General features: G+C 37.4%; 2 long non-coding RNA genes across 4 annotated transcripts; one reads left to right on the plus strand and one right to left on the minus strand.

The window, feature by feature from the left end:
• Window positions 1-1828: 1828 nt before the first annotated feature.
• On the minus strand, window positions 1829-8604 carry LOC139035177 (uncharacterized). Of its 3 annotated transcripts, XR_011487763.1 has the most exons (4): window positions 8445-8604; window positions 7992-8186; window positions 3778-3910; window positions 1836-3682 (listed from the first exon to the last, which is right to left on the minus strand). It is a non-coding gene; the product is annotated as an uncharacterized lncRNA (long non-coding RNA). The 3 variants fall into 3 exon arrangements; XR_011487762.1 differs by having other exon boundaries at window positions 1829-3682; window positions 3778-8186; XR_011487764.1 differs by lacking the exon at window positions 7992-8186 and having other exon boundaries at window positions 1839-3682.
• A 20188-nt stretch (window positions 8605-28792) lies between these two features.
• On the plus strand, window positions 28793-84728 carry LOC139035178 (uncharacterized). Its single transcript, XR_011487765.1, has 3 exons — window positions 28793-29012; window positions 77970-78031; window positions 80104-84728. It is a non-coding gene; the product is annotated as an uncharacterized lncRNA (long non-coding RNA).
• The last annotated feature ends 59451 nt before the right edge of the window (window positions 84729-144179 follow it).

Consider the following 144179-nt stretch of genomic DNA (forward strand, 5'->3'; position numbering starts at 1 on the left):
AGAAACATAATGATGCCTAAGCTATTATTTACAAGATTATAACTAGGTTATTAAAAACACTATTTTTTTAACTTAAAGACGATTGATAAAAGTGTGAGATGGAGATTAATTCTTTAAAAATATTTCTGAAGCTAGAAATTTAAGGTATAGAAGGAAAAACTCCTTAGCACATCATTCAGTAAGTATTACCAATTTATAAAATAGGATTTATGTAAGTAGTAATATTTTCTGGATTAACCAAAATAAGTTTTAAATGTCAAAAATTTCAATTGTTTATATGAAAGATTTTCAGAGTGAAGTAAGCCAGAAAGAAAAACACCAATACAGTATACTAATGCATATATACAGAATTTAGAAAGATGATAATAACCCCGTATTTGAGACAGAAAAAGAGGCACAGATGTATAGAACAGTCTTTTGGACTCTGTGGGAGAGGGCAAGGGTGGGATGGTTTTGGAGAATGGCATTGAAACATGTATATCATCATATGTGAAATGAATCGCCAGTCCAGGTTGGATGCATGAGACAGGGTGCTCGGGGCTGGTGCACTGGGATGACTCAGAGGGATAGGATGGGGAGGGAGGTGGGAGTGGGGTTCAGGATGGGGAACACATGTACACCCATGGCAGATTCATGTCAATGTATGGCAAAACCAATACAATATTGTAAAGTAGTTAGCCTCCAATTAAAATAAATAAATTTATATTCAAAAAGTATTATTATTACATAAATAATGCATACCATTAATCTGGTTAAGAAAAAATGCTCTTGTAAAATCTATAATTCAAATTATCACTGTTCCAAATAAAACTTCAACCAAATAAATTTGAAGATCTAATTGGCTTTGTCAAGTGATTCATGAAGTAGTCAGCATACCATTTAGCAACTGGAAGAAAACTCTGAGGAATTGTACAAAATGAGAGAGTTTGGGGTTATTTTGCTTTTGTTTCTTTTTTAAGAAGAAGGGTCAGGGAAGCTTTCTATTAGCAAAATGAAAGAAAAAATTATTTTTAGGCCAGGGCATCTTTTGGGGGGGCGGGTGAGTTGGGGAAGGATGTTGTGGATTTTATCATGTAGATTACCTCCCTTTAGAATTCCCCAGATAGTTGATTAATATTATTATTTCTGGTTTCTCCAGTGGCACAGTGGTAAAGAATCTTGCAAGATATGCAAGAGAGAGTTTGTTCCCTGGATCAAGAAGATCTCCTGGAGAGGAAATGGCAACCTACTCTAATATTCTTGCTTGGGAAATCCCATGGACAGAGGAGCCTAGGGGGCTATAGTCCATGGGGTCACAAAGAGTCAGACATGACAGCTATTGGGCATGTATATACACAAATTATTTTTTCTAGACAAGGTCAAAACTGCAGCTAGGTTGGGTATTAAATCTAGATTTGGTATCATGAAATATAGAATGAGTGATGCATTCTGGGTCTGTGGTTTTTCTCTTTAACAGTATGCTATACAAAACAAAAAAATAACTATGTGGCCTTACAAATATTTTTTTCTATGATGATAGACAGGCATTCCCATCATTTTTCCACATGTAAATTATAATCGGGCATTTCTTGAAAATATAAAGTATAATTGTAAGCAAAAAGTACTTGCCTTAAGTATAATAACATACATGTCTATCAGTAAATATTGCTAAAAGGTTTTTTTGTTTGTTTGTTTTGTTTTTATGTTTCAATCTGCCCTAAGGTCTTTTTTCCTGGAGTTTGTGTAGTGGAGGTGATTTAGTCGCTAAGTCGTGTCTGACTCTTGCATCCCATTGCTGTAGTCTGCCAGGCTCCTTTGTCCATGGGATTCTCCAGGCAAGAATACTGAAGTGGGTTGCCATGCCCTCCTCCAGGGGATCTTCCTTACCCAGGGATTGAGTGCATTTCTCTTAGTCTCCTGCATTGGCTGGCAGGTTCTTTACCACGAGTGCCACCTGGGAAGCCCAATTGTGAGTTATATCATTTTATAATAAACTGGTAAACTAATAATAAAATGATTCTCTGAATTCGATAAGAGCTGTAGCAAGGTAATCAAATTCAAGGAAGAGGCCTTGGAGGTCTCTCATTTATAAGCCAGTCAATAATAAGCAAAGGCAACAACCTGAGCTTGTGATTGTCATTGAAGTAGGGGTAGGAGGAAGTAGGGGACAGCCTTGTAGGACTGAACCCTTAACCTGTGGAATGTGCTATGTGGGTAGATAGTGTTGACCTGAAATAAATAGACTGCCACATATTTCTTCAGCAAAGATGAGTTTATTTGGGATCAACAGAGAATTGCAATTCAGGGTCTACAACCATTGTGAGGTATGTGCAAATCCCCCTCATGACAAGGGAAAAAGAACCCTTTTTACAGAGATGAAAATGACGTTGGGAAGGTTGTAGTAAACAAAGAGCCCATGGCTTTTTATTGGCTGAGTCCTTGCTGGGAAAAAAGAGGAATCTTTCTTCTTCCTGTTGGGCTCAGCTATTGTCACAGAGTGTGAGAGCTCCCCATTCTGGTCTCCCAAATCTTCTTAATTAAGGTTTCTATTTGTTCATTTTTACATTTCCCTCTTTTGACCAAGCTCTTTCTCTGAAAGCATTCTTGTTAATCAAGGATGGAGTTTTCTAGTTTTAACAGCTTTTTCCCCTCCGTGTTAAGAAACTCCTTTCCTGGGTATTTGTTGTTGTTCAATCATTCAGTCGTGTCTGACTCTTTGCAACCCTGTGGACTACATCATGCCAGACTCCGTGTCCTTCACTATCTCCCAGAGTTTGCTCATCCTACCATCTCATCCTCTGCCATCCCCGTCTCCCCCTGACTTCAATCTTTCTCAGCATCAAGGTCTTTTCCAATCAGTTCGCTCTTCCCATCAGGTGGCCAAAGCATTGGAACTGGAGCTTCAGCTTCATCATCAGTCCTTCCAATGAATATTAAGGGTTGATTTCCTTTAGGATTGACTGGTTTGATCTCCTTGCTGTCCTGAGTATAATGTCTACATTGGAGGGGAAATGTACAGCTTGGAAACTTATTAGGGTCATATTTGAGTAACAAGGAGGAGTAGGAGGGAGAATTCTCAAGCATTTTTTTAAATGTGAAGTTTATATATTATCAAGATCATAAACACTGGAGATCATCTGAAGTGTCATATTATCATTGAAGGTTTGGTAACAAGTTTCTAACAGGCCTGGTTGGATATCTTAGGAAACCTATCTCATCTTTATATTGTCTGCTTCAGTTCTAGGTAGAAAGATTGTCAGTGAAATCTTTACTTTCAGGTCATCAGGTTGTGTGCAGGTGTAGTCAAGGTTCATCACTTTCTTTATGTATGTCAGATGAATCCAAGAGTCTATTCCTTGGAGTTGGCAACACAAATGTTGCTTAGTAGTACTTGATATGGATCTTTTCCATGAGAATGAAGGGAGTTCTTTTGGAGTTTTTCAGTAGGTGAAATATACAGTTTGCAAGGCTTGATGCTTAAGCTCTTTGTTCCTGAGGGCCCACTATAAAAGGACTAATCTACCAAAATGCGGTTATTTTTAATAGAAGCAATTACCAGCCTGTGCTGGGCATCTAGAGATCAAGGTCTCAGCCTGACTCTACCAGTGGCTGGCTCTGTGACAGCAGCAAGCCAGCTTCTCTCCATGGGCTGTGGTCATCTTCAAAGTTTCTTCTAGCTCTAGAATTCTGGTCTCTCTTTACCCTACAAATATAGTACACACTTGTTATGAACATGTTCAACAACAGAGAAATGTGATAAGTAAAACAAATAAAAAAATCAGCCCTTCATCTTCTTACCATTGTTAGATGCAGAAGTTGTTAATAGTCAGTATGTTTCCTTCCAAATGATTCTCTCTCTCTCTCTCTCTCAACATAAATAAGAACATGTAAGTTTTATTAACCTAATAAAAATTAAAAACTTGTTTTTGTACTGAAAAAAAGAAAAAGAAGCAATTAGGCTTTTGTTTATTTGAATCTCTCTCTCTCTTTTTATTTTTTTATTGGTTATGAGTCAAAAGAAGCAGAAGACAAGTGCACTGGGTATCTTTAACTATCTCAAATGGTGAGAGTTTGTGAGTTCCAAAAGGGGTGGGTCTGATATTTAGGAAGGAGCAAAGGCAATGCTTTTGGCCAAGCTATTTGGAGGACCTCTATAAATTTTGCAACTAAGTCTTAATAATGATGCTAGTGCATTCAACTAAACCAGAGGATTGAGGCTGGCAGGCACAGTGAAAGTGTTGTAAAAATTGTCAAAGAGTTCAGACTTGTTGAAGCACCTGGCCAGTAAAATGGGTTTCTCAATCACTGTGGAATTCAAGGGAAGTTGCCCAGGAATGGATAAAATTTTTTTTTAATTTTCTTTTAATTGAAAAATAATTGCTTTATAGAGTTTTGTTGTTTTCTGTCAAACATCAAGATGAATCAGCCATAGGAATATATATGTCTTCTCCATCTTGAACCTCCCTCCCACCTCCTTCCCCATCCCACCCCTCTGGATTATTACAGAGCCCCTGTTTGAGTTCCCTGGGTTATAACTTCAAAAGGACTTTGCCACATAAGAGGCAATTAGTAGACTGCCTATTAGGGAAGTCTTTAGGCCCAGTGAAAAGATACTAAGCATGACAAAAAGCACATTTATATTCCTTGGATGAAGGAAGATATATGAAACCCATTTGCCAGATTTCAAATGCCCCATCAGGCAGTTTAAAGTGTCCGGGAGCAGTACAGACAGGCTTCCCTGGGTTGTATTTTGGACAAGTGAAGTAAGCAATTTTTGCAGCCTTGTTAATGTTTTCCCCCCAATATTGATTCATGAAGGCTTTTATTTTGTCAGTAGACCAATGGCTTAATGCACCTATAGAAGTGAGAAATGGGAATTTTAGAGTCTCTGGTAGGGCCAGGATGTTATACGGTCCAAACTAGAGCTTCTCTTTTCTCAAACCAACTGTTGGAGTTCCAATTTTATTTTCTCTTTTCTGAGGCCCATTGTTGGACTTCTTTAGCTGGTTTTTCTAAATTATCATTTGAGGAATTATCTCTTTAGACCAAGACAGAGATTTGGCCTGCTGTTAGCACCTTTAAAGGCTGCAATCCTTCCAGAATTATCAGCAATGTGATTTCCCCTAACTTTCAAAGTTAAGCAGAATGCCATGGAATCTCAAATAATAGCTAGAGTGGCATATACAAGTATTGCATTCAATATTTCCTGAAATAGGACCATTTTAAACTTTATTTTTACTGAAAATATGGAGGCCAAGTCATTTCCACAACATTCCAAAATCAGAAACTAGTCCAAAATCATATCTGCTGTCGGTATAAATATTTTAAATTTTGTCTTTGACTAAAATACAAGCCCATGTAAGAGCAGACTCTCTAGGGAACTTTACATCATCCAGACCAGCCTTCAGGATTTATGAGAAATAAGAAGCCTTCAGGATTTATGTATAACCCTGAGGTGTTACAGTCCAGGTCAATTATTTTTCTTCCCAAGTTAAGGTAAAAATGTATTGGTAGCCTCACCAAGTGGAATACCAAAGAATGCACTGAAAAAATCAATTGCAGTGAAGAATTTACTTTCAATAGGAGTGGATGCTAACATTATATTAGGATTAGAATAACAGGATATCAATGTGATAGCCAATATTGTTTATTACTCAGAGAATCTGGACAAATTTCCACCCTCAGTCCTTAGGTTTTGTCATTGGTAAAATAGGAGCATCACAGGGGTTAAAAGGAACAATGACAGCCTGAGCTTTGTAATCTTCTATGATCAGCTTTATGTCTTGAAGGCCTTCTTTACTTACAAGGTATTGATAAATTCTTAGAAGAGGTTTTGTGGGGTCTATTTGAATTTTGATGATAAGTGTGCTGCAAAATTTGCCAACATCAGTTGATGATTTTTCTCATAGCGAAAGCAGTACCTGATTAGATAGGGACAAATGATCAGTGTTTCCAGAATCAGGTCTGGTACCATTAGAGCTGATTAAAAGATTTCAAAAGTTTCATCTAGAAGCCTTCAATTGCTGGAGTTGAAGATTAAGAATTTTGCTGATGTTTCTTAGAGGATGCTTACCTATATTACAAGAAGGCTGATTTGCCAGGTTAACTAAATCTGGTGTGGACATATTTTCACACTTCACCCTTTTAACTAGAGAGTAAAGGACCCGGTCCAGCCCATTAATAAACACAGAATTAAAAGCCACTTGAGTGGAATCAACAACTGAATCTGAAGTCAACTGTAATATTCATGAACAGGTTCATCAGACTATTATGTACAAGCCTGAATTCTGTTCCATTCAGTCTTTGGAGAAGCTTAGGTCTTGGTCTATGAAGCTACCTGGTGATTGCCCAAGCCCAATCATATAAAATGTAAGTGTGCTGGTCTCTCAGCTGTAATTCTCGAAAGTGTTGACAACTTTCCTAATTGGGAATTTTCATTCACTGTTTGGCCTGGCCTTCACCAAGAAGCATATGAATTATATAAGTCAGGAAACCAGGTTACGTTTGAATGATTAAATTCCTCAGCAAGTCTGTGAGGATCTTTTGTTCTTTTGGGAAAGTTTTTGACCATGGTTCATACCTCAGCTTTAGTCCACGCAGTATAAGAAATTAAGAGTTTACTTAGCCTCCGAATCCTCAGAAGTCCTAATTTTAAAGGGACAGATTCTGACAAGTTCAGAGGAAAATGGTGTGGTAAAAGTTTTGGAGGAAAGAGAAAGTTTGGTGAGGGAATAAGCATGGGGAATTTGACCGTAGAGTGGAGGTGTAGGCAGTAGATTAGGGAAGGGAGAAGATGACATTGGAGATAGAGTCTGGCCTCAAGGAGCCCAGGACAGAGACAAGATGGTGCCAAAGTTGGAGCCTGAGACAAAGAAGCCAGGTAGAAGAACCTGAGGCTTTGGAGCCATTTTATCTATCTTTAATCATCTGCTTGTTCCAGTTAATCTTGAAATCTTATTTTACAGAGGGGCAATTTTAGATTTCTGATTAGATTTGTTAGCCTCAAAATACCAATTGAAATAAGCATTCTACTCAGTCCTAGACATTTTTGAACTATTTCAATCTAATTCAGCTTTAAAGAAATTAAACTTGGAGACTTCAAAAAGTCCCCACAATGGCCATTGGTATTCTAAATTGCCTTTGGTCAGGTCAGTCCCTTTAGTTAGAAATACACAAAAGGAAGGTTGTGGTTTTAAAATACTATAAAGTTGGCTGAAGTCCCTGTAAAGCTGGGGCACCTTCAAAATACTTAGATATCTGGGATCCCATTTTCTAGAGACTTTTCCTCTAGAGTTAAGAACAACTTTTAGGCAGCTTATATAGTTTATTGTACTGATGAAAATTCAAATAGCTTGCAAACCAACCTCAGCCAGTCTTAAAGAGGCAGCTTGGTACCGGGGGAGATTTTTTTCTTTTTTAGCCAGTATTCCAAGAGACCCCTGGCACTGTTTCAGAGAAATAGCCCCATTTCTGAAAGAATGGGTTGAAACCTAGCCACCTTCATGAGAAGCAGCCCCTGTTCCAAAGAGAATAGGTGAAGGCTAGCCATTTCACTGAAACAGTGTGATCTCAAATCGGACAGAAGTGCCAAATCAGAAATTGCAAATGCATGCTAATCAGCTTCAGTTGTGTCTGACTCTTTTCTACTCTATGGACTGTAGCCTGCCAGGCCCCTCTGTCCATGGGATTCTCCAGGTGAGAATGCTGGAGTGGGTTGCCATGAGTTCCTCCAGAGGATCTTCCCGACCCAGGGATTGAACCCCCTTCTCTTATGTCCCCTGTATCTGGAGGCAGGTTCTTTACCACTGGCATCACCTGGGAAACCTACCTGTATATAAAACAAGGCTTGAACTGGAAAAACAAAACCTTTAAATAGATTCCAAATAAAGTCTGGAGAACTTCAAGTGGAAAAAGTTTGCAAAAGATAGGATCCAGGAGAATGACAAACCTTCAAACTTCAGCCTCCATGAGAAAACTAGTGAGTGACAAAGGGTTGGACTGTGGTACCTCACCTATTTGCTCAGCAGAGTTGGAGTCCTCAGGAGTCTTCTCTGGTCTGTGCATGGACCACCAAAATGTTGAGATGAAGCCAATAGACTGCTAGATATTTCTCCAGCAAAGATGGATTTATTTGAGATCAGTAGAGAATAGAAACTTGCAAGTTCCCTCAGAGACTTCCCTGGTGGCTCAGATGGTGAAGCGTCTGCCTACAATGCGGGAGACCCGGGTTCAAACCCTGGATTGGGAAGATCTCCTGGAGAAGGAAATAGCAACCCACTCCAGTATTCTTGCCTGGAAAATCCCATGGACAGAGGATCCTGGCAGGCTATAGTCTATGGGGTCTCAAAGAGTCAGACATGACCGAGTGACTTCACTTCACTTCAGGGAAAGAGAATGAGAACACTTTTCATGGAGGAGGAAATCAGGTATGGGGAAGCCTGGCAGCTAAGTGGTAAAGAACTCACCTGCCAATGCAGGAGACAGAGGTTCCATCCGTGGGTTGGGAAGATCCCCTGGAGGAAGAAATGGCAACCCACTCAAGTATTCTTGCCTGGGAAATTCCATGGAAAGAGGAGCCCAGCAGGCTACATTCCAAGGGGTTGCAAAAGAGTCAAACACGACTGAACCTGAGTGATTAACCAACAACAATAACAACAAAGGAGGTTGGGAGTGGACAGTGAACAGAGTCCATGACTTTTCATTCGCGGAGTCCTTGCCAGGAAGAAGAGGAGTTTTTCTTCTTCCTCTGTTCCAGGGCATGAGAACTTCCCCTTTCTGATCTCATTCTATATAATAGTGTCAGAATTGAGTTAAAGTGTAATATCCCCAGCTGCAGTCCTGAGAATTGTTTTTTTTTTTTTGGTATGAGGAAATCTCCCCCGTCAACTCCAACCCCACCCCTGACACACTGGAATTGATGCCAGAACCTATTTTAATTTTATTAAAATAATAAAATAATTATTATTTTGAATTATTATTTTGAATAAATTATGAATCTCTTTCATTTTAATACATTTTGCATAAATTCTCCTTAAATGCAATAATTATGCACCTGAATATGTATCTAATGGAAACTGAGCAATCAGAAATCACAATTTCATAAACTACACATAAATAGAAATTTTAAAGCAGATCTAAAGAAAGTTTGGGTGGGAAGTAACATACTGATAATGAACAGTTCTGATTTACTCCATTTGTACTTAATTACTTTGACTTTGGCTCATTACAACTGACATTCTAAATATTTTAGCACAGATGGGAATTCTGAAGCTCTGACTTTCCCTTGATTTTTCTTGCCTTCTTGCACATTTTATACATATGTAATAGAACTTAAGAAATAAGTCTGCAAAAGCAATGGCAGTATGTCAGTGAAAATTTTTCCTACTATATTTTTAATATGAAGAAACAAATACTTTCAATCTTGAAAATGTTACTTAAAGACAAAATTGATAAAATTAATATTGCCAATGAATGCTTTTCATAAAAAAGTTAAAATTAAATGATAAAAATTAACTGTAGAAAATCACATGAAAATACACAAAATTTTGAATAATTGGCTCATTACTTGTATCTGAGACTATATTTTGGGCAGAAATGACATCATTTAATGCAAATTGCCTGTTGTAAAGAAATGCAGAAACTCATCACAAAATGTGGGAAGTATCCCACTGTACAATGCTTTGTCCCATTTTTCTTCCTTTGTATTCTTTTGCCTTGATTGTTTCCTATAAGGAATTTTGGAGCTATTCTTCAATTGAAGTCTCCATATTTGAACCCTTTCCAAGAGTCTAAATGTATTAAAAACAAAGCAAAACAAAAAAATTAATAAATGAAGTTTCCTAGGGGTCTTTGTGAATCCTGTGGGAATAATGTGACATCACTAACCATTACTTTTGGAATGATGAAGAAAGATTACAAACTCTTAATAAAGACCTGTATTAACTGACCCTTTCAGTAAATTGTTTTCCTTCCCCGTGCAAAATTAACTATCCCAGGGATATCTTCAAAAGTGTTATACCACTACGGCATAGAGCTCAAACTTCTTGACCAAATCAAGTTGAGTTTATGATATCTCACAATTGTGGATGTCAGTTTATGATATCTCACAATTGTGGATGTCAGTGGACAGAGCTTAGCTAGGTGGTGTTCTATTTCATTTTAACTTTAAGGTCTAAGCTTAGGTCACGTGGTTGAATTCCACATTCAGATGGAGGGTCCAAGATAGCTTTAATAATATGTCTCAAGCCTGGGCTTCAGGAATATCAGGAAGTCTGGCTCAGTTGGAATTATTGAATGGAAAGCCTTCTCATGATCTGTTTGGAATGATGCTTGCAGGGTATTTTGGAATTTTTGTGTGTTAATCCATAACTCCCAAAGAGAGTCTTCAAAAGATAGAAAGTGGTTCCAGATATTGGTACAGCTCTGCTTCTGTCAAGTTCTGTTAGTCAAAGGAAAGCCCACTTATGTTAAAAATGATAGCCCAATAACTTTATGAACATTTTTAATCAGACACAACATACATATATGAAAGATAGAGTTTTGATAACATATTTAAAGCAATCTTCATATTGTAAGTAAGAAAACAAAGGCTGCAGATCCTTGAAGGTTTGAGAACTGAAAAGATAGGTTAACCAGAGAAGAGAATGCTTGATGAGGCTGTTAATGTTCCCTTTGTAGCTAGATGGGTCTATGTTTAATACCCTGGTATTGGGGAAGAATTTTCTTCTACACTTTTAGTTTTTCCTGGCTGGTCTAAGAATTAGATGGACATAAAACAGCCCAACAGGAGAAAAACCAAACAAAAGCTTAGTAATATGCATACCTGAGAGAGACCTAGGAAAACTCACCTAAATGACTGATATTCCTCACTTTAAATATTATCTACAGCTAAAGAAAAAAGAAGATATGAGGAGGGGGGTACAATCAACAGTGAGAAATCTAGCAAACATCATTTATTAAAATTCTTTTCTGTGTCAATTGCCTTCCTCTTCTGGAGGCTCCAAAAAATTGAAGGTGGTCCCAGAAACTATACAGCATTGCTTCTGCCATGTATTGGCCAAAAGAGAGCCCACTAAAGTTCAAAATGAGGCCCCCAAATTTTATGAACATTAATATGGAGATGGAAAAACAAATGTTTAGTAAGCAAATGTTTGCTGGGTCATGTAGAGATGATGGAACACAAGAAGAATTTTAATAAATGGTCTTTGCTAGGTTCCTCTCTCTCAGTTGCACCTTGCTTATACAATAGTTACCTATGGAGATGGCTCCCTTCCTTGAATGGGTCTTCTATCGACATTCTTTTGGCAGCTAGGGTTAAGATCAAAGGTTATTCCTGAGTCTTTAGGGCCTTGATTGTTTTTTTGATTTTGGCTCAAAATAATTCACTTGCCAAAGAGACATTTTGGTGGGGCAAATTTTTCCCCTACACTGGCTCTGCCATTTGCTAGGTCTTTGAGTTAGAAAAACTACTTAACATTTCACTCAGTTTCTCATTTGGAAAATAATGATGGCAAAACCTATTTAGAAGACTAAGTACTAGTTGTATTAATCTGTATTAAGAGATATCATAACACTTAGTTTTTTCAAGATTTTTTTTTTAATATGGACCATTTTAAAATTCTTAATTCAGTTTGTTACATTTCATTTGTTACATTTCATTTTTTGTTTTGGTTTTTTGGCCATGAGGCATGTGGGATCTTAACTCCCTGACCAGGGATCGAATCCACACCCCCTGCATTAGAAGGCAAAGTCTTAACCACTGGGCCACTAGAGAAATCCCTAGCATAATACTGTGAATATGGTAAACTTTCAATGTCTTGCACAGTTATTATAGTTGAACTTCTCGTAGGTTGGTAGTAAAAATTTCAGCAATTCAAAGCAGAGGTGTATGATGAGAAGAATGCACCATCAAGAACAAGTTTAGCTTTATCTTTTAATTGATTTGATGATCTTGTCAACTACAAATTGACACTTACCAAGAGCTTTGCCAATGACTGAACAACAAAAGTATTTGCATCTGCCTTTACTGAAGTTGAACCCCAATCTGCTATTGACCTTCAACAACCCCTGATGGAGTTCAGGGTGGAGTGAGGCACTCTGTGCTCCAGGGAATCTGGTGGGGCACATCTTTAAATAGTTGGATGTTTAGAGGAACAGATTTCATGATCTCAATCCCTGCATCTCCTCATATCTAAAGAAGGACTAAACCTCTTCATGGTAACATCAGACCCTCATGACTAACAAAAAACCTTTTGTAAAATGAGTGCTTCATGGTATTGTTGAGGGACTGTAATTTCTTCAATTCTGTCTTGCTGGACCAGTGTTACAGCTCAGTTACAGCTAAGTTTTATTTGGCGGACAAGTGTTACAGCTTGGTTACAGATCAGTTTTATTTGGCAAGCAAAGAAAATACATTCTGGAGGTATGAGGGTGGACAAACCCAAAAGAAGAGAGAGACTCAATCTTGGCTCTTCTTTTTATGTTTTTTTTTTTTTTTTCCCTCCTCCCATTGAGCCTGCCCTATGTGAATTGGGCTAGCCAGGAGGGATGTCTGTTTCACCCGAGGTTCTCACTCCAGTCTTCAGATTTTCTTTTGTTCCACTTTTGTGGGCTTCTCCTTTCTTTGTCTTTTAGCCACCACCATTTTGGACTCTTTTTTCCTATTCTAAATGCCTAACAGTATTGGACTCCCCCTTCACCAAAACCTTATATATTGACCTTCCCCTACTGCCACTTTGGAGCAATCTCTCAGAGTTATCTGAGATGCTGCCTTCCAGGCTGGAGTCCTCCCTCTGGCAAATAAAACGTAACTCGCAACTCTCAAGCTGTGCATCTTTTTTTAGTTGACAATCTTGGCAATCAGATCTACTATTCTACTTAATTGTGAACAATATGCTGGATTGTGTTATTCAGTGTAAAATTCTGTATGATTAATAAGTTTAAGAACCAGTAATATAAAATTGGGGGCATGTTAAATATTAAACCAATTGTAGAAGTTACTGTTTGGAGATGAAATAATACTTTAAAATTAGTTTGAGCACAATAGATGCTAAAAAGGATTTGTAAAAATGGAACTATTTTGAAAGTATCTTTTTCTATGAGGCAGATACTGAAGAAAAGCCTAAACCTTCCCTTAATACCAAGATAAAAAAAATCTTTAGGATTCTTCCCAGATGCATATATAATATTCTTTAAATAATACACATAAAACCAGATCAATATAATCCTCTTAAGCATTAATATTCTGGTGATAAACTTTTTCAGAAGTTTTAAAATACTTTCCAAACTTAATTTACATAGCAACATTATAAAATCCTAATTAACCCTAACCTAATGTTAATTCATTCCCTCAAGAGTAAACTTGGTGCAGCCCAAAGAAATTATGAGAAACCACTTACTCTGATTAAACTCTTAGTGTTTTCATAGAAATCTACTTTATTGGAAAACAATATTCCAAGAAATGGCCTAAATGTTCCTTTCATTAATGCCACTTGAAAGCTGTTGGTTTTAAGGAAAACCTTAAAGAGATATAAAAAGTTAATTAGATGTGGTACAGGCAAATGAATATGATATTTAGTTAGCAATATTCCTTAAATTGGCACAATATGTAACTGAATATGTAGCTTAATGGTTTTGTTATTAATCAATTCTTAATGTAAATAGTTTGAAGCTCTTGTTTTGTAATGTTCATTATAAATACTCCCTGTGGGAATCACAACTTTATTTTATTAAAACTCCTGCCTGCTGCTAATTGCTGCTGGGAAAACAAGCACAAATTAATTGTGTTTTAGGAGCCCATGATGTAAATTTAAAAGCATCTGCATTGATTGGGTGACTGCTATATTGTAGATAGTTCTTTGCCACTGTGATAAATGGCATACAGTAGTTGACAACACTGACCTGTTTTAAATCAATAACACTTGGTTAGTAAGTCTTACTACTATAGAGGTTAAAATATTTGTTTGAAACTGCTCTGTTTATTATTATGGAAGCTGAGACAAAATATGAATTTAAGTCATGGGCAATTAATTTGCAAGTTTTAATGACTTTTCTTGTGTGAAATTATCATTGGTCTCTAACAAGGATGATTGATGGATTAGTATTTGTATTTTAAAAAGAGATTCTGAAATTTAAAAAAAAAATCAGAAATATAGTCCTGCATATAGACAATACTTCCCTAATTCCTGTTGTAAAAACTGGCCTGTCCAAATTGCACCACAAGAGATGAATTTAAACCCCAAATATTAAGATGCTGGACTCAAAGGAACAAACCACATTGACTTTCAACTGCAGATTGATACCAATAAGAAGAAACCTTTTTTTTTTTTAATCAGAAATTGACTTCAGTTCCTTTCAGGTGCTTAGTCATGTCCAAATTTTTGTGACCTGATGGACTGCAGCATGTAGAGCTTCCCTGTCCTACACTATCTCTTGGAACTTGTTCAGACTCATGTCGATTGAGTCCGTGATGCCAACCAACCATCTCATCCTCTGTCGTCCCCTTCTCCTCCTGCCTTCAATATTTCCCAGCATTAAGATCTTTCAAATGAGTCAGTTCATTGCATCAGGTGGCCAAAGTATTGGAGTTTCAGCTTCATCATCAGTACTTCCAATGAATATTCAGGACTGATCTCCTTTAGGATGGACTGGTTGGATCTCCATGCAGTCCAAGGGACTCTCAAGAGTCTTCTCCAACACCACAGTTCAAAAGTATCAGTTCTTCAGTGCTCAGCTTTCTTCATAGTCCAACTCTCACATCCATACATGACTACTGGAAAAACCACAGCCTTGACTAGACAGAGGTTTGTTGGCAAAGTAATGTCTCTGCTTTTTAATATGCTGTCTAGGTTGGTCATAGCTCCTCTTCCAAGGACCAAGCATCTTTTAATTTCATGACTGCAGTCACCATCTTCAGTGATTTTGCTGCTGCTAAGTCTCTTCAGTCATGTCCGACTCTGTGCGACCCCATAGATGGCAGCCCACCAGGCTCCCCCATCCCTGGGATTCTCCAGGCAAGAACACTGGAGTGGGTTGCCATTTCCTTCTCCAATGCATGAAAGGGAAAAGTGATTTTGGAGCCCCCCAAAATAAAGTTTCTCATTGTTTCCATTGTTTCCTCATCTATTTTCCATGAAGTGATGGGACCATATGCCATGATCTTAGTTTTCTGAATGTTGAGTTTTAAGCCAGGTTTTTCACGCTCCTCTTTCATTTTAATTAATAGGCTTTAGTTCTTCTTCACTTTTTGCCACAAGGCTGGTGTCATCTGCATATTTGAGGTTATTGATATTTCTCCCGACAATCTTGATTCCAGCTTGTGCTTCATCCAACTTGGCATTTCACATGATTTATATAAGTTAAATAATCAGGGTGACAATATACAGCCTTGACATACGTCTTTCCCTATTTGGAACCAGTCTGTTGTTTCATATCTGGTTCTAACTGTTGCTTCTTGACCTGCATACAGATTTCTCAGGAGGCAGGTAAGGTGGTCTGGTATTCCCATCTCTTTAAGTACTTTCCACAGTTTGTTGTGATACACACAGTCAAAGGCTTTAGTGTAGTCAATGAAGCAGATTTTTTCTTTTTTTAAATTCTCTGCTTTTTTGATGATCCAGCAGACATTGCCAACTTGATCTCTGGTTTCTCTGCCTTATCTAAATCCACTTTGAACATATGGAAGTTCTTGGTTCACAACTGTTGAAGTCAAGTTTGGAGAATTTTCAGTATTACTTTGTTAGTATGTGAGATGAATGCAATTTTGCAGTAGTTTGAGCATTCTTTGTCATTGCCCTTCTTTAGGATTGGAATGAAAGCTGACCTTTTCCAGTCCTGTGGCCACTACTGAGTTTTCCAGATTTGCTGGCGTATTGAGTGCAGCACTTTCACAGCATCATCTTTTAAGATTTGAGATAGCTCAGCTGGAATTCCATCACCTCCACTAGCTTTGTTTATAGTCATGATTCCTAAAGCCCACTTGACTTCACAGTCCAGGATGTCTGGCTCTAGGTAAGTGATCACACCATTGTGGTTTTATGGGACACTAAGATCTTTTTTTGTTTAGTTCTTCTGTATAGTCTTCCAACCTCTTTTTAATATCTTCTGCTTCTTTAGGTCCATACAGTTTCTGTCCTTTATTGTGCCCATCTTTGCATGAAATGTTCCCTTGGTATCTCTAATTGACCTGAAGAGGTCTCTAGTTTTTCTCTTCCTATTGTTTTCCTCTATTTCTATGCATTGATCACTAAGGAAAGCTATCTTATCTCTCCTTTCTATTCGTTGGAAGTCTGCATTCAAATGGGTGTGTCTTTCTTTTCTCCTTTGCCTTTAGCTTCTCTTCTTTTCTCACAATTTGTAAGCCCTCCTCAGGCAAACATTTTGCCTTTTTGCATTTCTTTTTCTTGGGAATGGTTTTGATCACAGTCCCCTGTACAAAGCTATGAAACTCTACCTAGGAAATTGACTTACAGACCTAAGAAACAAACTTACAGTTACCAAAGGGGAAAGGTACAGGCAGAGATAAATTAGGAAGTTGGGATTAATGCATACAGACTACCATATATAAAATGTTGTTGTTCAGTCACCAAGTGGTGTGTGATTCTTTGCAGCCTCATGGTCTGCAGCATGCCAGGCTCTGCTGTCCTCTACTATCTCCCAGAGTTTGCTCAAATTCATGTCCACTGAGTCAGTGATGCTATATAACCATCCCATCCTCTGCTGATCCTTTCTCCTTTGCCTTCAATCTTTCCCAGCATGAGGATCCTTTCCAATGAATCAGCTCTTCACATCAGATGGCCAAAGTATTGGAGCTTCAGTTTCAGCATTAGTCCTCCCAATGAATGTTCAGGGTTGTATTCCTTTAGAATTGACTGATTTGATCTCCTTGCAGTCTAAAGGACTCTCAAGAGTCTTCTCCAGCACCATAGTTTGAAAGCATCATTTCTTTGTCACTCAGCATTCTTCACAGTCCAGCTCTCACATCTGTACATGACTACTGGAAAAACCAAAGCTTTGACCATATGGACATTTGTTGGCAAAGTGATGTCTCTGCTTTGTAATATGCTGTCTAGGTTTGTCATAGCTTTCCTTCCAAGGAGCAAGCATATTTTAATTTCATGTCTGCTCTCACCATCCACAGTGTCTTTGGAGCCCAAGAAAATAAAATCTGTCACTGCTTCCATATAAACCTACTATATATGATCTGTTTTACAGTAAAGGGAACTTTACTCAATACTCTGTATACTGTATCTAGTAGGTCCTATGTGTTCAGTCGTTCAGTCATGTCTGACTCTTTGTGGTCGCACAGACTGTAACCCTCCAGGCTTCTCTATGCATGGAATTTTCCTGGCAAGAATACTGGAGAGGGTTACCATCTCTTTCTCCAGGGCATCTTTCCAACCCAGGAATCAAACCGATGTCTTTTGCATCTCCTACATTGGCAGAGGGTTCTTTACCACTAGTGCACCTGGGAAGCCTAGTAGGTCCTATATAGTTGGTCTATTTTATATATAGTAGTTTGTATAATAGAAAAGAATTTGAAAAAGAATATATATATATAATCCCCTGAAGTGGGAAATGGAGACCCACTCTAGTATTCTTGCCTGGGAAATCCCATGGACAGAGTAGCCTGACTGGCTACAGTCCTTGGAGTTGAAAAGAGTCGGACATGACTGAGCAACTGAGCATGCAGACACGCAAGTGTGTATAATTAAGTCACTTTGCCGTACACCTGAGACACACAACATTGAAAGTCATCTGTTCTCCAATAAAAAATAACAATTTTATAACAAAGAAATCTATTTATATTGTCACCAAATTGCTGATGTCTTAGCTTGTGATCTCCACAATATTTTAGAATACTAAGACCAGCTGTCAGTAGGGGACATGAACAAGAATAATATAGGCAGATATATCTTCATACTTTGATGAAATAATATTTGTTTAATATGTTTTTATTGGTCTTGGATGCTAGTGTGTCTATAGCTTTTTGCTTTTCTTTTTTTTTTATTGTTTGATAATGAGATAAAGTTATACCTTTTTCACAAGCTTTGCCTTGCACTAATCCTTACAATATTTTTGTGAAATTGGCTACATACATTTCCTGAAGACTGCATTAAAAAATCCTTGCAGTCTATGAAAAAACAAAGCACACATAAACTGGATTCATAAATGTCAAATCTCAGTTAAATCAGGGGGATGAGCAAATCTTAATGACTCTCAAGCACATTATATAAATATTTTACTGAAGTAATATGTAAGATAAAATACAATTGATTTTGTCTATCTGTAAGAATAATCAATTCAGATAGAAAAATTATTCATTTTGAAAATTAATTGAAAGTTGAGGGTTTCTCAGGTGGCTCAGTAGTAAAAAGCCCACCTATTAATATGGAAGACATGGTTTTGATCTTTTTTTTCCCCCCATTTGTTTTTATTAGTTGGAGGCTAATTACTTTATAATATTGTAGTGGGTTTTCCCATACATTGACATGAATCAGCCATGGATTTACATGTGTTCCTCATCCCGATTCCCCCTCCCACCTCCCTCTCCACCCGATTCCTCTGGGTCTTCCCAGTGCACCAGCCCTGAGCACTTGTCTCATGCATCCAACCTGGGCCAGTGATCTGTTTCACCCTTGATAGTATACTTGTTTCAGTGCTGTTCTCTCAGAACATCCCACCCTCGCCTTTTCCCACAGAGTCTAAAAGTCTGTTCTGTACATCTATGTCTCTTTTTCTGTTTTGCATATAGGTTTTGATCTTTTATCTGGGAAGATCCTACATGGCGCAGAGCAACTAAGCCTGCATGCCACAACCATTGAGGCCGTACCCTAGAGCTGGGGAGCCGTAACCCATGAGCCCACATGCTACTGAAGCCCATGCTCCCTAGAGCTGGTGCTTTGCAACAAGAGACACCACTGCAGTGAGAAGCCAGTGCAGTGAAACTAGAGAGTGACCCCTATTCTCTGCAACTGGAGAAAAGTCCATGAAGATCCAGCATAGCCAAAAATGAATAAATAAAGAAATAAAATTTTAAAAATAAAGATAAAGTTAATATGCTTAATTTATAGTGGTTTAACATATCAATGGATCCAAAAATTAAAAGCATGAGGAAGTTATACTGAGAACAAGATTCCTCTGTCTCTCATCTTCCCAGGATTTTCTTTCTATCTGACTAGGACAGGGATACTAAACATATTGTAATACAGCTTTCTTTCGTTCCTGCCAGTATATATTTCCAATTCTGATGCAGTCTAAGGGTCTCCTGGTTTTTCTTTGAATATTTTATAGATGTCCCAAAATTTATATTAGTACTCTGTTGATTAATTTTAATGTCCTATGTTATTACAATTAATGTTAATAATAATCTTGTACATATTATTTTGCATGAATGTGAACCCATCACTTCATGACAAATAGATGGGAACCGGTGGAAACAGTGTCAGACTTTATTTTTGGGGGCTCCAAAATCACTGCAGATGGTGATTGCAGCCATGAAATTAAAAGACGGTTCCTCTTTGGAAGGAAAGTTATGACCAACCTAGATAGCATATTAAAAAGCAGAGACATTATTTGCCAACAAACATCTGTCTAGTCAAGGCTGGTTTTTCCAGTGGTCATGTATGAATGTGAGAGTTGGACTGTGAAGAAAGCTGAGCACCAAAGAATTGATGCTTTTGAACTGTGATGTGGGAGAAGACTCTTGAGAGCCCCTTAGACTGCAAGGAGATCCAACCAGTCAATCCTAAAGGAAATCAGTCCTGAATATTCATTGGAAGGACTGATGCTGAAGCTGAAGCTCCAAGACTTTGGCCACTTGATGTGAAAAGCCAACTCATTGGAAAAGACCCTGATGCTAGGAAAGATTGAAAGCAGCAGAAGGGGATGGCAGAGGATTAGATAGTTGGGTGGCATCACTGACAATGGACATGAGTTTGAGAAAGCTCTGGGAGATGGTGAAGGACAGGGAAGCCTGGCGAGCTGCAGTCCATCAGGTCACAAAGAGGCAGACCTGACTGAGTGACTGAACAATGATCTATAGATAGATAGATCGATAGATCGATAGATATAGATATAGATATAGTCTTTCCATTGGATTATGTCGCCTCAGAGTAAATTTATTTTCATTTGATGCTTAACTGAGAAATATTTGCCCTACAGAATTTGTGATACATTGTGCTTCTATTAAAATATTATTAACACATACACTGGAGAAGGCAATGGCACCCACTCCAGGACTCTTGCCTGGAAAATCCCACGGACGGAGGAGCCTGGTAGGCTGCAGTCCATGGGGTCTTGAAGAGTCCGACAGAACTGAGCGACTTCACTTTCACTTTTCACTTTCATGCATTGGAGAAGGAAATGGCAACCCACTCCATTGTTCTTGCCTGGAGAATCCCAGGGACGCGGAGCCTGGTGGAATGCCATCTATGGGGTCGCACAGAGTCAGACACAACTGAAGTGACTTAGCAGCAACAGCAACACATACACATTTATCATAAATATGCAGAGACAGTGAATAAGAAAAAAAAACTTGTGACTCTGGGTCTCAAATTTCTATAATAGGCAATGGATAATGATACAAAATGATTCAATCCATTTCCAGGCTACTGTCACAAAGAAGAGATAATTCTGTGAAATAATTGCCCTGTTGGAATTTTAACAAGATCTTGGAAGCAAAGGGAATTTGTTTTGAAATTAAAAAGAGTATTGCCTGTCTATCATCTATAGCAAGGTGTTTCATTGTAGCAATTTACTTTGTTACACCATGTTCAACACAGTACAAACCACTACTACAGATATAGTATATAGATTATAGAAGGTTCCATACTCCAGGAAGTGTACATTCTTGAGCCCATGCATGTAGTTGTCTTCTTTATATATTTACATGTTATGTAGTATATGTAAGGGTGATTACACAGCTGGTAGCAGTTTGATTTATGTTTAGCATAACTTCATATTCATTTTGTAAATTTCTTTCCACATTGGTAATTAAAACGTCAATGGCTAGCCTAAAAGGTATTAAATCAGTGAGAAGTGTTCAAATATCTTATTAGACACTCAAAATATTCAATTGTGCTAATGGAGGTGATTCATGTAGTACTATATTTTTTCTTATGAGTCTTAAAAAATCTTGATTGAATATGTACTAAACCACATATATTTCCTAAACCTTTGCAGATTTTCATCTTCCTGGCAGCATTTCTTCCTGCACAAAGTGAAATGTCATTTAATTTTAAAGTGCAAAATAAAGACCCCCAAATAACTTCCTCTTAATAATAAAGGAGGAAAAGTTGGTAATATTTTCTCCAGTATTGTTTTACCACTTGGTTAATAAATGTAACCATGATAGCTAACTGCTTTCTAGAATGTAGAAAAATTATTAGCAAGCTTTTGTCTTTGTCTTTTCTAAGGTTAGGGCTTCCTGGGTGGCTCAGCGGTAAAGAATCTGTGTGCAATAGAGGAGAGGTAGAAAGCTGGGTTCTATTTCTGGGTCAGGAAGAGCCCCTGGAGGAGGAAATGACAACCTGCTCCAGTGTTCTTGCCTGAAAAATCCTGTGGACAGAGGAGGACTCTAATACTCGTAGACTATAGTCCCTGGGGTTGCAAAGGCTCAGACTTGACTGATGGACTGAGCGCTCATTTCCTAAAGAGAGATCAGTTCAACTCACCAGTTTCAGACATGAACTGCAGGATAATTAAGTGGTGGTTGAACTTGATAGACCTTTTTTGAAAAATAATTAAATCCCATTTAGAACAATCATTGAGATGCAGGAAATTTGTTAATTTTGATCATCTCCAACTAGTCGGATTGGCACTATATGAGACGTGAAGAACGGACTCTAATTTAACTTATTATTGGGTTAAACACTGGGTAATAATTCTAAAAGTATCTTGAGCAGGGTGTGAGAGTTTGAATAATGTCTGTCCCCCCATTATATTGAAATCCTAATATCTAACATACGTACATATAACCTTATATGGTAAAAAAGAGACTTATCAGGTGTGACTAAGTTAAGGGTCTTAAAAGGAGATTATCCTGTATTACCTGAGGGTGCACTATATGAAGTCAAATATCTCTTTATATGGGGAGAGAGAGAGATGAGAAACAGAGAAGAAGACCACTTGACCAAAGTAGATGAAGGGGCAGATAGAGATGGTTCTCTTCTTGCTTTGACACTGGAAGAACAGGCCATGATTTATGTCCCCATTCTTTGCATGCCTGTGTCACAACATCTAGTTACTGTCACCCCTGAAGTGGTACTTTTGTTTTCTACTATGATAGGGAGAAATTGCAAGGACTATCCTTTCTTGTGGAAAGCCTGTTTTTACTACCAAAAATATCTAGAATGATTTTAATTCTAGACTTCTCTGGAGTCCCCCCCCCCCCCAGTTCTGAATATTTGACAGTGATGTAGTTCAGGACATGCTGCCTCGAAATATGACACTGGCATTTTGAATATTTTAAAGCTCAAAGAGTTTGAGAAAACAGTAGAAGCAGGAAGGTCGCCAGCCTCCTCTTTCTTCTCCCTTCTTTCCTGAAACAGGTCATTAAACCTTTTTTGAGGGGCATCCGCTATATTTAGAAGGAAGGAGCATCCATATCTCAGAAGACCAAAGGATGCCAGAAAGAATCCTAACAAGTAGGCTTGCTTAGTTTCTCCAAGATTACTGTAATTCCTCCACTCCATACTACTCAACCTATCTCATTCCTCTACCACTGCCCAAGCTCATCAAACTTAGCATAAAAATACACAAATCTGTTTCTTTGGGTCTTTATCTCCCTATTCATTTTCATATGTTATATAAAATTTATCTTATATAAACTTATATGCTTTTCTCCTGATCCAGCTTTGTCAGTTTAACTCTTAGACCCAGTCAGAAACACTAAGAGGGTCAAGGAAAACTTTTTTCTCTCCTACAAGAGTAAAGAGGTCAGCTCATCTTCAGATAGTTCCTTAACCTGTGGTACATATACACAATGGAATATTACTCAACCATTAAAAAGGACACGTTTGAAACAGTTCTAATGAGGTGGATGAAACTGGAACCTATTATACAGAGTGAAGTAAGCCAGAAAGAAAAACACCAATACAGTATACTAACGCATATATATGGAATTTAGAAAGATGGTAATGATAACCCTGTATGCGAGACAGCAAGAGAGACACAGATGTATTGAACAGTCTTTTGGACTCTGTGGGAGAGGGCGAGGGCAGGATAATGTGGGAGAATGACATTGAAACATGTAAATTATCATATGTGAAATGAATCGCCAGTCCACGTTTGATGCATGATACAGAATGCTCGGGGATGGTGCACTGGGATGACCCAGAGGAATGGAATGGGTAGGGAGTTGGGAGGGGGGTTCAGGATGGGGAACACATGTACACCCATGGCGGATTCATGTCAATGTATGGCAAAACCAATACAATGTTGTAAAGTAAAATAAATAAATAATTTTTTAAAAAAGAGGGTGTTTGCTATGACCAGTGTGTTCTCTTGGCAGAACTCTATTAGCCTTTACCCTGCCTCATTCTGTACTCCAAGGCCAAATTTGCCTGCTGCTCCAGGTGTTTCTTGACTTCCTACTTTTGCGTTCCAGTCCCCTATAATGAGAAGGACATCTTTTTGGGGTGTTATTTCTAGAAGGTCTTGTAAGTCTTCATAGAACTGTTCAACTTCAGCTTCTTCAGTGTTACTGGTCAGGGCATAGACCTGGATTACCATGATATTGAATGGTTTGCCTTGGAAACGAACAGAGGTCATTCTGTAGTTTTTGAGATTGCATCCAAGTACTGCCTTTTGGGCTCTTTTGTTGACCATGCTGGCTACTCCAATTCTTCTAAGGGATTTCTACCCACAGTAGTAGATATAACGTTCATCTGAATTAAATTCACCCATCCCAGTCCATCTTAGTTCTCTGATTCCTAGAATGTCGATGTTCACTCTTGTCGTCTCCTGTTTGACCACTGCCAATTTGCCTTGATTCATGGACCTAATATTCCAGGTTCCTATGCAATATTGCTCTTTACAGCATTGGACCTTGTTTCTATCACCAGTCACATCCACAACTGGGTGTTGTTTTTGCTTTGCCTCCATCTCTTCATTCTTTCTGGAGTTATTTCTCCACTGATCTTCAGTAGCATATTGGGCACCTACTGATCTGGGGAGTATATCTTTCAATGTCCCATCTTTTTGCCTTTTCATACTGTTCATGGGGTTCTCAAGGCAAGAATACTGAAGTGGTTTGCCGTTCCCTTCTCCAGTGGACCACATTCTGTCAGCCCTCTCCACCATGACCTGTCTGTCATCTATTTTTGCTTTATTGACTATGCCAAAGCCTTTGATTGTGTGGATCACAATAAACTGTGGAAAATTCTGGAAGAGATGGGAATGCCAGACCTTCTGACCTGTCTCTTAAGAAAACTATATGCAGGTCAGGAAGCAACAGTTATAACTGGACATGGAACAACAGACTGGTTCCAAATAGGAAAAGGAGTATGTCAAGGCTGTATATTGTCACCCGTTTATTTACTTATATGCAGAGTACATCATGAGAAATGCTGGACTGGAGGAAGCACAAGATGGAATCAAGATTGCCGGGAGAAATATCAATAACCTCAGATATGCAGATTACACTACCCTTTTGGCAGAAAGTGAAGAAGAACTAAAGAGCCTCTTGATGAAGATGAAAGAGGAGAGTGAAAAACTTGGCTTAAAGCTCAACATTCAGAAAACTAAGATCATGGCATCTGGTCCCATCACTTCATGGCAAATAGATGGGGAAACAGTGGCTGACTATTTTTCTGGGCTTCAAAATCACTGCAGATGGTGATTGCAGCCATGAAACTAAAAGATGCTTACTTCTTGGAAGGAAAGTTATGACCAACCTAGACAGCATATTAAGAAGCAGAGACATTACTTTGTCAATAAAGGTTCATCTAGTCAAAGTTATGGTTTTTCCAGTGGTCATGTATGGATGTGAGAGTTTGGCTATAAAGAAAGCTGAGCGCTGAAGAATTGATACTTTTGAACTGTGGTGTTGGAGAAGACTCTTGAGAGTCCCTTGGACTGCAAGGAGATCCAACTAGTCCATCCTGGGTGTTCACTGGCAGGACTGATCTTGAAGCTGAAACTCCAATACTTTGGCCACCTGATGAGAAGAGCTGACTCATTTGAAAAGACCCTGATGCTGGGAAGGATTGAGGGCAGGAGAAGAGGATGACAGAGGATGAGGTGGTTGGATAGCATCACCGACTCAATGGACTTGGGTTTGGGTGGACTCCGGGAGCTGGTGATGGACAGGGAGGCTTGGCATGCTGCGTTTCATGGGGTCACAAAGAGTTGGACTTGACTGAAAGACTGAACTGAACAAAAGTAAAAAGCAAGAAGTATATGTAAATGTCTCACACTGGGTAAAGTGCTATGACTCTTACTATGTACACGTATTCATAAGAAATAAGAATGAAAGAATATACCTTATGTGCCTCAAAATTAAGAACAATTTCATCATTCACCTTCTGTTTCCCAAGAAGATTCTAATAGATCTTTAGTGTTGCTATTTATTTATACTTCCATTTACTATCTCCATAATTTCATTATAAAAGTTTAATATTCAAACAGTATGCAAATAATGAGGCATTTATCATCATTTCTCAGCAGAAGTGGGAAATACCCAAAGTACCTGTTCTCAGGACACTTCCATTTTATTCAGGCTAGGCAGACAAGAAGAAAACAAATCGAGGCCACTGTGGAAGAGGCTTGTAAATACTATAAGGAAAAATAAGGCATAGTTTAATAGAGACTTCTCATTTTTCACCAAAATAAACATTGTACTCTTTCTACCTAAGACAGTCTATGTACTGCACCAGGCAGCCCCCAGTTGAGGTCAAGTGTAATTATATGATGGAGTTTCACTCACTGAAATGTGGTCAGAAGTTGCATGTATAGCATAAACATACAAATTGAAATAAAAAACTGCTATACTCCCCCTTTTTTTTTTCATGCTTATCATCTTCTGACTAGCATGGATGGTGATGACCCCAGTAAGCTTGGACGCTATGTGAAAATCATAGCCTGGATCCACTCAGCCTGAGATTGTGAGCAAAGATGTGAAGGAGAGTCATACCACTGCCACATCTCCATGCTCCCTGTTAAGTGAGCAAAATATCAACTTCTATTGTGTTCAAGTTATTACGGAAATTAAAATATGGAGGAAGTCTTGTTCAGGCTTCAGAAGCAGGAGAGCAGGCCTCTGACCAGCTTCTGACCTGCCTGGAAAGCCTGGACACTGCCTGGATTCCATGCCTAACTTTGCAGGCAAGCGCAGCAAGTCAAGCAGCACTTGAGATAAGAAAGGGAGTGGGTCTTGGAATTCTTGAGCCCCTGAAGGCCTGGCCAACCACTGGGGTCTAAGAAGTCTTATGATTCACATGTGAAACAAATAGCAATGTAAAAGTTAAACCATAGCTGCATTTTTGTGCCCAGACTGATGATGATATTGGTTTGTGGCCTGGTATTACAAGCAGGAACACCCCAAACCACAGTTTAAAGTCTCACCCATAGGATGGATGCACCACCCGAGGCCCTTTCTTAGTTGGGACTTCAGGTTGCTCTTAACAAGGGACTTCCCACTGCTGTTCATACCTGCATGTAGGTTGTCTGCTCAATTTGGTCATGTATATACTGTTACTTCTTTCTATTGTTCCTTTTTCTTTTCTTTTAATGATTGTATATTGCAATTAAGTCAAATAATCTTCTATTTAAAAACATCAAAATTGTTGATTTGTGTGTAACAAGTGGTTTATTTTGTTAACGAATCCTTTGAACTTGAAAGTAAAACTTTTGGCAAAACTTAAGTCTATGGGGCATAAACATATATACATGGTATTTCACACAGGATGGCTAAGGAAGCCTCCCTAGAGAAGAAAGCCTTACAGCCCTAATGAATAGAGAGACTAAGTCATGTGTTCATCAAAAGCAAAGTATGAGTGCCAAATCAAAATATAATTGCAAAAAACTGGAAGCAGAAGTATTTTTGATTTTGAGAAAGAACAAGAATATTTGTGCTAGAGCACAAGCCCCAGGTGGGAGCAGATGAGTTCAGAGAGGCATGTATTATGGTGCCATGTTATATAGAGCCTTGAAGACTAGGATTAACTTTATAAATTTTACTCTGTGTGAGATGGAGAGCCAGCTATGTAACACGATCTAATTACATGTAAAAATCCTATCTTTTGTGTTGATAATTGAATATACAAGGCAATGATTAAGTAGAAGATTATTCTATTGAATAATATAAGCATTTAATAACATATTTTCCCTGATAACCTCCACTTTAGCCACATTCAATAAGCTTTGATGTGTCTTTTTCCTTTTCATTCAGTAGAAACATTTAAAAAATTTCCCAGACATTTCTTCTCCTCTCTGGCTTGTGCCTACATAGACGTGTGTTGATCATTTGCTAAATATTTGATGGAATTTCCAGATAGCTTTCTGTTATTGATTTTAGTTTCATACATTGTTATCTGAGAAAATCCTTTGTATGACTTCTATTTCTAAAAATCTAAGAGTTGTTCTACAGCTCAGAAAATGACCTACCTTAGTGCAAGTTTCATATGTACCTGTTAAGAATTTCTTCTGTTTTTATGTGGACTGTATAAATTTGGTGAAGTTTGTAGATAGGTTTTTTTAGGTGTCATATCCCTTATTGATTTTCCATCTACTCTTTTGATTGATTCCTGAAAGAAGACTGTTAAATTCAATTATGACTGCAGATTCTTCAATTGTGATTGTAGATTGTAGAGTCTTCAATTATGATTGTAGTTATTTCTTTCATTTTTCCTTTTTATTATGTCAGATTTCTTTCATGTATTTTGAAGCTCAGCTTTTGCATGCATGCACAGTGAGGATTTTCAAATGATCTTAGATAACTGACTACTTTTTCATAGTGTAATGTCCCTCTTTATCCTTGACAATGTTCCTTGTTCTGAATTCTGTTTCATCTTATATTAATAGGGGTATTTCAGCTTTAATTAACATGCACAGGCATATTAATAGAAAATTTGATGAATTTGGGGGCTGATCAAGGAAAAAGGTACAACCATGAGGTGACATTTGACAGGTTTGCATTTTGTGGGGACAGGAAGGCCCTTCACAGCAGGAGTCTGTCCAGAGGCTCTTGTGAGGTTGTTCCTCAGAAAGGGAAGAGAACAAGAGAAGTCTCAGGAGAGGCAGGGGACTTATATGTCTAGTGATGGCATGTCAGAGTGCTGCAGGAGGGCAACAGTGGTTTGGGGTTTTCATGGTTTGGTCTTATCCTGTGTGTTGCTAGATGTGAGGTTTTATGAGTATGCAAAGCGGGCAAGCTACAAATGGCTAAAAATTTGCTTGTTTGGGCTCTCTTAAAAGTAATTGGATGTGCAAATATTTTAGTTTGGCACTAGATGACTTTTGAGCAAGTGGGTCACAGCCTGCAGTAAAGAAATGAATAACCTAGGAGTCAATATACTGAAGCCATCTTTTTGTCTCATTTATAAAACAACTCATCCCTGGTCCCAAGTTGTTTTATCATCCAAAGTGTATGTTGCTTTATAGTGTTTGAATATGGAGCCAGTGATAAATCATTCCCAACACTCAGAATCCTATAAGAGCACAAACTAGGATTTTCAAGCCCAGTCACAGTCAGTCTGCCCTTTTTAGTGGGGAAATCTTGGAGGATCGATCAGAAAAGGGAAGGACTTTGATTTGTTCCATCTGTTCAGTCAGCAGAGTGATGTTGTGTCCCCTTTGGTGCATGGTGTTAACCACCTGTAAAATCGATGATTGTTTTCTGCCCACATGAGACCAGATGTGTCAAAGGTGCAGAGACCGATTTCTCATCTGGTTCTTGCACAGATCCTTCAGGGCAGACTGGAACTCAGGGTGAGACGGAAGACATGTTTTCTCTTCAAGGGAGAATTGGCCTCTCCTTCTTGGCCTTTCTGCCTTTTCTCTTTTTATTACTTTGTGTGTGGTAACCAACAAGGAAGGTAAGTGATCCCAGTCCCTCTGTAATGATGTGTGTTAGTCACAGCCATGTCCAACTCTTTGTAACCCCATGGGCTATAGCCAGTCCTCCATGGAATTCTCCAGGCAAGGATACTGGAGTGGGTTGCCATTCCCTTCTCCAGGGGATCTTCCTGACCCAGGGATCAAACCCAGGTCTCCTGCATTGCAGGCAGATTCATTACTGTCTGAGCCTCCAGGGAAGCCCTGTAGTGATATCATGCTGCTTTTTTTCTTTAAATGGCATCAGGGCTCTACTCCAAGGTTCTCTTTCTGTCTCCTCTCACTGACTTTTCCATCTCACCTCCCCAGGAGTTTGGACTCCATCCTCCTCTGCGGGAGGCACTCTCATGAGGAGCTGCTGTGAGCATCATACACTACAAGGCTGCTGGTTTGCAGTGATGCTGAAGGATGATAGCCATCTCCTCCGGAGTCTGGGAAGAGGCAGGAATATAAGCATGCCTGCTTTTAATCCCTTTTGTTGTTCAGTCACTGAGTCATATCTGACTCTTTGTGACTCCATGGACTCCAGCACACCAGGCCTCCCTGTCCTTCACCATCTCCCGGAGTTTGCTCAAACTCATGTCCATTGATTCAGTGATGACTTCCAACCACCTTGTCCTCTGTCAACCCCTTCTCCTCCTGCCTTTAATCTTTCCCAGCATCAGGGTCGTTTCCAATGAGTCAGCTCTTCACATCAGGTGGCCAAAGTATTCGAGCTTCAGCATCAGTCCTTCCAATGAATATTCTGGGTTGATTTCCTTTAGGATTGAATGGTTTGATCTCCTTTAAATAAGGCTTTACCTGGCTCAGCCCAAGGATGTGGGCCTTGATATTTCTCTGGAGAAGAGCTCTGTCCCTAACAGTAGATCCAAGAAAGACAGTAGCAAAACCATATTAGCTGTTTACAAAGACGTCTCTCCTAGCTGTGGTTAGCAGATGACCTTGACCATGCTGTCTCTGCCTTAGAGGCTCCTTAATCTGCCACTGCAGTTCTTAGGGCCGTGACATCCTCACCTCAGAGAACTGCCTCAAACTGCCGAAAGGAACTTGTCCTGCCATAGCCTATTAGGAGGTCAGGGACAGCCGGCCCTTGGTCCAGAAGCTTGCACTCCTTCTTTATTTAGACAGCTCTTATGACATCCAGTAGCTGCCTAGTGGCAATCCATAAAGCAAAGTCCACTGTGGGCAGTTTGAAATTGCTTCAAAAGGCAAAGGTAAAAACAATCTGGGAAAGTTAAATGTTAATAAAATCAGGAATGTGTGAAATAACATTCTAACAGCAATAATGATTAAAATATGTGGTGAGTTTTCTTTGCAGGAAACTTGTCGGGAAGTTGTAGAGAGGTTCTCTATTCTGCTAGAAGCTTAATCAAAGCTACCTGAAAAAAAGTTCTTTACAATACCAACTCTAGACATTTACATAGTATAATTTATATCAGAATTCAAATTATGCCATTATTTAACATCTGTGTAAAGGACAATTGCAACACACTCACAAAAAGAAAAGATTGTTCCTTATATTGTTTTTCTTTAATGTTGGCTTTATAGTGTTTTTGCTGTTTTTTCTTCTATTTTTACTACTTAATCATTTTATAGTAAATAACACTTCTTTTATAAATAGCGAGTCCAGAAAGATACAAAATGTGAGGTTATCCTGTCTTACTGACTCAACAGTCATTTGTAACATGTTATACATATATTAATAAATAAATATGTTTATTCTGCTTGCTTTGAATATTATACCAAAAGAATGTACTTATATATAATGGGTTTAATGAAATAAATTATACATGTTATAAATTCTCTTGAAGTTAAGAAATACTTTGCAAATGTGAATCTGTGGCCAAAGTAACTAATACTTACAATTGTATTTACTAAGTACTGAGTCTAATCCAAGTATTTCATTTTCACAGCATCCCTGTGATGTAGGTACTATTTTCTTTCCTTTGACACAGATGATGAAACTGAAGAATTTAGAGAAACAGAGAATTTAGATGAAACAGAGAATTAGAGTAACTTGCTCAAGATCATATGACTACAGAACAGTGGATCTGTTTTCAGAGTTAGTCTTTTTTGCGTATCTGTGATTTTAATCATTGTTCCAAATTATCTCCCTATAACAAACATAATGACTGTGAACATTGGTATTGCTGTTAATAGACTTATAAATACTTTCATATAAATAATCTCTTTTAATTCTTACTATTACTTCATTTATTGAAAGTTTAAAATCAAAATATACTTTTGAGTTACTTGTTATGTCTACTCCATGTACTGTTACTTGAGAATATCAACATCTACTATTGATAGCCACATATTTTGCAAATCTTTGAGGTATTTATAATTGTGGGGGAGAAATGAACTTTACCCTATGCTTTTAAGTTCTTTTGGCAGGTCCAAGGATTAGATTGACATGAGACATATTAACAGAAGAAAATCAAACAAAAGTTGAAAAGCATATTCACATGGCAGAGACCCAAGAAAACTGAATAACTTGCCAAAATGATTGAAATACTCACTTTCAAAGCTATCTTCAGCTAAAGACAAAAGAGGATGTTGAGGGTAATGGTTTAGGGACTTCAGAGGGGAAAGTGATTGTGAATCTGAAAGCTGTTTAGTCGTGTCCGGCTCTTTGAGACCCCACGGACTATACAGCCCATGGAATTCTCCAGGCTAGAATACTGGAGTGGGTGGCCTTTCCCTTCTCCAGGGGATATTCCCAACCCAGGGATCGAACCCACGTCTCCCTCATTGCAGCCAGATTCTTTACCAGTTGAGCCAAGAGGGGAGGAAGGCAATTTACCTAGAGATGGAAAAGCAAATGATTGGTAAATAAGTGTTTGCAGGGCCATGCCAAGACTATGGGGCCCAGAGTACACTCTGATCTCTAGGCTTTGACTAGAGATTCCCCACCACATATAGCCTGTGTTCTTTGCAGATGTCTCTAGTATAGCTCTATTTATCTATAGCAAGCCTTCCACCCAAATTATTTTAGGCAGTGAGGGGGAAGGTCAAAGTTACTTCCTGAGTCCTTTGGACTTCGGTTTTTTAAGCTCAAAATAATTCATGTGACAAAGAAACATTTTGGGGTGGCAAATTTTGTTCCCCTATACAATATTGTAAATCATAATCACAGTATTCTGAAGGCCAAAAAGCAATGTCCTCACTTTACAGATAAACCTGAGACTCAGAAGGTTAAGGAAACTTTTCCAAAAGCTCACAGCTAACTAAGTGGAATCGCTGAGACACGAACTCAGTAATTGTGAATCTGGCTTCAGTCTTTCCACTGTATCTCAAAACTATCCAGGTTTTCATCCTTTAAAAAGAAAAAAGTATTCAATTGAGATTATCTTTGATCAACAGATCTCTGAACTGGTTCAGGGGAAACATAACCATTATCATCAAATGTAAATTCCAAGAATAATTCTCTCCTTTTACCAGCCTCTTCTTGCCTTCCACCATGAAGTTGTAGTCCAGAAAATATGATGCATATGCCAAAACAAATTTTTTAAAATATCTCTACATTTCCTCACTCTTATTACAATTGCCCTTTTAAGGTAATGTTCATACACTCTCTAGAGACCATATTAGGTATTTCTTCTGATGTTTAGTATTGAGTAGCAATCTCTACTGCAGTTCAGTCCTTGAGAAATTGTCAATAATCTGTGTTTTTAAATACTATCATGTTTTCATGTTTATGCTGAGTATGTGAATATTGAACATTTTAGAATTCACTTGGACTTTAGTGTTTCCATTTATTTATTTTTTAAATCATAAACCATTCTCATGTGAAGGAATGATTAAACACCAATTTGAGTGAGTTCTAGCAAGCCATTTATTCTCTCATTAAAGTGTGCAGTCATGTGCGACCATAACTTTTAGGTTCAAGCTCCCAGAGAACACTTGATAATTGAATTCATGCTTGTCAAATTGATGTTTGAAAAATTTAGTGCTATGAGATTGATTTTTTTTAAAGGAGTACATACAGATATATTAAAGTCCCAGGTGGAACCAAACATGTTAAAAAAACAGCTCTGGTGTCAAAACTTAACTTACTATACATGGGTGTGAAGCTTCTGGATTTGAAAAATCTACATTAAATACTGGGTCAAGATATATATGACATTTCTATAAGTAGAATATATATATATATATATATATATATATATATATATATATATATACAATTTTTCTTAAAAAAAAATTCCCTGTACTGTTTCACCTTGCTAACAAGAAAAAGGAAAAGAGAAAAAAAACAAAAAACAGGAAAACAGCTACATGTCTACAAAATAAAGTCCAGGACATCTTTATAAATTTAATCTTTGTAGATAATCAAGAGATGGATTCTATATTACCTTTTAATACAGCATAACATAGTTTTAAGCATATGGATTTGAGAGACAAACTATCCAATTTTTAAGCCCTGTTCAACCACTTATTAGCTATATGATTAGAATAACATTCTTGGTGCTGTTTCCATCTCCTATAAAGTAGGATTAATCAAAGTATCTCATATTTTTCAATAAGATTAATGAAAAATATGCAAAACACTTAAAACCTTTCATGGCATATAATTAACACTATATAGTTATTTGCTTTCTTAACTCTTTCTCGCTAAGTTGTTTGAAGTCACAAATTATACCCTAAATTTACATAAATAATTGATTCACAATTATATTAGTGAGAAAGGAAAACTTGTGCCATTTTTAAAAATCAAAGACAAGTCAGCAATATATACTACCATTTCTTCTATTCCACACATAGGTGGAATAGCACACATAGGTGCTTCCCATTAAAGTAAGAAAAACTTTCTTTTTTATTAAAATATATAAGAATTAGAAAGAAATAAACTATAGTTTTTCACAGATAATACAGACTTAAAGTAAATATTGCATTGTCAACTCCATTTATATGTCCATAAGCAGCATAAATAGAAATTTAATTTATTTTAAAAATATCATCTATAATGAATAAGAAAATTCAAGGTAACCAGGAATCAGTTCAGTTCAGTCACTCAGTTGTGTCCGACTCTTTGCGACTCCATGAATTGCAGTACGCCAGGCCTCCCTGTCCATCACAAACTCCTAGAGTCCACCCAAACTCCTGTCCATTGAGCCGGTGATGCCATCCAGCCATCTCATACTCTGTCGTCCCCTTTTCCTCCTGCCCCCAATCCCTCCCAGCATCAGGGTCTTTTCCAATGAGTCAACTCTGCACATGAGGTGGCCAAAGTATTGGAGTTTCAGCTTCAGCATCAGTCCTTCCAATGAACACCCAGGACTGATCTCCTTTAGGATGGACTGGTTGGATCTCCTTGCAGTCCAAGGGACTGTCAAGAGTCTTCTCCAACACCACAGTTCAAAAGCATCAATTTTCGGCACTCAGCTTTCTTCACAGTCCAACTCTCACATCCATACATGACCACTGGAAAAACCATAGCCTTGACTAGACGGATCTTTGTTAATAAATCTAACATATTTTCAAGACCTATATTTGCACAATTAGAAAAATTGTTGACTTTTATGAGAACATAAATATTTGTGGGTGTGAAGGTTAAATATTAACAAGATGTCCGTTCTCTTTATGAGTATTTCAACATGGAGCCACTATCAATCAAAACTCCAAAGAATTTTGTGAAGAACTTTTCAACTTGATTTTAATGATTACATTTTGTAGAAAAGGCCTCAAAATAGTCAACACGTTCTTAACGGAGAAAGATTATATAGTGGTATTACTAAAATGTTCAATTTATTTTAAAAAACCATTAATCATGAGAGAAGATTAAAAATATTTTGCTGTTATCATGTGAAGAACAGGGGTAGGAATGGGCATTCATTCACTTTCTTACCCTGTGGCTTTGACCAGCTCTCGCAGTGTTCTACAGGACACTGAATCACTCTAGTAATGTCAGTACGTTGATTGGACTTGGTGAACAGAGAGTGATAGTCACCTTAGATGCCTGTAACTGTGCCAAACAACAAATTGTTTGAAATTTTTAGGGGTGTCTGGTCCAGGGCATGCAAGTGGCCATGAGTGGCACTGCCTATCATAAAGAAAATTCTTGGTGAACTTCTTTAGATTTTGGAAGCAGTTTATACCACGCTAGGAGATACTATTGCAACCTACTTATCATGTACTGAAAAGTCTGACAGTTTCAAGTCACAGAGAAAAAGAGAACCTTGTACCAGGCTCAAGTTGCAGTGCATGATGCCTTCTATTTGAGCCATGCGTGTGTGTTCAGTCACTTCAGTCATGTCCAACTCTTTGCAACCCTATGGATTGTAGCATGCCAGGCTCCTCTGTCCATGGGATTCTTCAGACAAGAATACTGGAGTGAGTTGTCATGCCCTCCTCCAGGGGATCTTCCCAACCCAGTGATCAAACCTCTGTCTCCTGCAGCGCAAGCAGATTCTTTACTGCTGAGCCACCAGGGAAACCCCCATTTGTGCCATATGTCCCAGGAAACCGGTGGTATTAGAGACATTATGAATAAAGATGAGGTGTGGTGTCTCTGGTAGACCCAATAGCAGATTTCCAGTAAGGTTATGGAGAAAGGCAATGCCATTTGTGACAAAACAACAAAAGAAAAAGAAAACAGCAAAACAAAACTATTCTCTTTGGTAGAAAAACCCCTGGCATGGTCTGGGTTTCTGACCATGGACTCTGCATTCTCCATTTGGAGTTGGGCATTATTAGATCTATTGAATATAAAATCACCAGAACAAATAAGCAAGCAATTGTACAGTGAAGATGGTATAGTGAGAATTGAACTTGATCAGATCCAGAAGGCATAAGTAAAATTACATTATTTTTGTGGCCCAGATTTTCATAATACTTATCCATATTATATTGATATTCTCTTTCAACTCACAACTATGGCTCATGGGGTTTTTCTACACCTGGACTCTTTCCAAGATAGATTAGCACAACATGCTGATACTAGCTGAAAAGAGACTGCTGCCACACACTGAGCAAGACTGGCTCTTCAGTACATGATAAAAGGAATGCCTCTCAGCATAGCTGTGAGTAATAATCTTGTTATTAAATTCATATGGGTTGATATGTGGTTTGGAGTATGGAATGACTCGAATAGATTTTCAGGGGTCTGGGAAAAGTATTAGAAGAACGGAGACAAGGAAAGCTGAGAAAGAAGAACCTTGATTGATCTATAGGTGTTGCATGAGTTATCCATCAAATTGCATACATCTCGGAGGAAGCACTATGCAATTAGGTGAAAAGAATGACTCGACCTCTTTCCTGGTGACATAAATAACGGCATGATGGGCCTATGAAAGGGGTAGCCATGGAGCTGAGTGTGCTTCTGAAACTCTCTTAGCTGATTTTCTGCCCTGTAATAGTTGTGACAAAACAATTGCAGCCACCACATTACAAAGCCAAAGAACAAAGGCTTAGAATCCCTGAGGAGAGGTGTTGGTTACCCTACAGACTCTGTAACATGAAAGATAGGTTGTTGCTTCCCCCCCACCACCCCGCAATGAACACTCTTGTGTCTTTGCAAAAAATGTGCTTTGGCACCACTTGTGACAGATAGGGTTTTATGCAGTTCAGTTCAGTTCACTCACTCAGTTGTGTCTGACTCTTTGTGACCTCATGGACTGCAGCATGCCAGGCTTCCCTATCCCTCACCAGCTCCTGGAGCTTACTCAAACTCATGTCCATCGCGTTGGTGATGCCATCCAACCATCTCATCCTCTGGTATGAGTAAATCTGAATGGTGTAAGAAGTGGGCTGAATTGGATACTTCTTGGGTGCTGTTTGAGATTCCCTTACCTTTCATCACTACTGTGACAAACAGCTCGGGGCAGTCCTCAACCAGTTTTGCTCAGATGTAACCTGATAGCGCTCTGCTAATTGTTGCTTCAGGTATGTTTGGCTTTCCTACCATAGGGCTCATCTATGGGTGACCCATGGAAATGCTTTTGGCATCTTTCATGTACAACTCATGGAGCATGATTAATCTCTAGAGGGCAACCCTTGACCAATAACTATGGAAGCTAAGAGTTAAATGCTTCCTTTCTTCCCCCCATAGCCACAAATATATTAGATGCTTTTTAATAAAGCTTCTCACAAACTGCTGGAAGATGAAACAGCAGTTATGTATGGATGGCAATCTCAGTAACTCATCCCTCTTATGTTACCTTCTTTGCTTCACTTTCTCTATCCTTCATTTCCACAATCTGGCATCATATTATAGTCTCAAGTAAAGTTCTTGTTCATAAACCTTATCCTTAGGTTCTATTATTACAGACAAGGCAACAATGTACTAAAATAACATTTGTAAAGCCATCAGTTGAACACAGAGGAAAAAAAATTATTTTTCTAGTTTATTGAGCTTAACATTTACTTGGTCACTCAAAAATCATTTATTAATCAAATATATATGTGTGTGCTGTTGCTTCGGTTATGTCTGACTCTATGCGACCCTATGGACTGTAGCCTGCCAGGCGCCTCTGTCCACGGGGATTCCCCAGGCAAGAATATTGGAGTGGGCTTCCATGCCCTTTTCCAGGGGATCTTCTTGACCCAGGGATCAAACCCATGCCTCATATCTCCTGAATTGGCAGGTGTGTTCTTTACCACTAGTACCTCCTGGGAAACCCAATCAAATGTATGCATGTGTGTAAATATGAATGTGTGTACATACATATGGGCTTCCCTGGTGGTTCAGGGGTAAAGAATCACTCTGCGAACTCAGAAGACGTGGGTTCGATCCCTTGGTTAGGAAAATCCTCTGAAGAAGGAAACGGCAACACCCTCCAGTATTCTTGCCTGGAAAATTCCATGTACAGAGGAGCTTGGAAGACTATAATCCTTGGGGTCGCAAAGAATTTGACATGACTTAGCAACTAAACAAAAACATACACACACACACATGGACATGCACACTTTGTCTGATTCACTGGTTTAGGGGAACAATTTTGAAAAAAGAAGGAGAGTGTGTGTTCTCAGAAGCTTAATAGAGGTCTGATTCAATACATGAAACTTTAATTCAAGAACAAGAAAATGAGAGTTGCAGACATTTTCTTTATGATTTTTTGCTTATATGCTCTTTTTATTTTCCTTTAGATGAGGAGTTCACCTGCAGTCTGTAGACTACTTAATAACTAGTTTTAAAAAATACTAGCATATATTTGTGGTAGATTTAGTACAAATTTTGTCCAACTTAAAATCAGATATATTCTTAGCATTCCTTTTGTTCTTCTTTACTATGTCTTGGTTATTTGTTCATTATATTGAGGCACATTTAAGGTCCAAAAATTAATTTAAGTGTGTTACCACTAAAGATGATTGCTAAAGTTTTGTAGTTATTACTGTTTTACTATGTCAAAAGCAATTTTATTATTAAGGAAGTTGAATTTTGAGTGTATACATTTTGTATTTTCTAAACACCTTACTCTTTGAGAGATCGCATATCCAAGAAGCTTCATTGTCCAAAATGACAAAAATAAAATCAAATGAAGAAAGAAAGAAACAAAAAACACTTAATAGCCAAAGCTAATATTGTAACATGAAAATAGAGCTAAGATTATTTTATCATATGAGAGCTAAAATGATTACATTAATATATTGATTCTGAAATTATAAGTAAATGTAAATACAATTTTCATTCCTAATACATACATTTGTAATATACAATTTGAGAGTTTAATACATGAGAAAATGAAAAGGAATCTCACTTATTCAATATCATGGGAGATTCATAAGGTTTACATAATCTTTCCAGATAACAAAATTTATTCATTTTAAGTGTGGAATAATCTCAATATAAAAATTAAAATATTATTTAAAAACATATCCCTTATATTTCAATATTTATTGAAGGAAGTATGTCAAACATACTTTGAACTTTTGTTTTTCTTCTGAGGCATCAATTTTTTTAGCCACTGTCTTTCTCATTGTGCATGCACATTCATTCTCATTGCCATCATTTAATTCATACTCTAAATTACTAACTGCAATATCATGTATAATTTTTCTTGTTCATCTCTCTGTGCTCACCTTCATTAATATTTACCATCCTCAAAGCCATATAGCATATGCAGCAGTTTTTATGTTTAACTCAATGATATTTTGTATTGCTTATAGCATTTTAATTTTTTATGCATATTAATTTTGACTCTTACATCATAAACTCCTTAAAAGAAAAGGTAATAGCAGCTTTTTTAAAATCAGCACTCTATTTTTTTTTCATTTATTTTTATTAGTTGGAGGCTAATTACTTTACATCATCGCAGTGGTTTTTGTCATACATTGAAATGAATTAGCCATGGATTTACATGTATTCCCCATCCCGGTCCCCCCTCCCACCTCCCTCTCCACTCGATCCCTCTGGGTCTTCCCAGTGCACCAGGCCAGAGCACTTGTCTCATGCACCCAACCTGGGCTGGTGATCTGTTTCATCCTAGATAATATACATGTTTCAATGCTGTTCTCTTGAAACATCCCACCCTCGCCTTCTCCCAGAGTCCACAAGTCTGTTCTATGCATCTGAGTCTCTTTTTCTGTTTTGCATATAGGGTTATGGTTACCATCTTTCTAAATTCCATATATATGTGTTCGCATACTGTAATGGTCTTTATCTTTCTGGCTTACTTTGCTCTGTATAATGGGCTCCAGTTTCATCCATCTCATTAGAACTGATTCAAATGAATTCTTTTTAATGGCTGAATAATATTCCATGGTCTATATGTACCACAGCTTCCTCATCCATTCGTCTGCTGATGGGCATCTAGGTTGCTTCCATGTCCCGGCTATTATAAACAGCAGCGCTCTATTTTTAAATCTTAGAAAAATATTGAGCATATGCCTTCTGTAAAAAAAAAAAAGCTATTTTTGCATTTAACTTCAATGATAGTTATTTGAAAAGTTGTATACTAGTTTCACTTGAATGGTTTCAAACTTTGTAAAACCACAAAGTCCCTGATATAATGAAATTTACCTTAAATAAGAAAAATGTAAGAATAGTTTCTATAGTTAGAATATATTGGAGGTAGCAAACTCACACAAATTTTCTTTGCTTCCAACTAGATGACCTTTGCTGTATGTGATTTTTAAAATGTCTTTCTATAATATGTCATCTTGTCAAATTCTTATATTTACTGATCAATTGTTTCATAATATAAAAATGTCAAAATATAAAAATATTTTCCTATAATTAATATTTTAATAATTTACCACTTATATAAGCTGTGTGTTTCAACTATATTTAAAGATATGCTTTGGGTAGTTTAAGAGATCAGAAATAACATAGTCATTCATTCAGAAAATATTTATTAAACACTTTCTATGTATTATATAGCCACTGGAAATAAAATGATAAAAAGAACAAAACAAAAACAAAACAAAACATCACAAAAAATGATAAAAAGAACAAAAAATCCCCGCTCTCAGGCATTTTGAGTTTTGGTGGTAAAGCAAATACAAACACACACTTAGGTCAAGTATCATTAGGAGTATGAAGAAAATATGAAGTGAGGTAAGACTGAGAGAGATGAAGAAGATTGAGTGGCACTATATTTTAGTAGTATGGTTAAGTGCAATTCCTCTGTAAAGGTGAACTGAGCAAATACAGGAAGATGGCAAGGTGAAACGTAGTCTGTATTTCAGAAGCTGATTTATTTATTTCTCTGTTCTTGAGCAGTGTTGTCTGCTAAGTTATATATTTAGTAGAGGCCATTTTATTACAATCATATCTTTGATAAGTCTAAGATTTTCCTCAATTCCAGTCTGCTCTCCAAGTTCAAGTGGAAAAATACTTAGGACTCATGAGTATCCACTTATGTGGCTGTGGAGAGATATGAGAAAGCTATTTCTGTGTAAAGCACCATAGTTATTACAGACAAGTGACTGTGTGAAGCTCCAGGATTGAAATATAGCATATTATGGTTTGTTCATTGTTTCTGCTGTTCAGTTGCTCAGTCCTGTCCAACTCATTGAAATCCCATGAACTGCAGCATGCCAGGTTTTCCTGTCCTCTGCTATTCCCGGAGTGTGCTCAAATTCATGTCAATTGGGTCAGTGATACCATCCAACTATCTCATCCTCTGTTGTCATCTTTTCTCCTTGCCTTCAATTTTTCCCAGCATCATGGCCTTTTCTAATGTCAGCACTTTGCATCAGGTGGCCAAAGTATTGGAGCTTCAGCTTCAGCATCAGTCCTTCCAATAAATATTCAGGGTTGATTTCCTTGAGGATTGACTGGTTTGATCTCTTGCTGTCCAAGGGACTCTCAAGAGTCTTCTCCAGCACCACAATTCAAAGATATCAATTGTTCGGTGCCCAGTCTTTTTTAGTCCAGCTCTCACATCCATACATGACTACTGGAAAAGTCATAGCTTTGACTATATGGACTTTTGCTGGCAAAGTAATATTTCTGCTTTTTAATATGCTGTCTAGATTTGTCATAGCTTTTCTTTCAAGGAGCAAGCATCTTTTAGTTTCATGGCTACAGTTATTGTCCACAGTGATTTAGGAGCCTAAGAAAATAAAGTCTGCCACTGTTTCCATTTTTCCCCCAGTCTATTTGCCATGAAGTGATGGGATCAGATGCCATGATCTTCATTTATTGAATGTTGAGTTTTAAGTCAGTTTTTTTTACTCAAAATTGAAGAACAATATTAACTAGGTTTGATGAGTATACAACAAACCTTTTTCTTGTGTTATTACAGTAAGAACTTAAGGGCTTCCCGGGTGGCTCAGTTGTAAAGAATCTGCCTGCAAATGCGGAAGACACAGGTTCGATCCCTGGTCTGGGAAGGCCCCTTATGCCACAGAGCAACTAAACCCATGGACCACAACTATTGAGCCTGTACTCTAGAGCCCAGGGACCACAACTACTGAGGCCGTGTGCCACAACTACTGAAGTCTGCACCCCCTAGATTCTGTGCTCCACAACAACAGAAGCTGGGCTCAGCAACTAGAGAACAGCTCTGGCTTGCCCCAACTTGAGAAAATTCCATGAAGCAACAATCTCCCAGCACAACCATAAATAAATAAATAAATAAATAAAATTGTTAAAAAAAAAAAACAAAACTAGAATGAGAACTTAAGCATCTATATTAGTTTATATTCACCTCTCAAGGGTGCCATAATGATTCAATGTCATCATGGATGAAGCTTTGAATAAACTGAGCATTGAAGAGTTTGAAGTCTGGCTCAAACATAATAACAGTAGCTTACATTTATAAGTAATCATTCTCTAAGCAACTCAAAGTTTTTATGAATCTTTGTCCTTTATCCATACACTTTGAGAAAAATTTAAAACACCATGACCACAGTCTCTCCTTAGGGACTAAAAGTAAGACAGCCAGATTAGCTGCCTTGCTGCGGATCAGTCAACCTCAGAGCAGAGCCGAGAAAAGAATGAACCTACTGACTTTTTCCGAGGAGCTGGTTTCAAAATCTTGCTCCACTGAAAGGAGAGTGTGCTTTTGTCATTACCAGAGGCAGAAAGGTAAAACTAAAAAATTGCTTATGTCAAAATCTCGCCACCTTTTAGAAAGGTTAACTTTCTCATGGTTCACAAAGTAGGCTTTTGTTTTGTTTTTATAAAGGAATCCAGAAATTATAGTAAAGCTTTGGGAAACCATTGATTTTTCTTTTTATTGCTAGTATATCAATGTCAATATTTTCTGTAGAGTAGATGCAGAATTAAACTGGATGTTATTTATTAAAAATAAATTGCCACTCCAGTCTGTAAAGTGGCCATTAGATTAATTTAACAAAAGTCATTGAAACCTACTAAGTAGGTGTGGAATATGAATATGTATCAGCGTGATAATGATTTTATAAAAGACTTTGCTCCTTGTTCTACTTAAAAGGGACTTCTAGCATAGTCAGAGTAATCACCACATCTATACAGCACATTGTTAATGGCATATTAATACCATATGCAAAGTACTGTCCTACCTCAGTAGAGGGAAAATCACTCATTAATTGGTTTTAACAAACGTTTCATGAAATGTTAGTTGAAACTTGGATTTTGATAGGCAGATATAAGGGATAGTAGAGATGCAAGAGCAAAAGCATATTGTGTAGTCACACATGGATAGAGCCTGAACCCTAACAGTTTGTGCTGTGAGCAGGACGTCTAGGTGATGACCACCATTACTGAACATCTTTCTTCTCAAGCTTGCTTTGTTAACCAGCTCTACTTTCTGCCTTCTAGGGAACATGCATTTCCAACTGAAACTTGTTGGCTGCAGCGCTCATTCAGCTGTGTTGTTGCCTGTCGGTGCGCTTGCACTTTGACCGGTGCTCCCTAGTGCCGCATCTGCCAAACCTACCCAACCTTTGTTACAGATTTAACTGATCAAGTCAGAAATTTCAGCAATTGGTGTTTAGAAAGAGGAATATATGCTTGGAACCCTGGGTTGCTTGACTCTAACTGTGCCCATCTGTGTGGTCAGATTAAATTGTACATCTCAACTTCAGCATAAGGAACAACTGACTCTAGGCTTAGAGGAATGAAACTTATTCTGTGACCACTGGATGTGTGTCTCATTCAGGCATAGGGTCTTGTTCTGCAGAACATTCAGGAAAAAGTAGCGATGTAATATACAGGCACATCAGGTGTAAGAACAAATAAGTATTTAGTTACCATATGGTATGACATCCATACTCCTAAAAGCAGATGTCTCACTAGGACTCTACAAAATGTCTTTGCTGATGCTGCTGCCTATGCCTCTGTTGCTAAAACACAGCATATAGTATATAAAATTCTTGAGATTTTCCAGATATACACATATCCAAAGGATAACTGGGACATAGGTGTACATATGAGCACAGAATAGAAAATAAGAGTAATAATAATGATGGCAGTGACAGATATAGAAACTGATATCAGAGGTGAACAGTGTGCCAAGGACCAGAAAACTACTATAAAATATCAGTGATCCTTCAAGACTAGACTTAGGCCTTAAGATATTAGCAAGGATCATTGAGCTACTGAAATTTCTGAGCAGAGCTGTTTTAGAAACATTAATATGATTGTACTGTAATACTATCACAGACCTTGTAGTCAATCAATTGATCCATTATTTTTAGTAATATTTGTTAAAAATAATTATATATCAAGTTTTACAGTCACTGTTTTTGGTTACTTGATATAATAGTTATGAAAAGTGGAAGTGAAAGTCACTCAGTCATGTCTGACTCTTTGTGACCCAATAGACTATACAGTCCATGGAGATTCTCCAGGCATGAATACTGGAGTATTCTTTCAGGAGACCTTCCCAACCCATGGATCCTTTCCCTTCTCCAGGGGATCTTCCCAACCCAAGGATCAAACCCAGGTCTCCTGCATTGCAGGTGGATTCTTTAACAGTTGAGCCACAAGAAAAGCCCAGGAATACTGGAGTAGGTAGCCTATCCCTTCTCCAGTAGATCTTCCCAATCCAGACATGGAACCAGGGTCTCTTGTATTGCAGGCGGATTTTTACCTACTGAGCTAAGAGGGAGGCAATAGTTATATATGTATGTTAATCATTTGCAAGAATTAAAATTCAGGCTTTGCTACTCACTATTTTGTGACTTTGGGGAAATTATCTCCCTACATCCAGGTTTTACAATCTTGACTGGGATAGTAAATGAGCCTACCTCATAAGACTATGGGCTTTCCAGGTGGCACTGGTGGTAAAGAACCCACCTGCCAATGCAGGAAACATAAGAGACAAGGGTTCCATCCCTGGGTCAGAAAGATCCCTTGGGGGAGGGAATGACAACTCACTCCAATATTCTTGCCTGAAGAATCCCACGGACAGAGGAGCCTGGTGGGCTATGGTCCATAGGGTCGCAAAGAGTCAGAGACAACTGAAGCGACTTAGCACATACACATAGGACTATGGGGAGAATTAATTAATTTAGTATATTTAAAGTAATTACAGCAGTGTCTCAGCCATAGTAAATACCTATATAGAGGCTTTAATTTTCTAAATATTTATTTAGTAATTAGTCATTCAACAAATATTTATTGAGTGCTTAAATTCCAGGTACTGTTTTAATTTCCAGCAATATGACTGAATAAACTCATGGAAAAAACCAACTATCCTCATGTATCATAACAAAATAAATTGTTATCCTCATGTAACAAAATTGATGTATTTTGGGTGTTTGAGAAAACTTTGAAATAAAGATTAGTATATATTGCGCTCATATATTGAGCTGTCCAACATCTAGACCCCCTTCCTCTCTGGGAAGAGTGCCCAGAAGAGCCTGGGTAGAGGCAAGGCACTCCCCCACCCCAGGGAATCTGGAGTTTCTGTGTTTCTTCTTTCTGTCCTCTAGCATTTGAAGCACAGGAGTGTGACTGAGGTTCTCCCAGTCAGACGCCTTCAACAGCAATAATAAAGCAGTAACAGCCAAGCATCACTCACCCCATACGCAGTGGAGTTAAGTGTCCAGTGATGCCAGCAGCAGTGGGAGCTCAGAGTTGGCAGGGCCAGTGGGAACATTCTGTGCCTGACAAAGACAGATGTTGGCTGTTTTATTTGCCAGTAGCAGCTTCCTTTCCCAGTCTTCAGACTTCCAAGACATTTTTCAATAAGATCTTAGCTAAAGTCAGAGTCAGTTTCATTGTTTCCAATGAAACCTATTAACTTGCATATTTGATGATAGCCATAGATAGCACTGCGGAGAAGGCAATGGCAACCCACTCCGGTACTCTTGCCTGGAAAATCCCATGGATGGAGGAGCCTGGTAGGATGCAGTCCATGGCGGTTGCAAAGAGTCGGACACACCTGAGCGACTTCATTTTCAATTTTCACTTTCATGCATTGGAGAAGGAAATGGCAACCCACTCCAGTGCTTTTGCCTGGAGAATCCCAGGGATGGAGGAGCCTGGTAGGCTGCTGTCTATGGGATTGCACAGAGTCGGACATGACTGAAGTGACTTAGCAGCAACAGCATGTCACTGTTAATAAAACAGTGAAGTGAAAGAGCAAAAGTGAAATTAAAAGACTTTAATTCATTCAACAAAAATATAGAAGCACCTTCACTAAGCTAATCAGCATAACTGAGTAAAAACAGATATTATCTCAGCCCTCTTTAATCAAATATCATACATATACATGTAAAATTGCAGCTATAATAAATCTTTTGAAGGAGGGGTGTCTTATGCATGATTACTTAAAGTCAGAGGATTTGACCTGGTCAAGAATGTCATGGAAGGCTTTTCTGAGGTTTGGAAAACTGATTTGAAATATATAATGTTTTCATGGTTAACCAAAAAAAAAAAAAAAAAAAAAAGATAAAAGAAAATAGAACTCCATGATCAAGGAACTGCTTATTCAAATGCCCTGAAGTGGAAAGAAGAATTGGGGGGGGGGGCATTTAAATTTTTTTAAAGGTCAATATTGTCATATTATTGCACACTACATACAGGGTCTAGATAAGAGTGAGTCTACATAAGTGTGCAGAATAAGCAGGAACCATTTCGTTTGCTGCAGAATTTTTTAGCCAAAATAATCATTTTCATTTAAAGGCAGGTTAAAGTCTAATCTAAAAGCAGAAGGAAAGCCAATAAAATGTTTTCAATTGTGTGTGTGCGAGTGTGTGTGTGTGTGTAAGTGTATGTGTGTGTGAGTGTGTATTGGGGGTTGGGGGACTCAGGGTTTATTTAAATATTATTTAAAAATTTAACTTTGTGTCCAATGTGACTAATTAATTAGATGAGGTGTAAAACAGATTCAGAACATTTAAATGAAGTGAAATCCAACAGAAATTTCTTCAATGAGGTAAATATTCTACAGCCTTGTTGTTCACTTGAAATGTGATTAGCTTGAGGTTTTGGATTTTAATTAAATTTAAATGTAAATAAACTTGTGTGGCTTGAGTCTACCGCATAACAGTACAGAAATGTTACTGCAATAATTCAAGTAAGAGGTAACCGTAGCTCAGATAATACTTGTGACAGTGGGCAGAGAAAGAAACAGATCTGAGAAAAAATTTTTAATTAAAATTTTAAAGGATTTGCTTATAGCTTATATATGAGAATGAAGAGGGAAGAATTAGGGTGACTTGGTTTCTGGCATAAGTAGTTGGGTTCATAGTGATGCCATTCACTGAAGTGAGGAATGTGGAAAGTACCATCTTTTGGGTAGTGTTCATGATTTCAATAAGGTGCTTTTTGAGTCTCAGATAGCTTGGAGATATCTAATTGAGGTTACCATGTAAGCACCTGTATTCATTAAACTGGTGGTCAGAAGAGAGCTCTGGGTTAATGATTTAATTTTATGAATTTAATTTTTTTTAGTTGTAGGAGGAATGAGTATATTTTAGACAAATGGTCACCAACCAACATTTTTGACACCAGGGCCTGGTTTTGAGGAAAAATAATTTTTCCAGGGCTTGGGGGTTATAATGGTGAGAGATGGGGGGATGGTTTCAAGTGTGTTACATTTATTGTGCACTTTATTTCTACTATTACTACATCAGCTCCACCTCAGATCATCAGACATTAGATCCCAGAGGTTGGGGATCCCTGTGTTAGACAGTCTAGAAGTGAAGTGAAGTGAAGTGAAAGTCACTCAGCCAGGACACTGGAGTGGGTAGCCTTTCCTTCTCCAGGGGATCTTCCCAACCCAGGGATTGAATCCAGATCTCCCACATTGCAGGCGGAATCTTTACCAGCTAAGCCACAAGACAGTCTAGGGGAAAGATTTAAGAGGAAAAATAAAAGAGTGTATAACGCTCTTTAAGAAACATTAACTGTTAATTGTGAGGACAGAATAATGAATAATCCCATGATGAAGACTGGGGGAATGTAATTTTTTTTTTTCTATTTGTGACTCAAATAGAAACATTGTTTATAAAATGAATAGATACTTGAAGATATCTGATAAGACCCTATCATCAGTTTATCATTTAGAGAAAAAAGTGTTATTCTTTTTCATTTCAGATATTGGTCATTATATAGAGAATATGCTTTCAAAGTTTCTGGTTGTTTAGGGCTTTAGCAGTACATTTTATTGGAATTTGAGTTAATAGACAGGCTCGGATATTATTTTCTTGGACTCTAAAATCACTGTGGATGGTGACTGCAGCCATGAATCTAAATGACTCCTGCTCCTTAGAAGGAAAGCCATGACAAACCCTAGACAGCATATTAAAAAGTAGAGACATCACTTTGCCGATAAATGTCCATATAGTCAAAGCTATGGCTTTTCCAGTGGTCACGTATGGATGTAAGAGTTGGACGATAAAGAAGGCTGATGCTTTCAAATTGTGGTGCTGGAGAAGACTCTTGATAGCCCCTTGGACTGCAAGGCAATCAAACCAGTCAATTCTAAGGGAAATCAACCCTGAATATTCATTGGAAGGACAGTTGCTGAAGTTGAAGCTCCAATACTTTGGCCATCAGATGTGAAGAGCTGACTCCCTGGAAAAGACCCTGATGCTGGGAAAGACTAAAGACAAAGAGAAAAGGAGGCGGCAGAGGATGAGATAGCTACATAGCATCAACTGACCCAACTGACGTGAATCTGAGCAAATTCTGGGAGATAGTGGAGGACAGAGGAGCCTAGCACGCTGCGGTAAATGGGCGTCACAAAGAGTCAAATGTGACTTAGAGACTGAACAACAAGAGACTTTGTCTAATCTTAAATGTGTAGACAATAATTTTCATTTCAAAGGGTAAGAACCTAGGCGTCTTCCCCACCTCTTGGCAAGAGAATTTGTTTATAACAGGGAGATATGTCCTTCTCTGAGATGTAGAAATGTGCAACATATATAAGCTGCCACATTCATATTTTGTGGTTTCTCTCCTATAATGCAGATGCTTTGTATGCACAGAGCTACTCATGTGGCTGTTATTGGATAGACCCGAAAGAAAAGAAGATTTGGGCAAGAGGAACAGTTGAAGTTATTGCAGGAAAACAATTTTCTTTGATTGAGAAACCTCATGTTTACTTTCAGGAAAATATGAAAATACGCTTTAAAACTTATAAATATCCCTAACATTTGTTGCCCTTTAGGCAATACTTTAATATAAATATAATATAATATAAATATAAATTCTAAGCTCCCAGCTTGCAATTAACTAGAGATGCAACTGATCTTTAGAAAGATATCACATAAAAAAAACCCTTAAAACTTTCTATCTAGACAAACTTATATTGCCTTGAACCATCATAATAATTCTTCATATTTATAGTTCTTCACTTATTTTCCTTAATATTATGCTCTTTTGTATACTCATAATAGTCTCCATTAAAATCATACTAAAAGAAAACAAAGGTAAATCCCTTTTCTTTTTTAACTTTTACCCTCAAACAGCAGTCTACTATAGTATAGTATAATAGCATTATGTGAATTATAGTATTATGTCTAAAACTATACATACCTTAATTAAAAAAATACTTTATTGCCAAAAAAAGAAATCTCAGCCATGATCTGAGTCTTTAGTGAGTTGTAATCTTTTTGCTGATGGAAGTCTTGCCTTGATATTGTTGGTTGTTGACTAATCAGGGTAGTGGTTGCTAAAAGTTGAGGTGGCTGTAGAAATTTCTTAAAGTAAGACAACAGTGAGGTTTGCTATGATTAATTCTCCTTTTCGTGAAATGCTCTGTAGCATGCAATGCTGTTTGCCCTTAATAGAACTTCTTTCAAAACTGGAATCAATCCTCTCAAACCCTGCCACTGCTTTATTAACTCAATTTCTAGAATACTCTAAATCTTTTTTTGCCATTTCAATAATCTTCACAGCTATGGGATCAAGCTGTGACTTGATGACAACGATGACTGTTACTTCCTTTCTGTCCATCCCGTTTGACCAAGACTGACCTTCCTCCTTAATCACAGAGCCTAATCAGAAATAACTACAGACTATCCCCCACCCTAGTGATCATTCTTATCTTTAGATCAGAATGGCTGCCCTTTCAATTTAGCAAAGGGAAGACCTCGGGCCCCAAGAAGATACTTAGCTTGAGGGGCTAAGAAGACTATTCCTTTCTGCTGGTTTCCCTACTAAAGGATGGGCCAATCTGATGTCAATTCCCCCTATAACTGGTAGTCTCCCTATTTCCCTGGAAGCAAAGACAGTCACTACCAAGTCCTGCCCACCATATGCTGTCCAGGGTGGGCTGTCACTTCAGGACCCTTTTGTTTCAAACATGTAAGATTTTTTAATCTATGTACCACTGATGTCTCTGTTGCTGACTCCAAACTCTTCAGTCTTGAGGCTGGACAAGTACAAGGCTTGCAAGCCTTGGGGGAGTAGCCCAACAATAGTATCTTCATCAGGAGTAGATCCATCTTAAGAATTTCTTTACTCATCACAAGAAGAAACTCCGCAGTTGCTAAATTTTTACCATGAGCTTACAGCAATTCAAGTCACATCTTGAGGTTCCATTTCTAATTCTAGTTCTCTTGATATTATTTCCAACCCATCTGCACTTACTTCCTCTATTGAAGACTCGAAATTCTAAAAGTCAACCATGTGTTCCCACCAACAGTGTAAGAGGGTTGCCTTTTCTCCACACCCTCTCCAGCATTTATTGCTTGTAGACTTTTGGATAGCAGCCATCCTGACTGGCATGTAATGGTACCTCATTGTGGTTTTGATTTGCATTTCTCTGATAATGAGTGATGTTGAGCATCTTTTCATGTGTTTGTTAGTCATCTGTATGTCTTCTTTGGAGAAATGTCTGTTGAGTTCTTCCCCCATTTTTTGATTGGGTCATTTATTTTTCTGGAATTGAGCTGCAGGAGTTGCTTGTATATGGCTGATCCATGTCAATGTATGGCAAAAATCACTACAATATTGTAAATTAATTAGCCTCCAACTAATAAAAATAAATGAAAAAAATAAAAAATAAAAAAAATAAAAGTCATTCATGTGGGTTGAAATCCACTTCTTCCAAACTCCTACTAACATTGGTAATTTGACCTCTTCTCATAAATCATGAATGCTCTTTAATAGCATCTAAATTGGTGAATTCTTTCCAGAGGTTTTCAATTTACTTGCCCAGATCCAATTTCATCAGAGGCATAACTATCCATGCCAACTATAGTCTTAAGAAATGTATTTCTCCAACAATAAGACTTGAAACTCAAAATTGCTCTTTGATACATGGGCTGCAGGGTGGATTATGTGTTAGGAGGCATAAAAACAGCATTAATCTTATTACACATCTCCATTAGTGCTCTTGGGTGACAAGGTCAATGAGCAGTGATACTTTGAAAGGCATCTTTTTTTTTTTTTCCCTGAGAAGTAGGTCTCAATAGTAGTCTTAATATATCCAGTAAAACATGTTGCAAAGAGAAATGCTATCATCCAGGCTTTGTTGTTCCAGTTACAGAACACAGACAGAGTAGATTTAGCATAATTTTTAAGGGCCTTAGGACTTTCAGAATTATAAATGAGCATTGGCTTCAATTTAAAGTCATCAGCTATATTAGACTCTAATAAGAAAGTCAGTGTGTGCTTTGAAGCTTTGAAGCCAGTCATTGACTACTTTCTAGTTATGAAAATACTTGACTGAATCTTATGGGGCTTTTTCATCTACAATGAAATTCTGTTGTTTAGTGTAACCAGCTTTATTAATGATCTTAGCTAGATCTTCTGGATAACTTTCTGCAACACTTTCACCTTGCACTTTTATGTTATGAAGATGGCTTCTTTCCTTAAACCTCATGCATCAGCCTCTGTTAGCTTCAAACTTTTCTTCTGCAGCTTCCTCACCTCTCTCAACTGTCATAGGATTGAAGAGAGTTAGGGTCTTGCTCCAGATTAGACTTTGGTTTAAGAGAATATTGTGGTTGGTTTGGCCATCCATCCAGAACACTGAAACTTTCTTCATAGTAGCAATAAGTCTCTGTTGCTTTCTTGAAATTCATGTGTTCACTAGAGCAGCACTTTTAATCCTTGAAGAACTTTTCCTTTGCATTTACAACTTGGTTGTTTGGCACAGGAGACCTAGTTTTCAACCCATCTTGGCTTTCAACATGCCTTCCTCACTAAGCTTGATCATTTCTATCTTTTTCTTTGAAGTGAAAATCTGGAGAGTCTTCCTTTCACTTGAACACTTAGGCATCATTGCAGGTTTATTAAATAGCCTCATTTCAATATAGTTGAGTCTTAGGGAATAGGGAAGCTGGAGGGAAGGGAGAGAGATGCGGGAAGAGCTGGTTGGTGGAGCAGGCAGAACACACACAACACATATTGATTAAGTTAGCCCTCTTATACAGGCACAGTTCCTGGTACCTCCACAATTACAATATAACATCAAAGGTTGCTGATCAGTGTAACAAGTATAAAAAAAGCTTGAAATATTGTGAGAATTATCAAAATGTGACACAGAGACACAAAGTGAGAAAATGCTTTTAGAAAAACAGCACTAACAGACTCACTCAAAGTAGGGTTACCACAGAACTCTAATTTGTGAAAAAAAAATGCAGTAACTGCAAAACACAATAAAGCCAAGTACAGTAAAATAAGGTATGGCTGCCATTTAAAGTGAATTGGCCAGTTTAGACATGATTTGAAAACTTACACATGTAGTCCTAACATTAGTGAAGAAAGACTCACCTTATCCTTCTCCATCCACTTCTCTCCTATTTCTGTGTTACTTGAGTCTATCCAAACTATTCACTTGGGGATATTTAGCAGACAATTCTGCTTCATGTATAGATGAATAGAGCTTGGATTTATAAAATACACTTACTATTTGGGAAAAGATCATCACCAAAAAAAGACTAAAGTGTTACATTAGTAATACATATTATTCTAAGAATATTTAGAACTTCTGAGAAGCAATTTTATTGTGTCTTTCCCAAAATATAAGTAACTTCATCTTATAAGGAACCAGTTTTCTATAGAATAGGAAAAAGGAAAGAACATCATTTTTTTTTTCCCAAGACTCCTTTTATGCTTTCCATAACACTTCAGATGAAGACATGTAGGTGGATTAATTGTAAAAAGTTGTTTCTTTTGGTTTATAATTTCCTCAGGTGGCATTTCTTCACTGATGGTTTCCCCCAGAGCTATTCTATTTTTATAAAATTGAATTTAGATCTTGGTTGCTTCATTGAATTCTTGTGGTATCATCAAAGAAATCTTATTACTGAGTCAGTCAAAATTTGCTGGGATTGCATCTCATGTGTTATGTGGTTAAATGAAAGTAATTTCAATTATAGAACATTTTAGCTTCCTTAAGCCTGTGGTTAAATGACAGAAGCAGTGAAAATGGAAGTGAGTTAATGGCCCAGTGTAAATACTAAGAGTAGAGATTAGAGCTACTGATTTCTTTTCTCTCTTTCAAACTATTTTAGAAACAGTACCTCTTTGCTTTTTCAATTGAAAGAAAACAATACTCAAGTTTCTTGTAGGCCTAACTTGAAATGTAGGTTGCTGATAATGTACATTTTTGAAGTCAAATTAAATATACCTTTACTATCAATATCAATTATTTATATAATAAAAAACTGTTTTAGACTTTAATACACTTTCAGGAGTCCAATATTTTGTTGAAAATAATAAATTGACAAAAATCTCTTCACACTTTTTCTTCATAGATTATCTATCTCTAGAACAGTTTATGATGGTATATACTTTTAGTGAATGGTAAAAATCTTAAAAAAGTTTTAAAACCTTGGAAAGAAATGATTCATATATTAAATAAATATAAGTATCTACTACATGCTAGACACTGAACTTACCTTTTGATGGGAAGAAAAAATTAAAAATAAATGAATGAATAATACAATGGTTAATAAATGTTATGGAGGAAAATTAAGCAAAGAAGGATGGGGGTAGGTTGCTTGTGAAAGAGAGTATCACCTTAGATAGTAGACAGGAAAAGCCTAATTGAGAAAGTTCCACTTTAGAAGCAACTTCAATGGACTAAGGGTATAGAAAATTCTGTGGAACAGCAAGGGAAAAGGCTGTGATACGGGAATATGATGGATTTGCTCAAGAAATAGCAAGGAAGTCAATGTGGCTACAATTGACAAGGGGAAGGCCCAGGTGAGGTCAGTCCATAGATATGCCAAGAACCTAATTACACAGAATAGTTTTGGTCACATTAAGCATTGAGGATTTACCGTGCGTGAGACTGGGGTCCATTGGAGGGTTTTTGATCCAAGGGAAAATATATTACTACATGTTAAAATGCTCCATGGAGAAAAAGAAACTGTAGAAATAAGTATGGAAGAAGGACTCTTCCATGGAAGAGATGATAGTGGTTTGGAAAACATAGTATCAGTGAGATGGTGAGAGCTGGGCAGACTTAGGATTTATTTTAAAAGAAGACAGTTACACTGCTGAAAGTTTAGATATGCACTTTAAACTACATGCTGCTGCTGCTAAGTCACTTCAGTCGTGTCCGACTCTGTGCGACCCCACACACGGCAGCCCATCAGGCTCCCCCGTCCCTGGGATTCTCCAAGCAAGAACACTGGAGTGGGTTGCCATTGCCTTCTCCATTGCATGAAAGTGAAAAGTGAAAGTGAAGTCACCCAGTCGTGTCCGACTCGTAGCGACCCCGTGGACTGCAGCCCACCAGGCTCCTCCGACCATGGGATTTTCCAGTCAACAGTACTGGAGTGGGGTGCCATTAAATTACATAGATAAAGAAAAATATAGAGCGTGTAGATTTGGGGAAAATAAATTGTTCAGTTTTGGGATATGCTACATTTGAGGGGATTTAGAAGGGAAATTTAAAATAACTGATTGGATAGACAAGTATAGACAAGTATAGACTTCAGTTAAGAGATCAGAAAATGATAAAATTGGGGTGGCCAGATATTTATAGATAATATGTAAATCTCATGAGTTAAAGTGAGAGCATCTGGGGAGTAAAAAATAGAATTAAAAGAGAAGACGACTAAGGACAGAGCCCTGTGTCTCTCCAATTTTTAGATACCAAAATGCTGATAAGTGAGCAGCAAAGAAGCTTGAAAATGAGGATCTAGTAAAATAAGAGGAAGACCAGGACAATGAGCTCAAATAAAGAGTAATTTTCCAGGGCCGAATGGGGGATGGGTGTGGAAGAGAGGGAAGAGAGGGAGGGGATATGTGTATATTGTAGCTGATTCATGTGGTTGTATAGCAGAAGCCAACACAACATTGTAAAGCAATTATACTCCTATTAAAAAGCAGATTTAAAAAAGTAACTTTTTAGAGGGGAGTCATTGTCTCTGTCAAATGTTTCTAAAAAACCAAACAAGAAAAAGACTATACTTGATAAGTTTTAACAGTGTGTAGGACATTGAAGGAGTAATTCTTCCATGTGTTTAGGTATGAAGTTAACTGCATATTTGGTAGCTTAGGTACAATTCTATTATAATATCTGAAGCATCAGCCCATAGGCAGATGCTAGGTCATTAAATTCTGAAGTAAAAAATAAATTCTCTTTCTTGCTAGTTAGTAGCAGTGTAGTCGAGGAAATATTGGATTAGACAGATGTAGTATTAAAGCTAAATTTGGAGAGGAAACTGGAGAAAATTGCATTATTCTATAGAATAGAACAGGAAGAATTTCCTTTAAGAAAATTTTTCTGAGGACTTCCCTGGTGGTCCAGTGGTTAAGAGTCCATCTATCAATGCACGTGACACAAGTTTGATCCTTGGTCCAGGAAATAAGATCCCCTATGTCTCAGGGCAACTAGGCCCCAACTACTAAAGCCCCACATCCTAGAGCCCTTGCTGAGAGTATGAAGTACTCTAGAGAGTAGACCCTGCTCACTGCAATTAGAGAAAGCCCATGTACAGCAACAAAGACAGTACATCAAAAAAAAAAAAAAAAGCAGAAGGAAAATATTTCTGGCTTTGCATTTTGTGTTTCATCTACATATATACAGACCAGAAAAGTGACACAGAAGTGAAGAGGAAATGAAGATTATGGAGACATGGAACATGACAGAATGAAGCTGCAGAATGAGCAAATAAATGCTTTTATACCAAAGATACTTAGCATTTAATTTTCTATTTGCTAACTTATAAACCCCTTCATCATACCAAACTTTCTGTAAAATCTACTACATCCATAAAGAGCTTTTGTGAGTATCTTGGGTTTTTTTTGAATTGCAGGAGTGGAATTGAGTTGCAAATTTATATAAATCTCTGGACATGTAAAAATTTGCATGTAGAAACAGGTTGCAAAGTGGAGCATGAGAATTCAGTGGGGAGAAAAGCTAGTGTCAGATGCAATCATCTAGCTAAAAGCAGCATCACAGGAATTTCACAAATAAGTGGCAAATCATGGTCAGTCTAACGTGAGACAGAACTTCAAAGCAAACTTACCTCAATGTTTAAAGACCGCGTGACCCAAGTTATCGCCTGGATAATATAAGATGTTAATAAAAATGCATGTGCTTTTTAAAGAGAAAAATCAATATAACACTTTCATTAATAGAAATTCCTTGGTTGATTATTAAGTTCCTCTAAAGAGTCAATTATTTTAAAAAAATGTATGGCTAGTGATATGAGAGAGAAGAGGGGAAAATCATTTAGGCATGTCTTAAATAGATCACTGTTATCGATGATAGAATTAGGCCTGATAGCCCAGAGATGTAGTTAGGGTTAAGATTTAAAAGAATAAATAATGAGTAGTCATTTCTGTCAAGTCTTAACTGTCCCTTTCTGTGGCATTCTAGTATCTTTAGACTTTCAAATACTCTCTAAAAATTTCTAGACATTTTCACACAGCTCAGAGAATGAAGGTATTGTAAGTGTTAGAGGTTGTAGCAGAATAAGTTTGTGGATGGTTTGTTTTTTAAAGGTTTGGAATCATGAATTTGTAAGGATTTGCTGCCTATTTAAAACAAAAACAATTCTTCCTGCTCCCAGATCCAATGTTACAGGAATGTGGATGGTTGCCCACAGGTAAGATTTCAATTAGGTGCTTATTTTAAGCAGTCGCTACTTAATTTTTCTGTGTCTAAAAGCTTCCAGTGATATTTCTGGTATGTGTAGATTTTAAGTGTTTGTCTCTGTGCTCAGTCATGCAGAACTCTCTGCAGCCCATGGACTGTAGCCCACCAGGCTCCTCTGTCCATGGAAATGTTCAAGCAAGAATACTGGAGTGGGTTGCCATTTCCTTCTCCAGAGGATCTTCCTGACCCAGGGATTGAACCTGTGTCTCTTGTCTCTCTCTCTCAAATTGGCAGGCAGATTCTTTACCACTACACATCTGTAAAGTCTCTGACTGTTTATACAGTCACCAAGATTCTTTTTTTCCTACTGGCTTCTCAGTTCAGCTGAGTCGCTTGGCTGTGTCCGACTCTTTGCGATCCCATGGAGGGTAGCACACCAGGCTTCCCTGCCCATCACCAATTCCTGGAGCTTACTCAAACTCATGTCCATTGAGTTGGTGATGCCATCAAACCATCTCATCTTCTATCGTCCCCTTCTCCTCCCAACTTCAATGTTTCCCAACAGCAGGGCCTTTTCCAGTGAGTCAGTTCTTTGCATCAGGTGGCCAAAGTATTGGAGTTTCAGTTTCAGCACCAGTCTTTCCAATGAATATTCAGGACTGGTTGCCTTTAGGATGGACTGGATGGATCTCCTTGCTGTCCAAGGGACTCTCAAGAATCTTCTCCAACACCACAGTTCAAAAGCATAAATTCTTCAGTGTTCAGCTTTCTTTATAGTCCAACTCTCACATCCATACATGACTGCTGGAAAAACCATAGCTTTGACTAGACGAACCTTTGCTGGCAAACTGATGTCTTTGCTTTTTAATATTCTGCTTAAGTTGATCATAGCTTTTCTTCCAAGGAACCAGCATCTTTTAATTTCATGTCTGCAGTCACCATCTTCAGTGATTTTGGTGATTTTGGAGACCAAATAAATAAACTCTCTCACTGTTTCCATTCTTTCCCCATATGACTGGCTATAGTGGTTTTAAATTTCCCTACAAGGAGAAGCTATGCAGTTCCACAAGAAAGTGAAAGTGAAGGCTCTCTTTCGTGTCCGACTTTTTGCGACCCCATGGACTGTAGCCTACCAGGATAATCAATCCATGGGATTTTCCAGGCAAGAATACTGGAGTGGGTTGCCATTTCCTTCTCCAGGGGATCTTTCTGACCCAGGGATCGAACCCAGGTCTCCCACATTGTAGGCAGATGCTTTACCATCTGAGCTACCAGGGAAGATACAAGAAAAGTGACTCAATAAGTATCTGCTGATTGATAATTTGCATGCAGCACATTAAAATTTTAGATAAATTTTTAGAATAGTTTTAGAATTACTAGAAAATTCAAACTCTATTTCCGGTAAAGAACATTTGTCACAATTAGTGAACAATAATGATATATTATTATTAAAGTCCATACCTCATTCAAATTTCCTTAATTTTTCCTAATGTTGTTTCTCTATTACAAACTCTCATTCAATATAGCACATTAATTTTAGTTGTAATGTTCCTTCAGACTCCACTTGGCTGAAGATGTTTTCTCAGACTTTCTTTGCCTTAATAACCTTGACACTTTTAAAGAGGGCTGATCAGCTACTTTTTGGAATGCCTGTCAGCTGGGATTTGTCTGATATCCAGTATGATGGAGTTACATATTTTTGGCAAGAAGACCCCAGAGGTGAAGTGCCATTTTTATTATATCATATTAAGGTTACATTCGATCAACAGGACTTAAACTATTGATTCTGATCTTGATCTCTAGGCTGAGATAGTGTTTTTCAGGTTTCTCTGCTGTGAAGTTAGTCTTTTTCCACTTTCCACACTTTATGTTTTGGAAGGAGTCATTAGGTGTAGCCCTTTCTTAAGGAATGGAGAGTTTTACTTCTCTGATTTAAGGGGTGGATATATACTCATGGATCGTCTGTTCTCCCCCATTTATTTGTTTATTCAATAATTTATCTATATCAGTCAGTTCAGTTCAGTCGCTCAGCCGTGTCTGACTCTTTGTGACCCCATGGACCGCAGCACATCAGGCCTCCTGTCCATCATTAACACCTGAAGTCGACCCAAACCCATATTCATTGAGCCAGTGATGCCATCCAATCATCTCATCCTCTGTCATCCCCTTCTCCTCCTGCCCTCAATCTTTCCCAGCATCAGGGTCTTTTCAAATGAGAGCTCTTTGCATCAGGTGGCCAAAGTATTGGTGTTTCATCTTCAACATCAGTCCTTCCTATGAACACCCAGGACTGATCTCCTTTAGGATGGACTGGTTGGATCTCCTTGCAGTCCAAGGGACTCTCAAGAGTCTTCTCCAACACCACCACTCAAAAGCAGCAATGCTTCAGTGCTCAGCTTTCTTTATGGTCCAACTCTCACATCCATATATGACCACTGGAAAAACCATAGCCTTGACTAGACAGACCTTTGTTGACAAAGTAATGTCTCTGCTTTTTAATATGCTGTCTAGGTTGGTCATAACTTTCCTTCCAAAGAGGAACCGTCTTTTAATTTCATGGCTGCAATCACCATCTGCAGTGCTTTTGGAGCCCTGAAAAATAAAGTCAGCCACTGTTTCCACTGTTTCCCCATCTATTTGCCATGAAATGATGGGACCAGATGCTATGATCTTAGTTTTCTGAATGTTGAGCTTTAAGCCAACAGTTTCACTCTCCTCTTTCACTTTCATCAAGAGGTTCTTTAATTCTTCACTTTCTGCCATAAGGGTGGTGTCATCTGCATATCTGAGGTTATTAATATTTCTCCCAGCAATCTTGATTCCAGCTTGTGCTTCCCCCAGTCCAGCATTTCTCATGATGTACTCTGCGTATAAGTTAAATAAGTAGGGTGACAATATACAGCCTTGACTTACTCCTTTTCCTATTTGGAACTAGTCTATTGTTCCATGTCCGGTTCTAACTGTTGCTTCCTGACCTGCATACAGGTTTCTCAAGAGGCAGGTCAGGTAGTCTGGTATTCCCATCTCTTTCAGAATTTTCCACAGTTTATTGTGATCCACACAGTCAAAGTCTTTAGCATAGTCAATATAGCAGAGATAGATTTTTTTTTTTTCTGGAACTCTTGCTTTTTCAATGATCCAGCGAATATTGGCAATTTGATCTCTGTTTCCCCTGCCTTTTCTAAAACCAGCTTGAACATCTGGAAGTTCACAGTTCACATATTGCTGAAGCCTGGCTTGGAGAATTTTGAATATTACTTTACTAGCATGTGAGATGAGTGCAATTGTGTGGTAGTTTGAGCATTCTTCAGCATTGCCTTTCTGTGGGATTAGAATAAAAATTGACCTTTTCCAGTTTTGTGGTCTCTGATGAATTTTCCAGATTTGCTGGCATACTGAGTGTAGCACTTTCACAGCATTATCTTTTAGGATTTCAAATAGTTCAACTGGAATTCCATCACCTCCACTAGCTTTGTAGTGATGGTTTCTAAGGCCCACTTGACTTCACATTCCAGGATGTCTGGCTCTAGGTCAGTGGTCACACCATCGTGATTATCTGGGTCATGAAGATCTTTTTAATACAGTTCTTCTGTGTATTCTTGCCACCTCTTCTATGTCTTCTGCTTCTGTTAGGTCCATACCTTTTCTGTCCTTTATTGAGCCCATCTTTGTATGAAATGTTCCCTTGGTTCTCTAATATTCTTGAAATGATCTAGTCTTTACCATTCTATTGTTTTCCTCTATTTCTTTGCTTTGATCACTGAGGAAGGCTTTCTTATCTCTCCTTGCTATTCTTTGGAACTCTGCATTCAGATGCCTGTATCTTTCCTTTTCTCCTTTGCTTTTCACTTCTCTTCTTTCACAGCTATTTGTAAGGCCTCCTCAGACAGCCATTTTGACTTTTTGCATTTCTTTTACTTGGGGATGGTCTTGATCCCTGTCTCCTATACAATGTCAGGAACCTCCATCCATAGTTCATCAGGCACTCTATCAGATTTGGTCCCTTAAATCTATTTCTCACTTCCACTGTATAATCATAAGGCTCAGATCATGAACTCGTTATTGCCAAATTCAAACATATGCCTTTATCCACTCATTAAATACTTTTCTCAGCCAAATCAGTTACCACTTGTCAACCTACTTGCAAATAATTAATTGAAACCTGCAGTCAAGTAGTGAACCTTAACCCTTTCTTCTTGTGCTTACAACTTTATTACATTTTTATTTTTTAATAATTTAATTGGAGCCTGAATATGAGAAGACAGAAATATAAAATTTAAGCTAGAAATTTCTGCTATCCTTTACTGAACACCTAGCATAGTATTTTAGTTGTACTAAAGAAAAATACAGATATTTCAGATAATCAAGTGTGTTAAAAAAAAATCCTATTTCAGATAATTACAGACATGTTCAGTCATGTCCGACTCTTTGGGACCCCATAGACTGTAGCCTGCCAGTCTCCTCTGTCCAGTGAATTCTCCAGGCAATAATGGGTTGGGAGTAGGTCTCCCCTGGAGAAGGCAGAAATGGATTGGATTGCTCTTTCCTTCTCCAGGGGATCTTCTGACCCAGGGATCAAACTCAGGTCTCCTGCACTGCAGGCAGATTCTGTACCATCTGAGCCATCAGGGAAGCCCTTACATATTGCAAATAATTGCATATATTTATCAAATATGTACATATATTTGTACATGTGGGTATATATATATCTGAAAGTGCTTTTTTCCCCTTATTTTCTGAGTTTGAATACTTAAGCAGTGTATAAACATCACAAGTCTGGTAAATGGATACTATATCACACCTGCTTTATAGAAATGATAACTGAGGATCACTGATACTAGAAAAATGTGAAGAATTGCAAACTAATCATCAGTTTGCTTTTCTCTAACCACACCTGTCCTCTACCTTTTTTCCCCCTATGTAGCTCAGCTGGTAAAGAATCTCCCTGCAATGCAGGAGACCCTGGTTCAATTTCTGGGTCGGGAAGATCCCTTGGAGGCAGGCATGGCAACTCACTCCAGTATTCTTGCCTGGAGAATCCCCATGGTCAGAGGAGCCTGGTGGGCTACAGTCCATGGGGTCACATATGACTGAAGTGACTAAGCACAGCATATCTCTCCATGAAGATCACTATTGCCGGGTGGGCTTTCCCCCACACCCTCTTTCTCCAACTTCTCTTCTTCCTCCTCTCCCTTTTCCGATTCAGTCCCCAAGGAAATCAATGGTTTATGGCCAGTCCCAGTCTAGGATCCCTTGCTGTCCTCCCTAAATTTGCCTCCTCTATAAGTAATCTCTTCCTTAACTCCCCTTTATTTGAAACATCTAAGTTGAATTTTGTTTGATTGAAGCTTAACTCTTAAAGAAGTAGAGTATGAAACATACTATGTTCTTTCTTACTCTGTAATCCAAATACTTATACACAGAACTATATGGCTTATACCTTATGCTATAGGCACACAGAGTTCATTAAAGACTGTTACTGATATATGAAGGAGTTAAAGATGTGTGTTTGGGTGCAGAAAATCATAACACATTCAGGTGAAAAAAAATGTATAATGTATCTTCACTAAACTTTTCAGAATCAAATGGGAACATGATATCAAACAAAACAACTCTAATATACAAAGCAACTAAAATTTTTATCTAAACTGATAAAAAATATATTATGTGCACTGATTAAAGGACCTGAAATTACAGTCTTGATAGATTGTACAATTCCTGTGTAGGGACTCTGCATAATATGAAGGCTCAGAAAAGACCCAGTGGAAATGATTTCTCTGCTAATCAAAATCTCTACCATGTACTCTCCTGCCTGCTCCTTCTCCAGTCACAGTTATTTGTGAGGAAACCAGAATAGGCAGTTTAGCTGGAAAACCTGTTGTCTTCATCATTTACAGAATTTGGATTTCCTTTTCCATGTTAGTCTCTCAAAATCCTATGAGGAGAGACTTCCCTAGTGGTCTAGTGGCTAAGGCTCCACACTCCCAATGCATAGCATCGGGGTTTGATCTCCGGTTGGAAAATTAGATCCCACATGCCACAACTGAGTTTGCATATCACAACTAAAGATTCAGTATGCTGCAATGAAGATTGAAGATCCCATATGCTGTAGCTAAGACCTGGCACAGCCAAATAAATAAATAAAATTATTTTAAAAAATTATTAAAAAATTCTATGGAAGGTTTATGTATAGGACAGGTCATTTAGCAACTTCTAATATTTATAACAGAGTAATTTTCTCTACATCAATTCCTATCCTCCCAAGTACACTTTATATGATCAGGTTCTCCATCTGGGTAAGACAATAAGGCCCTTCTCTTTTATTAAGATATACTATTAAGCTCAGACTACATTAGTCTCTGTAATACTGCATTTTATTCCTCATTAAGAGTAAAAATATTTATCTATGAGAAAGGAATCTGACTAGAAACCATCCCCAATAAATCAGACTGGTTTGGAAGTTGAAAGTTATGCAGTATACCTTCTAGAGTAGCAAATTCTCTCAGTGTGAGAATAAAATAGAAATAATTGGGGCTAAAATAATTTTGGTGAATAAAAAAAATTGCATGGCAGTGACATTTTGTAACTAAACTAGAAACTCTTAGAAGACAGGGCCTGAACCTGGCATGTGTTGCTGTTGAGTCACTCAGTTGTGCCCAACTCTTTGCCACGCCATGAACTGCAGCATGCCAGGCTTCCCTGTCCTTCACCATCTCCGGGAGTTTATTCAAACTCATGACCATTGAGTCAATGCTGCCATGGCGTTTTTTTTTTTTTTTAATTTCACTGAAGTTATTTCAGCCCCAATATGTTTTGTTTTGTTTACTTAGCCTAGATTATTACAAAATATATTGTTATTCTCCCAATCTACAGCCCTTAATATTTCTATTTTATTCACACTGAAAGAATTTGCTACTCTAGCAGACATACTACATGGCTTTCAATTTTCAAGCCAGTTCTAGTTTATTGGGAATGGTTTCTAGTGTGCTGACTTAAGCGGCCTGAGGTTGAGCAGGAAGGTCTGCTAATACTGATCACTGAAACCTATAAATAGTACCCCATTGGAGAGTGACAGCTTCTAACTACATGCTTTCCATTGTTACCCAAGGGTCTGAGCCTGCCGTATGGAGGTGGAATATCATAATAATTAAGAATATAGATTTGGTGTCAATCTTCTTGTTAGTTCACAATCTTGGAAATTCCTGGGATGAAATTCAAAACTACCCTTTTCATGTGGAGGGCAAGGAGAGACCCAAGACAGAGGCAGGCCATTCTTGTTTAGCAGATGGCAGGCTTAGTAAACAAAAGAACTTACATATGAGGTTTGTCTTGGATGGCCACAAGACAAATGTATCTCCACAACTGCCTGCAAGAATCTTAAAAAGTTTATATAGAGTCCTTAAAGAGATTTAGTCACAAATACCATCCAGATGGTCTCAGTAACACATTGCTCTTTCAAGGTTACAACACTGAAAGAGCTCTGGCTGTGAGAACCATGAACAGAACATATATTCCACGTGCAAGGGAGAGAATTAGGAACCTCCGATTGCCCAGATCCAGCTCACATCAACTGGAGATCATGACCTCTCAAGAACTCCTCTAACGCTTCCTGAATCCAAAATCTGGCTCCATCACTTACAAGTTCTGTTGTTAGCCCTATTACTCATTATCTCTGCCTCATGTTCCTCATCTTAAAAATGACAATAATACTGGTATCAATTGGAGAAGGCTGTTATAAAGATTAAATTCGTTAATATGTATACAGTATTTAGAATGTAGTAGGTGCTTTGTTACATGTTTGCTGTTATCATTCAGGTTACTTGTCTGCAATTTTCTTTCTTGTTGAAACCATCAGGAAATCAGGAGTGATTTTTCTTTTTTTTTTTTTTTCCAAATTCTCTACTCAGCAGAGCCTTGCCTATTTTCTAAAACTCATCTTCAGTGTTAACTTCTCAGATCACACAGTCACAATCAAACATCTATTCTTTGGGTATCTTGGAGAGTTTATTTCCAATTCCATTTCAAGTAGCTATTATGTTCTCTTTTATGCTTTTATAGCACTGCTTATTCAGAGCTTTTTTCCCCCTCCCACAGTAACTTTGGTTTCAATTATGTTGCTATATTCCATGTTATTATCATGCCTTTTCCTTAATAATCATGTTACTTACTACTGTCTCTGTGGCATGACATTGTTGCTCAGTTTTTTTATATCATTAGTCTTAATCTTGTCAATGTGAAGGTAATAGTAAGGAATATGTTTCAAAGAGATCGGTATGTCTCTTACAATTTTATGCAAAACTATGTGTTTATAATCATGTCTGTATTTTTATTTTTTTGGTCAGAAAGAGTATGTGTATATCTTAATCTCAAATGTTCTGTGTGCCCAGGTAAAGAATCACTAGTATTTATACTGAGTGATATCAAAATGTTATTATGCTTGGTTTGTGTGCAATATCTCTCATCTTTCTTTATATACATTTACCTATATATGCCATTTTAATTGAGCTGATTTTGCAACTAAGTCAAAGGAAAAACGAACTTCATCTTATTAATAAATTAAGAATAAAGAGAGGAAAGAGACAGGCATTTCAAAGAAAACAAAGAAATAAAGAATACTGTACTAAAGGAGTAATTACATTGTGATGGACTGTCCAGCTAGATCTAAACTTCATTTATGACTTAAGAAAAATCTTACTTATGTGTCAAAGAAACAAAGACTGGTGCACTTAGAAGCTGAGATGAACAGATACTGTCAAATAGTCAGAAAAGTATGTGATGTTGTAAGCAGAAGTTTTCAAAGAGAGACTGAAAGGAAACAGATTACAGTAAAGCAAGGATAGGGTATTAAATTCAAGATAAATAAATAGTTTTCTTTTAGATTTGTATCTATTTGAAAAAGTACAATACTCAATACAAAAAAGTCAGTAATCAAAGAATTGTGAGAAGGAAAAGAAATGGATAGAAACAAAAAGAGGGAAAATAAACGAGGTAAATACCATTCAACCACAAATGGATGTGCAGAACATATTGTTCCAAAGCACTATGTCATTCGACAATAACAGTGTAAATGAGAAACTCCAAGTTTTTGTTTTTATTATATCTAGGCTTTTTTCACATGGCAATTTCTGCTGAGATTTCACTTTTTTTTTGGTCCTGAAAGTCTGTCAAGTTCCTAATAACCTATCAAAGTAAAAGGAGCAAGATGAGTCTCAAGCTAGTTGTTAATTGCTTTTTTCAGCAGGAAACTAGAAAGCCAATATTCCTGACATTTTGCCAAGGATCAGGTACCATTCATACACATTATCTCATGGTACCCTCAAGAATTTTCTGAGTCAAAGTATCTATGCCTTTCAGTGGCTACATACTTTGCCTTGATATATAATTTTCATGTTAACTTTTTTCATAAGACAACTCCAAACACTCCAAAATGTTAAAGTACATGCTTGCAGATTTTGTATCCTTCCAGTACTCAGCTAAGTTTCTATGTTTAATTTACAGCAAACTCTCAAACTGTCTTTCAAAGTGGTACCACTGACATTTCCATTAGTAACTAATGAGAATTTCCGCCGTTTTACATCATTGTCAGCATTTGTTATTGTTAGATTTTTAAAAATTATTTTGATGTTTTTAATAGTTATACAGTGGAATCTCACTGCAGTTTTTAATTTGCTTTCTCCTAATTACAAATGGGCTTCACTGGTGGCTCAGAGGTTAAAGCGTCTGCCCGCCATGTGGGAGACCTGGGTTCGATCCCTGGGTCGGGAAGATCCCCTGGAGAAGGAAATGGTAATCCACTCCAGTATTCTTGCCTGGAGCATCTCATGGATGGAGGAGCCTGGTGGTCTACGGTCCACGGGGTCGCAAAGGGTCGGACACGACTGCGCGACTTCACTTTCACTTTCAATTACAAATGATGTTAAGCATCATTTCATGAGTTTATTTGTCATCCATATATTTCCTTTGGTTTGAAATCTGTAGCTTATTTGAACATTGTAAATCTGTTTGCTTGCTGCTGAGTTTTATAAGATGATTATATATTTTCCATACAAGTGTTTTAATCAGACGTGATTTGCAAACATTTCCTCTGAGTCTGTGGCTTTTTCTTCTTAAGGAGCAAAACACTTTAATTTGATAAAGTCCAGTTTATCACTCTTTTCTTTCATGGATTATGCTATAAGTTGTTATAAATAATTTTTTTCTCAGAAAATTTTGTGACTAATTTTTTTTTAAGCATCTAATATTGCTTTTGTGAAATTTTGTTCCATTTTTGTTTCTGACCTTTTATACTATCGTTTTTCCTCTTAGAAATATTTTATTAATAATATCTTTCCTTTACCTCTGATATTTTGATTTCCAGTGGTGTACCTCAGTGAGATTTTTAAGCTCATGAATTTGGGCTGTTTCATGCTCTTCAACAATAAAGTTTTTATTATTATTTCGCTAGTTTTTTTCTCCCAATGTTTTCTCTTGCTTGAATTCCTAATGGGCAGATGTAAAACCTCCTCCTAATTTTTGGTTTGCTTCTGAATAATTCTTCCGTGCTCAGCTTTCTTTCTAGTCCAACTCTCACATCCATACATGACTATTGGAAAAACTGTAGCTTTGACTAGACAGACCTTCATTAACAAAGTAGTGTCTCTGCCTTTTAATATTCTGCCTAAGTTGATCATAGCTTTTGTTACAAGGAGCCAGCGTCTTTTAATTTCATGGCTGCAATCACCATCTGCAGTGATTTTGGAACCCCAGATAATCAAGTCAGCCACTGTTTCCCCACCTATTTGCCATGAAGTAATGGGACCAGATGCCATGATCTTAGTTTTCTGAATGTTAAGCTTTAAGCCAATGTTTTCACTCTCCTCTTTCACCTTCATCAAGAGACTCTTTAGTTCTTATTCATTTTCTGCCATAAGGGTAGCATCATCTGCGTGTCTGACGTTATTGATATTTCTCCTGGCAATCTTGATTCCAGCTTGTGTTTCCTCCAGCCCAGCGTTTCTCAAGATATACTCTGCATACAACTTAAATAAGCAGGGTGACAATATACAGCCTTGACATACTCCTTTTCCTACTTGGAACCAGTCTGTTGTTCTATGTCCAGTTCTAACTGTTGCTTCTTGACCTGCATACAGATTTCAGAGTAGGCAGGTCGGGTGGTCTGGTCTTCCCATCTCTTTCAGAATTTTCCAGTTTATTGTGATCCACACAGTCAAAGGCTTTGGCATAGTCAATAAAGCAGAAATAGATGTTTTTTTTGAACTCTCTTGCTTTTTTGATGATCCAGCGTATGTTGGCAATTTGATCTCTGGCTCCTCTGCCTTTTCTAAATCCAGGTTGAACGTCTGGAAGTTCTCGGTTCATATACTGTTGACATCTGGCTTGGAGAATTTTGAGAATTACTTTGCTAGTGTGTGAGATGAGTGCAATTGTGTGGTAGTCTGAGCATTCTTTGGCATTGCCTTCTGTGGGATTAGAAAGAAAACTGACCTTTTCCAGTCCTGTGGCCCCTGCTGAGTTTTTCAAATTTGCTGGCATATTGAGTGCAGCACTTTCACAGCATCATCTTTTAGGATTTGAAATAGCTCAACTGAAATTCCATCACCTCCAGTAGTTTGTTCATTGTGATGCTTTCTAAGGCCCACTTGACTTTGCATTCCAGGATGTCTGGCTCTAGATGAGTGATCATATCATCGTGATTATCTGGGTCGTGAAGTTTTTTTTTTTTTTTTGTATAGTTCTTCTGTGTATTGTATTCTTGCTACCTCTTCTTAATATCTTCTTCTTCTGTTAGGTCCATACCATTTCTGTCCTTTATTGTGCTCATCTTTGCATTAAAATTTCCCTTGGTAGCTCTAATTTTCTGGAAGAGATCTCTAGTCTTTCCCATTCTGTTGTTTTCCTCTGTTTCTTTGCATTGATCACTGAGGAAGGCTTTCTTATCTTTCCTTGCTCTTCTTTGGAACTCTGCATTCAAACAGGTATATCTTTCTCTTCTCCTTTGATTTTCACTTCTCTTCTTTTCATTGTTGTTTGTAAGGCCTCCTCAGACAACCGTTTTGCCTTTTTTGCACTTTTTTTTCTTTGGGATAGTCTTGATCATATGCTCAGTCATGTCTGACTCTTACAACTATATGGACTGTAGGCCCTCAGATGCTGTACATGGAATTTCCCAGGCAAAAATACTGGAGTGGGTTGCCATATCCTCCTCCAGGGGATCTTCCTGACCCAGGGATGAAACCCATGTTTCTTTCACCTTCTGCATTGGCAAGAGGATTCCTTATTACTGCACCATCTGGAAAACCTTAAAATGAGAGTCCAAACCAATTTTGTCCAATTTTTCTTATTGTAATCCCTTTTGGAATAATCTTCTCTCTGGCTAATTTTCCCCTGTACTTTCTTTAGTTCTCCTTCATCAAATGTTTCTTTAATTGTAACAAACTGATATTTCTGAGCCTATAAGAGAATGTTCCTGGTGTACATAGAGCCTTCTCTCTGATAAACACTGAACAATTTCCAGGAGTATATATTTTACTGCAATTGACTAGGAAAGGTAGAATGCTGCTTTATCATTAAATAAACATATATAACAGATTTAAAATTTTACCTATATTTTCTGATAAAACACAAAACCTTCAAAGCCCTCTTATTGCAGTCTGCGTTCCTAGTATCTCCTGGTATGTGAATTCTCATTTCTCTGTCCTCAGGCATGTGAAGATAAAGATTTGAGAAACTGCCAGAGGAGCTAAAATGGTTGTTAAAATTGGTCCTTCCCAGGAGTCACAAAATCTTTCACTGCAAGTAATAATCTTTGAAGAAATTAACCTTTCAGGGCATTGTTTACAAGAGAATAAGCAGGGTTCAACACTACTCCAAAACTTGTACAAAATCAATGGTTTACATGTTAATAACTGCAGGGTATTTGTAAGTTTAACTTTTCATCTGAATCAAATGCTACTCTTCACTATCTATAAAATGTCACAAAATAACAATTCTAATACATTAATTGCAGGCTGTGTTATTAGGATATGGTTTGTCATGTGCAATAGCCAACAACACAGTAAAAATCATCACATAGTAAATCAAACTCCCTTATTTTGTAATTTCAATCTTTCCACTCTTTCCTTTGTACTCACTGCCTCTAAGTTTTGTTTAGGTTTAAATTCATGCAGTGCAAAGAAATACTAAGAGGCTGAATAAAAATAAAAAGCATTAATGAGAACAACTGAAAAGTTTGAGTGGATGGGTATAAGAGACAGAAAATTAAAGTGGGTATTTTGGTAAAACCAGACAGTGCACTCGAGTTATTATCATGGCTGGATTGAGAATGTAGACCAGAGTTAGCTGGTTGAGAAGAGACAGTATTTCTGAGCAAAGAGTGACAAACAGGTAATAACGAGGCCATAAAACATTCAGTAGGGCCCTATTGTAATGTAATTTCTGAGTCTCGGAATAAAAAGGAGTTGAAAATTTAGTTAACTCTTAATGCTATTCTTTTAAGACTCTTGACTTCCATAACAGTATGTCTTCTGGTTTTCTTTCTATATCTTCAGCAGCTGCTTCCTCTGTACAATTTTTGCTGGTAATTTCATATCTTTTTGACATCTTGAGTTCTTAACCTTTCACCTCATCTCATCTCTTTCTTCATCATCTTGGCTTTATGAATTATCTATATATCACAGACTGACAAATTTTTATCTCCAGTTCAACACTTACTTCTGAATTCTTGACACTATGACTCAGCTGCTTTTTTCATATCCTCACTTAGATGCCTCATAAGTATCTCAAACTTAAGACATCCAGAATAAAATGAATTTTCCACACCAAATTTATCCATATCTCAGTCTTCAATTGATGAACGAATCACACCATCATCAATACAGTTTCCAAAACCAGAAAAATTGGCTTCTTGAGGAGTCCCCATCTCTTTTACTCCATATGTAGTCATTTTTATTATACCTTCAAATGTATTAAATGTTTTTCTACTTCTCTCAATATATACTTTTTCAATTGAAACCCATAATTTTCATTTGAACTACCCTAACAATTTTTCAACTTATCTTCCTGCTTCATTCATGACCTTCTGTAATCCCCAGTTACCCAGTAGCCATAAAAATTTACTTCCAAATATCTTACTATACTTTCCTTCACAAAACTTTTCAATGACTTTGAAATACTTCTAAAAATGTTCACTTTGAAACTTGTTTCAATTATTTCATAACCAATATAAAGTCAACAAATTCTTATGAATTATCTACAATGAAAAGGTCAAGTTCTAAATATTGCTGAGTAAATCAAACATTAAAATAATTACTACTGTATTTAAGGTTGAATTCTGGTGAAAATACCACTATATTTTGAGTGATTATTGTCAACTTTAAAATACAGTCATTTAACTCACTCAATACACCCAATGAGAGAATTAGAACTTTTCAAATGTATGTTCAATATCAATGTCTTTATGCCAGCAAAGTCATATTTTTAGCAGTCTAAGACAGAGGATGAGATGGTTGGATGGCATCACCGACTCGATGGGCATGAGTTTGAGTAAACTCCGGGAGTTGCTGATAGACAGGGAGGCCTGGCGTGCTGCAATTCATGGGGTCACAAAGAGTCGGACATGACGGAGCGATTGAACTGAACTGAACTGAATACAGTTTAATAAAATAATTGATTTATTCAACAAATACCCATTGAGAAACTACTATGTAGCAAGCATCTAATCAGCAACAACAAAAAATGTCTTGTATTCAGTCAGATTGCACTCTAGATATGAAAATGGACAAATTACAAGACAAGTAGATGAAATTTATAGTATGTTAGCCGCAAATGATTCAGAAAAGGTTAGCAGGGAGATGGGGAAATTAGAGATGGGGGTTGTATTTAGCTGGTCAAGTAAAACTTCAGTGAGAATAGGATATTTAGAAAAGACCTGGAATGGTGAGGGAATAAGCCATTTGTAGATTTGTGGAAAGAACAGGGTGAACAGAGGCTTTTCAAATGCAAATACTCTGAGGCAGAAACATGCTTTATGTGTTCTTAAAGTGACAGGAAGTTTTAACAAAGTGAATTAAATAGAGGCTAGTATGAATATAAGTAAAAAATGTGACAAACACTTACTGCATCATAGTTCTGGAAGCTGAAATTAAGCTGAAATTAAGGTGCTATCTATCAGGTCCGTGCCCTCTCTGATCTCCCCTGGGCTTTTCTTGTCTCACTCTCTTCCGGTGGTTGCCAGCAGTCTTTGGCATCCTCGGTCTAGGGCAGCGTGGCTCCAATCTCTTTCTCCATCTTCACATATCTTCCCTCTGTGTAGGTCTCTGTATCTCTGTTTTATCTTCTTGCAGGGACATCAATCATGGATTGCTGCTGCTGCTGCTAAGTTGCTTCAGTCATGTCTGACTCTGTGCGGCCCCATAGACGGCAGCCCACCAGGATCCCCCGTCCCTGGGATTTTCCAAGCAATACTGGAGTGGGTTGCCATTTCCTTCTCCAGTGCATGAAAGTGAAAAGTGAAAATTGAAAAGCTCAGTTGTGTCCGATTCTTTGCAACCCCATGGACTACAAACTACCAGGCCCCTCCGTTCATGGCATTCTCCAGGCAAGGGTACTGGAATGCCATTGCCTTCTTCAGTCATAGATTAGGGCCACCATAACTAAGTATGATCTTTTCTTAACTATTAACATCTGCAAAGAACCTATCTCCAAATAAGATCACATTTGTGGGTACAGGGGCTAACTTTAACATACCTTCTAAGAAAAACAATTCAATCCACAATAATCACATTCCAAGACTTCATGTGGGCCTGACTTTTAGAGAGATAATATTCAACTCACAACAGCCCACTATTTGATCTCCAATAATTCACATCTATTATGTAAAAAAACAATGCATTCATCTCATCTCAGCACTTCTAAAAACCTTAGCCACTTCAGCATCAAATCTCAAATTTAAAGGTTAAACTCAAAAAATCTCAAATCTCATCATCTAAATAAGTATTGCTTAGATTCTGCATATGGTCCAACTGGGGCAAAATTCTTCTCCATTCATAGGCTTTTGAAATAGAAAAACACTTATCTTCTTCCAAAATATAATAGTGGGCCAACCATTGGGTATATATTCCTATTCTAAAAGGAATAAAATGGAATAAATAAAGGGGTTTTAGCCTAAATCAAGTTTGCAGTTAATCAGGGCAATTCCATGAGCTTTCAATGCCTGACAGTAACCCTCTGTGGCTCAGTGGTCTGCCCTTTCTACTCTCCAAGGCCATGAGCCTACTCTCTCTGGTCTCTACCCTTTTAATTCTGTCCTTAGATTCCCTCTTCCTTTCCTTCTTCCTCTCTCTGTCCTTCTGCTCAGGCTGTCAGTGTTTCTGCAAGTAAAAAGAAAACTTAAAACAACAACAACAAAAAAAAACCCCAAACACCTTGTTTCCATCAATATTAAGGGGATATACACTATTAGTCATGAGGATTTTCCACTGGTCCTCCTGCATAACCCCACTTCTCTCCCTTGCTTCTTCTATTAAGATGGTTGATTGGATCGATCAGTCACTCATCCAATGTCTTTACCAAAAGGTTGTCCAGTTATACCATTGGCTGTGACTCCACAGAACATTATCTGGTTAAGCTGAGGATTTTCCAAATTATCATGTTCTGCTTTATATTTGCTTGTCAGTTCTTTCCCAAATTTACCTCCTTTTTCTTATATTTTACCATAAGCAGCAAGGAGAAACCAGATTTTACCTTCTACATTTGCCTGGATATCTCCTCAGTTAAATATCCAAGTTTATTGTTTGTAAGTTCTATTTTCCATTCAGTGATAGAAGGTACTTCAGTCAAGTTTTCTGTGACCTTATAACAAATTAGTTTTTAACAAAGATCACTTTCTCTCCAGAGTCCATTAACATCATCCTCATTTTTGTCTGCGACTTTACCAGGAGTACCGTTAATGCCCATTTTTCTACTAATAATAGCTACAAGATAGGTAGACATTTTTCTATCATATGCTTCAAAACTTTTCCAGCTTCTATTCAATATCCAATTCCAAAGCCAATTCCACATTTGTGTATTTGTTACAACCATACTCTACTTCAGGTACTAAAATCTGTATTAGCATTCTGTTTGAGGAAGTAATCAAGACAAAGAGACTACAAGTTGATCCATAAGCTTGTCCTGGACAACTGGGCCCTCCTCAGGCTCCCTTATTTTTAGAAAGTACATTCTTCCCACTGTTGCCAAAGCTAGAATAGTTTCCAAAGACAAAACTTTGAAAGAATAAGGAGCTATTTTTTTACAATGATATAACTTTCTATATTTGTCTTTGAAGTTTAAATCATCATTTCATTAAATAGCACATGTCTTAAGTTGCTTCGGTCCTGTTCAACTCTTTGTGACCCTATGAACTTTAGCCTGCCAGGCTCTTCTGTCCATGGGATTCTCCAGGCAAAAATACGAGTGGGCTGCCATGCCCTCCTCTAAGGGATCTTCCTGACCCAGGGATTGAACATGCATCTCTTGCATCTCCTGAATTAGCAAGTGGTCTCTTTACCACAAGCATCACCTGGGAAGCCCTGATCAAATAGACAACTAAGTATTATTATTTCCCAATGGGCTATGATCTATTAAATCAAGTGTTTTAAACCTTTTGATGCTTTTGGTAGACTTTCTTAAAATCAAATTCTAAATTATCTTATTGATCTTGAACTAACTTTGTTTTCAGGGTATTTTCCAAGACCCTTGAATGCCTCAAAAGATGTGTCTTATCTCCTTATAAAAGAGAAATATTAAAATAACTAGGCTTATCTGATCATTGAAAATACTTGGGAAGCATTGTCAGATAAGAAGAGATGCTAAATTTTCTTTAGGGTATAAAGAAATTCTGGGTATAATGTCATAATTTTAAAATATGTCAAAGAAAAAAAAAGAAACCAAATTTTCTTGTCAGCTGCATTATAATGAACTCTAACCATGGTTTTTAAGCCTTTTGTTAGTTATGGTTATTGTTTTACACTGAGGCTTTTGCAAAAATGTTCTTGCAAAAGTGCTTCTTCAAGATTCATGAAAGACTGAACAACACAGGTTTCTGATCATTAAAATCAATTTCCTTTCACGTAGGAGGGGCAGCAATGGGAATTTCAAGCACTTTCCCAAGGCCACCTGCACAGCCCCACAAGATGTCATGTGATGGGAGCCCTAAACCTGCTCCTGTTCTCTGTCCCCACATCAGTAAAATGGGCCCACTCCATTGATGACATAATGCTAAATGTGAAGATTATTGCTAAATGTGAAGACTTGTCTCTGCTCTAGGACACTCTGCAGACTTTGCTTGAACCTCTACAAGGGAGTGGATGAGCAGTGAACACACAGAAACTTCAAGGCCCAAATCCTACCACAAAGTTTTGGAAGCTGTTAGGTTGCATAAGATTCAAGCAGTGAATGACCAGAAGCAAATCTTCTTGTTTAGTTGCAAAGTCCTATCCAACTCTTTGCGACCCTATGGACTATAGTCCTCCAAGCACTTCTGTCCATGGGAATTTTCCAGGCAAGAATATTGGAGTGGGTTGTCATTTCCTTTTCCGGGGGATCTTCCTGACCTAGGAACTGCCCATGTCTCCTGCACAAGAGGCATCTCCTGCATTGCAAGTGGATTCTTTTACCACTGAGCTATCTGAGCAATACACAAGTCTATCCAACCCCTAAAAATGGTCAAAGGATATAAGCATTTGTAGGTGTTTGGGGGCTTTGGAGGAATTTTATTCCCTATCTGGCACGGCACTTCCATTCCTTATATATCACTTGGTAAAGAAAGGGCATGTATGTGATGGGAGATCAGAGTAACAAGTGACCTTTGAGAAAGCAAAAAGACTGGTAAGGCAGATTAAAGCTCTAGGCATCTTCTAAGAATGGATGCCGTTTGAATTAAGTTAGATGTGTCTATGGGCTTCCCTGGTGGCTCAGACTGTTAAGAATTTGCCTACAATGAGGGAGACCTGGGTTTGATCCCAGAGTTGGTACATTCCCTGGAGGAGGGAATGGCAACCCATTCCGGTATTCTTGCCTGGAGAATCCCCACGGACAGAGGAGCCTGGTAGGCTGCAGTCCATGGGGTGCAAAGACTAAGCACAGCACACAGCACAGACATGTCTATAACTTTGGAAGCTGTGGGTTGGGCACTATGGCAGAGACAACAGAAGGAGAAAGTACCGCTAGGTTTTGGCTCCAGCTCTGGAAAGGGGCAGAAACCTGATAGCCCCCACAGAGCAATAGCTCCTAGCAGTTATACACAGTGTTCCTTCATGTAGAGCTTCCCACAGGGTAATAGCATCTCACAGTGAGAACTCTCCTTTCTATCAAGAGGCGAATTGAGAATATACTCCATTGACCCACTTCTGCCATGGCTAAAACTCCCTCTTTAACAACAAGTCATACCTATTTGTAGCAGAGAAGCACCATAACCACCAGCTTGCTTTCTCTAGAAATGCATGTGCTGCTAGGCTGGGTAGAGTATGTAGATTCTCCAACCCCATGCTTATTTCTGTGGCAGGTAAGAAGGCAATGGGAGAAACTTCCACTGATGCCTAGAAACAGGAACAAACTGCAGCAGTCAGTGAGCTAAATTCACAGTAGTTTGGCTGGTGATCACATATGAGCCCTGGCTATTAATCCTTTGTACTGAAATCTGGGCTGCTTTAAAGGGGTTGACCTTATGGATTGGACAATGGGAAATTGGGAGATGGGTGATCATGAGTAAGCCCTTGTAGGATCAAGGATTGAAACATTCAGGTTTGCCTGCAAAAGCGAGGCAAGTCTTCACTGTTTTCCATGCCCTAGCTTATAAGGTACTGGCAGTTAGGAAGCTGATGACCTAGTCCAGGTACAAACTCTTATGACTGGCTCTTCAGTAGATACAGAGCTTGGATGTATCACTGGGGAAGATGGCTTATTGCCCAGGATGCCAGATTATCCTTCAAATACAGTGAATTTGTTAATGCAGCAATTGCATGTCTGATGTTTTATAAACAACATCCAAGGTGACTGCCACAGGAGTCTGGGGCCATCCACTAGAGTACCAACTGGACTGGGAAATTGACTATTTTAGCTCCTGCTGTCTAAGTAAATATTCTAAATATGCCCTGGGTTGTGTGGACACTGCATCTGGTCTAGCCTAAGCTATCACCCTGTCACCAGACAAACCAAGCTGCCATTACTTAGAGATTAGAGAAATTGAGTATCATATACAGATACCATCCTCAACTAGACAGTGATTGAGGGTCAGGCTACAAAGGTCTTGATTGGAAGGACTGATGTTGAAGCTGAAACTCCAATACTTTGGCCACCTGATGCAAAGAGCTGACTCATTGGAAAAGACTCTGATGCTGGGAAAGATTGGGGGCAGGAGGAGAAGGGGGCGACAGAGGGTGAGATGGTTGGATGGCATCACCAACTCGATGGACGTGGGTTTGGGTAGACTCTGGGAGTTGGTGATGGACAGGGAGGTTCATGGGGTCGCAAAGAGTCAGACACCACTGAGCGACTGAACTGAACTACACTGAGAGAAACTGAGTGTCATATACAGATACCATCGTCAACTAGACAGTGATTGAGGGTCAGACTACAAAGTCTTGATATACTAAATTGGGAAAAGAACTGATGTTGAATGTAAGTTCCATCTTTCCTATAACTTACAAGCAGCAGGGTAAATGAAAAGGAAAAATGTACTATTAAAGAAGCAGATTAAATTACTAACAGGTAAAATCATCTCCACTTGGGCTTCCCAGGTGGCTCAATAGTAAAGAATCTGCTTGCCAAAGCAAGAAATGCAGGAGACTCAGGTTTGATCTCTGTGTGGGGAAGATTTCCTGGACGAGGAAATGGCAACCCACTCCAGTATTCTTGCCTGGAGAATTCTACAGACAGAGGACACTGGTGGGCTATATAGTCCATGGAGTCACAAAGGTTGGCCCACTGAGCAACAGCACACACACAAGGACCTCTTACCCCATGCACTAGATTGGGGATCCTTGCCAAAACACTCAATGCCATAAAGCCATGAAAGTCACGGAGAATAGCTATTCCCCAACTCTCACTGTGGATCCATGTGTTATGCTTCAGATTCTCATGTCTGGGGAATGAGTTATCTACTGGAATTTGCAACAAGACATCCACCAGCTTGGGTAAGTTACTCTGCACTATGGGTTAAGGGGGACCACTCAGTCTCTACTGGGATCCTATGGCCCTGCCCCAAGCTGGACCCGTTGAAATGTACTGTACTTGGGATGGAACATATACCATCAAGAGAGAGGAGCAAGTGAGTGTCCTCACCTGGTGCATTCTGTCCCCAGTCCAGCTCCTTATGCCTGACAGTGTTGCCTCTCTTGGACAACATGTACGTACAGTATGCACAGCCAGGTCAAGCCCCTAAAGCTACCATCCTTCCTCTCCTCAAGGCCAGATGGATGCACTCTCTTCTCCACTGGTATGATCATTCAGCCACTGTCTTTTCCCCTGCCATTTGGCCTGAAAGATATTACAGCACCTACAGAAGCCCTTACTAAATTCACCCAGCAAGCCTTATATAATAAGCCAACAAAGCCTGTAGTTACTGAACACTGAAATATTTTTAATGAGAAAAGCTGTTCTCCTAAATAGGATGATTTGGGGCATTGTCCCTGCCTCACAAGGGTGCACCTGTCCCATTTGCTAAACAATGTGTTGTGTGCTCATACTTGTCTGCTAAAGTGTCATCTTTATTAAATCACATGGGGACACGTGTGAACTCACTGAGTGGTCTGACCTCCAGCTAAAGGGACTTAATAAATGCAATCATGGGACTCTTGGAAAAAAATATTGCTTACTTTGAGAATCATTATCTTAATTTGAGTTTTCTCCTGCATGTGCCTATACTGTTGCTGTGTTGTCTGCATCCAAACAGCCAGACAGCCATCAAAGAAGCCACCTCCATGCCAGTGAAATTTCTTGCTGACAGCTCAGAGATCACTGAGGAAGACTGGGCATGTGATGAATGTTAGTTTTGCCCACTGTTCCCATAACTAGAACCATTACAAGGATGTAGCCTTGAGAGAAAATTCTATTTCCAAATTAGGCCATATAGACAGGTCTCACAAATTAGAACTTCCACATAACTTTTGTGGGGCATGCAGTTGAACCCAAACTATATGATGTCCTATGTATCAGCTTCATTTGTACCATATTTGTAATCCTCTTAGTTCAGTCCAGTTCAATTCAGTCTCTTAGTCATGTCTGACTCTTTGTAACCCCATAGATTGTAGTACGCCAGGCTTCTCTGTCCATCACCAACTCCTGGAGCTTACTCAAACTCATGCCCATTAAGTCGGTGATGTAATGTTATAGTATTCAAAATAAAGTCTCTGATTTCCTGCAGTTGGCAGCATAAGAGGGTTTACTTTGCTCATGTTCAATTGCTGTTGTGTCCGACTCCTTTGCAACCCTACAGTCTATAGCTTGCCAGGCTCCTCTGTCCATGGAATTTTCCAAACAAGAATACTGGAGTGGGTTGCCATTTCCTCATCCAGGGGATCTTCCTGATCCAGAGATCAAACCCACATCTCTTTGTCTCTGGCATTTGATGGCAGATTCTTTACCACTGAACCACCTGAGAAGTCCTAAGAGGGTTTATAGACACAAATAAATATATCATGTCTGCCCAAATGCAAGATAAGTGCTTTTTTCTTCTGGAAAGATTATTTAATATAGCCAGTCAGTGATAATATTGTTTAAAACACTGTCTGGATTTGTAAAATGATCATTGGGAAGATGTAGTGAGATTCTGAATATGAGCCATTAGGTGAATAGGAGGGTCATTTTTCACATGATAGAAGGTAGGGGAGAGGAAGCTTTAGGGCATGGTAACCCACTCCAGTATTCTTGCCTGGAGTATCCCATGGACAGAGCAGTCTGGTAAGCTACAGTCCATAGGATCACAGAGTCGGACACAACTAAAGCAATTTAACACATCATGTGCATGCACAAACACACACACACACGTAAGACAAGTTGGGCAAGTTAAATTTGAGATACATACTAGGCATTGTATTAATGAGGAATACACAAGTGAAAGTCATTCAGCTGTGTCCAACTCTTTGCCATCCCATGGACTATACTGTTAATAGAATTCTCTAGGCCAGAAAGCTAGAGTGGGTAGACTTTCCCTTCCCTAGGAGATCTTCCCAACCCAGGGATCAAACCCAGATCTCTCTCATTGCAGGCAGATTCTTTACCAGCGGAGCCACAAGGGAAGCCTTGAAGAATTGATGCTTTTGAACTGTGGTGTTGGAGAAGACTCTTGAGAGTCCCTTGGACTGCAAGGAGATCCAACCAGTCCATCCTAAAGGAGATCAGTCCTGAGTATTCATTGGAAGGACTGATGCTGAAGCTGAAACTCCTATACTTTGGCCACATGATGCGAAGAACCAATTCATTGGAAAAGACCCTGATGTTGGGAAAGATTGAAGGCAGGAGGAGAAGGGGATGACAGAGGATGAATGGTTGGATGGCATGGTATTGGACATGAGTTCAAGTAGGCTCCAGGAGTTGGTGATGGGCAGGGAAGCCTGGAATGCTGCAGTCCATGGAGTCTCAAAGAGTCAGACATGACTGAGTGACTGAACTGAACTGAGGCATTATATTGAGTTGGTACATATATAGAGGAGAATTGAGTTCAGAGTGAAGGTGTTATCTAGAGATACAAACATGCAGTCACCACCACATAATTAAATATGTATACACATGACTGTGGTGCTGCAGTCATAAGAAACATATTGTTGCTCTGTATCACCAGTTCTTGGCATAGAACTGTTAAAACTCTTGGAGTTTCCTGAGTGATAGTGGTGAGAGGAGTATATTTTATAAATTTAAAATAATTCTGTTTTAACTACACTTGAGCAGAGAATAGAGGCTAGTTGCCAGAGGAACAATCAGACAATGTGACTAGGGAGTGTGAAATGTTATCTTTCATCCAATTTCCTCTGGGAAAGGGAGAGGGGGGCTGAATATTGACTTAATCACCAATAACTAATAATTTAATAATCCATGCCTATGTAATGGGCCTCCATAAATCCCCTCAACAGTGGGTTTTGAAAAGCTTCTGTGTTGATGACCACATTGAGGTGCTGGTAGGGCGACATACCCACAGGGCCATGGAAGCTCTGTGTCCCTTCTCTGTACCTGTGCTATGCACCTCTTCATTTGATTATTTCTCTGTACTTTTTAGTATATCTTTTATAATAAACAAATCTAAGTAAATCTTACTCTGACTTCTAAGAGCTTAGAAAATTATCAAAGCCAAGGAAGAAGTCACGGGAAATGTAAATTTATAACTGGTTCTCAAAGGTACAGAAATAGCAGACTTGCCAGCAACATCTGAAATGGGGAGTCTCGTGGGACTGAGCCTTTAACCTGTGGCTTCTGCACTAATTCTGAACATTTAGTTTTAGAATGAATTAAATTTTAGGACAATAAATTGGTATCCACAGAGAATTGGAGAGAATTTCTTGATGTGGAAAACCCAAACATTTGGTGTCAAAAGTGTCCTGTGAGTAGAGGGGACCCATTTTATCTTTTAACGAAGCTTCAAGTGATCATCAAGAGAGTGAGTGTAGACAGAAGACTGGGATAGGGTAAGGAGCAAACCCTGAAATACTTTGAAGTCCAGTTGGGGAGATGATTAAAAATGAAGCAACAAGAAAATGTCCATCAAAAAAAAAAAAGAAAATAAAATGTCCATCATCTTCAGTTCTCAGGTCAATTCAGTTATAGAATTTTTTGTCAAGTTATGATTCTATTACTCAAAAATTTATCTCAAACCCCAAATACCAACTTATATAATACTCAGAACATTGTTGCATTCTTCAGTCTGTGGATTTTGTGTCTATCTTTACTGTTATAGTGCTTGCACAAAACAGTATAGTATAGCTCTCCCTTCCTGCCTTATATCTTGATGTTCCCTTCTCTTCCTTACTAATAAATATTTTACATAGTATTTGCTACCTCTTGGCCAGCAAAAGTTTCTTCTCTTGCTATCTTGACATTTCTTTTAAAGCCAAATCTCTTTCTAAAATTATCAAACCATCCTTTGTTGGCCTTAAATCCCCCAACTTTAGATACTTCACTTTCTTTTTGCTTTAAGTTGCCATTTAATAAGTTCATTTTTTTTCCTCAAATTATAGTAGGATCTACAGGTAGGCCTTTTCTATCCTGTATCCACACAGAAACTGCATTTTCAATATATGATTAAAAGTTATTTCGCAAAAAAATATACAAGGTTTTCACACATGCATCATCTACTGGTATAGCTATAGGGGGCTTCTCAAATTTCCTTTTCTTCATTTTTATCCATGGTTCTTAGGCTGGACTCTTGTCTTAAACTGGTGGATAACCACAGTTATAGATCTCAATCTACAGTACAAATCAATTAGCTTTTCTTGTAACATTGTGACTTTTCTCAGCTTATTGGGAGGATTTCCAGCATCACTCGTGGTACTTCATGAAGGGCCCATGGTATGACTCAAGGTCATATTTTCTCTTGACAGAGAATAGCACCCTGTATAGTCTATAGGTGTGTGTGTAATTCTGACAAATTGTAAAGTTTTGTAATAGGTGTGTATATATCTTATGGTAGCAAATAATAAAATAGACACTACCTACCACAAATTTTATGCATTAATGACACATCCAACTTTTACTTATTGCCTTTATATTTCTAGATTATGCAGTTTATCTGCAAGTCTTTTCAAACTGTCACAAATCTCTAAAAATTTTCTAACATATTTATAGAAAAATATCCACAAATAAGTGGATCCATGCAGGTTCAAATCCATGTTTTTCAAAGGTCAACTGTACTCAAAAATTATTTTTTCCATCCGAAGTGTTATTTTGACAGACAACAGGGATCAGATACTCTAAATCTTTTATTATTTTGAAAATGAATCCTACAATATTGCTGACTTATTTTTAATCTTATCCAGAAGTCCATGGCAAGATATTCTAGACTATTCAAATGTACAGTGATATATCTATTAAAAAAAAAAAAAAAGCTTGCTGAAGCATGAAAGAGGTGATTAGGATACATGAAAAGGCACTAGGGTTGTGCGGACACAGAAGAAAGAGCATGTGAAGGTACAGAGAAATAGCAGTCATCTGCAAGTCAAATAGGGAGACCTCAGGATAAAGTCTTGGACATTTAGCCTCCCTCCAGAACCGTTGAGATATAAATTTCTGTTTTTTAAGCCACTCAGTCTTTGGTATTTTGTTATGGCAGCCCTAGAAAACTAATACACTAATAAAGATTTTTTTGAGTATGTAATCACAAGTTCTCAAGAATTACAGAGAAAAAAGATGTGCTTAACATTAAAATCATATCAAATATAATTCAATTTGTGATGATTTAGAAGCAATTTTAGACTTTGAAAAATCTAATGTTATCATAAGGATGAATTGTTATTATATTTCAGAAGTAGATGCTTTATGGGAGTGTTCCCCGACAGAATAATAAAATATAAGAGATTTTTAAATTTTTACTTTATTTTAAAATATTGAGTCTGAAAGAAAGCAATTAAAATAACCACCTTGCCATGAATGATTTAGCAATAAATTCTAATGATAAATTGCATTTACTATTAGATAAGAAAAATGCAGTATAAATTTTTGAAAATTTTGATAAACTATATACATTTTTCCTTATTAAATATTTTAGATATAAAGAAATTATATATTTGATAACATCATAGAAGGCATACTGTATGATTATTATTTTCCTAATTTCATCTGTGGATAATAGCAGAGACTGTAAACATGAAAATTTTAACTTTGTATAAAACTTTGTGCACAGTTTTTGGAATATAAAAAAAACTAATACAGCTGCTCCTGTCTCTCACCTCTATTTCATTTCTTTTTCTTTCTTGGTACTTCCTTGGAAAGTTCCTCAAGGAATTCCTTATTTTTTTTTAGGGGTCAATTTAATATGTCATGGTTTCTAAAAATGTTTAAAGTGAAACATTTTTTCAAGGATTTTGTTTAACTTATTGTATTTGCCCAAGCAAAGTTTATTATTTTATCTTTTCTGTGATGATTTTATATAATATCTTTATAGCACTTATCACATCCTGAAAAATAAGTATTTGCATTGTTGGCTTTCCTGTTCAATGTGATTGCCTCAGTTCTTAGCTCTGTGCATGGTTACTATAGTAAGACCTTACTGAATTAAAGACTTGTTCAAAGAGAAAAAAAGCAGATTTTAATAAGGTAAATACAGATGTTTACAATACTGTGCTATGTTTTGACTAACTTTTACCAAATATTTGTAAAATAGAACAGTGTTTCAGATATAACCACATAGATGTATACAAAGAATGGCAAACTAGGATGGGGCAGAAGTGATGGAGGCAAGAGAGCTGGAGAATGCTTTGTATGATCAGATAAGAGACAAAAGTATTATAAAAATTAAATAAAATGAGTTATCTCTTACTATCTAATCACAAGCTAACACTATGTATTGTATGCATGCAAAATATATCTGCGTATATAAATGTACTATATTTACATAGACACATACATATGCATTTATACAAATTATATATGTATATACAATTTCTAGATAAATGCTCAGTTTTAAGCAACCTGTTAGAGAAGAATTGGGAAAATGATTAATATTCCAGAAAAAAAATATCTTGTAAAGGTACGAAAGTTGCATGTAGCTCATACTGTGGCTGTTTCTTTCTTTAGCTTCCAAGAGAAACGTAATGTCAGAGAGAGATGGTGCAAAGTCTTAATTTGCAGTGATTATCAGAATCACAGAGACAATGAGCCAACTTAATAAACCTTCTTTAAAGAGCATTCATGTGTGAATTTGAGAATGTAAAGGCTAATTTACTGAAAAGAAAATGTAACAGTTAAATGGAAGAAAGTGCACAATGAGTGGGTACACATTGTGTCACAGAGGAACATATTACACTGTTAACCTAAGGAGAATTATACCCACCAAATGAAGTCTGTTTAGTTAGATATGAAGATAAATTCTTTCTTTCTCTGTCTAGTTGATTTCATGGGTATAAGCCCTGGGGTAGAATAATATTTACAGTAGACAGACATTACAGTTAAGGGTGGGAAGAACTGGGCTAAAAAGTGCAGGTGAAATCCATATCTTCTTTTCTTTTATTGCATCTAGACCTTCACATGTGAGATTATCTGTTACGCAGTGGTTTCTATGTAGAAACCACTTGCAAATGAATGAAAATATACCTTAAGTGACAATTTTGTTCATATCTTTCTTATTTGTGTTGCTATTACTTATTTTCTTCTGAATAATTTTTTCACCATCTCAGATTTAACCTAGTCCAAACCCAGAACTAGATGTAACCTAGTAACATAGATCTGAAAAGGAGTACTAAAGTTAATGCAAGTCTAAATTCATCATTATTCAACCAGTGGAGTCAGGGATACTAAAGGACCAACTAGAGTCATTCATAAGGTACACACACATTTGCTGACTTTTACTCCAGTACTTTCCCCATCAAAACATGCCATTTATGGCAACACACTTAGGGAAAGAATATCAGGGAATTATTAGAGGAAAATGGCCTGAGCTGGACACAGTATATTCTACTATACACATATCAGGGAATTATCAGAGGAAAACAGCATGAGGTGGACACAGTATATTGGATTATACACGTGCATACATATGTACTACATTGTGTTTGTATATATACATATACACATATAGTAATGCAATATAATGATATATGTACTAATATATCATATGTAATGCTATATATGTGTATGCATATATACATATATGTAAAACATATTAAATACATTTAATATATTAAATTATATAATTTTAAATTTATATAATATGTAAAATATATAATAGATTTAAAAATACATAATGAAATAATTCTATTGAAAATACTTCTTATATTTATATGAGAACAGGCCAGGCACATATAAACTATCCCATCATAATAAACATCCCCTAAGTTGCTTAAAATAATTTATGAAATTTGCTTTAAAAACTCTCCAAAATTGCTTAAATCAAAGTTTCCTTCTTATAATATGCTCCAAATTTCAATTATTTACACCACAGACTATTAGTCTCCTTATAAGAGTAAGAAGACCTCTGCACTAAAAAAATAGATCTAGCATTCCCATTAAAGATAAGTCTTCTTTTGGAAGCACATCAGAAAAACAGATTCCAAACAAGGCTGTCCATGTCAGGCAAAACAACTACACTGCACCCTTAATAGATACCTCTTGCTAAAGCTATCATCTTATAAACTTTAAAGGCAGTGGCATAAAAAGCAGAGGTTTGTGATCTAGGTCCATTAGATAAACTGTTGAAACAGGAACATCAGTCTCTCAGTGTTTGATGTAGACCAAAATACAGGTTTGGTTTCTTCCAGCAAATTAAAGCTGTCTTCTTTTTTTTTTTTTTAACTTTCAACCACCAGATAATCCATTTTTGGACTTTCTTAGACAACGTAGAGCAAACTCCATGTTGTGATTACAACTTCCCCCATAATGCTCCTCAAACATGAACTGCTATTCTATTTAAATGTCTTTCATAAGACAGACCTAAGTGAATCTTGTTGGTGTGTTGTGCTGTGTGATGACTTCACTGAGGATACTCTGGAGGTCACCTAATGGTGAATGTAGATATACCAAGGTAATCTACCTCTTGGCCTTTCAGATTTAGTATAAAGAAAATTTAAGAGAAATTTCAGCCTGAAGTCAACAAAAGTTATGCATTTTCTTAGCAGGGAGAATTAGCCAGGATGGCATTATCATAATGACACTATTTAGCTTTGTTTCAATTCCACTTAACCAGCTCTCATAAGAAAATTCGCCTTATTATACTATTTAACAAATATATCCTAAGGAAATAATGGAAATAGATGATTACTATTTGCATTTATATAACAAAATGATTTAAACTTAAAATGCAGCAGAATAAAACTTTTTAATAAGATTTGCAGACATTAATAAGTGAATGCTTTCAAAATCTACTGAATTATGCTTATTCTTCAAAAATTATTAAGTTTAAGTAGATGCTTAAATAGAGCCATATACAAATGTACAGCTTTAATGATGTATGAGAAAAATGAAGTAGATAGAAAGTGTACCCTGTTTAGCAATTATTCTTCATTACGAGGGTCACGTTCAAATTAAAACTCCATCTGTCTTTTGTTCCTGTCAGTTTTCTCTTTCCTTCCTCCTTCTGTTCCTCATGCTTTTCCTTTCTAATTTTCTCCATCTTGTCCCTTTTCTGTTCTTTTGGGAACATATTGAAAAGAAACTAGGTGCTGAACAGGGCATTTTGCTAGAAAATGTAAACAAACTTTCTGCCATCCAGAGATTTAGAGCTTCTATTAATGCACTGTGATACTTGAAGCACATGCAGCTGTCCTTAAAAATCAAAGAAAACACTTTTAAAAAAAGACATTAATGCTATTCTTTACTGTCCAATAATGTCTAATAAGACTTGACAAGTACTTTTCTTATTTAGCATATGTATGCCTCTAATGGCAGGATACTAAAAAAACAGAGGGGAATCATTATATTAGGGAATTAAAGATTCAGCTATAGTTTGATTATAAAAATATTTTCTTGCTTAAATAGCACATTTTAATTCTCATTGTGGAAATCAGTATCCAAAATCTTTGAACAGAGTTCTGACTTTCCCTTCTTTCCATTTTCTCTTTTTCTTTTGATCCTAGGCAATGGCATCCATCTATCACAGCAAAATGGAAAATTTTAGGTAACATAAAACTATGAAACTCCCTAACTTCCCAGAAATGAATCAAATTGATTTATAAATTTGTTTGTAAAATGCCTCCCCAATCCTTCTCCTCATCAGCCCCTGAGACTATCAACATCACTCACCTAGGATTATTGTCGATACTTTTTATTTGGCCCCATTCCTCTCTATTCTCTTCTTTAGTCAGTCCACTTTCCATATATCCAGAGTTTTATTTCTAAAGCAAAGACTACATTTTGTAGCCACCTAGCTTAAAATATCCAACAACTTTCAGGTGGATGAATCTAGTCTAAATCTGATAGTTTCAGTTCAGTCATACAGTCATGTCCAACTCTTTGTGATCCCATGGACTGCAGCACACCAGGCTTCTCTGTCCATCACCAACTCCTGTGGCTTACTCAAACTCATGTCCATTGAGTCGATGATGCCATCCAACCATCTCATCCTCTGTCATCCCCTTCTCTTTCTGCCTTCAATCTTTCCTAGCATAGGGTCTTCTCCAATGAGTCAGTTCTCATCTGGTGGCCAAAGTATTGGAGTTTTAGCTTCAGCATCAGTCCTTTCAATGAATATTCAGGACTGATTTCCTTTAGGATTGACTGGTTGGATCTCCTTGCAGTCCAAGAGAATCTCAAGAGTCTTCTTCAACACCAAGTTGAAAAGTGTCAATTCTTCAGTGCTCAGCTTTCTTTCTAGTCCAACTTTCACATCCATACATGACTACTGGATAAATCAGAGCTTTGACCAGATGGACCTTTACTGGCAAAGTAATTCTGTCTATTTTGTCATAGCTTTTCTTCAGAGGGCTTCCCTGGTGGCTCAGAGGGTAAAGCATCTGCCCTCAATACAGGAAACCTGGGTTCGATCCCTGGGTCAGGAAGATGCCCTGGAGAAGGAAATGGCAACCCACTCCAGTACACTTGCCTGGACAATCCCATGGATGGGAAAGCCTGATAGGCTTCATGGGGTCACAAAGAGTTGGACACGATTGAGCAACTTCATTTTCACTTTCTTCCAAGGAGCAAGCATCTTTTAATTTCATGGCTGCAGTCACCATCTGTAGTGATTTTGGAGCCCAGAAAATAAAGTCTCTCACTATTTCCATTCTTTCCTCATCTATTTGCCATGAAGTGATGGGACCGGATGGCATGATTTTAGTTTTCTAAATTTTGAGCTTTAAGCCAACTTTTTCACTCTCCTCTTTCACTTTCATCAAGGGGCTCTTTAGTTCTTCTTTGGTTTCTGCCATAAGGGTGGTGTCATCTGCATATCTGAGGTTGTTGATATTTCTCCTGGCAATCTTGATTCCAGCTTGTGCTTCATCCATCCCAGCATTTTGCATTAATGTACTCTGTATAGAAGTTGAATAGTAAAGTGAAAGTCACTCAGTCATGTCCAATTCTTTGCAACCTTATAGACTATACAATCCATGAAATTCTCCAGGCCAGAATACTGGAGTGGGTAGCCTTTCCCTTCTCCAGGGGATCTTCCCAACCCAGGGATCGAACCCAGGTCTCCTGCATTGCAGGCAGATTATTTACCAGCTGAGCCACAAGGGAAGCCACATATGCAGGTGAAAATATGTAGCCTTGACATCCTCCTTTCCCTATTTGGAAACAGTCTGTTGTTTCATGTCCAATTCTAACCATTGCTTCTTGACCTGCATACAGATTTCTCAGGAGGCAGGTAAGGTGGTCTGGTATTCCCCATCTCTTTAAGAATTTTCCACAGTTTGTTTGATCCACACAAATACTTTGATGTAGTCAATAAAGCAGAAGTATATGTTTTTTTGGAACTCTCTTAATCTGATGGTTTAGACCAGTTATATTCTCATCCTAGCTAAATTTACCACCTGGATGCTTATATTCATTATTTTAAACATAGGCAAAAAGCAGTGCTCTGAAGTATCCTGCTATTGGATCCCATTATGCCTTTGGATATTTCTATTTCTTTTTTTTTTTTTAGAATAGCCTTCTTCCACACTTTCTCCTAAAGAAGATGTGATAATACCATGCTTTTAGTTCAGCTGCTAACCCTACAGGGAATCCTTCTTCATGTCAGTTCATTTCTTACCACACCCCTTAGACAGCATTGATGACTTTGTATTACAAGTACCTGTTCCTATGCATGTGTTTGACAAAAGCTTAACTGCCCTGACTTTTATTCTCTACACAAAATTTTCATGGTCCTGTATTTAACTCAAACCCCACCAGTTAAATAATTAAATAAAGTCTCAGGAGAAATATGTTATCAATGTATTTTGTTGAAATCTGTGTTATTTAAAATTAATAAACAGTTCATTAACTAAATAACCAATTAAATCAAATTCAGCCTGAAATGGGCACTGAATTCTTATAGTGCAAATGGAATCACTAGGTAATAAAAAAGAATAATAATTTTCCATCTAGTTACTAATACATTTTGAAAAAAAAATGTTGTTTAGAAAGCTATCTTACTCAATAATAAAAATCCTAAAAGCTTGAATCTTTTTTAAAAAAACTCTCATTCATTTCAAGAATTAGCATTTTATTCTTATCTTAGTAGTTTAGGTCTTTAAATTACCTTGTCTCTGATTTGTTTTCCTTTAAGTGCAGTCAAGGAATAAAAATAGCACAGACCCTGGAAGGGTTGTGGGGACACTGAGAGAAGGTTGGGAGGAAGGAGGTGAAAGTGGAACATGAAAGGGATATCATGAAATAGGATACATGATAATATGCCTCTCCCACCAGGTTCCTCTTTGCTGCTCCTGCGACTAGTTGTCCTGGGTCTGGAAGCTAAAGAGAGAACCATACTGGAGAACAGAGACCGTAAGAATGTTTTTCACAGAGATAGCCAGTATTTTTGTATCAGTATTTAACAAAATACTTTATAGTATGAGGATTTTATGGCATCTTTCTTTTTTTTTTTTATAAAACTAAGGGGAAAGAGCTAAAATGTTCTCATGGTGTTTGGAGGAAATATGCATCTAATTTAACTTTTGGACATCCACGATCATTATGAATTTGTTCAGATGAGTTAGCAAATAGTACCGTCAATTAATCCAAACTTACAATGCAGGAAATTTCAAAGGCTTATGTAGTAAGAACATATATTTGTTTCACAGAATCTGATATTATTGCTAGAAGGAAGTTCAGACATAAATCAAGTGCCACCTCTTTATTTAACACAAAAGATATCAGGAAACTGAGTTCTGCAACGAATATACACATACTGAAAGTCACATAGTCAATTAGTTGTGGAACCAGTCCTTGGATCTTGATCTCATTTATTATTTGCTTGTATTTTCCCACATTGGTCTATTTTTAATAGATAAGTGATGAATTATTTTTCCTTGTGTGTTTGTGTATGTGTGTGTGTGTGTATGCATGCATGCACACATGCTCAGTTTTACCTGACTCTTTGCAACCCCTTGAACTATAACCCACCAGGCTCCTCTGTCTGTGGGGTTTCCCAGGCAAGAATACTGGAGAGGGAGGTTGGAGGGGGGATCAGGATGGGGAATACATGTAAATCCATGGCTGATTCATGTCAATGTATGACAAAAACCACTAGAATATTGTAAAGTAATTAGCCTTCAACTAATAAAAATAAATGGAAAAAAAAATCACAAAGTAACCAAGGTCAGAAAAAAAAAAAAAAAAAAAGAATACTGGAGTGGGTTGCTATTTCCTACTCCAGGAGATCTTCACAACCCAGGTATTGAACCCCAGTCTCTTGTATCTCCTGTACTGGCAGGCAGGTTCTTTACCATTAGGGCCATCAAACTTGCAAAACATGTCCCCCAGTTTCCTTTCCCCTTTCCTCCTAAGATCTGTCTAGGATGTGGTTCATTAACCAACAGGCTTCCTTTCCAATCTTTCAAATTAAATTTGTAGTATCCTTCTCTAGTGCCTTATAAATTTCCAAGAAGTTTATCCTCCAGAATATGAAGCCCGATGACTTAAATCACATGTACAGATTTAAAAAGCAATTTAACTTGTATTAATATTTTTAGACAGGTTGCAAATATTTCCCTTCAAGAGGAGATAGCTCCATATTTTCAAACTTACTGGTTCTCTAGAAAGTTGTTTTTGTCATTTTTTCTTTTCAGTTTGAAAAATTCAGCCCCTGACCTTTTGTCTGCAATAAGAAAGTGAAGAGATATAGGCTGACAAAGATTGTTCATGAATTCTCAGTTAGTCTCTCTCCAAAAGATGGTTGCATATTTAGTTAGGCTTTCATAACTTATAAAACCACTGATAAGGTTTACTTTCAAGTCATATCATATCTATTTGTATGGATTAATGCACTAATTGTCCAGCTGGAAATACTGTGCTCCAACCATACTTGAAACTCTTCCACAAAAAAACTAAAAGTTTACCCTCGACAGATCAAATTTAAGCTTACTTTAAACTGTTGTTAGAATTAGTGATATTTCATTTCAGAAGACCAAAAAATTATATATCCATTAATTTAAATATTAACTGAAGCAAACAATTCACATTCTGGGCTTCCCTTGTAGTTCAGTTGGTAAAGAATCTCCCTGTAATGCAGGAGACCTGGGTTCAATTCCTGGGTCAGGAAGATCCCTTGGAGAAGGAAATGGCAACCCACTCCAGTATTCTTGCTGGAGAATTCCATGGACAGAGGAGTCTCACAAGCTACAGGTGTGGGGTCGCAAGAGTGTCGGACATGACTTAGAGCCTAAACCACCACCATTCACATTATCAGTTCTAATCTGACAAATATATATAATTAGACTGTCACTATATGTGCAACTCAGATATTGAATTACAGAGATAATTTACCTAATCTTTATAAAAGTATGGTTAAGAAGTACTTGCATTCATTTTTCTTTTAATTTTAGAGAAGGAGAAAATAAAATTCAGTATGTTACACATTATTAAATAATTATTGACTGCCCAGGAAAAAATGCTGATGGCTACATGAAAATACTGCTTGCAGAGAAAACACACTTATTCAAACTAAAGCAAACATGAGCAGTTAAATGCAGAACATTAAATAATAGCATTTAGTTCAAGAGAAGAGGCTGTAAATCTTCAAAGATTATACACCAAATAACCATTGAGAATATATATATTGTTTAAATGGCAGATTAAATTTCAGTTTCTAAGGAAAAATATTCTCAAGTTTCATCCCTCAAAGAATATAATATTTTGTAACTTAGCAGTTGAGTAAAAAATAATATGTGAACTATAGATAAAATAATATTTTGATGGTGAACTTTTATTAAATGTTTATAGAATTGCAATTTATAGTATTAAATTAGTATTAATACTGCCCTTTAACCAGTTTAATGTCTTATCCGTATCTTATCCCCAGAGAGTGAATGAATATTTATCCCTAATGTAATGCCAATGTATTCGAATTACCTTTTCTAGGGAGTTTTATGCTTTTGGAATTTATGACAAGGTATATTAGAAATAGGTTTTTAAGAATAAATCAATCAGTTTTATATTTTAAGGCATTTCCTCTATTCTACCAATACTGTTGCTAGAAATTGATTTTTAAAAATGTTTTAACCCTCATGTACCTTGGTCATATATAAAAATGTGCCTGGAATAGCCCTAGCAGAGAGCTTCTTTTTCCCTAGTAAACTATCTAGTTAAGTTTTGATTCCAGCTTTATCACTTATTATCATTAGAATTAGTAATAGTAGAAGTAGTAAAGTAAGCCAAAAGGTTTTGTTTTGGTTTTGTTTTGTTTTTGGTTCTGGGATCAGAAGAATTTAATAAGGTAGGACTTAGACAAATGTTGGGTCACAGAGGTAGCTACCTGCATAGGAAGACCTGTCTCACAGTGTGGCTCCAGGATGGCCTCTACCCCCTCCTTCTTCACAGTCCCACCCCTGGAGCCCCCTGGATCATGGCTGAAATCCTTTGGCTAGACTACAGGTAGAACAGGCAGGATTTGTTTATTGAAGGCCACAGCCCAACCCGGCTCAGAGTCTATACCAAGGACAGTTGTCAGGACATGTCTGCCTGCTGTGGTCAAGCCAGGTCACACTTACAAATGAGCTTGTTGCCCGAGCAGCCTCCTAAATTTCTAATTGGTGCTTTCAGCTTTAACCATGGTTTCATCTATTGGTGTGTGTAACAAATGTGCAGAAAATATAGCTCTCAACTTTACATGTGGTTGAATGACAATTAATAGATGGCTTTGTCTTTTCTCCATCCTTTCCAAATTCAAGGTAGGTTCCACCATCGTTTCGAGGATAGCATATAGGTCCTTGATGAAGTCTGCTAGGTCTCAAGTAGCAGGGAGAGCTAAGTCCTCCAGGACTCTAGTATAATAGAGAAGTATTAAATGTTTTGCTCTTGATATGTTTGTCAATTATACCTTAACATGCTTTAACCCATGAGATTCATGCTAGGCCATAAATCAGCAGGATTGGGGAAAATAATAGCCTACTTGCATGTGAAATGTGTAGGGGAAAACAGAAGATAAGCAGTCCTGCCATGTAGCATATAGAGAACTCCTTGAGTATTTATTCTACATGTGGTATCATGAGAAGCTGTCATGAAACTTCCTGGATTGTAGCAGTAGCTCAATAAATATAAATGTATTCTTCCATTTTAAGTCTTCACAGTTTAGATTACAGGTTACTGAATTTCATAATAGTCATTTAACAAATATTTATCATAATTCACTTTGTGTCAGGCACAAGAATTAATATATATGGCCCCAGTCCTTAAGGAACTACAATCTAACTGTAGATTCTAATCTTCAAAAATAATTATAATGCATTGTGTTAACATGAAAATAGACCAATGTGATATGTGAGAAGTGATAAGGAGCATATCACCTAATTTTATATCTCAAGGAAGACATTTCAGATGAAATAACAGGAGTCTAAAGAATGTGTGACATTCAGCTACTGAATAAAGGAAGGAAAATTAAAGGAAATGGCAAAAGGTATATAAATATCTTGCTATATTACAAGCCATATGATATTCAGTTCATTCAGTTCAGTTCAGTCACTCAGTCGTGTCTGACTCTGTGACCCCATGAATCGCACCATGTTAGGCCTTCCTGTCCATCACCAACTCTTGGAGTCTACCCAAACCCTTTGTCTATCGAGTCGGTGATGCCATCCAGCCATCTCATCCTCTGTCATCCCCTTCTCCTCCTGCCCCCAATCCCTCCCAGCATCAGGGTCTTTTCCAATGAGTCAACTCTTTGCATGAGGTGGCCAAAATACTGGAGTTTCAGCTTCAGCATCAGTCCTTCCAATGAACACCCAAGACTGATCTCCTTTAGGATGGACTGGTTGGATCTCCTTGCAGTCCAAGGGACTCTCAAGAGTCTTCTCCAACACCATAGTTCAAAAGCATCAATTTTTTGGTGCTCACCTTTCTTCACAGTCCAACTCTCACATCCATACATGACCACTGGAAAAACCATAGCCTTGACTAGATGGACATTTGTTGGCAAAGTAATGTCTCTGCTTTTTAATATGCTATCTAGGTTGGTCCTAACTTTCCTTCCAAGAAATAAGCGTCTTTTAATTTCATGGCCACAGTTACCATCTGCAGTGATTTTGGAGCCCCCCCAAATATACTATGACACTGTTTCCACAGTCTCCCCATCTATTTCCCATGAAGTGATGGGACCAAATGCCATAATCTTAGTTTCCTGAATGTTAGGCTTTAAGCCAACTTTTTCACTCTCATCTTTCACTTTCATCAAGAGGCTTTTTAGTTCTTCTTCACTTTCTGCCACAAGGGTGGCGTCATCTGCATATCTAAGGTTATTGATATTTCTCCCGGCAATCTTGATTCCAGCTTGTGCTTCTTCCAGCCCAGCGTTTCTCATGATGTACTCTGCATATGTTAAATAAGCAGGGTGACAATATACAGCCTTGACATACTCCTTTTCCTATTTGGAACCAGTCTGTTTTTCCATGCCCAGTCCTAACTCTTGCTTCCTGACATGCATACTGGTTTCTCAAGAGGCAGGTCAGGTGGTCTGGTATTCCCATCTCTTTCAGAATTTTCCACAGTTTATTGTGATCCACATAGTCGAAGGCTTTGGCGTAGTCAATGAAGCAGAAATAGATGATGTTCTGGAACTCTTTTGCTTTTTTGATGATCCAGCTGACATTTGCAATTTGATATGGCTAGGAAATAAATATCAATCAAGGAGATCCAACCAGTCCATCCTAAAGGATATCAGTCCCAAGTGTCCATTGGAAGGACTGATGTTGAAGCTGAAACTCCAATATTTTGGCCACCTGATATGAAGAGCTGACTCATTGGAAAAAACCCTGATGCTAGGAAAGATTGAAGGCGATAGGAGAAGGGGATGACAGAGCATGAGATGGTTGGATGGCATCACTGACTCAATGGGCATGAGTTTGAGTAAACTCTGGGAGCTGGTGATAGACAGGGAGGCCTGGTGTGCTGCAGCCCATGGGCTCGCAAAGAGTCAGACACGACTCAGCAACTGAACTGAACTGAAACATCAAGCAATATTGTGCAATAGAGTTTTAAATCTCAGAAGGCAAATAATAGGTAATTTTCACTTTATATTAAAAACTTAAACTTTTATCACTGTATATGATGTATATATATTGGCCCACTGTCATCTCTTGGTCAAAACAAGTCCCAATGACAGACAAACCATGGCTCCAGGGGTGCAAAGACAGACACACTTGTTGAAGAGACAGCTGTAAAGATTTGCATCCATTGTTAAAGTCAATCATAAGCAGTGAGTGATACGATTAGAATCATATTGTGGTTTGTATTTCACAGCCTCAGGTGCATGTTAGAATAATAGTATCAGTTCATTTCAGTCACTCAGTCATGTCTGACTCTTTGCTACGCCATGCAGCATGCCAGGCTTCCCTGTTCATCACCAACTCCCAAAGCTTGCTCTAACTCATGTTCATTGAGTTGGTGATGCCATCCAACCATCTCATCCTCTGTCGTCCTCTTCTCCTCCCGCCTTCAATCTTTCCTAGTATCAGGGTTTTTTTCCAATGAGTCAGCTCTTCACATCAGGTGGCCAAAGTATTGGAGCTTTAGCTTCAGCATCAGTCCTTCCAATGAATATTCAGGGCTGATTTCCTTTAGGATAGACTGATTGGATCTCCTTTCAGTCCAAGGGACTCTCAAGAGTCTTCTCCAACACCACATTTCAAAAGCATCAATTCTTCAGTGCTCAGCTTTCATTAAGGTCCAACTCTCACATCAATACATGACTACTAGAAAAACCATAGCTTTGACTAGACTGACCTTATCTTACCTACCAAATCAGAATCTCTTAAGATAGAATTAATGATATATATATATATATATATATAATTTGAAAGAAGTTATCCAACATCCAACATATTTAAAGTTCAGTTTTTGTTGAGAATTCCCCTCTTCAATAAATTATCCTGATGGCTATATTAGGGGAATATATTTGAGCTGAGTCTTTTTATTTTGTAAATGGAAAAAAATCAGCTCCTCTTAGGCCAAGCAGAAGAACACATTAACCAAGTTTTGAGGTATAATATGTGACCCAAGAGTTATCTGAAAAACTAAGCCTTGTGAAGTATATTAATTATTTGTGAAGAACTCAACTGTGAGAGTCAATGGATGTGACTTTCCAGTAAGCAATCATAAAATGAGTTATGTACTAAGGGTTTTCATCCAACATTTGAAATGCTGGTGAAAGGGAATCGGATAGGCTAGTTTTATCTCAAGGGTCCCCTGTTGGAATAATCATAGGCAGGGCCACTGAGCGGAAACTTGGCTCCCTAGAGTCTAGCTCTGCTGGTGAGGGAGGTAGTTTTCAGAATAAAGCATCTGGTCAGACAACCATAACATTGTCCACTGTATCATGCTTCAAAGAACAAAATTAGGTATATATTTTGGGGAACTACTGTAATAATTTAGTTAAAAGATGATAAGATACTAACTTGTGATATGGTAAGGAGCAATGCAGCATGGAAACTAAATGCAACTTTCAATAATTAAAAAGTTTTTTTAAACTATTCTGAAGTATAATAATCATAGCATAGAAAGTCAGAAAATTAACTGATATCCATAAAAATGGCTTTAAGGATTAAACTGTAGCCTGCCAGGCTCCTCTGTCCATGGAATTCTCCAGGCAAGAATACTGGAGTGACTTACCATTCCCTTCTCCAGGGGATCTTCCAGACCCAGGGGTCGACCCCAGGTCTCCTGCATTGCAGGCAGATTCTTTACCATTTGAGCCACTGGGGGAACCATTAGGGAAGTCCCTTGGGGATTGGATCTAGCAAATATATGATATAAAGGTGAATTGATCTCACATATTTCAGCGATTTTGCAATTAGAAAACAGAAAAACAATTCAATAATACCATTTTTATTATTTCAAGGTAATTTTATAGTTCATTTTAAAATTCTTTAACTGATTACATAGTAGTCACTATTTAGATTTAATAAATATCAAATAAGTGAGCAAAATGGCATTATACATTTAAATATAAATTGTAACCAAAGAAGTACAAACCTTGAAATGATGAATTATATGAAAGTAGATTTCTGAGGGAGGTAAGGAAGTCTGAAATGATGCAGATTTAGGAAAAGAATTTGGATAATATATCTACTAACATATAATACAAGTATTTTGAATTGTAGTGGATGTTGAAGAAACAAATCAGCATGAGACCTCCAGAACATTGCTAACTGTAAATGCATTTTAAAGCAGTGAAATTTCAGTTTAATAATCCCCCATAGGTTCACATGAAGGTACTAAATTATGAAGTTCCTTGGAAAGGTTGTTGCAAAGCTTAAGACAAGAATATTTTACTTTGACAATTTTTGTATTTGCATATTTGATGGCCATGCATGAGTGGGGAGAAAAAGCAGTCAGTTTTGGTATTTCAGAACTGTCCAGCACAAAATATAAAGAGGTCCATAAAAAGAAAAAGGAGAACTGTATCGCCTTGATGTACTGACTTTCATTTTGAAAGATCACATAGCTTTTTACAGATTTAACAACCTGACATACAGAGATCATTTCAACCTCTGCTGAAATACAATCAGCCTAGGGGTGAAACTCACCTGTTATTAAACTGACTCTGGCAGCACTACAGAATACTTTAGTACAGAAAATAAAAAGAGAAGGTCAAACCTCATTAAAACTTCTAGGAGAAGTTACCAAAGGACTACTGAATCTTGGAGAAGAATCAGTTCCAAACAAAGTGAAACTGCATTATTTAAGAGATGAGATGATATTGGAAAAAAACAAATGATTCCATTATCACAGTAACAAGGAAGTAGATATATAAGAAAACAGGCCAATAAAATACAAGTATCCATACCATGAGTTAATGCTTCTGGATCTCCCTACTCCCACGGCAAGTGTTAGCTATTTGGAATCAGGGAATAGTTGATAAAGAGGGGTAGTCTATTCAAAAGATAAGAAATTACACAAAAAAGTAATTTTATTATTATTGAAAGATGAATATGAAAGAGTTTATGGTCACCAGATTTAGTCACAAGGAGGAAGGCATTGGTCGGATGGTTTTACATTATAAAAGCCTTAGGTATTTCCTGAAAGTCCAGTGGTTATGAATCTGTGCTTCCACTGCAGGGGACATGGGTTGATCCCTGGTGGGAGAACTAAGATCTTGCATACCCTGTGGTGGGAACAACAAAAATCTTTATGTAACACATGAGCTCCATAAGAAATGCTCACTAAACTCTGTTTTGTTTTTTGGAGTCCTAAGGTCAGGACTTCCTTGGTGGTCCAGTGGCTAAGAATCCACCTGTCACTGCAGGGCACAAGAGTTAGATCCCGGGCCCAGGAGATCCTACATGCCACAGGACAGTTAAGTCCATACCCACAATGACTGAGCCCTCTTGCCATAGAACCAGTGCCTGAAACAAGAGAAGCCACCACATTGAGAAGCCTGAGCACCACAACTCAAGAGTAGCCGCCACTTGCTTTTACTGGAGAAAGCCCAAGTGCAGCAATGACCACCCAGTGCAGCCCAAAACAAAAATAAACAAATCCCAATGTCAGACTGAATAGGACTACAGCACTACATAGGAAACAAAATAAAGTCAACACTACTAACTGATAATAGGAGGTGGGCATACATCTCAGTTCAGTTCAGTCACTCAGTCGTGTCCAACTCTTTGCGACCCCATGAACTGTGGCACGCCAGGCCTCCCTGTCCATCACCAACTCCCAGGGTCCACCCAAACCCACATCCATAGAGTCAGTGATGCCATCCAACCATCTCATCCTCTGTCGCCCCCTTCTCCTCCTGCCCTCAATCTTTCCCAGCGTCAGGGTCTTTTCCAATGAGTCAACTCTGCGCATGAGGTGGCCAAAGTATTGGAGTTTCAGCTTCAGCATCAGTCCTTCCAATGAACACCCAGGACTGATCTCCTTTAGGATGGACTGGTTGGATCTTCTTGCAGTCCAAGGGACTCTCAAGAGTCTTCTCCAACACCAAAGTTCAAAAGCATCAGTTCTTCGGTGCTCAGGTTCTTTATAGTCCAACTCTCACATCCATACATGACCACTGGAAAAACCATAGCCTTGAGTAGATGGACATTTGTTGGCCAAGTAATGTCTCTGCTTTTTAGTATGCTGTCTAGGTTGGTCCTAACTTTCCTTCCAAGGAGTAAGCATCTTTAAATTTCCTGGCTGCATTCACCATCTGCAGTGATTTTAGAGCCCAGAAAAATAAAGTCAGCCACTGTTTCCACTGTTTCCCCATCTATTTGCCAGGAAATGATGGGACCGGATGATATGATCTTAGTTTTCTGAATTTTGAGCTTTAAGCCAGCTTTTTCACTCTCATCTTTCACTTTCATCAAGAGGCTCTTTAGTTCTTCTTCACTATCTGCCATAAGGTTAGTATCATCTGCATATCTGAGGTTATTGATATTTCTCCTGGCAATCTTGACTCCAGCTTGTGCTTCTTCCAGCCCAGCATTTCTCATGATGTACTCTGCATATAAGTTAAATAAGCAGGGTGACAATATACAGCCTTGACGTACTCCTTTTCCTATTTGGAACCAGTCTGTTGTTCCATGTCCAGTTCTAACTGTTGCTTCCTGACCTGCATACAAATTTCTCAAGAGGCAGATCAGGTGGTCTGGTATTCCCATCTCCTTCAGGATTTTCCACAGTTTATTGTGATCCACACAGTCAAAGTCTTTGGCATAGTCAATAAAGCAGAAATAGATGTTTTTCTGGAACTCTCTTGCTTTTTTGATGATCCAGTGGATGTTGGCAATTTGATCTCTGGCTCCTCTGCCTTTTCTAAAACCAGCTTGAACATCTGGAAGTTCACGGTTCATGTATTGCTGAAACCTGGCTTGAATAATTTAAGCATTACTTTACTAGCATGTGAGATGAGTTGAGTGCAATTGTGCAGTATTTTGAGCATTCTTTGGCATTGCCTTTCTTTGGGATTGGAATGAAAACTGACCTTTTCCAGTCCTGTGGTCACTGTTGGGTTTTCCAAATTTGCTGGCATATTGAGTGCAGCATTTTTACAGCATTGTCTTTCAGGATTTGAAATAGCTCAACTGGAATTCCATCACTTCCACTAGCTTTGTTTGCAGTGATACTTCCTAAGGCCCACTTGACAATTATTTACTTCTTATGACTCATCACAGGATTTTTTTTCTAACATTGAAAAATTTAGAAATGATGTATAAAGAGATGCTCTTGAGTGATTATTTTGCTGATACAAGTAGTGCATATTAAACTTAGATAAGAGAAAACTTTTCCCTAAAGGGAAAAGTTGTATTTCCTTAAAGGAAATACAAACATATGTACCTCATAATTATAGTACTCCATAAGAAGAGAGGAAATAGAGAGACATTAGTTGAGAGAAACCATGGCTAGGTTACTCATAAGTGGTCAAATTGAAGTTCAGATCACCTATATTTTAGGGCCAACTGAGTGACACTCTCTATTGAGGAGTTCTTATAATTGCTTGCCAAGAAATCTGTCGACTGGTCTTTTTCAGAGTCTATCATTCACCTCATTAGGCCAGTGACAAATGGAGCCAAGTCTGTCAACTTCATTTCCCACAGCCTTCCGCCCACTAAAGGGCTAATAGTGAAGAATACTAATTGATCTGATGGCAATACATTGCAAACTAGGTATGGTCAACTGTGGAAGACTTTGCAGGCCTAAATCTCTGGTTTATCTTTATATCCCAAAAAGTAAAATAAGAAGCTAAAAAATAAAGCATATCAAATCATAATCAAATATTTTCTGGAAAGATTCCCAGTAAAATGTTTTTAGAGTTTTTTGCAGGTCATTTGTTTTATAATCAGAATTTAGCTACTGATATCCTGATGGTCTGAAAAGTAGTTTCCTCTTAAATACATACCCTGGAATGGAATTATTGGTTCATACAGTATTTATTTTTAGTTTTCTGAGCAACTTCCATACTGTTTTCCACAGTGGCTGCACTAATTTACATTCCCATCAAGAGTGTATGAGCAGTCCCTTTTCTCCACACCCTTGCCAACATTTATTATTTGTATTATTTTTGATTATAACCATTCTAACAGGTATGATTTGCTAATTTGAAAAGATACAGGCATCCCAGTGTTGATAGTGGCACTATTTACAATTGCCAAGATATGGAAGCAACTGTCTATCAACAGATTATGGATAAAGATGTGGTTATATACAAAATGGAATACTACTCAGCCAATAAAAGAATGAAATTTTGCCATTTGCCCCAACAAGAATGGACTCAGAGGACAATACGCTCAGTGAAATGTCAGAGAAAGACAAATCATATAAGTATGGTATCATTCATATTGGAATCTAAAAAAATATAACCAACTAGTTTATATAACAACAACAAAAAAGCAGATGCACAGATAGAACAAACCAGTAGTTATTAGTGGGGGGAAGGGAGGGAGAGGGGCAAAATAAGTGTAGAGAATTAAGAGGTACATACTACTAGGTATAAAGTAAACTACAAGGACATATTATACAACACAGGGACTATAACCAATATTTTGTGATAACTAGAAAAAGAGTATAATTTTTAAAGATTGTGAATCACTTGATTGCATATATATGGTACATCAACTGTACTTCAATAAAAAATAAAAGCGGGAATTTTTTTTTTTTTTAGGTAGTTTTTTCTCAATGATTTCTCCTTTAATGTGATTCCCTCTGCTTAGTTTTTCATCCCTCTCTCTCTTATCCTCCTGGAACACTTGTACTTATTCATTCAAACATACTTCTAGGCAGTTATTCATTATTCTGTCTCAAAACTTTGCTCATCTCTCTATGTATAAATTGGACTTCCCTGGTGGCTCAGAGGTTAAAGCGTCTACCTGCAACACGGGAGACCTGGGTTCGATCCCTGGGTCAGGAAGACCCCTTGGAGAAGGAAATGGCAACCCACTCCACTATTCTTGCCTGGAGAATCCCATGGATGGAGGAGCCTGGTGGGCTACCGTCTACGGGGTCGTAAAGAGTCGGACACAACTGAGCGACTTCACTTACACTCACTATGTATAAATTAGTATTTTATTAATTTACTATGACTTTGACATTTTAGAATGAATATTTTATTGAATTTTAACATATACAGAAAAGTATGAAAATGATCGTTATCACATCATGAAAATATCCATATAAATTCTATCCAAATAAAGAAATACAATGTTATCAATATTGAAAGAGCACCTTTAAAAAAAAAAAAAGAAATATCACCTTTTGTGTCCCTTTTCAGTCATTAATACCTTCTCCCTGAAAGGAACCATATTCTTGCACTACATATTAGTTTTTCCTAACTGAACTATGAAATGAGATGATAAACTATGTAATATTCTGTGTCTAGTTTCTTTCACTTGACATTATGCTTTTGATATTTATCCATACTGTTAACTACAGATTTAACTTGGTCCTCCTCTTACTCTATGATTAGTGATAAAATGGATAAGTCCCAATTTATTTTCTATTCTGAAGTTAATGGAGTTTTGATTGTTAAATGTTTCAAAGTATTATAAACATTTTCCGATAAATATTTCTGTCCATCCCTCATAAGTTTTCAGCTGTGTTCCATATACAAGCATGGGCTTTCTTGGAAATAAGGCATGATTATATTCCACTTTAATAGAAACTAGCCAAGAGTTTTCCAAAATTGGCCATACAATTTTACAATTCTAACAATAGTGACTGAGAGTTCTATTTTCTATGTTCTTGACAATCATCACAATACACTGTGTTAAAATTAAACTAAAAATTATACTCACTACAAAGTGAATAGGAAAAAGAACAAAATATCAAAATAATAGCAAAAGTTATATTTTCATAAAAAATATAAGGCATCTTATTCCAATTATACTCTTTATAATCTCCATGTTCATATTCATATTTATGTTAATATTCAGTTTTCTGGTGACTATTTAAATTTTTGTGATCACTAATAACATTTATATCATATTATCCATTTATTCCTCTATCTCAATTAACAATGTATCATATTATTGTTTAAATCTGTATACTTTTGAGAATGAAAGAGAGTGATAACTGGATGGAATCATTTGGACAAATCTATTTATAATAATAGTCTTGGAAACTATTCTGATTTTCCCAGCAAATTCAAATGCCATCTAGAATTGTTGATTATTCTATCAACTGTAGACCACATCTTTTATCTTATAAGTTTTTGAGATGAGGACACTAGTACTTCTAAGTGTTTTCCACATCCTCCTTAATCAACTGTGTCCCCCAGCTTCTGAACAGAACTTGCAATTAGTATTTTGCCTATGTTGGCTAAATTTTTGTTTCATTTTTTAGCCATTGTTAGTTTTCATAATTCATATACATAAATTGATAAACTAAACATATTTTTCAATGAATATTAAGGTAGTATACTATTTTACATTTCCTTTACTAAGAGAGAATATTAGGAACTTATACAATTCAAACAGAATATTATCATAGTCATAGCTGAATGAATTTTCCTCAATTTTCTACATTACTTCTCTTTACCATATTCTCATAGTTTTCAAAGGAATTAATCACTCCATTTATGTGTGATGCATATAAGATTTCATTTGTGAATGTCCTTTCTTTCCATTTTATAATCTGAACTGATTGTATTTTAAACCTCCACAAAAACACTGCTGAAATAAGAAGTTATTTTTCAACTAAGCCGAGTCATAGAAGAATATTGATATTTTCCAAATGTTATGTCTTTATTGCCTTAGGTTACTTAATTTAAAAATTTTGTTGGTATGTATGTTCCAATGACTTTTAAAAAGGACATAAAGAAGCTAAAATTTTAGATTTTGGATTATATGAAATATATTTATTTGTTTTTTATATGATTGCTTTAATTTTCCAGCTTGTCTGAGGATACACAATGAAGCAATTTCCTCAAGTCTTTAGATGGCCTTTGGAGAAGGAAAAGGCTATCCACTCCAGTATTTTGGCCTACAGAATTTCATGGACTGTATAGTCCATGGGGTTGCAAAGAGTCGGACATGACTGAGCGACTTTCACTTTCACTTTGAGGGCCTTATTTCCTACTAGCTATTCTTTTGAATGAGTCCGAAGATGATGATCTCATTCTTGTTGGTACCCGGTCTGTTTCTTTCCCCTGCTGAAAGTTTTTAGTATGTTCCCTTATCTTTGATTTTTAAAGTTTTGAAATTTTTCTACACTGCATTGAGATGTGTGTCTTCACCAAGTGAAAATTTTGTAAGCCTTTTCATTTCTGGAAATTTCTCTTGTAATATATTTTTGCTAACCTCCCCCTCCCCATTTCCTCTGTATATTACTAAATTCTATTTGATATTTACTTTGGAAATTAAAGCTCTCCCTGCCATTTATTTTTCTCTATCACATTTTCACATTCTTGGGTTTTGTTAAATTTTCTAAAAGATGTTTTTTTTCTTCCAAATCATCTATTTATTTCTGTTAGTGAATTATATATATATATATATATGTATATGTATGTGTATATATATATAATTTGAGTTCTTTATTATAATTTATCATTCCCTAAAGGTATTACATTCTTATTTCATAGATGCAACACAATATATTCTTAATTCTCCAGGATATTAATACAGTATTTATTTATTTATCTTAGTTCCCTACATTATCTTATTTTTTTAGATTATACTGTTTTTGCTTTTGGATTAGACCTAAGGAACCACTACTTCTGGGTGGGGTAAGGGAAATATAAGGAGATCTCCAGGAAATCTTATAAGAGAATATTTGCTTAGGTATTTGGAAAATTTGGTTTGGGAATTTGGAAAAAGAGTGGGTCTTATTGAAAGGTTTATTGGTGCAATTAAAATACTAGCAATTAACATATAAAGCCCTATATAAAAGTCAGATGGATAATATTTCCATAATAGTAACATGTTAATTTTGTCTTTAAGTTTGTTATAGAATCAAATTGCTTTTCTTTATCCTCCCCAAAGTGTGTACCTATAGTTCATCCCATTGTGCTTCTCTTTATTTTCCTCAGATTAGTTTTAAAACATAACACTTTTGCTATCACTGCATGTGATTTCAGGAGATTGAGTAAATACTTTCACATGGTCAGATCTGTACCAAAAATCTAACACTGCCTTTTAATTATACATTTATGTTCCTTTTTCTCTTACTAGAATGAGTTCTGAAAAAGAGTAAATCTATTTTCATATTAACAGTGATAGCTCAATGCCTATGGTTTTATTAAATTTTGATTATTTTTGAATGTGCTATGTACTAACCCTTTTTTCAGTCCTTTGACACATTTGAAATGTGTGGTTTCTTCACCTTCAGTTTTGTATCTTGTGTAGCCTCCTATCACTGATTCACAAAAAATCTATCATTGTCATTCTTTATGTAGCCTCATGAACAATTAAAAATAAAAATCTTGAGCCACATTTCCTCCTTAAATAGTTTATGTCTATAATAGTCAATGTACAGAAAAAAAAAATCATATACAAAGAACTAAAACAGTAGCTACAGTATTAAGGTTACCTTTCAAATATGTTCAACAAATATGTGAAATAAGTTTATGATGATAAATTGAATTGCTTTATAATAATCTATCACTTTATGCACTTCATATGATTCCAGAGATCTTCCCCCAAATAGTCTTATAGTTAGTTCCAAAATTTTGTGATTCTGTGAACTTTACTGAACAAACACTTTTTCACATACTTAATCTTAAATTATGAAGTTACAGACTGGTATTGATAATTATGGTAGTATTGTAAAGTGATTTCTATATTGAAAAAACAGATGCATTTAACTGGAGGTTTATTGTACAAATATAGATGATTATCTTAAAGTCACCTGACTCAAATTCTAGCAAATAAGAGGAGTCTGCATCAGAAAATAAGTAAAATAACTCTGAGTAGTAGAAAATCCAACCCAACAGTTACCAGATCTGAGTGAAATGTAAGGCACTTCATAGCCCTAATTGTCAGTTTGATATGAGACAGTAATGTCCAGACCATGAGGTTTTATTAATTTGAAAGTATGAGTTTTCATCTAGGCATAATCAGTAATGGGCCAGATGTAATCTAAAGATCATATTTTATATTGGCAAGCAAACCATCAGAGGAGAGTCCTGTGACTCTTACCAATTTAATGTCAATGTAAATGACAGTGTAAACTCTATTTCATTGTATGTGCTAGAATCCATTAAGTTTAAGCGAGCAATAAAAACCTACTTTCAAAGTCATCTATCCCTGTGAATAATGACTATAAAAGACTCTCTCTTTTCTAATACAAATGCATCAAAAGGCAATAAGCAAGATGTTATTCAGAAATAATAAATGTTTTCTTATCTTTAGAGAAAAGGAAGTCTATGAATTCTACCAGATTCATAATACTTTAAGGGGTGGGAGGGAAAGAAAGCTTCAAATGTATCCCAGGTATTAGCTCAATTACATAACTTACAGCACATTTGAAAGATGGCAATTCTACAAGTAAAATAACATTTTTAGGGGAATCATATAATAAGCTTAACTACTCACTGACTGCAGGAAATAAAATAAATATGCATATATGGAGGAATATATTAGGTAGTTCAGATTGTAACTGTATTTTTGGTGATGGTTCACATTTTTGTAAACATAAAAAAAATGTATAAACAACAGGACAGCATTTACCATGTACTAAAGTAGCCACAATTTTTAAAATAAATATTGTAAAATCATGTCAAGGATGTAATGAAATAGTATATCCATTCACTGTGGTCAGGAGTGTATATTTTTTCAGGCTTTTGGATTATTTTATTTCTTCATTCCTACTTGTTCTACTTCTCATGCAGAGAAAATTCAAAATTGATAGAACTTTTATTAATCAAGGGCTAACATTTTGTTTAGAGAAGTATATTAAGAAAAAAAGATAGAAAATTATAAGTAAAAATTACCCTCCTCCAGCTACTGATTATTATGTGGTTCAAATAAAGTGGAACAGAGTGACATGAAAAAAGTTTGTGTGTGTGTTTATATACACACACACATGTGTAAGAAGGGGAAATGAGGGGAGAAGACTTGGATCAGAGAAAAATTGTCTGTGATTGTTTTTAAGAGTTAGTCACTTAACAGTCTGAACAGAGGGTGCTCTGTGTTGAAGAGAAGAGATTAGGTCAAGCCAAGGCCTTATGAGAGAAAAGAATGAGATATATTCAAGAAAGAAAACAGCAATGATTTGGCCAATATGGATGAAGCATAGTAGACAGATGGGAGGAAGAGTAATATATGATGAAGCTGAAATACCAAGTGTAAAAGCATTTTGGAGGCTCTGGCCTACTGCTCAAATAACAAGGAATGATACCTTTAGCTTTGTAATCTCTGTTTCAAATATAACCCTATCCAACTACATTCCAATATTCCCTGATTTTTCTCTCTTAAAGATTGTCTCTTTTTCTCTTAATACTGCCTGAATCCAACAATATTAGGACTCAACTGGAGTATAAAATTGATTGATCCTCAACATTTTCACTCATATATTCACCTTTTTCCTTGCCCAACTTAAATTCCATGGTTAATCTTTTATTATAGCTACCCCTTTCTTTGAATGTAAAAATAAATTCCTTGTCTCACTTTTTATCAAAACCCAAACCCTAGTTCATATTTATTTCTCTGTCTATACTATTCATATCTGTAATTAAAGAACAATATGCTATCATACTAACTGGTTTCACTCTAAACATGTAAAGTGAAGTGAAGTCGCCCAGTCGTGTCCAACTCTTTGCGACGCCATGGACTGTAGCCAATCAGGTTTCTCCATCCATAGGATTTTCCAGGCAAGGGTACTGGAGTGGGTTGCTATTTCCTTCTCCAGGGGATCTTCCCGACCCAGGAATCGAATCCGGGTTTCCTGCATTATAGGCAGATGCTTCACCCTCTGAGCCACCAGGGAAGCTCTCTAAACATGTAACAGTAAACCTAACAGGGCCCTAACTATTTTAGACAATTACACTGCTTTCTATTACATTAACTCCTTCATTATTCATGATTCCATTTCACACTTTATACCCTGGCCCCAAACTTCCAAAACTTCATCTCAGCAACTTTTTTTTTTTTTTTTTCAGCCAATGACATTACTCTTGTAACTAAAGAAATAGAAGCAGATGAGTGTTTGTGAAAATGGTAGAGTTGGCAGCTCCATACGCTCATCCCTTCACAGAAATGGCAAAAACAACAACAACAACAACAAAAACCATGTGCTGGATGAAGAAAAAGACTGGTTTAAAATGATAAGAAATTTCTGTGGCATTTTAATGTGCCTTTCCTCCATCTCTTTCGAATATCAGTGGTGGTCTCAAAGAGGGTAGCCTATGCTCTCAAAGTGGGGCCCTGGTCCTTGTTCTGGAGGGGGAGGAACAGGTCTTTTTGTAACATCTGTCCTATCCTGTCTGTGGCCTACCTAGTGTACTGGTACAGGCTCTTGTCTTTGTTTACCTGTCAGAACTCATTCATGGCAGAAATGCAATGGACATTCCTTGAAAATTTAAGGTGGACAGAAAACACCCAGTAACTAGGGTCAAAGCATTGAGACAGAGGCATATAACAGAATACTGAAAGCCTCTTAGGAAAGGCTTGTGGGAGAGGTTATTTGGGAAATTAGGGCATTCCAAAGTAACCATGAATAGCATATACTGAGGAAGTAAAAAAGCCACACAGGTGCTCAGAACAGGAAATATGCATAGAAAAAATTCTAACAATGCCTCAAGCTTCCCCTCTGGCTGATCTCTAGACTCAGTGTAAGTGGAAAGAAAGGCTAAGGTAGAGGTGATGACAACAAAGCTTCCTCTCCTTGTTCACAGCTTAACCTTGTTCACAGTCATAAACTTGAATTTGCTAGTGGAATTCTAGAAAGGACACCAAAAACCATGAGCTTTTCTTTTAAAAGAAAGAAAAAGTAAATTGACCTTTACCAAGACTAAAAAATTTGTGTATCAAAGCCCATTAATCAGAAAGTAAAATGACAATCTACACAATAGGAGAAATTATTTGTGATTCATATACTTAATAAGGATTTAGCATTCATAATATGAAAAGAACTCCTATGGCTCAAAAGCAGAAAGACAACGCAGTTAACAAATGGGCAAAGAATTTGAATATATATTTCTCCACATAAGATATATAAATGGCCAACAGGCACTTCAAATGATGATTAATATCACTAGTCATCAGGAAAGTGCAAAGCAAAACCCCAATGAAGCACTTCTTCACACTCATGAGTATGGCTATAATTTAAAAAAGAGATAGTAATAAATGGTTGGCAAGGATGTGGAAAAATTAGAACTCTCCTACACATGCCAGTAGAAATGTAACATGGTTCAGCTCCTGTGGAAAACAATTTTTGGGGTCTTTAAAAAGTCAAATATAAAATTTAACTTTTAAAATATAAAAGTTAAATGTAAAACTTATGACCCAGCATTTCTATCCCATATATACTAAAAAGAATTGAAAATAAGTATTCAAACAGATGCATCTATATCTGTTAGGGGAAGCACACTGACTGAAACCACTGACCCTGGCCAGGCACCATAGTAACCATTTGTATGAGTTGTTTTACGACAGGAGGTCCTGGTAAGGAACACGGAACTAATAAGTTACCACCAACCAGAAGAGTTCAGGAAAGGTCAAAAGGAGATATTACATGTCCAACCAACTCCCAGAATCCTTCTCGCTGGCATCCATATTGGCTGAACAAGGTGTGCACCACCAGGAAGGACTCTGAGTCAGCATGATTGGCTAAAGACAACCCATAAACTAATTCCATCACTATAAAACTGGACTCTGTGAGCCACTTGGCAGAGAAGTTCTCCCGGGTTCTTTTACCCTACTGCTCTCCACCCAGATGCCCATTCCCAATAAATTCTCTTGCTTTGTCAGCACATGTGTCTCCTTGGACAATTCATTTCCGAGTGTTAGACAAGAGCCCAGTTTTGGGCCCTCGAAGGGGTCCACCTTCCTGCAACAAATTGCGACTCTGGCTGGGACTCTTCTTTGCTGTGACTGACATCCTGACCACTCAGAGTACTCAGGGACCAGCTTGCCCATTGATGCACTAAACCCAGAGGTCATTACTGGGAACCTTTTGTCCCTGGTCTCCTGACAGAGACAACTGGCCAGAGTGGCCTGACCGAGTAAGGAATAAGAGACTTTATTGACCTCTCTCCCCATCCCTCTCTCTTTCCTCTCCTTAACCCTTCCCATCCTATCCCTGTTTTCTAGTTCCCTGGTCCTGGATGCAGGAATCTGGTCAAAGGGCCTCAGCCTGAGCTTAGGATTGGAGACTGATCACCTCCTCTTGGAAGAGAACTCGAATTCTGGTTTTGTCCTGGTCTGGCTTCTGGTAGGGCAGAGTTCCAGTCCTCTCTTCTCTGGTGGCCCAGGGTAAAGTCCCGTAACACCTGGGTGTCTGCAGGTGGCATGAAACGTCTGTAAGGACACCCCTTTTGGCCTCCTCTTCTGCCTCTGGCCCCTCTTCTTTCAACCCAGCTTCCTTTGCTCCCTTTGAAATCTGTGAAGACCTGAGATATTTTCATTTACTCTGTTAGTACTTGGATCTGAAGTTCTGTGTCTCTATAGGTTTTCTGAGAGACTGTAATCTTATATTTAAGGGAGTGTCTGATAAGGACTGCCGGGTCTGTGTATGTGTTTTATACTCTGTGTTCTGTGTTGTGATTTGTGGTGAGCATTTTGCTTTATCTGGCCACTATTTGGTTTAGACTTGTCTCTATTTTGTTAGAACTTGACTTTCTTTTCCTGTGCCTTGAGACCAGGGCTCTCAGGAACACTAATCTGGACCATCTCTAGCTCCTGAGATTGAGGAAAAATGGGAAAAAGCCGCTAAAATTTTTATTAATTTGAAAAGTTATTTATAAACTAGTAAATTTTATATTGTAGTCTCTAATTAATGACTAAGCTTAGAAAATGAAGCTAGATATTGTGTTGTGTCTGTCTGAATATGTCTCAGTACATCTTTGTCTCTGGATAATATTTTTTATAATATTTTTGTCGATAGGTGGCCAGTATGCTACTGGAGAAGAGTGGAGAAATAACTCCAGAAATAACGAAGAGACGGAGTCAAAGAAAAAACAACACCCAGTGGTAGATGTGACTGGTGATGGAAGTAAAGTCTGATGCTGTAAAGAACAATATTGCAAAGGAACCTTGGAACGTTAGGTCCATGAATCAAGGCAAATTGGAAGTGGTCAAACAGGAGATGGCAAGAGTGAATATCGACATTTTAGGAATCAGCAAACTAGAATGGACTAGGATAGGTGAATTTAACTCAGATGGCCATTATATCTACTACTGTGGGCAAGAATCCCCTAGAAGAAATGGATTAGCCATCATAGTCAACGAAAGAGTCTAAAATGCAGTACTTGGAAGCAATCTCAAAAATGACAGAATGATCTCTGTTCATTTCCAAGGCAAACCATTCAATATTGCAGTAATCCAAGTCTATGCCCTGATCAATGATGCTGAAGAAGCTGAAGTTGAATGGATCTATGAAGACGTACAAGAGCTTCTAGAACTAACACCCCCAAGAGATGTCCTTTTCATTATAGGGGACTGGAGTGCAAAAGTAAGAAGTCAAGAAGTACCTGGAGTAATGGACTAATTTGGTCTTGGAGTTCAGAATGAAGTAGGTCAAAGGCTAACAGAGTTTTGCCAAGAGAATGCATTGGTCATAGCAAACACTTTCTTCCAACAACACAGAGAAGACTCTACACATGGACATAACCAGATGGTCAATACCAAAATCAGACTGATTTTATTCTTTGCAGTCAAAGATGGAGAAGCTCTGTACAGTCAGCAAAAACAAGACCGAGAGCTGACTGTGGCTCAGATTATGAATTTCTTACTATCAGAGTCACTTAAATTGAAGCAAGTAGGGGAAACCACTAGACGATTCAGGTTTGACCTAAATCAAATCCCTTACGACTATATGGTGGAAGTGACAAATAAATTCAAAGGATTATATCTGATAGGGTGCCTGAAGAATTATGGACCAGAGATTTGTGACATTGTACAGGAGGCAATGATTAAGACCATCTGCAAGAAAAAGAAATGCAAAAAGGCAAAATGGCTCTCTGAGGAGGCTTTACAATCAGCTATGGAAAGAAAAGAAGTGAAAGGCAAAGGATAAAAGGAAAGATATACCCATTTGAGGGCAGAGTTCCAAAGAATAGCAAGGAGAGATAAGAAAGCCTGCCTCAGTAATCAATGCAAAACCAAAAAAAAAAAAAAAAAAAAAAAGAGGAATACAATAGAATGGGAAAGACTAAAGATCTCTTCAAGAAAATTAGAGATACTAGAGATACCAAGAGAACTTTTCATGCAAAAATGGGCACAATAAAAGACAGAAATAGTATGGACCTAACAGAAGCAGAAGATACTAAAATTAGGTGGTAAGGCATCACCGACTCAAGGGACATAAGTTTGAGCAAACTCTGGGAGATAGTGAGGGACAGGGAAGCCTGGCATGATGCCTGGCATGTTGCATTCTATGGGGTCAAAAAATCAGACACAACTTGGTGACTGAACAATACAACAACAGCAACAACATAAAATTCTTATAATAAAAAATGTCAGCATATTGTTTTATTCTTTATAGATTCTATTGTTTCACTGTCAAGAATCTTCCTCATCAAAATAAAATAAAATAAAAATAAAAATAGGTGGTAAGAATACACAGAACTATATAAAAAAGATCTTCATGACCCAGATAATCACGATGGTGTGATCACTCACCTAGAGCCAGACATCCTGGAATGCGAAGTCAACTGGGCCTTAGGAAGCATCACTACAAACAAAGCTAATGGAGGTGATGGAATTCCAGTTGAACTATTTCAAATCCTAAAAGATGATGCTGTGAAAGCACTCGATATGCCAGCAAATTTGGAAAACTTGGCAGTGGCCACAGGACTGGAAATGGTCAGTTTTCATTCCAATCCCACAGAAAGGCAATGCCAGAGAATGTTCAAACTACTGCACAATTGCACTCATCTCACACGCTAGCAAAGTAATGCTTAAAATTCTCCAAGTCAGACTTCAACAGTACATGAACTGTGAACTTCCAATGTTCCAAAGTAATGCTGGATTTAGAAAAGTCAGAGGAAACAGAGATCAAATTGCCAATATCCGTTGGATCACCAAAAGAGCAAGAGAGTTTCAGAAAAACATCTATTTCTGCTTTATTCACTATGCCAAAGACTTTGACTGTGTGGATCACAACAAACTGTGGAAAATTCTTCAAGAAATGGGAATACCAGACCACCTGACCTGCCTCCTGAGAAATCTGTATTCGGGTCAAGAAGCAACAGTTAGAACTGGACATGGAACAACAGACTGGTTCCAAATCGGGAAAGTAGTGTGTCAAGGCTGTATATCGTCACTCTCCTTATTTACGTTATATGCAGAGTACATCATGAGAAATGCTAGACTGGATGAAGTACAAGCTGAAATCAAAGTTCCTGATAGAAATATCAATAATATCAGATATACAGTTGACACTACCCTTATGGCAGAAAATGAAGAACTAAACTCTTGAAGTTTCATTCATTTGCCTTGGAAATGAAGAACAGAACTCTTGATGAAAGTGAAAGAGGAGAGTGAAAAAGTTGGCTTAAAGCTCAACATTCAAAAAACGAAGATCGTGGAATCTGGTCCTGTTACTTCATGGCAAATTGATGGGGAAACAGTAGAAATAGTGACAGACTTTATTTTTTAAGCTCCAAAATCACTGCAGATGGTGACTGCAACCTTGAAATTAAAAGATGCTTGCTCCTTTGAAGGAAAGTTATGACCAACCTAGACAGCATATTAGAAAGCAGAGACATTACTTTGTCAACAAAGGTCCGTCTAGTCAAGGCTATGGTTTGTCCAGTGGTCATATATGGATGTGAGAGTTGGACTGTAAAGAAAGGTGAGCACCAAAGAATTGATGATTTTGAACTATGGTGTTGGAGAAGACTCTTGAGAGTCCCTTGGACATCAAGGAGATCTAACCAGTCCATCCTAAAGGAAATCAGTCCTGAATATTCATTGAAAGTACTGATATTGAAGCTGAAACTCCAATACTTTGGCGTCCTGATAAGAAGAACTGACTCACTTAAAAAGACCCTGATTCTGGTAAAGATTGAAGGCGGGAAGAGAAGGGGATAACAGAGGATGAGATGGTTGTATGGCATCACCGGCTGGCTCAATGGACATGAGTTTGAGTAAGTCTAGGAGTTAGTGATGTACAGGGAAGCCTGGCGTGCTGTAGTCCATGGGATCACAAAGAGTCGAACATGACTGAGCGACTGAACAGAGTATTTTTGAGACTAATTTGTAAATGAGCTCTATTTAATTGGTTTAAAGAAATGTGAGCACTTACAAATCAAATAATTCTAATTTAAACAATCCATTCCAGGTTCATGTGAACTGGGAAATATTCAGTATTAAATATCTGATATTAATGTTTGTTGATCTAACTAATATAGACATGTTTTAGAGAAATTAACATTAAGGAGAACATTTTCATTGTCCCTAGGTTTAATATAAGTTAATTATTATTATATCTGTTACAAGTTTGTCAACAAGAAAGTTACCTTGAGTGAAGAAATTTCTAAACAAATGTTAATGAGATATGAGCTTTTAGATAAACTCTATTAAGAATAATTATGTTTTAGGAATATCTATCTAAAATAGATCTATCTAAATATCTATCTAAATAGATCTATCTAAAAATCTCCAGATTGGGGTAACTTAAGTTTCTAAGGTTTGTGCTAAACTAAGTGTTGGATGTCAATTGAATAGTTAGGTCATTTCCATATAAAATAAGATATTGAAATTAAACTACTAAATATTAATTTCCTTTTACAGAGAAAGTAAAGAGATTTGGGACTATAAATAAACAATGTTTGGTGCCATCCTAAAATGTTCTAAGAAAGCAAAGGTTTTAGAAATTATCACTAGTATTTATGCTTACAAATCTATAAAACACTAATATAAAAGTTAGTTCATGGTTGCTAAAGGAAAGTAGAAGATGTGTTTTCATAAAAAAAAAAAAAGGGTATGAAAAAACACTAAAAAGAGCTATGCATGATCAGGATTTTCTAAAACTGGGTTACAATTAGTTAGATAAATAAATTTTGTTAGGAATGACACAACCATAGGAAAACTGATTAGAGCCAACTAGGTCCAAGATGGTGAGTTGAATTTCACTAGACCTTGAGCCTCAGTATATATGCCCATGTGACATATCAACAAGCTAAATGATACACCTATCAACATTGACTAAATCTGACCAATGTTCTAAATCCTTTTAATTGTTTTTTTTTTATATAAAATCCCCTAAATCGAATTCTGTTGAAGTTCCTTTGATCTCTAGCTAACTTTGTGGTGCTTCAGAGGACCTTTGAAACATCCCAAAGAGAGATATTAAACTAATTGTGTTTGTTTGGTTGGTTAAATTACATGAAAAAAAATTATCAAATGAATATTAAATCTTCTCATTTTATAATATATGGTAAATATTACTAATATAGATATCCTAGAAATTATATGACGTTTTTAGCATTCTGATATGTCCTGGTATTCTAATGGAAAACCTGATGACTTCACAAAAGGTAACAAAAGGACTGAATGAACCAGTAATTATGCTTATAACTTTTATGGTTTCTATCTGAAAAATTACAGGTTTGAATCTTGTGTTTTCTGGGAGTAGGAAAAACCTTCCTCTCAAACTAATTATGACAATAATTTGGTAAAAATTATATGTTATAAACAAAACAATTATATTTTCTCTCTGTCTGACTCCTCCAGCAATTGGAAACTCTTAGGTTTCCAATAAGTTTATCAAATGAGTTAGGAAGATTATCTCCCTAACAGGTACAAAAATCTCATGGAATTTTTGACACCTTAAAAAGGGAAGAATTCACCTAGATTAGTTAGGTGAGATCTGTGGTAAGCCTTTGTTGTGAGTTTCCCAGCCCTATTTTATTTTAAAAGTTCATTCTGAGAGTCTATAAATGTTTCAGCAAAAGAAAAAGTCTATGGTCAATTATGGCTATATAAATCCTCAGGCCAAAATTAGTGAGAGTTGACCTATTTTGCAAACAAACTAGCCTTAACTTGGTTATATTTGATAAAAATGAGGGTAATTTTAGGAAGAAAAAGATGCCTCAATGAATGTTAAATCCCAGTTTGTTAATGGAGGTCTGCATCTAGTAAGACTCATTTCTTGGGTAGTTTTTTGATGTTGTGTGATATTAATGTAAAATTTATTGAATTCTTAAAGAACACCCTAAGTTTGTTTCTGAAGCTTATCTCAGTAATCTCTCTTTGGATGAAGATCAGAGGTCTCATGACCAGCAACCAGGACTGGAAAAAGACATAATTTAAGAGACTGTCTCCAAGCTGGATGGAAGAACTTTTTTTTTTAAAATCAGGTACTCTTAACTAGCTCATGCACAATGAAAGTGAAGGGAAATTGACTCTTAGATTAATTCCCACTTCCAAAGGTGCCTACACTGGACTGGTCTATGGAGAAGACAGCTGACCTGATCTCACCTTAAAATGATGCTCAGACACAGGAGAAAGTGCACTACAACAGGATGAGAAGACGACAACATCAGAGGTAGACAGTTTGTCCAAGATGCTGGACCTGATTCATATGATCATTTATAAAGCTTTCTTGACTTCTTAAACCTTTGATATAAATCAAATGCTTTTCTATCATAGGCCTGATCCTATGCTAGTTTTAGAAATCCATCCAATTGTTTGGTTTAGGCCAATTACCTGTGTCTAGTTCTGGGTTACCTTGGTAAATTTCTCTACTACAAGGCTCTAACTGTTGGGTCCAGAGAAAATTTACTTAAAATATATATATATATGGTCATATTCAGGTCACTATTGATATTACTAGATGGGATCCCCTCACCAGGCCAAATAATAATGCCTGCTCTGACTCTGGCCATAAATTTGAATTTTCTTCTATAACTCAAGCTCAATCAGAACAACAAGCAATGTATCACAAAGGACAAAATCTCCCACAATTATGGAGTGGATTAATATAGATAACACCAGACTATGGTAATTTGGGTTTAAAGTCGACTCTATGTTGGAAACTGTTTCCACTGTTTCCCCATCGATTTGCCATGAAGTGATGGGACCGGATGGCATGATCTTAGTTTTCTGAATGTTCAGCTTTAAGCCAACTTTTTCACTCTCCTCTTTCACTTTCATCAAGAGGCTCTTTAGGTCTTCTTCACTTTCTGCCATAAGGGTGATGTCATCTTCATATCTGAGGTTATTGATATTTCCCCCAGCAATCTTGATTCCAGTTTGTGCTTCATCCAGCCCAGTGTTTCTCATGAGGTACTCTGCATATAAGTTAAATAAGCAGGATGACAATATACAGCCTTGACGTACTGCTTTTCCTATTTGGAACCGGTCTGTTGTTCCATGTCCAGTTCTAACTGTTGCTTCCTGACCTGCATATAGGTCTCTCAAGAGGCAGGTCAGGTGGTCTGGTATTCCCATCTCTTTCAGAATTTTCCAAACTTTATTGTGATCCACACAGTCAAAGTCTTTGGCATAGTCAATAAAGCAGAAATAGATGATTTCTGGAATTTTCCTGCTGTTTTGATGATGCAGTGGATGTTGGCAATTTGATCTGTGGTTCCTCTGCCTTTTCTAAAACCAGCTTGAACATCTGGAAGCTCTCGGTTCACGTATTGCTGAAGCCTGGCTTGGAGCGTTACTTTACTAGCGTTTAAAATGAGTGCAATTGTGCGGTAGTTTGAGCATTCTTTGGCATTTCCATTCTTTGGGATTGGAATGAAAACTGACCTTTTCCAGTCCTGTGGCCACTGCTGAATTTTCCAGATTTGCTGGCATATTGAGTGGATCACTTTCACAGCATCATCTTTCAGGATTTGAAATAGCTCAACTGGAATTCCATCTCCTCCACTAGCTTTGTTCGTAGTGATGTTTCCTAAGGCCCACTTGACTTCACATTCCAGGATGTCTGGCTCTAGGTGGGTGATCACACCATCATGATTATCTGGGTTTTGAAGATCTTTTTTGTACAGTTCTTCTGCATATTCTTGCCACCTCTTCTTAATATTTTCTGCTTCTGTCAGGTCCATACCATTTCTGTCCTTTATTTAGCCCATCTTTGCATGAAATATTCCCTTGGTATCTCTAATTTTCTTGAAGAGATTTCTAGTCTTTCTAAAATCACTGCAGATGGTGATTGCAGCTATGAAATTAAAAGAAGCTTACTCCTTGGAAGGAAAGTTATGACCAACCTAGACAACATATTAAAAAGCAGAGACATTACTTTGCCAACAAAGGTCCATCTAGTCAATGCTATGGTTTTGCTAGTGATCATGTATGGATGTGAGAGTTGGACCATAAAGAAAGCTGAGTACTGAAGAATTAATGCTTTTGAACTGTGGTGTTGGAGAAGACTCCTGAGAGTCCCTTGGACTGCAAGGAGATCCAACCAGTCCATCCTAAAGGAGATCAGTCCTGGGTGTTCATTGGAAAGACTGATGCTGAAGCTGCAACTCCAATAATCTGGCCACCTGATGCAAAGAACTGACTCATTTGAAAAGACCCTGATGCTGGGAAAGATTGAGAGCAGGAGGAAAGGAGACGACAGAGGATGAGATGGTTGGATGGTGTCACCGACTCGATGGACATGGGTTTGGGTGGATTCCGGGAGTTGGTGATGAACAGGGAGGCCTGGGGCGCTGCAGTTCCTGGGGTTGCAAAGACTCGGATGTGACAGAGCAATTGCACAGAACTGAACTGAACTGAACTATGTTGGAAACAATTGAATCCTACTAAGGATAATCAGTCTTGTAACACTAGAAAACTGGGCTATGTGCCTTATAGACAGTGCCAATATATAATTTCCCTGGAAGATAAAGATTTGTACAGAGTATAATAAGTCAGATGACCTGGGATATTCCTTGCTACATCTAGTGGAAGCTTCTATCTTAAATCTTACTTGTGATTTTACTAATACTTCTGGCTATGTTATTTGTATTTCACCTGTTTTACAAAACTGATGTTTCTTACACTGCCAAATGTGAGACTGAGGCAGCTGATATGGGATTTTCCAGGCAAGGGTACTGGAGTGGGTTTCCATTTCCTTCTCCAGGGATCTTCCCAACCCAGGGATCAAACTCAGGTCTCCTGCATTGCAGGCAGACACTTTACCCTCTGAGGCACCAGGGAAGCAATAAAATAATATATAGTTCCATATGAGATCTATGATAATAGCAGTGTAACTCTAGATATGGGAAGAGGCAACAGGAGGGAATGTTTTCCTAACCAAAAGGCTAGTAAGATATGTGGTCCAGAGAATTTTGAATACTGTTTTGTAGCCTAGTCCAGTTACAGCACATTGAGTGGCCTGTCAACAAAATCTTTGCCAAACCTGAGAATGGAAATCTCAGCACCATGGGATGAAATGGTCATGAAATGACACCCTCAAAATCATGGTCAAGTTTATGAGCAAAAAGGGATTCTACCACCTGAAAACTGACATTTGCCATTTACATCTACAAAGATTAAATCATGGCCAGTGCAGCTGCTGATCTTCAACACCCCTGAAAGGAGTTCAGGGTGGAAATCAGGAATGAGGCACGCTTTGCTCTGGGAAAAAAAACAAAAAAAACAAAAAACAAGCAAAAATCCTGGCAGAACAAGCCTTCTTGTAGTTAGATCTTTTCAAGGGAATTTTTTGTGAGTGCCAATTCTTACATCTTCTCATACCTAGAGAAAAAATGACATTGTTAATGGTGACATCTGCTTTTGCTATTAAGGAGAATTTTACAATTAAAAGTCAAAGTAGAGTAGCTATGGTTCAAATATCCAAGGAAATAACTAGGTGATTATATGAGTGTAATTTCAGACTAGACCTTGTATTGCTAAACACTTGAGTTTTCTGAGTAGTGTCAGACTTGGATGCCACCATTCTCAAGACAATATCTGCTGTCAGCTAGTAAATGCAACCTTACTTTTTATAAAACTAGGCAACTGGCTACCTGGCTACAAGTCTCCCCAAAGTGCCAGGTTCAGTCTGGGTTTTGGGCCTATTCTTCTAAAAAGAAATGAGATTTATCTTATTCCAGTGATCACTCCTCCAACTACTTTTAACTGGGTCTGTTACACCAAAATGGCAGACCAAGGGATTGAGATTCTAATCATACAAGACTCAGATCTAGGACTTGGAACTCAGGAATACTTCCAATTCAGTGTCTATTCTCCAAGCTGAGGCAGTCCCATGGCCCATTTTGACAGGAAATTATCATAGTCATAGCTGCCCAGTTCCCTGTATTAAAACTGAGCAGGATTTTGTGGGACTCTGGAGTACAGATCTGTTCTATTCTGTGTTCTCCTTTTCTTGCCTGTAGGATATAGGCTTCATTCAGCCTCCTTGACCTTCCCTAAGTTCCAAAGGGTGGATTCAAACAATTGTTAATCAGGGAAGGGAGGGGATACAGAAAGAGAGGAGAAACAATAGAATGGTGGTACAGCCTTGAGACAGGGTCCTGGTTCCTACTAAATATATATATATGATATATATATTATATATATATCATATATATATATATATATGCATAACGATGGCTTTGAGTTCTTCTTATAGAACTGGGGCCCCCACCCAGGTGGAGGGTGGTAACTTCAGACTGAACACAAGATTCCCGGAGCACAGCTCTGTTGCCTCACCACCAACCAATAAAAAAAAAAAAAAAAAGTCACAAACCCAAATGTTGCCTGCTGCTTCTGGGGACCAGTGATGACCAACCTGTTAGGCCTCCTGTTTGGCCCCTGTCTATTTCATCTCTGAGAGGAGCCAACAGTTTCAAACTAAATTGCTGGTATTATAAGGGTGAATGCTGGCTTCAGGCAAAAGATACCTTTACTTAGATCAGGTAGAGAGAGACTTCTGCTCTGCTAGTCAGGCTTACACCCATGCACAGCAGGAAGTTACAGAAGAAAGGGACCTCCGCCCCAATTCCCAAGAAGTGTCTTGAGTATGAAGTCTCTCAGGGGGGAGTTGTTAGGGGAAGCACACTGATTGAAACCACCCACCCTGTCCAGGCACCATAGTAGCCATTTGCATGAGTTGTTTTATGACAGGAGGTCCTGGTAAGGAAAATGGAACTAATAAGCCACCACCAACCAGAAGAGTTTGGGAAAGGTCAAAAGGAGACACCACATGTCCAACCAACTCCCAGAATCCTTCTTGCTGGCATCCATCTTGGTGAACAAGGTGTGCACCATCAGGAAGGACTCTGAGTCAGCATGATTGGCTCAAGACAACCTGGAAACTAATCCCATCACCATAAAACTGGAGACTGTGAGCCACGTGGCAGAGCTGTTCTCCTGGGTTCCCTGACCCTACTGCCCTTTCCCAATAAAATAGCTTGCTTTGTCAGCACATGTGTCTCCTCAGACAATTCATTTCCAAGTGTGAGACAAAAGTGCAGTTTCAGGCCCTGGAAGGGATCCTCCTTCCTGCAACTTACCCATGTCCATAGCATCACTATTAAAAACAGACCAAACGTAGACACATTGCATGTATCTACAAATGGATTAATAGATAAACAAGCTGAAGCACATATATACAACTCAATATTATTCATCAATAAAAAGATGAAATACTGATCTATGCAACAACATAGAGGACCCTGAAAAACATTTTGCTAAGTGAAAGAAGATAGAAACCAACAGTTTCATATTGTGCAAGCCCATTTATATGAAGTACACAGAATAGAAATAACCATAGGAACAGAACAGATTGCTCATGTCAAGGGGCTGAAGGAAGGGAGAAGTGGGAAGCAACTTTAATGAAGTTTGAATTTCCTTTTGGAGTAATGAAAATGTTTGGGGTAATAATTGTGCAAAACTGTGAATGCACTAAATGTCACTGGATTGTTCTTTCTAAAATGGTTACTTTTATGTTATATGAATTTTACCTAAAAAAAGTAGAAGCAATCAGAAGAAAACCTCTGTTAGTGCATTCACTGTATCAACCCACCTACAAGTGTATTCTCCTACATTCACCTCTGTTAGCAGAGATGAAATGTCCTTGTATTTATTAAAGGCCAGGCTCTCCCCTTGTGCACCAGATCCATTCCTGTTTATTCAAAGTCAATCTAGCTAGTGATTTTCATTTTATTCTCCTGGATCATTTTCCCCTCTTCACTGGATCATTTCTATCAGAACATAAGACAATATTACTCTCACTCAATAGTTTTATAAAAAGTACAAACAAACAAACAACAAAAAAACCTTTAGCTTACATTTTCCAATATTCTCCACCTCATTCCTTCACAACAAAACCTCTACTATTGAAAATAAGTTTCCCTGTCTCCCAACTTGGATGGGCTGCTAAGTTCAGTCCCTGGACATCTCTTCCCCATCCATCCTACTTCCTTGGAGACATCTCCCATCTCATCCATGCTGAAAATGCTCACATTTTAACTTGAAGACTAGGTCTTCCTCTTTATTTTCCAATTGATCCACTCATCTGCATACCTAAATATACATGTGAATATTTCATGGGAAACATATTAATTGAAGATCTTATCTTTTCCCTCGGATCTGTTCCTTTTCTAACACTCCCTAATTTAATTTAGGTAGTTCCATCTTCCCAGTTACTTGGGACAAAATCTTAGGCTGATCTTTGATGCTTCTCATTCTTTCATACTCTGTTTTTAATATCAATAAATATACTGGCTATATTTTCAAAATACATGCTGAATATTATTTCTCCCACTGTTCCTGTTTCCTCTCTGACTTAAACCAACATAATTTCTCACTTGGATAATTTTGATAGCCTCCTATCTGGCCTCCTTTCTCTTGCCCTTGTCTTACTGTATTCTATTTTCCAGGAAACCTACCAAGTCCCCTCTATTTTAGCCACACTGTCCTTTATTCTGTTTCTTCACAACTCTTCTTCTTCTACTTCTGTTGTTTCTTTGAGACTCATTCTATCACTTCCTTCAAAGATATTTTCAAAAGTAGCCTTCTCAGTTGTGCCTTCTTTGAATACAGTATTTGAAACTCAACTTCCTTCCCTAATCTATGTTCTTTCTCTGCTTTAGTTCCCCCCCCACCACCATGGGATTTTCTAACACACTACATAATTTACTTATTCATTTGTATTTATTTGTGTAGTTCCTAGATGTTTAGCTGCATGTGGGTGGTAATGTTTTCTATTTTGCTCATTGGTGTATCTAAAGTGCCCAAATGTGTGTCTGGCACATAGTAGGTGCTAGAAGATATTTGCTGAAGGAATGAATAAACTATTACAAGAAAATATTTACTTTCATATGGATTGTAAAATGTAGAAAACTCCAGGCAATTTAAAATTGTAGTTTTTTGTTTTATCAAGATAATATGAAATATTATGAAACATGTTTATGTTTAAAACATATGTAATATGAAATAAAAGCACTTAAAATATTCTACTTGAAAAACATCCACTTCTGTTACATATCTAGAAGCTTTTGGAGGGCAGGGTGTCATACCCAAATTTTATTTAGATAATACCTCCACTATGCACTAGTTCTTCCCTGGTGGCTCAGTGGTAAAGAATCCACTTGCAATGTAGGAGACCTAGGTTCAGTCTCTGGGTTGGGAAGATCCTCTGGAGAAGGAAATGACAACCAACTCCAGTATTCTTGCCTGGAGAATGCTATGGACAGGGGAGCCTGGCATGCTACAGTCCTTAGAGTGGCAAAGAGTCAGACACAACTGAGCAACTAATATGTTGGATATAGTGGATATGCACTGAGTTAATCTTGTATAAGATTGAAAGGAAAACTTTTGGAAATTGATCTGAAAGAAAGAACATAATATTTAGAACAGAAACAAGCAAGTTCTAAAGGAAGGAAAAGAAAAAAACAACTGTGACAATACTTAATTTTGGAAGTGTAATTTTCCCTAATGTAATTAATCTACATTTGTGATTTCAAGAACTGTTGCATATTTTTCTGCTATATATTTGTACTGTACATGTAATAGGCAGAAAATTCCCTAGCTACAGCTGTGTGCATATAGTATTTTCTATAATTGTTTCTAGAGTCAGAATTTCTTTTTTTTTTTTTTTCTGAAAGCTTTTAGATTTGAAAATTCTAACATTAAAATACTTCAAAACATCTTAAAGTTTCTTTAAGAGGGCCAAATATCTTCCATCTAAATAAAATGTAGCTTTCATTTTGCATAGTCAAGTGTTTACAAGAAAAAAAAAATCACCTCTTCAGATAGTTCAATAGTGTACACTGGTCTAGATATATTATGGAATCATCATGATACACATTTGAAGGTTGTTTAAATACCAATTTTTACAGAATTGTCAGTTTATGTATTACTTTGTGATATATGTGATTATTTGTGCTTTTTCATTTGTGTGTATACCTGAGTGCTGACAGAAAAAGAGAGCATTTCAAAAGATTTAGATTACTTCTCTCAAATATAAGCTCTATGCCTTAAAATAAACACAGATAGAGGGCCAGTTGGCTCAGGAAAACAAATTGGAATCTGCCATTACTGGGAGCCTGGACTTGTCTGAGGACTGAACTGAAATGAGTAGCTGTAAAAGAGATTATAATATCCAGTGTGGAGGGAAACTGTGAATTAGAAAAGGTTATGACTGACATACTGTTGATGTATGTTTTCTCCTTTGGAATTAGATAGAGTTTGGTATTAAGTGATAGAAAAATGAAAAAAAAAATGGAAAGAATAGCTTTTTTTGTTGTTTACTCAGTCGTGTCCAATTCTTTGAGACTCCATGGACTGTAGCCCATTAGTCTCCTCTGTCCACAGAATTTTCCAGGCAAGAATATTGAAGTGGGTTGCCACTTCCTACTCCAGAGGATCTTACAGACTAAGGAATAGAACCTGTGTATCTTGTGTCTCCAGTATTAAATACGTATTACCAAAACTTGGAAATTAAAGCAATAATGGAAGCTTAACCAGAAAATATTTTTATTTCATAATAGCCTTTCTTTCTTTAAAATATAAAATATCTAATTTAGATATATATGTCAAAAACACTTGCCCATAGGCAATCACTTGCTTATTCAAATGTATCCCTATCCTCTATATACTACTCTGGACTGGAAGGGCAAACCAGCAAAACATGAGTAGATACAGATTGTACACTCAGAAGGCTTGTGATCTGGGAGGGAAGGTACAATCAAGCAAGTTATCACAGCATAAGACAAAAGTGAAGAGACCTACCAACAGGTTTTAGATGAATTTCTTGTGTGATTTAAAATATTTTACAGCTGCTTGTGTGAGCTTTAGGGTAAAAGTCACCTCCTTAACTTCTCCTCTCTTACTATAAACAATATTCTTATTTAATTACTGGATCTGGCAATGCACTATATGTCATTTTAGGCTTGTATATTTAGAAAAAAAAATAAATGATATAGTATGGAATGCTAGAAAGTTCCTCATATGCAAAATAATGTATCACTTCAGCATTCGTAAACATAAATGGTCTTTCTTTTCTGAAGTCTATGCTCATAATAAACTCATCCTGCTCACAAGCCTAAATCTACATAATACTTCTGATTCTGATTCCAATTATTTTTACAGAATCCGTATAGACATTTCTGAGAAGTCTGTGCTCACTCCTCAAGACTGAGTTAAATTTCCATCTGTGGGCACATAGTACCCTGTATTTGTCCATTTAATAACACTTACTCTTACCATTTTTGCTTATTTGTCTATGAAATACCAGTAGATAGGCAGACTGTTTTCTGTTTATTAAAAAATATTTAATGCATAGCACCATTGCAAGCACATAGTAAATGCTCAAAAAATAATTGCTGAATAAAAGAACTTTTCCCCAATTGTTTGTAAGGAAGTGTGGCAATCTACACAAACACCTGGCTATTCAAAAATTTGAATATACTATATCAATGAAAATAATTATATGTGTATTAAAACAGGGATAAAATGTTCAGAGAGTCAGAGTGTAAATGAAAGAGATGTACTCATGATTTTTAGCATAACAAAATCTGTGGTGTTGTGAGATAGTTTTAATACAGGGGCTATTCTTAAATTTATTGTTGTTCAGTTGCTAAGTTGTGTCTGACTCTTTGTGACCCCATGAACTGCAGCACACCAGGCTTCCCTGTCCTTCAATATCTTCCAGAGTTTGCTCAAACTCATTGCCCATTGAGTCAGTGATGCTATCCAATTATCTTACAATTTAGGGAAATAAATTTTATTTTGAATATTTTACATGACAGTTTTAATATAGAACAAATTAATTTTGAAACTACACAGTTTCTCTACAAGTTATATACATATTGGTTTTTATCAGAGCCACTTAATGTGTATCAGAAAAGCAGCAACATGGAAGCAAATGAGAAAAACACCCTAAACAGAAGGACGTATGATATGCAGGTGCCAGGCAATCTGGATTTTCCAGACAAATCAGGAGGGGCATGATGGAAAGGCTCAACTTTAACACAAATAAAAATATTTTACTAATGCCTTAGAGCTCTCACTAAAAAGAATTTTCTGGGGGAAAAAAAAAGTTAAGATTTTAACTGGAGGGGATTTTTAAAATCAGAGAGATGTTGAATTATTAATGAGCCAAACTAGTCTTTTGCATTTTCTTTCCTAATCTGAGAAATCTTCAGGGTAGCTGTTTGAAGGATATTTTTTTTCCATCTCTTGCTTTAGGCATTCATAAATGCATTTGAAAACACTATCTTAGATACAGCCCAATCAAATGATCAAGGTCACTTAGGAGACTAAATTAAAGTTCGAATACATATTCACTGTTGTCATTTCAGCACATTTTTGATGAGGCTGTGGAAATGCTTGCTTTGAATGTCATTCCTGCTTGCTCTCTAATGGTTTGTCGGCCACTTTAGTGCCGATCAGATTTCAGAGACTTACAGAATGCAATGAAGCCATCTTTCTCAAAGTGATTTTTCTTCATACTATACTAATTCTTTAAGATAGTGCACTAAAGATTTATTTTAAACTGTAGTGTAATTAGTTAAGCTCTTGGGTTACACAGTCAGTTGAAATAAAACCCCATCCTGACTGTTCCAATTACAGGAGGGAAAGCTCTGGCAGGAATTACACCACAGTGCAGCTTGTTGACTGCATATGCAAATAAGGAAGACATAGTTTGGTTTAAATATCTGTAAAAGCATGAATCAACATCTGTGGGAATTATTTTCAAAACTGTAGTAGCAAAGACATCATCATAAGTGTTTATGTAGTTACAAATATAAGCCTGGCAGTTGACCAGAAATAAAGTTTCTTTTTCCAGATAAGAAAATAGCCTAAATCATTTTCTGGTTTGGAATTAGGCTCTAATGCTAGATCCATTATTAACTTAATATCTGAATTAAAAAAAAATAAATTCTAGGTTTTACCTTCCTTGCCTTCTTTTCCACATCCTCCTGGGAAGAGTTATACAGAGTAACCAAGTAAGAAAATAGCAACACTATAAGATATAGAACTTTCCCAGTAGCTCAGCTAGTAAAGAATCCGCCTGCAATGGGAGACCTGGGTTCAATCCCTGGGTTGGGAAGATCCACTGGAAGAGAGCAGGGGAACCCACCCCAGTATTCTTGCCTGGAGAATTCCCATGGATAGAGGAGCCTGGTGGGCTACAGTCCATGGGGTCTCCAAGAGCTGTACACACAACTAAGTGACTAAGCACAGCACAGCACAAAGGATATGATGAGAGGCAAAATGGCAATATAATCTATAACCTAGATTGATTGAAGGCTGTTTTAATATTTAATATTTTCTCAATTGTGAAATGATATGTTTTCAAAAATGAGATTCTCTTTAATTGAACCAGTTTTCCAAATAAATAGAAGAAAATCTTTCCTTTGTAATATGCTCTAAGTTGAAAATATTAAATGTGTTTAAGTAAGAAATATAGTATTTCACAAATGAATCACAGCTGCAGTCAAGAACTAGTAGGATTCTTCTTTGTCTATCCTATTTTTAAAAACAAATTTGTTAGACCTTACTGAAACCATGCCATTGATTGCACAGCCAAATTCTCCATACTGCTTCTTGCTATTTTTTTTCTTATTTTAATGAAATAATTATTTACATATTATAAAATAGGTATTTTTATAAAGTTAAAAAATTATTAACACTAATGTATGCATTACTGTACATTAAACGCCATCCGTTTTAAGAGTTTGAAATTACCCAAACTCTTAAAAACCCTGTTTTTCTTTTGTATCGCTTGTGCAGCTACTATTGAAAGGGAGCAGTGCCCAGTGGGGTCTCCTGGGCTCGGGAGCCTTTCTGTTAAACTTCTGTGATCTTCCCTGAGTTCCAAAAGGCAGGTTCAGAGAAGGGATGAGATGCAGGGTGGAGGGAGGAGCAGCCAAGAAACAATAGTGTAGCCTCGAGGCAGGGTCTTGGTTCTGCCTCAAAGGCTCCACATAACAATACCTTTTGAGCTCTTTTAGAACTATATGAATGAATAGAAAATTTTTTAAGGGATTTGCAAGCAAACAACTTGTAAAACCACTAATCTGAATGATTTTCAACTTCCTAACAGAACTATAAGTTCAAACCCCTGCCTGCCTGCCTGTTCAAGTCACATCTGACTCTGCAACTCTATGAACTGTAGCCCACAAGGTCCTCTGTCCATGGGATTTTCCAGGCAAGAAGGCTGGAGTGGGTTGCCAGTTTTTTCTCCAGGGGGTCTTCACAACCCAGGGATTGAACCCAGGTCTCCCTCATTGCAGGCGGATTCTTTATTAGCCGAGCCACAAGGGAAGCCCAAGAATCCTGATGTGGGCAGCCTTTCCCTTCTCCAGGGTATCTTTCTGACCCAGGGATCAAACCCAGGCCTCCCCCATTGCAGACAGATTCTTTACCAGCTGAGTCACAAGGGAAGCCCAATTTTTTTTTGTCTACATCCCCTGGCATATGGGATCTTAGTTCCCCATCCTATGCTCCCTGCACTGAAAGCGAAGGGTCTTGACCACTGGACCACCAGCAAAATTCTTTATAGCACTAAAACCCCCAGTAAGTGGAAGATGAAACGATCCTTATTCCAGAGAGATCATTACAGTTTGTTAACCTCAAGAATCAGAGAAGATTAGCAGGAGACCACCTGAGGCCATATTAAAGCAGTGTAAGCCCTGCAAACACCTAATCTTACCAACAACCCCACTCCCCGATCTGTTGCTATGAAGAAAGTGAAAGGGAAAGAAAGTGAAGTCGCTCAGTCGTGTCTGACTCTGCGACCCCGTGGAATGTAGCCTGCCAGGCGCCTCCTGCATTGTAGGCAGACGCCTTACCATCTGAGCCCCCAGGGAAGCCCTATAAAACTACTCATCAAATCCTCCTGGTCGGAACACATAGTTCTTCAGGAGCCTTCTATGTCCCTCTCCGTTGGCAGAGCAATGAAGCTATTCTTTTCTGAGTGAAGGGGCTCAGTCACGTCCGACTCTTTGCGACCGCGTGGACTGTAGCCCACCAGGCTCCTCGGTCCATGAGATTCTCCAGGCAAGAATACTGGAGTAGGTTGCCAGTTCCTTCAGGGGATCTTCCCGACCCAGGGATAGAACTCAGGTCTCCCGCATTGCGGGCAGACGCTTTAACCTCTGAGCCACCAGGGAAGCCTTCACCCAAAACTCTGTCTCTGAGATTTGATTTGGTGGCACCGGTGCACAGAGGCTGTTTTCAGCATCATTAACCTGAAATTTCACTTGTTTTCTCTATAGGTTTACCTCATATGTGTTACGCAGTCCCAAATGACACATTATATAATTTTCCACAGTCTTGAATATTTTATGAATTGTAATGTATTAATATATTCTTCTGCTATTAGCTTTTTCTTCTCAATACAGATGATGTTTATATCTATATGTTTCATTCATTTTCATTATTATATATTATTACAATTGTATAAATGTGCAACAGTTTATTCATTCATTATTTATTTGGATTGCTTACAATTTTGTTTTCTTATAATAACAAATCCAAAATATAAAAAACAGTAAAACTCATCGTAGCAATGTATTCTATGTTCTTCTCCCATCATTCCTTTAAACTTTGTTCAGAGTACAACCTCCAACCTCTGTACCCTTCCCATCTCTGGATGACTCCTACTAGGAAAAATTACTCTTCAATCCACCTCTGAGTACTCACTTGAATATAGAAATATAGCCCTCCATCAGTAAGTAGAGCTTCTAGTCAAAATTCTGAATTAAATTCTGACTTGACTTAATGTTAAATCATCTCCCATTCCTCAGCCTGGACACAAGAAAATGGTGAGAAAAAATACTTCCCTCTTTCAATTCTCAACTTTATTGGAAAAGACTGTTATAGGAGCATAGAGCTCAAGTAAGTTCAAATTGTCATGGGAATCCCTCAACAACCAGTCCTCTAAAGGACTTGCCACAGTCCAAATCCAATGACTAAATAGCATGTGGATATAAAGGCGTGATCCCTTCACCCCAACTGGGAAAACTCTGAAGAAGAGTCATCCTAATTAAGAACTCCTGTAGGGTTAACAGAGGTCACCATGGAAGCTCTATCATATGTTTTATAAAACATATGATTCACCATATGTTTTATCCTATTTGCTACCCTTTTGGTAATCCAGACATTTATCCTTCCCTTCATTTCACACAGGTGTTGATCCACTGAGCATCCCTAATACATTTTCTACACACTAATACCTGTCACAGAGTCTGCTTTCTGGAGAATCCATCTTAGGGCAGTGGGAAAACACGCTATTCTCAAGTCAAGTAATTATGTATAATAATTTCTCTTAAACCATTTAAAAATATATATATTTTAATAGAGAAACACATTTTCTTACTAAATTTAATCTCTAAGAATATGAGTTATGATTTTTAATATATTTTATTATTCATAAAGTGCAGAGAACTATAATAGAAATGGGTTTCCCAGGTGGTGTAGTGATAAAGAATTCACCTGCCAATGCAGGAGACACAAGAGATGCAGGTTCAATCCCTGGGTCAGGAAGATCCCCTGGAGTGGGAAATAGCAACCCACTGCAGTATTCTTGCCTAGAAAATTCCAGGTGCAGAGAAACTGGAGGGCTGCAGTCCAGGGGGGTCACAAAGAGTTGGACACGACGGAGTGACTGAACATGCACACACAATAATAGAGACATTAGCAGTTCAGAGCAGGAGGATATAACCAAGTTATCAGTTGTCCCGTTGATTCAAATGTGCTCTAATACAAAGCAAAATCTTTAGAAAGAAAACAATCACCTTTTAAGCACTGAACTTTCATTAAATAAATTTTCAACATACCTAAGAATTAGGTATTAGAATTTTCATTTTAATTATAGAGAAAACAAGTTTTCAGTTTAAGTTTTCCAAAAGAAATGTAAGAAGAGTAAGGAATTTTCCTCTAATGTCTAGTTTCTTCTGCCTGTCTAAGAATTAAATTGACATGAGACAGATTAAAAAGAAAATCAGTTTAATAACATGCATGCCTAGAAGAGACCCAGGAAAACTGAATAACTTCCAAAATGTCTAAAATCCTCACCTTAAACACCACCTGCAACTAAAGATAAAAGAGGATGTTGGGGGAGAGGATTTAGGATTTCAAAGAGGCAACTGACATGGAGATGGAAAAGTTAATGTTTGGTAAATAAATGTTTGCTGGGCCATTCAGGGACTAGGGGAGAAATGTGTGTGTGTGTGTGTGTGTGTGTGTGTGTGCATGCACACTTAGTCATGTTCAACTCTTTGCGACCCCATGGACTGTAGCCTGCCAGGTTCCTCGGTCCATGGAATTTTCCAGGCAAGAATTCTGCAATAGGTTGCCATTTTTTCTCCAAGGGATCTTCCTGACCCAGGGATCAAACTTGCATCTCTCATGTCTCCTTCATTGGCAGGCAGGTTCTTTACCACTAGCAGCACCTGGGAAGCATGGTGGAATCTTAACAAATAGACTTTGCTGTGTTCTTCCCTATCTATACACTTAGTTCATACTACAGTTATCTATGGCGATAGCTTGCTTCCTAGAATAGGTCTTCCATCTACCTGCTTTAAGTGATAAGGGAGAAGGCCAAGCAAGTTTCTCTCTGAGTCTTTTTGGCATTCGTTGTTTTCTGCTGGAAAAAAGAAGCATGCCAAAGATATATTTTGTTCCCCTATAGACCTCAGTTAATACTACTGATTTCTACAACATGGTTAAGACAATGTATACATTTTGGGTTTTTTTTTGTTTTTGTTAGATTATTTCTGTTCAAAACAGAACTTATTTGTTTCAGATTGACAGTGAAGCTGGTAATTCAGTACTTTCATCAGTTCTCTAAGAATTCTCTGGGTTATTATTAAAAATAATACCTATTAATTTAACAGCACTTTTTGAATAGGTCGTTCATGTCTTGTAGTATCTTTATTTTCCCTTCATTCTAAATCCTATTATTTTTTACCACTAATCAGGTTAATTTTATAATTTACAGAATACTGTCTCAGGATGCACTTTTTAGTAACATCTCTGAAAGGTGTTCTATGTACAAAATCAAGCAAATAATGATTCACATCTCATTTTTTTGTTTGAATTATTCAGTGTCTTCTTGAAAGAATTCATAATTCTTTTATATAAGAACATGTATAAATATAGCTGAGTAAAATAAATGGAAATAATAGTAAAGCTGCAATTTACTTAGTGCTTGATTGATGTCTGGTACTATTCTTTGAAAGTGATTTAGTACAATGCATTTTACACTCTTCTGGATACTACAAAGGAATCAAGGATAACTAGCAAAAAATCTAAGAATGAAGGCATTTTGTATCTCTTTTGAAATCTGCTGAAAACAACAAAAAGAATGAAGAAAATGAAATGCAGAAGTCAAAATACACAAAAAAATGTAGTCTTCAATGAAATAAGAAAAGGACTAAAAGCTGAAAACAGAAATCAACCAATACTATCTAAAAAATACAGTGAAATTTGAATCAGAAAACTGAATGAATTTATATCTATATATCAATATCTAAATATGTCTCTTTCACTATCTATCTATTTATATTCATTTTTTCCCTTTTGGGGAGGATAGATATAAAGATAGATTATAGATACAGATATAGGTATCACCTCAAAAGATACAGACTTCTATAGAAGTAGTTTTAGTAACTATGTGTTTAATTTTAGAAGTTCTAAAGGAGCTACCTTTTAATTAGAGATATCTGGGGAGTGGGATCAGGTCTGGAAAGATGTTAAATCACTTTAAAGGTTCACTTGAAGAGGGTAAAAAATCAGGAAATGGAGCTGTGTCCAGAGTCCCCAAGATCACTCTGAGGCTTGAAGATTTGCTTAAATGACTTGCAGGACTCAAAACAGCTGTCATTCTCATAGTTTATTATAGCAAGTGGATACAGATCAAAATTAGCAAAGGAAAAGAGCACATGGTGTGAAGTTCAGGAGAAAGCAGGCTCAAGATTTCCTTGTCTTGTTGAGATGCATGAGGACAGGCTTCATTCTCCTAGCAATGATGTGTGACAACACTTGCAAAATCTTGCCCACAAGGAAAGCTGGCCACATGGATTACATCATTAGGACATATTTATCTGATCAAACTGGTCAAAGTTGGCATGACCCAAGACCTCAGGTATACAAAAACCCTCTACCAGGCAGAATATTCCAAGGGTTCAGAAGCTCTTTTCCAGGAATCAGACAAGAGTAAGTCCTCAATGCAGACTTTTTTGGGGGAATGTGTGGGATTTGGGGAAACCTGGCCTGCTGGGTTGACTCTTTCCTGCTCAGTCCACATCCCTGACCCTTGGCCTAAGCTCTTGCAAAAAAACGATCATATTTTTGTGAACATGTAATTTAGGTTAGTATTTATATAGCTGATATAGCAGTAGTATCTGCATTAATACACCAAAAATTAGGAGGAGTCAGTGCAAAGTAGATTTAAAGGAAGAACTAATGCACTATCACAGGCATATTTTCATACTGATTTGACTATTCATTTCCTCTCTTGATATAGTGTTACTTGTACTTGTGACAAATTTCACAGAACCATTTAACATAGAATTTAGCTGACAGCTAGGTAAATCCAGTTTTTCCTAGGCCAGTCCACTGGTAGTATATTCTGAGGAGGCTTTAATTTGATATCCCAATGCATTTGATTACAGTCTCAGTATTATCATTATATTTATACATATAAGGTAGTTGAACCTTACCAACAGCATCAGTGTTATACCATAATTCCGTATTGTCATGCACAATTAGTTTCATTATAAAACAAATCAATAAGGATTGTAGAGACATCTGCTACGTCTTCCCACAGAATTGGTCCTTGTCCATATACCATAAAATTTAACGGACAAGAGTCACTACAATTGATCATGATTTGATTATTTCTGAGTTCCAGGTAGATTGAGGATAAAGTCAGTCACTTTGTTCTAATTCATGGGCTTGTGCTGAGAACACCGGAGTGGGTTGCCATTTCCTTCTCCAATGCATGAAAGTGAAAGTGAAGTCGCTCAGTCGTGTCCGACTCCTAGCGACCCCATGGACTGCAGCCCACCAGGCTCCTCCCTCCATGGGACTTTCCAGGCAAGAGTACTAGAGTGGGGTGCCATTGGTTTTCATTGGGTGCTGCTATATAGCAGGGTTTATCTCCTTCTCACACGAGAATATGGGTGGTTTTCAAAATAGTTCCTTTTTCTGATAACTATGCTATAGAACATGTCTTATTCTTATGTATTCTCCAGGTGATGACAACCGGAGTGCATCACTGTTAATTACATAAGTCCCCGGAGAATTTCTATAGATTTTCAAGTCCATAAGACTTCCATGGTAATCCCATAAGACTTCCACGGTGCACTTCTTGATCCTCAGTAGCTAGGATGGAGAGCCACGGCTTCTGTTTTAATATAATCAAGTAGTCCTATAGGACCAGGGTATGTGCTCTTTTCCAAAGATGCATCTTAGCATTATCCGTCATTATCTGTTCAGGTGGTCTGCCTAACTTTACTAAAGTTACATCATCTTTCCAGGACAAGTCCCATCTCCTGCCTGCCTCTTAGAAGAGAATTCACTCTAATCTGCTAATTCACTGTAATTCTGCTAGTAAATCTTTTCCCTTGAAGATTGTTCCTCACTAAATGCAAAGTCAGCACCTCCCATTATGCCTAACTAGCAGTCATCTCCCCTAAAGCCATTTTCTGTCTTGTGGGATAATGTTTAATTCACTGCACACATCGTGGCCATTGTAAACCTGTGACCTGGGTGCTGCAAAAATATGTTTTTTATATCCCTAAATAGCAGGTCTTCCATACCAGATTGAGATGGATTGCAAACACACCTAGATGTAATTTAGTATGAACATGCCATAAAACCTCCCATAATTTACTTCACCTCAGGGTAGAGATATTCCTCAGGGGAATTCAGGTCCATTGAATGTGTCTATGGTGCTTACTGCTTTATTCCCATGAGAAATCCATGGGAATCCATGTCTTTATTTCTTTCTAATCTTTTAAAGAGCTTTTCATCCATAAAAGCAAAGATAGTACATATTGGTACACAGCACACTGTGGCATGTAAGGGATGCTATTACTGTACTTAATCCTTTATAACCAGGCATCTTTCTAAGTACTTGGTCATCAAGGTTTATGGTTACACAGTTATCAGTCAGATGAACACTGCTTGATCAAACAGACCAATAGAGGGCAGTTCCCAGGAACTCCTTCCTGAATTATATCTTTTGTACTAAACATATTTAACTTAAAAATAAGAAATGAAAGATACTAGCACATTACCAGAGTTTCACTCACTGGTCCATTTCATCATACTGCATGACAACAATGTCTCACAGATCAGTGCAACTCTGGTTTACAGGCTTCAGTTGGACCTGGTCCCTTTCTTTTTAAAAGCAGGGTTGTTCCCAGCAAACATATGTCTTAACCCTTTCAAGCATACAGCATAATTGTGTTAAGAGACAATATCATTTTCTTTCTCTGAGTTTCTCTTAAGGTATCAATATAATAATGATTTCCTTTCTCACACAACCCACTTACTCATTCCTTTACTCTTACCTGTTATTTTACTTTCTTTGTTCATGATTTTAACCCTAAATCCTCCATAGGTTTAGTCAGGTGTTGTGCTGCTCTAGATTGATGACAGCAATACCAGTCTAGCAAGTGTTTTCCACTTAGTTCATTCCCATTCTTATAGGGAATAGTTATATAGGTACAGACCTAGCGGCTATCTCTACTACTAGGCAATATGGCTGCATTCACTATTCACTGTCAACCCAAATTTTGCCAGATGGGTGATAGGTTCTTAGTAATTCTGATATCAAAAATGAAGAAATACTTACAATTATTTCCTTTGGAATCATTCTTGCTTCTGGCACTCGCAATTATATGTCTGGTCCCAGGATCAATGCATCAAATAGAGAGAAAAAAAAAAACATGAAGTGATGAGGGGAAGAACTGTACAGTTGTTACAACATCCACCCTTACCCCCTCTATAGTAGTCAAGGTGCTCCAGAATATATATACACACACACACACATATGTATTGTTGTTGAACTTGTTCAGTTGCTAAGTTGTGTTTGACTATTTGTGACCTTATGGACTGCAGCACACCAGTCTCCTCTTTTCTCCACTATCTCCTGGAGTTTGCTCAAATTGATGTCCGTTGAGTCAGTGAAGTTTTGAACCATCTCATCATCTGCTACTCCTTCTCTTTTTGCCTTCACTCTCTCCCAGCATCAGGGTCTTTCCAATGAGCCAGCTCTTTGCATCAGGTGGCCAAAGTATTGGAGCTTAAGCTTCAGTTGAAGCTGTATATATGTGTGTGTATGTGTGTGTGTATATATATATATATATAAACTTTTATTTTTATATATATTTATTTTTTTATTAACAAAACTAACATATATATCCACTAACATGTATAGATAACTAATATCTATATCTATATGTGTATATATATATACATACATACATCATGGAAAATGCTAGGCTGGATGAAGCACAAGCTGGAATCAGGATTGCTGGGAGAAATGTCAATAATCTCAGATATGCAGATGACACCTCCCCTGTGGCAGAAAGTGAAAAAGAACTAAAGAGCCTCTTGATGAAAGTGAAAGAGGAGAGTGAAAAAGTTGGCTTAAAACTCAATATTCAAAAAACAAAGGTCCTGGCATCTGGTCCCATCACTTCATGACAAATTGATGGGGAAACAATGGAAGCAGTGACAGACTTTATTTTTTTAGGCTCCAAAATCACGGCAGATGGTGACTGCAACCATGAAATTAAAAGATGCTTGCTCCTTGGAAGAAAAGCTATTGCCAAACTAGACAGCTTATTAAAAAGCAGAGACATTACTTTGCCAACAAAGGTCCATCTAGTCAAAGCTATGGTTTTTCCAGTAGTCATGTATGGATGTGAGAGTTGGACCATAAAGAAAGCTGAGTGCTGAAGAATTGATGCTTTTGAACTGTGGTGTTGGAGAAGACTCTTTAGAGTCCCTTGGATTGCAAGGAGATCCAGTCAGTCTATCCTAAAGGCAATCAGTCCTGAATACTCATTGAAAGGACTGATACTGAGGCTGAAACTCCAATATTTTGGCCACCTGATTCAAAGAACTGGTTCATTTGAAAAGACCCTGATGCTGGGGAAGATTGAAGTTGGTAGGAAAAGGGGGACGAGGTTGAGAGGCATGAGGATGAGACGGTTGGATGGCATCACCAACTCGATGGACATGAGTTTGAAAAAGTTCTGGGAGTTGGTGATGGATAGGAAAGCCTGGTGTGCTGCAATCCATGGGGTCACAAAGAGTCGGACTTGACTGAGTGACTGAACTAAATGAACTGACACATATCCAGTGTATATATATATAATGGAGCTTGGGAGAGACAAGTGGCATCACAATCATTGTACGGTATTTCCATGTAAATATAATAGACATACCCTCCAGATCACAGAAATAGTAAAATGTAGTAAAATAATGAGAGTGATAAGTTTTTGGTATTTTTCTTTATTTTTCTATAATTTTAACAGAATTCATCTAGCTGTAAGTATTATTCACTCAGTCGTGTCTGATTCTTTGTGACCTCAGGAACTGTAGACCACCAGGCTCCTCCTTCCATGGGATTTTCCAGGTAAGAATACTGGAGTGGTTTGCCATTTCCTTCTCCAGGGCATCCTCCCAACCCAGGGACTAAACCTGGCTCTCCTTCATTGCAAGTACATAGTTTAAGTTTTAATTATGTCTATGTTTAAAAGCTGAATTATAAACATCTGCTCTTACTAATCACCTTCAGAGCAGTGTTGCTTTTAGTTTTTGTGATTATTTTATTTTTCTCTGCCAGCCTTTTCCCAAGTCTGCAAAGACATTCTTACCTCTAATCTTATTGATAATTTTCATTTTTAATGGAATAATTTCTCACAAGGAACTTTGATTTTTAAATTCTTATGGTTTTCTCAGATTAATTCTTTTTTTGGTCACAATGTCTTGATATGCTTTTGGTAGATTTCAATTTTTACATTAAAAAATGTAAAATGTGATAAATTTAGTATTTTATTTATAGTATGGAGAGATTTCACAGCATAACCTCTTTTTGGTTTAAAAAGCTTAAACCATATGAACATACTAACTAATAAAAAATCTAAATTTAAAAAAATATATATTTCACTGTCTCACTTTTATAATCATCTGTCTGTCTATAATTATGTCTCTGAAACTCTTTGTTTGGTAAATATTTATTTAGTGCCTAATATTTCCAAGTCCTATTATAAGGGGTCAGGATTATTCATGAACAAAAATTTTAAACTCTCTGTCCTCATGGTTAGACAAAAATAAAAAAAAAAGGAAACTATATTGCATGTCTGGTCATGATAATGGTTATGGAGAGAAATAAAATAGAGAATAGGACCGACAATGACAGTAAGTCAGTTCTCATTATTTGCAGATTCCATATTTGCAAATTTGCCTACTTGCTAAAATTTATTTATAACTCCAAAATCAATGCCCACAATGATTTCAAAGTTACTCACAGGCATGGGCAGAGTGGCAAAAGCCTGACATACGTGTTCCTTGTTGAAGTCAAGCAAGGCAGTGATCTACCTCCTTGTTTCAGCTTAATATTTATATACAAGTGTCCTTTCATGGTTTATTCAGTGCCATACTTTTCACATTTTTGTCCTTTTTTGTGTGATTTCACTGTTTAAAAGGGTCTTTAAGTGTGGTGTAGAAGCACCATGTAGGGTTCCTAAGCCCAATAAGGCTGGGGTGTTTCTAAAGAGGAAATATGAGGGTTAGATAAGATTTATTCAGGCATGTGTTATAATGCTATTGATGATTAGTTCAGCCCTAATGAATCAATAATACATCTTAATGAAGTGTCTTTAAGCAGAAACACACATAAAACAAAACTATGTATTGATTAATTGATGGCAATTTATCACAAGAGGTTCTACGGGCCCTATTCCTGTATTTACCCTAGGACCAATGGGTTAGAATTCTTTGATTCAGTGTTTTCACAGTGACTTTGAGAAGGAAATGGCAACCCACTCCAGTACTCTTGCCTGGAAAACCCCATGGACGGGGAAACTGGTAGGTTACCTTCCACGGGGTTGCAAAGAGTCAGACACGACTGAGCAACTTTACTTACTTGCTTACAGAACATAACTACTGCACATAATGAGATCAGCTGTGATTCAACTGAGGCTAAGTAGTCAGATTCTGAATTATTTTAATAGTAGAATCAGCCTGTGTTTAAAAGTTGGAATCAAATGTAAAAAGGAGAGAATAATACATTCTTTAGATCTGAGAAACTGGAAGGATGGAATTGCCCCTGATTGAGGTGAGAGTCTGGGAAATGAGCAGACTTCTGAGAGGGTCTAAAGTTACTACTGAAACATTTATATTCAACATGTATGTTAGCCATCAATGGGCTTCCCAGGGGAAACTATTTGTAAAAAATCCATCTACCAATGCAGGAGACGTAAAAGACGTGGGTTCAATCCCTGAGTCAGGAAGATCCCCTAAAGGAGGGCATGGCAACCCACTCCAGTATTCTCATCTGGAGAATTCCATGGACAGAGAAGACTTGCGGGCTACAGTCCATAGGGTCACAAAGTGTAAGACATGACTGAAGCAACTTAGTACACACACACACACACACACACACACACACACACACAGTCATCCAAGGGCAAAAGTTGCTTAGATTCTTAAATATATAAATCTAGAGTTCATATTATAGATGATATTTGAGATCATGAGATTACATAAATTGAGTGAGGATGTGACTTGGAGAAGTCTAGGGACAGAATCCTGATGCCCTCTTATATTCTAAAATCAAGGAAATGAGAGTCAATAAAGGGAAAAGAAAGAAAGAAGAAAGAAAAAGTCTCTATTGCTAGTTCCTCTTCTTCAGAACCTTATGTGTCCATGTGTCACCAATTAAGTTCTCAACTTCTTCACTTCTCTGAATACTTAGATATTATACTATCTCATGACTGTGAGGGCCAGTAGACATTGATGAATCCTCAAAGTATATCTGTGACAATCATTTAGTACTGAATTTTAGTCTTATAAATCCAAACATATTCTTGTTGACCTAATACAGATAGACTGCCAGATACATCTCCATATAGATGGGTTTATTTGGAGTTAGTAGAGAACTGCAGTTCTGATTCTGCAAATGCGGTGAGCCACGTGCAATTTCCTTCAGGGCAGGAAAAGGAGAAAATGTTTATGAAAGGAAAATGAACAAGGAGGGCTAAAATAAAGAATCCATGATTTTTAATTGGTTGAGTTCTTGCTAGGAAAGAAGAGGAGTCTTTCTTCTTGCTGAGCCCTGCTATAGTCACAAGGTGTCAGAGCTCCCCATTCTGGTCTCCCAACTCTATTTAATTAACAGGTTTCTGTTGATTAGTTTTTCTCATCCTTCACATATTTTACTTGAATGTAAAATAGGTACCTCAAAGAACACCTATCCAAAACTGGATTTTTAATTTCTACCCCACATTGTGTTCTTACTCTAGTGTTTTTCAACTCAATAAGTTATATTGCCACATACAGATAGCACAAAAATCTTCAGAATTATCCTTAGCTCTTCATTCTCTTATACTGCAGTCAATCCAACAAGCAATGCTATAGATTCTACTTTTGAATAAATCCAGAATCTGACTATTTTCCCTCTTTCCATTTTATCAGCTTAGTTTAAGTCACCATCTTGTTTTTCTGAACCATTACAAAAATCTACTAAAAGATTCCTTTGTTTCCAAACTTGTGCCTCCTCACAACATCAATTTTTCACAAAACCCAAGGAAAAATATATAAATTGGGTTGTTTTACCTCTGTGTAAAAGTTAAGTGTTACCTGCCTAAATGGCTTTTAAGAACACAATCCAAGTGTTTTAACTAAAGCATACCAGACCCTGAATAGTATAATTCTAGTTTATCTGAATGTCCCAAAATTTGTTTATTTGAATTATCACACTTTTTCTTCTTCATTCATTAGCTCAAGTTTAGAAATAATAATATAAAAGTGAAAAAGATTTTCAAAAAACTGTTCTCCTCAAGTGTTGTATTTTACCTCAAACATATCTTTCTCCTAGCTAATTACCCTTACTTATACAGCTCAGCACAATGGTGCGATCACTCACCTAGAGCCAGACATCCTGGAATGTGAAGTCAAGTGGGCATTAGAAAGCATCACTACAAACAAAGCTAGTGGTGGGATGAAATTCCAGTTGAGCTATTTCAAATCCTGAAAGATGATGCTGTGAAAGTGCTGCACTCAATATGCCAGAAAATTTGGAAAACTCAGCAGTGGCCACAGGACTGGAAAAGGTCCATTTTTTTTTTTTTAATTTTATTTATTTATTTTTTTTTTTCCCATTTATTTTTATTAGTTGGAGGTTAACTACTTCACAGCACTGCAGTGGTCTTTGTCATACATTGAATTAGCCATGGATTTACATGTATTCCCCATCCCGGTCCCCCCTCCCACCTCCCTCTCCACCTCATCCCTCTGGGTCCTCCCAGTGCACCAGGCCTGAGCACTTGTCTCATGCATCCAACGGGGGCTGGTGATCTGTTTCACCCTAGATATACATGTTTCGATGCTGTTCTCTTGAAACATCCCACCCCCGGGTTCTCCCATAGAGTCCACAAGTCTGTTCTATACATCTGAGTCTCTTTTTCTTTTTTTGCATATAGGGTTATTGTTACCATCTTTCTAAATTCCATATATATGTGTTAGTATACTGTAATGGTCTTTATATTTCTGGCTTACTTCGCTCTGTATAATGGGCTCCAGTTTCACCCATCTCATTAGAACTGATTCAAATGAATTCTTTTTAATGGCTGAGTAATATTCCATGGTGTATATGTACCACAGCTTCCTCATCCATTCATCTGCTGATGGGCATCTAGGTTGCTTCCATGTCCTGGCTATGATAAACAGTGCTGCGATGAACATTGGGGTGCATGTGTCTCTTTCAGATCTGGTTTCCTTGGTGTATATGCCTAGAAGTGGTATTGCTGGGTCATATGGCAGTTCTATTTCCAGTTTTTTAAGAAATCTCCACACTGTTTTCCATAGCGGCTGTACTAGTTTGCATTCCCACCAACAGTGTAAGAGGGTCCCCTTTTCTCCACACCCTCTCCAGCATTTATTGCTTGTAGACTTTTGGATAGCAGCCATCCTGACTGGCGTGTAATGGTACCTCATTGTGGTTTTGATTTGCATTTCTCTGATAATGAGTGATGTTGAGCATCTTTTCATGTGTTTTTTAGCCATCCGTATGTCTTCCTTGGAGAAATGTCTGTTTAGTTCTTTGGCCCATTTTTTGATTGGGTCATTTATTTTTCTGGAGTTGAGCTGGAGGAGTTGCTTGTATATTTTTGAAATTAATCCTTTGTCTGTTGCTTCATTTGCTATTATTTTCTCCCAATCTGAGGGCTGTCTTTTCACCTTGCTTATAGTTTCCTTTGTTGTACAAAAGCTTTTAAGCTTCATTAGGTCCCATTTGTTTATTTTTGCTTTTGTTTCTAAAATTCTGGGATGTGGGTCATAGAGGATCCTG

The sequence above is a fragment of the Odocoileus virginianus genome, chromosome 5, assembly GCF_023699985.2.
Source record: "Odocoileus virginianus isolate 20LAN1187 ecotype Illinois chromosome 5, Ovbor_1.2, whole genome shotgun sequence".
NCBI lineage: Eukaryota > Metazoa > Chordata > Mammalia > Artiodactyla > Cervidae > Odocoileus > Odocoileus virginianus.